This window comes from Erithacus rubecula (genome assembly GCF_903797595.1).
Source record: "Erithacus rubecula genome assembly, chromosome: 10".
NCBI lineage: Eukaryota > Metazoa > Chordata > Aves > Passeriformes > Muscicapidae > Erithacus > Erithacus rubecula.
The window spans coordinates 6531914-6676092 of record NC_136662.1 but is presented as its reverse complement, the minus strand read 5'-3'; the positions used below and the strand labels follow the sequence as shown (position 1 = coordinate 6676092).

Here is a 144179-nt window from a genome sequence, read left to right as displayed (position 1 = left end):
GAAGTCAGTTCTTGTTTCACCCAGCCTCTTTGAATTAGAAAACATTCAGTGCAGTTTCCTTTCAAATATTAGATAAGCTGCACGAATAGCTGCCCAAGAATCAGAACCATGACTAATTCTTGTTCATTAGATGGGCAACATAAATAACTACTTGTTTCACTACTGATTAATTACAGTGAGATGCCTCCAGCTCTGTCACATGTGTCCAGATTTGCTTCCACACTGCCTCCTTCGAGTAAATCCATGTCATCATCCTGCAGACTTTTGCCACTGAGAGGAAACGGGAAAGGCTGGCTGCCAAGGGCATCTGGCTCTGCAGCTCTGGCTCCTGGGGATTTAAGAAGAGAAGGTTTAAGAAGAGCTCTAGGGGGTGAAATACAGCCACTAGTTGTTACTGGCATAATACCCCTTCTCCAAGGTACAATTCCCACATGGCTTTCCTAGGCCATCATGCTGCAAATATTTCTGGGGAGCTCTGTAATTCGCCTCAGCAGTATACACAAACATTCCTTAATGCATGACTTTCATGCTGTCTGCCTGCTTCCAGGATTTTCACTGGGTCACTGCATTGGTGCTGATGCATTCCCTGAGGCTGCACACACGTTGCCACGCAGCCAAAGGCAGGGGAAGCTTTGCTATTTCAGGTCGAGTTGATTACAGGTTTTTGACTGAAACATGCTTTTTCTTTTTTTTTTTTTAAGAAAACACTGAGTCACAGAAACTTAAGCTTCCCTTTTAAATGGATTGATTTTGAGGGGCAAGTTTCCCAGATGAGATGATCTTTCTGTTTATAGCAAAAAAGGAATTCTTCCATGACTGGGGCATTTGCATGTGGGTGCCCTTGTAGCCAGCAAAGTGCAGTGAGTTGTGAAATAACAGTGACTGATCCTAAGAGGGAATCAAGCAGGACAGGAGTTTGAACCTACTTTGCAGAGTAGTTTCTAAGTATTTGGGTTGTGGTCTGAGTATGCTCTGCCAATCCATTTTGTAGAGCTAATTATAACTTCATTGGGTCAGGGAGAAAACATCCTAGGCCAGCATTTCGAGCAGCTGGGTGTGATATGACCAGACACACTTCCAAGCCAGTGACAGGAATGACCTGTGCACAGGTATGCAGTGAGCCAAGGGGGGATGCTACTCTCAGCACAATGTAGAGGCAAACTCAAAGGCCTCAACTCTTTTTTTTTTGATGCAGCCTTCCTTGTTTCTTCCCACCCCAATATCTATTTATAATCTCATTTTCCTCCACCTCCATCTCGCCCGCTTTTAAACGTTCCTGCGCATTCCACAATTGCCTTGAAAGGACTAATTTTGTTTAATTTCAAAACTGAAGATGGTAAGAACCAAGGATACCCTGAAAGTATTTGTATTAACAGAAAGTGGTGCTGTGAGGTCAGGGGAAAGTGCAGGACCTGAGTGCTCAAAATACCATCAGCTATGTCATGAAAACAGATGTGCTCTGCAGCTCCTTTCCCTGTGTGGGGAATAGGCTCCAGATCAGGGTGTGCTCTGAACAGCTCAGCAAAGGTTTTTGTCCTATTCTTCCACTTTCTACCTTTCCTATTAGAAGGGAACCTATTTGGGTTTTGTTTTGTTTTTTGTGTTTTTTGTTTTTTTTTTTGTTTTTTTTTTTGGTTTTTTTTGGGTTTTTTTTTTGGTTTTTTTTGGTTGTTTTTTGGGTTTTTTTTTTTGTTTTTTCCCTCTCCCCACTTGGTTTTCTGGTCACTGTGGAAAACTCTCTGAAGTTAGTGTACAAAAAAATCTGACTGGTTTAAAAAAAACCCTGAACACCAAAAAGCCCACACTGTCCTCATTTCCTCTATTTAAACCACATGTTGAATTATAACCATTTAAGTAGGAGGAAAACAAAAACATATTTCACTGGGTTCTAGGAAAGCTCTGAATGGATTGCATTTTTATTAAGGTTTTATGTGCCCTATCCAAACACCCAAAAAATTGTGCTGTACATCAGATTTAAAGTGAGCTGTTTTATGATGTGTCCAGAGGTGACTACATGGCAGTGTGCATGCTTGTAGTCCCTGCCTCAGGATTCAAGGTTGATGCTCTGAGGTGAGTTTTTGGGTGGTGGAAAACAGTTGGTGAGGTTTCAAGATTCAGAATTATTATGGGCTATTTCTAGTGTGTTTTAAAGCTGCACAGGATGAGCTTCTGTGATTCAGGTAGCAGCAATATAAAATGCTCCTATGTTTTCTCATACACTCAAAATTAATGAGTTTGCACCCTGGTCTTCCTCTTGGGTTTGGGGCTGTCATTGCCCCCAAAAGGACTTCTTGCAGATGTACCTGTCTTTGTTAATTAGGTCAGGGTTCAAGTTTGCATTTGTATTTGAATTTAATTCAAATCTAACCTCACATACTGCAATTTTGACTTTTCATAATAAAAAATTACAGATAATGTTACCCAGAACCAGAAAGAAAAGGTCTAGTTTGCAGAAAAAAATAAGTTTCCTGATGCCAGAGAAGCGAGGCAGCCTAACTTGTGGTGTTCATTCTTGCTCAGCTACAGTGAAGATAAATTAAGGCTAAATTACTCAGTGAACAAATGTCTTGTTTTCTCTGTGACTCCACCTCTTTCGGGCATCCTGCCCTGTCCCCACCCCTTACACTTGTCTGCATTTCTTAATGGCAGTATTCATGCAGCTGGTAATTTATGTGTTTGAGAGAAGATTTACACAGAGCCTTCCCTTCAGTTATTCAGAGAATCTGAGATTCAAGTATGCATGTGATTTGTCAGGTCCCAAACTTCAGCTTAAAAATCATAAACATCTTAAGGGATGGACTTGAATGATAGAAATTTTAAAAGGAAAAATTTCAACTAGAAGTTAGTTCTTAGGTCCTCACTTTACACCTAGTTACAGAAGTTTGTCTTCAAAATAAATACAGTGCCTATTGTAACATAAGCACAGAGTCATTTGGGGCAGTTTGGTGTTCTGCTCTGGAAGACAGACAGAGCTGATCCTGTTACTGAAATCTCCTTGATTCTCTTGGTGTCTGGTATCATAAACATGAATTGTTAATTTCATATTGCTCATAACAGGCACACTGTGAATGTTTGCAGAGTTTATAGGGGATCAGTTACAAATGTGATTATACCAGCCATTCCTCAGGACTGACACCAGTTTCAAATTAGAAGCTGACAGGCCTCACCTGCTCCTGAGTTCACTGACAGGTCACCTTCTTGTCATTTTGGCTATCTCCCCATCAAAATGACACCTGTGTTCATAAAGAGACAGCGAGGGACTTGAAGTTGTTAGAATTGTTGCAGAATAAGAATAAAATGTCATCTACTCCAATAATGTAGTGCTCAACTTTGGCCTTTCAGACAGCTTGATGCTTGCAGCCCCTGACAATGTTTCCAGCTACAAGAATAGCTGGATCCAAGGGTCAGCAGTTGTTCCCTCTTCTCCTTGTGGATGTGAGGCATTCAGCTCAGCCCAGGCCACAGGGCACAGACAGCCCCAGAGAGAAGTAAAGAGCTTTTAAAGTGTCTTTGCTTTTCTTCATGTAGGATAATACATGTAGATAAACAAACCCTCCTTACAGAGGCTGGTGTAACTCATCCATATTTTTAAACAAAGAATGTGTGAAAAACAAAAGGTAAATATTGTTAAACAAGTGGATAAAAATTGAATTTTTTTTTCAATTTGTTGAAACCCTTTTTGTCATAATAGGATATTTTTCACATTCACTCAATTTAATGGAATGGAGCTAGCTAGGTCAGTCCAATTCTTGTACCTTTAAATTTCTCAAAACTAGGAAAATAGACTGCATCTTCAAATACAGACTTTGGAATTACTTCTTATTTCTGTCATTAAAGAAATAGAAATATCAGATCCCAACAGTGTCAGACTTTGCTGGTTAAAGACTGTTATTCTCCTGGATTTCAAGTGTAGTAAACAATTATATAATGTATATGTGCCAGCTATGGAATAGTTGTACAGCTGTCTTCTTAAGGTTTGGCTTTTCCAGGGAGTGAAAGAAATGTAAGTGTATATAAAATCCCACTGAAGTTGCCTGAGAAGAAGGTTTCTGAGTTGTGGGATGTTACAAGCTCTCGTCAGGCTGCTGGGAAAAGAGCACAAACATACTCATTAAGAGAGAAGGTAGGCAGGGATAAACAAGATGTTGAATTACACTCTGCCAAATGAAGGGCTCAGGGCAGCCAAGGCAATTCTTTTTGTTTTTCTCTCCCTAAACTAGATATTTATTTTTGGCCTTTTATTTGTGGCTAGCAGAGCTGTAAGGACATTCAGTTATCAGTGGCCATCATTCTCTGAAATCTGAAGTCCTTGGCTTTTTTTGCTGGTCCAAGAAATATAATAATATTGGCATTTTATCTATATTAATCTATAACATAAGACCAGATTCCTCATGGTGTAAACAAGCATGACTTTAGGAGAGCAGTGCTGGTTAAGGCTACCTGAGTGTCTGAATATAACAGGGACCATGCTACAAGAAAGTGAACAGAAGCAAAGATTTGTTATAGAAACTCATGTCACCAACATAGACTCCCCCCAGCATCCAGCAGGGAAAAAATTATAGCTAAGGTAGATTTACAGAAGCCACCACTTTTCTTTTAATGATTTGGATATTGATCATTTTTAATCTTCTTCTCAGAACAACCAGGAGATCTATTACAGCTTGAGGCAGCCATGAAAAGCGGGTCCGTTCTTTAACCTGCCCCAATTCACTTGGACATATTTTATATCTCCAGGGATTCAGCCACGAAGTCCATTAGAGCATCAGATGCAGTGAGGTCAAATCAATTGTCCATACTGCAGACAAGGTAACCATCATTTACTGTAATTCTCCCCCGTCATGGTAGAGGAGAGGAAAGGTTAAAAGCTGTATTACCATGAGGCTGTCTCATCTATCTTTCAGTATATTGGTAATACCTAAACATTGCTTAAAGAACGGAATGTACAATCTTAAATCTGGGCAAAACTGGATTTAATGGTTAGATTGCCAAATCAACAAATTTACTAATGATTTTTTTTCAGGTAGGAGCAGACAAAAAGAGCACCTTTAAAACAAAATGCGAAACCCTTTAAATATATTGTCACGTCTGACGCCACACATCCAACGCTGTAATGGAGTGTTCATCTCAAGATGCCCTGAATGACTGATATTTATCCTTCCCCATATGTAGATAGATTTACCTATGAAGTAATTTGTTGTCATCCCCTTAAGCTGGAGGTGCTGCGGCAGACCAAAAACAAAAGAGGAAGTAAATTCGGGATGTATATTTCGCACTGTAAATCAAGTCCTCGTGTGTTTGCACTCCAGGACGGGCAGTAATAATTGACTGAAGCAATCACTGCTGTGGGAAAACAACCGTGCTGGCGGTGCGGCTGTGAAGGTCAGGCCTGCTGACACAGTAAGCGGCTGAACTCTGACGGCCTGCGGGCGCGCCGCGCTCTGCTGCAGCGCGACGGACGGGCCGGGCCGGGCCGCGGCTCCTCCAGCCCTGAGGGTGCCCTGCCGCCTCCGCTCCTGCCCCTGCGGGAACTGCACCAGCGCCCGGAGAAAAACGCGCTGCTGTGCCACACTAAGGGATCCTCCTCCTCGGGGACATTTACCGTGGCCCCGACTGATGTCACAGGGGCTGCGGACCCTGCCCACCCTGTCCCACCCCTGAGAGATCCAGCACCGTGGCCAGGCCCTTGCTGGAATCCTCTGTTGGAGTGGGAAGGGACAATGAAGCTCAGATTAAGTCACTTACCTGTTTGTCTTTTCTAGGTTAATCTTTTCTCTTTTCCTTCTTTCACCTTCTGTCTTTCTTTAATCTTGAGATTTTATTTTATTTTTTTTTTAGTAAGTGACTGAATTAAAGAACTATTGAAATTTGCCATATTTCAGAAATCTTTTCATGGCTGCAGAAATGAGTAAATTTTTTTCTGTGTTTCAGAAGCTGACTTGCTGAGCAAACATACCCATGTATGTGGAATAGAGCCGAAGTAGTAGGAAGGTAATCAAGCACTGTTATTCTGGGATAAGTACATCAAATGTATTTCTGTGGCCAACACACATTCATGATATTCTTCAAGAGAGAAAATGTGATGAATTGCAGTAGGAATGTAAGAGTTGGTGTAGGTTGCAAATTATTAAACATTTTTATTATGAAGCCTATTTTTAAGATCTTAGAAAGGTTTTAAGGCCCTGCACAGTAAATTCTAACTTTAGATAATGTGGGTATTCAGTAAATGTAAAAAGAAACGAACAAAACTTTTGTGTGTGCTGAAGATAAATGTGCTTTAGATTAGGTGTTACATACCATTCACTTAACTACTTTTCCTCCTCTGCTCCTTCTTTTTATGGCTTACCTTAACAGAGTCTGTGCAGGTCCTTTTTCTCAGTCTGTGTTACACTATCCCCTCTGAATTCATCCCTCTGAATGTCTCTTCCCAGATCCTCTGCTAATGCTCACAAAAGTGCAGATTGGAATCATCATTCAATAGAAGTAATGGAACTCTTTAAAAAATTAAGCACTAAATCAGGTAATGTTTTGTTCATTTTAATACAGAAACTCAGAAATAAATCACAGGGATTTAAATCTAAGAAGAAAAAAAATTGATCCAAGTCTGGAAAGAAATGAAAGATTGGAAAGTTGCTTTACTTTGTAATGGCTCAAAATGAGGGCGGCATGCAGCTTGCATGGTCTGTTGGGTTCCTTGTTCTGGAGCAAGATATTCTCAGATAACTCTCAGCTGAGTAGTTCTCTCTCTGCTGGCACATTTCTGCAATGCTAATTCAGAGAAAGGTCCACTGGGTTATTTAACTGAAACCAGAGTCTCAAAAAGATCAGACAAGCTTTGCTGTTCTTTGGCTTCAGTGGATATCACAGCACTGAACTTAACAGAAAGGCTTTGGATCTGGAAAAATGCTTACTGAAATCAATGAGAGAAAGAGCTTTAACTCCAGCAGTTAACACTTCATCCTTCTCAGAGATACAAACACTGGCTCTGCAATGCCCAGTCATATTTCTCAGATCAATATGACAAACGAAGGGATGTGTATTTCCTACCTGTTCTGTTATCATCACGTCAGATACGACTTTTAAAAAATAACTTTTTGATTTTACAAGATAAAAATTTTCCCTGTGCAGCAAACAAGTGTATTTTAAAGGAAATCTGTTTAACTAGGAAAATCACTAAGGAATTCCTCAAGAGTTATATATAGCTCTTAGTTGACAGACTTCCTTAAAGAACTCCTTTTTCTATGTCTACAGTAATTAAATTAAAAGCTGTCTTTTGAGTATTTGATGTTGGCATGTTGCATTTAGTTTAATTTTCTCCAAATGCTAAAGAGGCTATGACAGTTGTAGGGAAGTAGTTAGGTCTTGTGAACATGAGAGAGGGTCAGAGTCTCTGAATTTTCCATAAGGGAATATGGTCAAGAGAGCTTTGTGGTACTCCTGGTCACTCTGTGGGGGTGTAGGAATTGCCTGCTTGTCACATCAGCAGTCGCTGCCCTGAAGTGGAGCTGGTGGCATGACTGCTGCAGAGGTACAGAGAACATCAGTGTGGGGCTTTGGGGATGAAATTCTCCTTTAAGTAACCAAAAAAGACGGCTCTGATTAGAGAAACAATGTTTTCTTATGGGAAGTAACTCCTTCTGTTAAAATGGAAATAGTTATTCATGAATAGCATCTTACATCTGTATAAAAATGTTTCCTACAGTGCTACAGGCTGCCAGAGAAAACTGTACAGCCCTTTTTCCTTTCCTTTCCTTTTTTTTTAATAGGGTGAAAATTAGTAAGTGTAGATTGCCTGGTCTGGCGTTTCCTGGCATGTACAGATAAAGCAAAACTAAGTTGAAAAGCTTTGGATTTTCTCTTCACATTAGCATGCATTTTTCTGCCATGTGCTGAATGCTCTCCTGCTCTTTCCAGTTTACAATATATGATTCTCCAATATGGCACTGTGAAGTATCATTTATAACAGCTTTTTATATCTGAAATCAGCATTTTCTACCTGAATCTCTCAACTTAGGTGCTCTCTGATGTCCAAACTGATGAATCACAGAAGAAAGCTGGGGTTCTCATGCTTTCATGAGGCTATTTAAACCTTCTGGGGCTGAAATTACAGAAGAAAAATTATGAAAAACTCAAATTGGATATACAGTTTTAATTTCTGCAAATTTCCTGATGTTCACAACTTGTAAAAGGCCCTGACGTTTGTGTTCAGATGGAAAACAAACACCTTTAAACAGAACACACACACAAAGCAAACCAAAGTGATTGGTTGAGCCTTTTGGTATTTGCTTTGGAATTGGATTTTGGGCTGAAATTTGTTGTAAAAGCTTTTCAAAAAGCTGAGGGAAAGGTACAGCAACCAGTGAGGGAAGTTCTTGCTTTACACAGATCCATCTGCCTACAGATCTGTTATTAACTGCCTTAAATTATGATTATTTGTCCAAACCAGCAAAACAATGTAAAAATGTATTGAAATGAAACATTGCCCTGAAAGAGTTCCTGTTTTTCTACAAGTTCATTTTTAACCATTTTGCCAGATCAATTCAAGGACAAAATTTGCCAGGATTTTGAGAAACAAAAAAGCACTAGAAACATTTCCATTAATTAGAAGAAAAAAACTATAGGATATTGTCCTCAATGTCCTGATTTCCAGCCCTGAGTTTAGTGTTACTGCTAGCTGAGTGGAAATCTAAATGAGAAGTTGGCTTTTAGAAAAGTGAATTTAACTAATTTATTTTCATTACTGAAGCTGAGGAAAATGCAAGCTGTGTGACAAGGAAAAAGTTATCTTATTGGAACAGGAAACATTTATGTAAAAAAAAAAAAAGTTAAAACATAGAAAAACCCAAGAAAATTAGATGTTTTTTAAATATATTTTTTTAACCATGCGATATCCCTTTCAGCACAGCATGGGATATAGCATTAATCTTATTTGTCTGCAATTTAAAAAACTACTCCCTCACAGACAGGACTTTGCTACATTACCTCATTTTACCCACAGAAGCCAAACTGCTGATTTTTTGGAGACAGTAAGCCATAAATTCTTTTCTATGACAATTAGTTTATTACTAATCTAGACCATGTCTCCAATGAACTAACAAAGAACTTTAATATTGAAAAGCACCTCATAAATAATTTACAATAAGCCAGAAGAAATATTGAGCATTTGTAAATATGACTTCTTTTTGCAGGATTTGTCTCTCTTTTAGTTTTTCTTCCTGAATGCTTGCTACAATTTTATCTTTAAATCTCCATGAAAGAAACCAAAGAAATGGGAAATCAGGTTTGCAGTAATATTAGTTATCCTACTAATGGATATCCTATAGCTTGTTCTTTTTTCCACTTCCTCTTACCTCGTCCTTTCATAACTCAGCCAGATACACTCTTAAATACCCTTTGATTGGAGCCAATGGGTCTTACAAATGTAATTTATGCAGGAGTTGATGATTTAAATGGAAAAAACCAAAAGTCTTGTGCTTTTAAAAAATGTAAACCTGTCTGGGTCTCATTAAAGAAGGTTCTTGACTACAGGAGAAACTTTTTGGGTTTTTTTTATACATTTATTTCTAAGATTCAGATATTCTTTAAAAAACAAACAAAAAACCAAACAAATAACAAACCAACAAAAAAAAAAAAAAAAACAAAAGGCAAGAAAACCTCAAACTTTGGAATCATGGTTTTATCTGTTGGTTTTTGTCCAGCAGCCAAAATCTGGCCAGAGGTGACATGCAGGATGCTGTCAGCAGGGAGATGCCATGATGACCTCTCTGTCAAGACAGAGCAACAGTACAAACATTGCACAACACAGGAATTCCAGGGACCAGCACGTTTATCTTAACTCTGACTCTGAGAAACTTCTACAAATCTTAAAAAATACCCCCCCAAGCTCCAGTGGTTAAAAAGGAGAGCTATGTATAAATCCTTATTACCTTTCTGGTACTGTATGGAAATGAAAACATGACAACTTTGTTCAGCCATAATATCTAAGAAATCCTAGGAGAATGAAGGGTGAAAGCAGCCTGCCTCCATTTGGGAGCAGCTGAGGCTGGCTGATGGCAAACAGCTCGTGTTAATTTGTGGGTAAAGCCCTCCCGATGCAGGTTGACAAGTTGTTTATTAGTGGGTTATATCTTGAGGAGAGATAAAGTTTCTGTGAACTACTTCCAGCATAAATATCTGCCGTTATTCTATGAAGGCCCTAAATGCAAACTTGTATTGGTGGCTAAGTTTCATTTTTCCAAAAGGGAGTGCCAGTGTCTCTGTGAAAGATTCTATACAAGGGACAGGCTTATTTAAATTTTTTATAATTTTGTGAACTCCACATCATTGTCTATCCATTTTCTTTCAAATTTGGGATAAGGATATCCAATAATCTGGTTTTCTTTTTGCTTTATCCTGCTCTGTCTTGCAAAGATAATACTGGTGTGCTTGAGGTGCTTCTATTGATATTTCAGATCTCTCAAGGCAGAGACTGCACCAGATAGTGGTGAACATACCTGACACCTCCTCTGGAAGGAGACAGATTTTCTTTTAAGGAATTTTACTGTTTTAATGGAGACAAATACTGGGAAACTTCTTGAACCTGAAGTTTCTAAAAAGATTCAAACTAGATTCTACTTGCTCCCCCTTCTTGCTCTGTTGAATGTGTTTCAGCTGTATGAGAAATGTTCAAAAAGAATGCCTAGTTCACTTATAACAACTTAAAACTTAGCTCACCAGTTCTGATTCACATACATGCTAGCTTGGAAATGAAAAATGAGCAATGTCTTATTTTTAAGCCAAGTATGGAAATTAGATATGGTTTCTGCTTCTAGTCTTCTTGAGTGGGCGTGGGAGAGAATGAGAACAAGACAAAGACATCTACAAAGAGAAGTGGAATATCTCCTTGAGACCAAAACAGAATTCATTTACTTCTAGTGTGTATTTTTAAGTGGCTTAGATGATGCCATATTTACTGCACACATATCTGGAGGCACCAGAGTGGTTAACTGTGATCAGATGTTTATGAACAAAGCAGGACTTTATCTGCCCTCCAGAGGTTCCCTGCTGCTATTCCTGCTGTGCCCAGCCCTTGGCCATGCAGCACTGTGCTTGGATCCTGCTGGAATCTTTCTTCAGGGGTAACTGAGAGGTGGTGAGAGACTGGGGAACTTGAAATTAAGCTGTGGCTCCTCTCTTTTCCTTTTTTACTGACTTGATAAGCTTCTGGTTTTAAAATTATGACATATTTTAGGGCAGAATTAAAAAAACCCTGAAGTAAATTTTCTATATATTTCTATTTAGTACTATGTTTAAAGTTTATTTATTTAGCACTGTTTATCATGAACATCATACTGACAGAAGACTTTCTCATCTCCATCTCTTATTTGGTCTTATTTTCATCTTAAGCACCTGAATTGTTGGAAGACAATACATTAATCAGACATCTCACAAGCCAGAATTCCATGCAGCTTGATCACTTTTGGGGTAAAATTTATCTAGACTGCCTAAAAATGCTTATTGGTCTCTATGGATTTGTGCTGAATCTATTTAATACAAAGTGTAATATAAAAAGCCCTTTCTGCAGTTAATTAGCCTCCAGGTTATTGCAGGCCCCAAGGCATTGCATTTGAGTTGTCATTGCTACTTGCAAAGATCAGCAGTATTTAATTCTTGTGTTACACAAAGTAGATTCCCTATGCTTGTCTGGCTAGTGTTAATTCATTGTTTCCAGACTCTATTTTTCATTTTCTTCTTGGCTATTAAAGATGAAGAACTTTGCTGAAAGCAGATGTGTTACACTGAGACAGTACCAGTTTAAATTATGGCAGAACTAAACTTGAAGATTCCTCCAGAACTACTCTATTGTAACTGGGGGCAAGATTAGTTCCTGTTACATGATAAAAATAAAAAAAAAATAGGGTCCATTCAGACTACTTTGGGATATAGTGGATCTAATCTTATTAATTATTCCTGTTTCCTAAGGAGAAAACATCAGGTTTCCTCCACTTGATAATTCTGTTTTCTCAGAAAACATTTACACATGTTCCAATACCCAGCTAGCCCTGGCAGGAACTCTTTAGTTAGAGAAGTGGCAGAAGGTTAAATCATCTGACTTTGATGTGATGTTGATTGTTTACCCTTAGTGTACAGTAATATCTTAAAGAAACAAAGCCAAGTGGGTGTATTCATTACTGGCCAAACAGGCTGACAAGTTAAGGAATAAGTGACTCCCCTCAGCTGAGAGCAAAGTGCTTCATTTTAATGGGGATTACGGGAAGGACCAAATGAAGTTGTCTGAGGGAAATGATGTCTCCTGAGCCTTTCTTCTGCTTTGGCCACAAGTTAATAAGGCAACCAGCACTTAACAACAAAATGCAGGACTGTATTATCTTTTAGCAAATGCCAGTCATAGGCAATCCAAACAGGTCAATTACTAGCAAATCTCCAAAGCTCTCCTGAAACCTCAGAAGAGTTAGAGATGCCAAGAAAATGTCTAGATGCACAGAGACACAGGAACAGAAATAGGGCACAAACCAATTTGCAGAAATGGAACTTAACCCTTAGAGGGAAGAACCCAGCCTGCTACATATTCATTTCCACTTCATTAAATATTTATGATGAGACATGCATGTAATGTGATTCTGCATTTTGGAAAAAGCATTTTGGAAAAAACTGAATCTGTGCTGTTTCAGTCATTTAACCTATTTTTTTTCAATCTTTCTGTATCTTGCAGGTACCCTGCAAATGTGGGTATTCTGCCCCTGAAATCTTAAACATTTGGAAGTGAATGTCTTCTCTTGAATAATCCTAAATCAGCACACACAAAACAGCATGTAGAGACTGGTGACAGCCTATTCTTCAGCTCAATAGCATGTCTACAACTTATTAATATTAATGAAACCTGTACACAAGCATGTGGGGATAATTGACCCCATTAAATTCCATTTACTCATGAGCTACTTTGTAAGGTTTACCCCTTAGTTATTGTAGTTTTTATCATGGATAAAAGTTGGAACAACGTGTATACCAACAAAAGACTATTTCAAAAGTAGCTTTGAGGAAAAAAAAAAAAAAAAAAAAAAAAAAAAACCAAGAAAAATGAAGTACCACAATGTTTTCATCCAAACTTTCAACAGCTAATGAAAACAACCTTATCTTTGCTTTAAACTTTTGTTGGGACAGAACATCAAAATCCTTTAGGAGATGAAGGCACTGTCTGTGTCTATTTTTTTTGGGATCTCCATTTTTTTCATTTGCAGGACTTAGCATTGAGCTGGGCAAACATGAGAAGGGTGAGCAATATTTCAAACACATACCTGGAGATCTGGATCCATTCAAGGCCAGGATGGACAGGACTCTGAGAAGCCTGATACAATTGAAGATGTCCCTTTAAGGTACTTTACAACCCAGACCATTCTGTGATTTTGTGGTTTTATTTTTTTCTTTCAAATTCTGGGAATTTTGCTGAGTTTTCTTTCATACTTTTTCTATTATTTTTCTGAGAAAGGGAGTAAAACAAGATAGTCAATCTGGCCAAGACTATCTGAAAACTTTCAGCTAATCTTTTCTTTAGAAGAATTAGCCCATGATATGAAATGGTTTTGCAAAGTTATGTACAACTGTAATCTAACACTCCCAGACACACCAAGGAAAAAAATATTCATGTCAGAAGTTGCATTAGTTTTGCCATAGCTACTGTTTTGTAGTAGATATTATTCAAAATAATAACCCTGGCAGTAATTTTATAGTTTCCTGGTAATTATCTCAAACAAACCTCTTTGAACAAATCTCATGAGATAAAATCTTGCACAACACGAGCACTCAGACAACATGTGCTGTTGTATACCTTGTACTTTGTATTCACAAATTAGCATTTTTTACAGTCCCAGCACACCTTCAAAATCCCCTTGTTTGGGGCTGAGAGCACTTGAGAAAAGGTCCAGAATTACATTTGGTGTCCCCAGACCTGAAGTGGGTGCACACAAGACCCTGTGTCTCCACCAGCCCCAGGCTGACACGCTGCTCGTTGCACCAGAGCAGAATGAATAATCTCCAGACATGAGTTACTGGCACAATTAAGGCAAGAGCACAGCTGACTGACACAGTGAACAAAAGACCTTTGGCAAAGCTTCCAGTGCAAAAGCAAAGAGAGGAAATTCACTCTTGGCTCTGAGCACTCGCAAGTACAAGCAGGATGAACTGCTGATTAACAAGCTCAGACTCTCAGACCAAATTCCAGAGGATGAACAATGGCAATAACATTCTGTTATGTCTCTCTACAGCATGCAAGCAATTTTTCATGAAGTTAAAATCCATAGGCAACTCCAGCAGTACATTTTCACAATCTAATTGATACATATGAGGTTTGGCTTGCAGCTTTCAAAAGAAATCAGAAGTACAGAGAATTCTGCAGCATCCAAGAAGAAAAGCAAAGCTCTGTAATATTAGTTATAGATGTAGCAGATTTTTATGGCTCTACATAGCTGGGTCACCCAATAAAGCAGGCAGGACACAGTTGTGCCTTGGAGGGTGCACCTGAACTGGGCTGCTGGGGTTGCCTCCTAAAAATGGAATATGCTGATCCCTCCATGGGGCTCTGGCAGGTTTGGGGGCATGACTTCTGCAACAGTCAGGTCAACCCCTATCTGGGGGACATATTTTTCCCCTCATTAATTTGATTCTTTTTATAGCTCCTACCTATTTGTTTGCTGCAGAACTTCTGGTTTACTGATCCCTACCTAGGTCACAGGGTCACCTCTGAGCCTTTCTCACATATTTTCATCTTCATTTTCCTTGCCTGTAGTATTGAGGTCAGTGCAAATAATTGATTACACTGAACTATTACCGGGCATTTCACATTTGAGGGAATCCCCTCTGTTCCAAGTGTAATATTTTTTAACACTTTGATCTGACACAGTCCTGGAGACTTTTGGTCTCCTATAGGAACCTCACTGTCTTTCTTTACTGATTATTGATGCAAATAACATATTCAGGTTTCTTGCAATGTATTTCTCTTCCAGAACTTCTCCTTTTGCACCTCTATCATGTGTTGGCACCATCAGTTCACCAATTACCTTCTAGGCTGAGGTAAGTGAATGCAGTTATTAGGTTTGTGGGTTTAGCAAGTAACTCTTCAAAATGTTATGGGCCCATTTGCAGTGGTTTCTTCTCTGATCTCTTATCTACTTTTTTTCCATAGAACAGGACTTACTCTTTGAAAGATGGGTTTTTTCTCCTGGTAACCGTGTTCTCTGCCCTTTATATTTTATATTTTTATATTTATTTTTATGCCTTTTAATATTTTAATATATTTAATGGTATACATTTAAACTGGATCTTTATTGTGCCTTTAGAAAGACTCAACATGGATTGTGCTAGCTGCGCTTTTTTTTTTACTAAACTTTGCTATTTTAAGGTAAATTGTTGCCAAAGTTGGTTTCTAATTTTTCTTTTTTTTTTTTTTTTTTTTTTTTTTTTTTTTTTTTTTTTTTTACTTTATCCAACTGTGAGGATTTGAATTTGAAAATGACAGTGTCAGGACATAATTCTTTTCCTTACACTTACAAAGTTGGCAGCTTAGCTCTGCTGAATGTATGTGACCAGTAAGAGGTATTGGTATTCAGGTATGTCAGTCAGTGTCTTACCTCAGCTCTCACTCCTCAGGGGAGCCCTTAGACCATCTCTGCAGAGCTAAATGCTTGGTACACACTGCAGTAAATGGCACACAATGATATCCTCTCCTCTGGCAGCTGTGAGAGGCTGTCCAAAAGACAGCCCATGAACCACACTGTGCCAGGAGAGGTTTTCTGAACTCCATGCTTTTATATCATACTTGACCTGCTAGTTGAGTAACACAGTGTGGCATTATCTGATTTCTCCAGTGCTTACAGCAAAATGACTTTGTAATAAAAGTATGCACATTCTCCTGTACAACTTCAGATTTTGCTAGAGTGTTATGTTTCTAATCATGAAAAACATGGCTTATTTCAGATGATAAAGTAGCAATAAATAAAGAGCCCACAGGAGCAGGCTGACAAATAAACTTTTTATATGTTGGGTATGTATGGGGATGTAGTTTGTGGTGACAGCACATTGCTCAGAAAAGCAGGTCATATGCTGCTTCCTATTACACCAGTGTCAACCCAGAGAATTTCCATTGTCTATATTTCAACCAGTTCAACTAAGATAAAGATCTCTGCACAGGATTTCATAGCCTTCTTGCCACTGTATAATATTATTAAAAAAAGAAAGTACTGTAGGGGCCAAATTACTTCCAATATTGTTTTTGATAACAAATGCACTACAAATGGTTTTGTTTCATCCATTAATCACAATAAAAGCATAAAAAAGCTGAAATAGATTTCAGTAAGGTATCAAGCCCCTCTCTTGCAATATTTTGAAATTTAGGCATGTGGTAGAAGGCAATGCCTGTCACTGGAAACCAGACACTTCAGGGTAGGCATTGACATTTTAGGTTGCATAATGATAAGATGATGATCAAGTCCTCTGTCTTAGGCTACTTATAGCAAAAAGAAACAAAGATGAAATAACTGAAAGGATAATAGAGAGGATGGTTCAGAGGGACAAGTGAAGAAGTAGTCAAAAGCATCATGCCCCATGCATTTTTCCAAGAACATTATTATCTCTCTATGAATCCGTGTCTCTCAATGAATCCCTCTCTATGAATCCCCTTTTCCATTTTCAGCTACTGTAGATGTTGAATTTGAATTTTGGTATTGTTGATACCATTTTAAGGTGATCTCAGCCTCATATGGATAAGCTGATATGGTTATTCATTACTGTTGGCCTTGCACTATCCCAAATCCCAAAACAACCCCAGCACACAGCTCCACCTTTCTCTGTAATTCAGCTGTTTCTCTCATAACTCCTCCTTAACCACCTGGGAATTCCTCACAGCACCATGTGTACATTTGTCAGCTTCTTACCCTGTGATCTGTCACATCCAGCAATTTCTGATGCCATATTCAGGAGTTTCTCAGGCTGGAGGTGTGTCCCATCCCCTGGCACTCAGAGGCACAGCCACAGCCTGGGAGAGAATGTGTGCATTCTGCTAGGCCTAAACCAGAGCCACCATGGTGTGCAAAATGTGAAAATAGCAGTTTCTGGATTGATGATACCCCTTTTCCATGCTGCTTAGTTCCTGGTTGCCTACAGAATGACTTACTGGAAGAAGAGGATGCACCATCTGCTCCCAGACAAAGGCAGACCTTCAGTTAAATAAGAGCTTGAAAGTGAAATAAAGGTGCTTGTGACATCCTGAGGAACTGGATGCCACTGCAAGATGCTGCTCCAGTGAATGATGGGTTCAGAGCTGCCAAAATAAAACTTTAGAGTTTAGAAATGAATAGTTTAGGAAGAATGCCTTTAAATGAGGAGGAATAGAAAACTAAATAAAACCATGATGATCATCAGAAATGTACAAAAGATAACTTATATTAGATTTGGATAGGTCCTCAGAGGAAAATAAAAACATCTTGGTGTAAAAAAGATCAGCCACAATTGCAAAGTGGATAGTCTTGGAAGTGCATGGGCCTTTTTATGAGCAATTTTGGAAAACCAAGCTATCCATATATGATTTGTTCCATTTTTGTTATAGACGGTTCTATTCCATTTTTACGATTTTAGGATTAATAAACATTATCCAAGTCAAGCATAAAATGAGCAGCACCTCATTCAGCACATTCACTGGAATTTCCAGTGTATTTATCATTTTCTTCTGAAAGCACGGATACAGCAATGATTAGAAAACAATATGGCAGGAAACTCTTGATGTTAAACATTTGAGTTATGTATTATAGATTGTCTCAAATTCTCAGACTTTTCAAATTTAAATCTTTTAAAAGTTTTTCTGAAGCTTTTGGCACATTTTCTTCTAAGTATGTAGAAGAAAGACAGAAGATTCATGGAGGACTCTGGCCTTCTGTTTTTGTTTAAACACTGATGCTTAAGGTTTAAATTTACAGAGAACAAATCATTCTACATCAAAACTAAGGTGTTGTATGTTTATTTACAGACCAAGCTCCAGTAGTAATGTATATTTGTCATGGAAACTGATTTGAGTTTAATTCTAGTCTCTCTTTTGCACCAGGAAAACGTGAGTTTCATTTTACTTGTCTCTGTTTTCAATTATAATTTGACAAAAGAAATAACCACATTACCTATTTGATTTGCCAGAACTTTATCCCAGCACCACCTGTTGAGCCCTCGGCACTTGAATTCTGACATATAGCAGAGAACAAAATTATGCAGTTGGCATTCTAACCAGCAAGGATGCCAACAAAAGCATAATATAGCCTTTGTACTCAAAGCACAACAAAATATATATTAAGCTACCAACTGCAAAGGTTTAAGCAAGCCACATTTAATTATACATGAACATAGCTTTCCAACAAATAGCTCAGTAGAAAAAATGCTATGGAAGTTAGAAAGAACCCTTTTGGTTTGCTTGGGTAAATATTGCAAGCTTAAAACAAATGAAGTTTCACAATACCATATAGATTTACATCAAAGATGGCAAGAGGACAGCCAGCTGGTTTATTCAAATAATGGATTCAACACTATCAGTTTCCCAGCTGAAACAAAATGCCCCATGTTCACTTCTGGCAGAAGATCTGACCTGGTGCAGCCCTGGTACCCCAAGAGGGTGGAAGAAGAGGCTCCCAGCACTTGTCTGGATCTCTTCTACAAGTAACTGGGACCAAAATAACAGGAATCTACTCTGTCTTTGATGCATGTTTCTGAAAGCAGCACTTTGCCACAAAAATACCCACAAGTGCTTCCTTGGCTATCCTGGCCTGAGCTCTGCACAGAACAGGGATGGAAGCTGAAGGAGGTAGGACAGACCAGGAGGGATGAGGCAAAAGCTCTGCTCCCCAGTTCTGCAGAGGTTCACTGGGGCTGTGAACTCTCTGGGGATTTGTTACCAGTGTGCCCTTCTGTGTGGTTCTAGCAGAGATCTTAGAGCATCCAGAATTTGTTAAAAGATATGAGTCAAATCAGTGCACAATTTTTAAGGGACCATTTTAAAATACTGGTGATTGTGACAATTGTCAGATTTTTATCACCTCCCCAAGAAGACTACAAGACATTTAACTGGTAAAAAACCCCAACTAATTTTGTAAACAAGGGAATGAAACAGCTGCAAATCACAAAATAATGAGAAGATTTTACTTACTGTGTTAACTTTTGAATCCTGAGGTACTTATGTAATCCCCTCCAGTTTCTTTCAGCCTAAATTATCTATGATTTGAAAATTGACCTAAAGAAATCAGAAAGTTTTCCCTTACTGTTATTAAAGTTTAAAGAAATGCAATTTCTGTCTTATTTTTTAAAAGATTGAAATTACATATTTACTATTTATAATAGCTTCTAAAACATATGTTTTGTGATTGGCTATGCAAATGTACTTTGATTATTTAATTATTTTTAGTTCAAGGGTTGATTAAATAGACACAGATATGCAAATGGTCATGTAAGTATACTGGGTGCCTATGGTGTCATTCCAATCAGTTAATGAAAGTGTTTGCCTAAAACTCTAAAATGGTGGCTTGAAACTTACCCCAATATCCTTAGTTTTTCTGTGCTGAAAATGTAACATGACAATTGTTAATGAGAAAACCTTTCTTTCAAATTTGTAATAGAAACTGTAAAACACTTTCTAAGAGACAAGCCATATTTAGGAAAGCCAAATCTAGTTGATCTCTCCTTCTCAATTGCAAATATCCTTTGTGGTAACCACATTTCATTCAGGAGAGTAAGGCTACAGGAAGTACACGTATGACAGATAGTTTGGCATCATCCACTTCTGGATTTCTCAGATGTCTAACAGCCAAGAAAATGTTCCATCCTTTTAATTTCTTTCAAATAGCTTATCCTTTGTAATATTTACTGTAAAAGAAAGCTTCAGATGGAGTATCTGGATAGTGTTTGAAAAGGGCATCAAAGAACTCTGCTGTAACAGAATCCAGCATCTCCTAATTTGTCCTGTGTTCAGAATAGCTACAAATGCTTAAATTGCAATGTGGATGGAGCTTCAAGTTTTAAAATTATAAACTACTTAGAAAACTTACTCCAGAAATGCCCTGTGTGGTTTACTGCCTTCCACAATCTCTCTAACCATCCTGGCAGTTTGCTGCCTCACAAGAGCCATCAAAGCCACTGGAAACACTGGAACACTTCCTTGCCCAGCAGACACACAGGAGAGCTGCAGGTGGATTGATGAGCTTGACAAGTGGAATTTTCACCCTTGACTGCTGTTATGAATTTAATGAACCCACCCTGAATATTTGAGGCAAGCACTTCAGCTTGACATGGAAGTTCTTGCATGTAAAATAGACATGAAAATTATGAAGCTCTATAGGTAGATTATAATGAGCTGTACAAAAGCACCTTTTCAGGCAATTGTTAAAGTCTGCTATGAGTAACCCAAATGCCTCAGATACTGCTTAGCTCCTTTTTCACTCAGGTAATTTCTATTAGTGCCTTTTATAATATAAAGGGGGATTCCCTATTGAATGTGATTCCACTCAATTCTGGACCATTTGGGAAGCATTAACAGTTCTGGATTGAAATGCCAATGGCTCTTTCATTAGTTTAGTATTTCGTGTCTGTAGCAAGGGAATGCCCTCACTTTGCATCATGTTTCTCTTATTTGAGTATTCTGATAGTGCACACACACACACACATACATCCTTCAGAAACTCCTTGCCCTAGGGTTCCTTCCACTTTGAGCTTACCTGTCACTGAAGGTGACTGAAGTCAGCTGGCTTCAAATGACTGATCTATAACCCACACTTCCTGAAGAGATAATTTAAATCTAGAGAGAATCTCATAAATTCCCAGGGAGATCTTATTATCCTAAAAATAGGCTTGACACCACTCCAAAGTTTAGCCTCTGCCTTGATAAAGAGGAACCTAAGTCAGTTGTGGTGCAGATCCTTCACAGGAGATACTTCTCAAAGTTCTCCTCAGCAATCTCTTATCTTTTGGTAGCTTGTCACTGATCCCTCTGCCAGCTTTCACTGATACTTAGATACTGCAGCTGATGAAGGTGGGAGAGATAAAGAACTTCTCTGTATCTCCTCCTTGACATCACTATTTGTGCAGATACTTCTGTAGACTTCATTCCTGCTTGTCTTAAGAGGTATAAACACATTTTACCACAGTGATATTGCCAACGCACGAGGGACTTCTTCCATTATATGGCAGTAAAAAAAAAAAAACCCCACTATGGCTCTTGCCAAACTTGTTCAAAGTTTACATGGATTTGGTTTGATGACTGTGGTGGAAACTTATATCCAATATTTTGGGTACTGGCCCATACACCTCCTTACATCTCAGCAGTGCTTCTCCCAACTTTTAAAACAGATTTCTAAATTCTGGTTTTTTTATTTTTTTATTTTTTTGGATTATAATGTTTAAAAAATAGACCACATGAAATAGAACATAATTTTAGCTCTGTAAAACGTAACTCTTCCTGATGCTTTTTTTAAAATTTAAATTGGAAACAATAGTTAGTGATTTGTGCTCTGCTTTTCTTGGATGCTGCTGTTCTAGGGTTATCTGTTGTCTCCAAGGGCAATTGCTTCTCACATGCTATTGAAATAAATCATCTTGTGATGGAGCTGGAGATGACACAATGCTATAGTGAAGGTAACTGGTACAGTGGCAAAAACCATGAGGTTTGTCCTGTCTCACTACCAATATCATTAAATTTCTGTGGGCTGGGTAGTTGAGTGAAATCAATAGAGTATTCTGGTGGACTTTCAATGGACTATGAATGTTATTGACAACAAATTATTTAGTAATGGAGAGGCTGCCCCTCAAGTTTCAGCATTATACAGGAGGAGAAGGTAACATAATCTGTTTTAAAACTCTAAACCATTATCTTGGAATGGTGTATTATTTTGAATGGCTGTAAACTAATAAAACTTCAGCTTTCTTATATGTCATTGGAAACAATCGAACCAGTAATATTTTGTGAGAAGGAAAGTTTGCAGACAGCAAGCTAAAATATTTGCTTGGTTGTCTTTGGCACCCGTAGTATTTAAATATGGGGTGTTTCAGGACTGTCGATATGTACAGGACTCTTAACACGAGTTATAAGCAGAGATCAATAGTTTTTCCTACAGCAGGTCATCGGGCACATAACTTACTGAAATGGAAGGCTCAGTGCTTTTGACCTCCCTCCTACCTCAACCAATAAATCTGGGCTAGGGCAAGCCTATCACTGGTCTCAGGCTTGGGGTCTTCTGGAAATCCCTCCATTAAGCAGAGCCCCTTGAGGAAAATTAAATTTGTTTAACCGGGTTGGGCACTGCGTTTGCATACGAAACATGAAGATGCCTCTGATGATAGATGCTTGCATTCACACAGGATTTGGGCTCTGCTCGGCTCCCTGGGGTAGATGTCTGCTACCCTCGTGGGAAAAATCAGACTGGGAAAGCTAAGTAGGGGTCTTAATAAGTGGTCTAAAATTCAAGAGAATTAACCTCCGATGCGGAAATTTTCCCTTCTGAAGCGCCCCTTCCTTGTGATGATCTTTTGGAGGGCCAGCAGACCCCAGTGCTCAGCAGCACAACGGCAAAGCAACCATAGGTGCTGCAGCTTTACACCGGGAGTTCAGCTTTATACCGGGAGTTCAGCTTTACACCGGGAGTTGAGCTGAGCTTTACCCCGGGAGTTCAGCTTTACACCGGGAGTTGAGCTGAGCTTTACCCCGGGAGTTCAGCCGTCTCCCGCCACGGCTTAGGCCAAAGCCGCGCCGCCCCAGCTCTGCACAGGCACCTTGTCCAGAGGCAGCGTCCTGTGCTCGCTCCGCACACGAGCCCGTTCAGCCCCGTCCCGGCCCGTTCAGCCGGGCCCGCCGCAGCACCGGCCCGTTCAGCCCCGTCCCGGCCCGTTCAGCCGGGCTCGCCGCAGCACCGGCCCGTTCAGCCCCGTCCCGGCCCGTTCAGCCCCGTCCCGGCCCGTTCAGCCCCGTCCCGGCCCGTTCAGCCCGGTCCCGTCCCGGCCCGTCCCGCCGGGGTGGCCGCGGCGCGGCCGGCAGGGGGCGCTGCCGCCCCGCTGGCCCCTCAGGAAGCGGCGGGAACGGGCGGGAGCGCGGAATGGCCGCGTCCGCTTCCCTCATGCAGCGCGGGCCGAAGGAGAGACACAGCACCCGGACCTTGATTCCCGGTGAACAAAACGATGTTGAGGCAATAAAGTTTGGAAGGATCCTGAGCTACAATCTCTATAAGGTGTTCCAAAAGATCTGCCCTGGGAAGATTCTCATTGATTTTTGCGCAAAATGAACTGCCATGCTTGGCTTTTCTACATCTCATGATTGGCCATGGGTTGTCCAAAACAGACACTAAAATAAAAAATATTTTTTCCGCTCAGAATTTATTTTCTCCTTCAGGAAAAAAAGTTCCTCCAGAACTTTCATTTTTGTTCACTTTCAGGGACATGCTGAACTTCCCATTCTCCCCTTTTCTATTTCCCCAAATGACTTCTTTGTTTCCTATTGTTTTTGTCGGGTTTGGGGGAAAGGGGGGTTGAAGAGGGAGGGATGTTTTTTTTTTGCGGAGCTGGGCGCAGCTTTTTTTCTCGTTCGGTTTTAATGTTGTGAAAAGCCCCTTCAGCCCCAGCATCTCCAGTCCCCTGACTCAGCTGTCTGCCCGCCCCGTTTTTGTGTACAAAACTTGAAACCTAGCACAGGTATTCCCCAAACCTCGTCCTTTAATATCTCAGATTAAGAGAGGAAAATAAATTTAGCTCTGACCTGGCTCTTTTTCATCTATAGATGTGTTTTTTCACTGTGCTTTCCCTGTGTTGCTCTGAACTTTTGTTTCATAAATATCTACATCAAAAAACCCCACAGATACTTCTGGGTACATTTATAATACTCCTCTATTCTTTGATTCCTCAGTATGAAATAAACTGAATCAACCATTTAGGTTTACCTTTCTGTGCTTAAAAATAATGAAATACGACAGCTTATGGCTTTTCTCCTCTGGATGGCAGTAACTCCTGCTTAAACATTCGTGACCCGTGACTGCCATATCCTGCAGCAAGGGATTTTCTTTTGTTTGCCAGTGTGCTGTCCAAAAGAAACATTTAATTTTGTTCCTTCTATGTTTTTTTCGAATTTAAATTTGAAAGCTAAGTAAGCTTTCAAGGAAGGAATCTGTTTAATGTAAAAACCTAATTACACAGGTCCTATGTATAAAACCAGAACAGGAATCAGAAGAAAGGAATTGGTGCTGCACATTAGTATTTACTTTTATCCAACAAACTGTTTCGTAAAAATTACCCGATGATGCTAAGAAAATCAAGTTCCTTGACATTAAACAATGAAACAGTACCAAAGAGACAGAAATGTCCTGACCTGAGAGCATACTAGTACATCTGTCCCTTTAAAATGCCATCATTGTACCAGCACATCTGGATTTCTTGTCTTTTCATTACAACATGAAATTTTAAGACAGAAAATGTATCTAGTAAAGGTGATTTACAAAGACCCACTGTGCATTTATGCAAGTTAAACAAGAGGTATGAGTGGGAGTTAAGCCCTTCTCCCTTCACATCTGAGCACGTAACACTTTTTCAGTGACAAGGCTGGACTTATATGTAGGACTTGTGTCTCCTCAGCAGCCAGGACTAATTCTATTGCATTATTTTACTGCTGGTGCAAATGAAGCAGTTCAGAGCAGCAGTTTTCAAACATCAGTGCCTGTATTTATGCAACTGAGCCAGCTGAGGTCTGTCCTTCAGAGCCAGAGTGACCAGCCCAGTTTCTGGGGTGCTGTAAGGGCAGTGCTCCCCAGCTCCTGGCTCAGCAGCAGCAGCACATGGAACTTCTGTTTCCTTATATATATACATTTATAATTCTATCATACACATATATATAATTCTATCAAACTGCACATCAGTGATTTTAGTTGTGCATTTGGTTTCTGGTCTGTGGACTGAGATGGCCAATGGGCCTGTTGGTGTTTTTCTACCAAGAGATTAGTGCTACCAATTCCTTTGAAAACTTTATCTGTTTTCATATGGAGAAAAATCCCTTGGCTCCTACAATTAAGAAAAATGTTTCTGCCCTCATAGTTTTCAGTAGAAAAAACAAATTTGGCAAGTTTATGTTGTTATTTCCAGAATCAAGACATTGGTTATATTTTCCCTCCAAATTGCTAATACCCAGGAAAATTAACTTACTTAGACAGCCCTATTTCTACAGCTATTGTCCTGACTTCAACAGCCCAGTAAGGTTCTGCCCATTTGCTTGTCCTGCCTGCATCTGAATGAGGGAAGCTAAACAGTTCTGTGGTACATGAGCTGACCCAAGGACTGGGGGCCCTGTGTCATGACAGAAACATCAGTACAGCACTGGAATGAAGTGCTTCAGGAAGACATCATGTCTTCTGAGGTACTTCAGCAGACAGGGAGCAACCTTGGTTACTGTCCCTCTGGAAAAAGAGTGGCACCTACCTGGTGACATGAATCCAGCTCCACAGTGCAGAGGGAAATGGAATCACAGAATACTGTGTTTGGACAGCTTTGTTCAGGTAATTTTCTTGAGAGGTGTAGGAGAGATGCCCAAGAAGCATTCAAGGTGAAGCTTGAAGGTGTAAGTGGGAGATAAACTTCAAATTACTCCAAGCTAGTGTCCTGGACTCTTTTTTTGGAATGTAAGGAAAGCTGAAAAATTATAAAGTGGGTGCAGCTAGAAAGGCGATTTTACAGTTTGCTGCAAAGTTGAGTTTTCAGTCTTTCAAAAGAAAAATAAAGTAGATAAATTGTGTTACTCTGGTTTTACTGCAGGTCCACACCTTTGAGATCCCCAGGTTTGCTGAAAAATTTTCTCTGAAGAGTTCATTAAGTTCTGGCCCTGACACCAATTTGTCAGCAAAAGATAAAGCATGTTGAGAAGCTGACCCAAGAGGTTCCTCCTCAGCACATTTGTGTAGGCCTGTTGCTGCTCATATTGACTTCTGAGATCAGGGGTAAAAGAAATAGAAAAATAGGGACAGCCCGAACCCGTGAAACAAGTAAAGGGAAAATACATGCCTTAGGGCATGTTTTCTGTTCTATTAAACACTGCAAACTCTGCAGTGCCCGAGTTTGCCTCTGTTCACCATCACAGTAGGTAAAGGAAGGACAGGCATTGTTAAAAAAAAAAAGGAAAAAAAAAGAAATGGATTAAATGGTCAGCTGCAAATCCATTTTCACTGTATAATTTTCTAAGTATAAGTTTTGCCCAGGATGTGGGAGGAATGCTTCTGCCATGCAACAGTGGCCTACCAAATACTTCTCTCAGCCCTATGCAGCACTGCATGTTTAATAAACCATATTCTTCATCTCCCTAATACATCAAAATGAAGTCTGGTGGAAAACCAAGATACTTTCCTGTGTGATGCTGGGGGCCACTGTGACAGCTGAGGTCAGGAGAGGAGAAGACATGCAAGAACACTTCTGGCTGAGTTCCAGAATACAGAGACTTCAAGTTTCTTGTGAGGACAGAAGAGCACTGTGCACTTGTATTTCTAGCTGTTGGCACTCCAAATATACCCAGCTAGTCAGAAGGATCGGTTGTAGCTAGAGCTCAGCTTGAAAGGAGATTTCAAACAGATTAAAAATTCCTATTCATTACAAACTTCTAAATTAAGTGAAATGCACTGAAAGATTGGTTTCTTTCTGAATCCTGAATAATTCTTTACATTGTGATCAGGAAATGAGGTTGTTTTGGACTCTTAATTTGGAAACACATGTATGGGATTTATGCTAGCACTATTAGTGTCCAGAATTACAGAACTGTCAACAGTTTGTCAGGAAGAAAAACTCACTTTGGACTTTAAACGAAAAACAACTTAAAAATCTGTTTGGGATAGCAACCCTGTCTCTCAGACTTGAGACATCTTGCAACCATAGGAGCACAAATGTAAATGCAAGATGACCTGCACTGTGTGCAAGGAATGTGAAGTTTTTCTGAAATTCCTCCTCCTATTTCCCAAAACTAATTAGCACGTGCAGCCTTTCAAGAAGGCTTTCTTGCTTTCTCATGCAAATGCAGTAGCAGGAGTGCATGGTACAGCACAGCCCTGGAATTGAGGGCAGGGTTGCCTTTTCGGGTCCCTTCTGGATTTGCTTTCTGTACGTGCTGCATGAAACCCCTGCAGTGTTATATGAACAGACAGCACAAATAAACTCCAGCATAGTTACCACTACTTTCAGGTTTGATTTACCTGAGCAAGGTCTCCTTGGCTTGTCTTTCCATGTAGCATCAACTGCTGCTTCGACCTGCAGGAAACCAAAGGGAGAAAGTTTTCTGTGTGGGATATACACTTGTTTTCAAAAGAACTGTTGTATAAAACCCCCTATGCTTTCTGTGTTGCTGGAGTTGCCTGAGGCAGCTCTGTCATTGTTGATAATACATTAAGCACAATACATCAGCATGCCAGAGAAAAAGATTTCCCAGGATCAGCTATGCCCTTTGTAGAGCAGTAAGCAAGAATGACTAAGGTACAAAAGGGCATACTGTGGTGAAGCTTTTATGTGAGTGGGGACTGTAGGGGCAGAGAAGACATTAATGCCTTCTGCAAACCATGAAGAAATTAGCAAAAAGTATAAATGGGAAATCAAAGACAAGTAGAACAGTCACACACCCAAAAAATCACCTGGACAACAGAGCTGTCTGAGTGATCCAGAAGCAAGGATCCTGTTTTCATGTGATGGCCCAACTGGCTACAGAGATGGGGTTAGTTTGGCATCCATGAGCTCCCTCCTGCTGACACTGCTCAATCAGAAGAGTTTATTACAGAACAATCTGAGCAATATCTTGAATCTTCAACCCCAGTTTTTGCATAATTAAAGCCCAGTGGTTCAATGGTCAGGACTGTAAAAAAAAAGAAAGGACAGAGTCAGTTTGCAGAAAGCAGATGTCCAGTGACAGATGACCAAGTTATCTTTAAGCTGATACATAAACTGGTTTCTTTGCAAATCAGCAGAATGCAATGCCCAGCTGCTATAGCCTCCCTGAGTGTACTGTGTGCATCTGCACTTTCTACTTGATTTCCTCTGCCCTGTCCTCTGCTGTACCCTGTGAACCTTCCTAAGGTTACAAAGGATCTTCCAAGTTACAAAATTATCCCTGATAAAACTGATACATAACGGTACTTTTTTATGAAGCTATTAGTAAACCCAAATATTCCATAGTTCTTGCTTGTTCCAGCCAACTTTTTACAACTGAGACAGATATATTTGATAAAAAAAACCAAACAACCCTCCTCTCCCTTCCCTGCCCCCCCGCTAAAAAAAAAAAACCAAAATAAAAACAAAACAAAAAAAAAACCCCAAAAACAAATCAGGTCTATAATTATTCTATTAGCAGGAGACTGGTGATTCAGTAAACCAAAGACATGAGGATACAGAATTTTGCATGGGCAAATATGCCCAGTGTCTATGAAGTTAAAAATTTTGCACTGGCAGTTGTTAAAATCTATTCAGCAGTTGATTTTGGAAGGCTGGCCAGAATGCCTTTGTAGAACCTCTTGCATACAGGAAAGCTTCACTTTTTTGAAGGTAACCAGCACATGATCTCCTTTTCACATTGTTTACATCCTTACAAAATTACTTATCCCAGTATCATTCTAGTCAAATTTTAAAAGGCTGTAATTGCTCCTCTCTCCAGTACAGCAATATTCCCTCAATGATCCCTCCACCTCAGAGGGATGCAGTAACAGGGTGTTTTGGCCCAGTGGCCAAGGCTTTGAAAAACCATTTGAAAGGCCAGACAGTGCCAAGGTATATGGAGTGTGCCAAGGTGTTGGCTAAGGGGAGTGCCACCCCTTTGCTTCAGTAATCACTCCATTTGAGGGTGTAGGGGCTGCTAGGGCAACCCAGGCCATCCATCAAATCCTTCCTGAGAGCTAATCTGCATTTTACACAGCAGCTGCAAAAAGGAGCAGTGATGCTAAATCACAGATCAGCAAGCCACTAATGTATCTGGCAAACACTTTTCTTAGATTTTTCTCCAAGATTAAAGGCTTTCCTTTGGTCATCTTTCTTCGCAATACAGAGAAAATAATGTCATTTTTGTTAAAGAATGTAATTTTTTGTTAAAGAGATACTCACTTTTGACTGATGGAAGCTGTTTGCTGCATAAGGAATTGAAGGAAATGACATAATTTGCTTAATAACAATTAACATGGGAGTTTTTATAAAAAAGAAGGGATTGCATTTGATTTCATATTCTTAAATAGCATTAATCAAAAGTATCTGGTGGCTAAATAAAATCATCCTGCTCCTCCAGGAATGTGGTCCCCTACTGAAAGCTTGGGAAGAGAAAATTGCAGTTGGACATTATGCTAGAGGTTTGTCCCCAGTTCAGTTCTTCTCTCCTCTGTTTTTGCCTGAGTGGATGGTTCACTGCAGGGAGCAGCTGAGAGGCCTCAGAGCAGTGCAGGGCAGGAGAAGAGCAGCTCAGAGTGCTCTGCCTTGCTCATGTCACCACAACAGCTACAGAGGGAAACACTCCTGACACAGCAGCATTTCCTTTGCTGCAGCCTTGGTGTGATGAGCAGGAATAGCAGGAGGTGACACTGATGATTTCAGCTTTAATACCCAGCTCTGTGGGGCAGCTTCCAACAGGTGAGTGAAATGAAGAAAGGATGGGGCCTTTTTCATGTTGATAAATCCAGCTGAATTGTGAGCATTCCTGAAAGTGTGCAAGGCTCTGATAAGAGCTTTATCAAGCATCAACTGGGTGCCACGCTGCCCCTGATCAGATGCTTTTCCTAGCAACAGCACCCAGACAATAAGCACACATCTGTTGAGGGAGCACTTCACTGTCAGGGGAAGTGCTGTTACAGTAATTCCTGCTTGAGACCAGGTGTAAGCAAGGACAACCAGAGCCCAGAGTTACATACACAAAGATGCTGGGACAGCTGAGGATCTTCTAAAGATCCTCTTCAGCTCAAACTCCAGTTCTGCCCATCTGAGAGTCCCTCCACCTTCATCATCAGCTCATAGGGGAGTCAACAGAAATAACTGTTAATAATTAAACACTAACTCGTGAGAAATATCATTTCCAGATGTGTTTTAAATACAACACATAATTAAGTTTTAACAAGGTTTATTCAGCTCTATAAGGACTTCACAGAAAAGCCTTAGAGGGAATGTAGAGGACAGAACTTGATCTAGAACAGAAAAAAAAAGGCCCATGAATGTAATTTCTTTTGTTACAATGAGACTGAGTTTGTAATTTCTTGAATTAAACTGAGACAGACTTGGAGAGTCTGGCTCTCAAAGATTTAAGAATTCTGAGAGACTTCAAGCATTCAGATTTTCATCACTGGCAATATTAGAATCCTGGCTGAGAATATTCTTTGTCTTCATATGAATAAGGACTAATACCACTTAGGAAATACAATATCTTGATTTAAAGGGAATTAATTTTGACCATCAAAAGTGGTAGGAAAATATGTCTCACATTGAAAATAAAAGCCAGTCTGCCCGTGGAACAGTAACAAACACTGTTGTCCATATCTGTGCATGTCCTCTGAAAGAGGTATGATGGTTTTTCTGAAGCTGTCCTGGGATAATTGTATGTTTCCCCTTTACAAATTCACATATATTTTTATAAGAAAAGCCAGGATTCCAGTGGTGCCATTAGAAATAATCCTTTAAGAGATTTATAAAGATATGTCTTGTTTAATTTCAAGAGAGAGTTAACTAAACACTCTACAGAAATGTTATTTTTCCTCAAAACCAACAATAGATCCCTGTAAGTGTAAAGTCAGTCATACACAATCAAATGTGCTGGCATAAAAGTAGTCATCTCTCACTCCTATAAAAAGTAAATAAATGGTGCCAATAAAGACATGCCAACATGTGAGAATAAACCTTTTGTTTTAAAGCACATGTAACCAAAGAACATAGTATAAGCTTTAAAATTCATTTAGACTCAGGTCTTGGCTGTTTGGGATTCTTTCTCAGTGACTGGTTCACCAGAAGACCATTTGGGATGAATTTTCATGCATAGATTCCACAAAATAGCAAAAAAGCTTAGTTTATTTGAAAGTGCATTCTTACTGAGTTGTCACAGAAAGAGAATTAAATTTGTCCTAGTCTGTCATTTCCTTGCAACACTACCCACTGCAGCTAGCACTAGGGAAGATTTGTTTTTCCAAGTCCAAATGCATAGTATCAGGATCTAACTCAATTACACTTGCCAGGAATGGACTTATACTTCCTACATGATAAAAAATACTTGTATCAAAGTATCAGAAAAAGGCTGTACACCATGTAATAATTGGATGGATTTGCCAAAGCATCTGAAGGAGGATTATTAATAGAAAAAAGGTGAATGTACTGCTTTTAGTAGAGACTTCATTAACTCACAAACTAATCAACAGTTGTTTCAGAAAATCAACCAAACCTCATGGCTGATTCCTCCAATTTTTTGCCATATGCATTACTTTAAAATAGTCACATAAAAATGACATATTTGAAAAGTTGTGGTATTTTTTTAACAGAAAAATTTAATTCTCATTCAGTGTTCTGTGAACAAAAACTTCAACACTTCTAAGAAATTAAAAAAGAAAGTGGTGGTTCTTGCTTACATCTGTTAGGAAGCAGAAAAAATTACAGAACCCCAAATGTGGGGAGTGGAACTAGAAAATTGGATAAAAAGCTGTATCCCAAGGACAGGTATATGATGACTATGAGCCACAAGAACTTACTCCCAAAAAACCTCAGAGTGCCTTATAATGACATAATAAGCAAAGGATGGGCTTTACCTTCCTAGTACAGTATTTCAGAAAGCTCCACTGAACTTATTCCTCCTGAAATACTTTTTTTTCAGGTTCCCTAGGCAAAGAGAATGATCTAAGCTAATATATTTCACTGCTACTAAGGCAGGGTGTAAGGCATGTTATTCAGCCTGCAGTGCATTAAGAGTATCTGGTATCCCACTGATATAAAGCAACTCTTATTTCTCAGAGGACAGAACCCCATGGCTCAGTTGAGGGAGTCCAGATTAAAAGATTTACAGTACATAAAATCATTATAATACTGTCTTACCTGGAGTGTGTGTCATCCTCTGTGACTTCAGTGATAGGATTTCTGTCTCTGGTATTAATTTCTACCAGTTGGAACTGTGAGCATTCTTGTTGTGCTGTTTGGCAAAGACAGATCTTAGATTAGAAAATAGTAATATATGGCTCCTTCATAAAGGATATACTGATTTATTAATCTAAGTTTTGAAGGATGTCTGTGTCTAATAGTCTCTTATTTTAACACGTGGTGCTATGAAAATATTTACTGGGGCTCTGGAGCCTTTGTTTTCTACCTGTGTATTCTTTGCAGTGCTCAGATCTGATCATGTATTATGTGTTTATCCATCTTGTGAACTTCTCTGGAATAATCTAACCCAGTTGGCTTTGACCTTTTTCAATTTGCAAACCTCTAAAAGTTTTCTAGTAAGATAATGAACCCTCTCTGCACTCTGAATTTGAGATAATGGCTAATAGCATTGCTTTCCTTTGTTTCTTTGGGTCCCTTTGCAGGGCTTACAGGCCAGAGGTTCAAAACTTTGTGTAATTCTATGGCCAAAGTCACAACTAGAGTAACTTGGCATAATTCTGCTGATTTCAAAGGAAAAATCTTTTTATAGCAGCATTTAGAATAATGGCTAGTTTATTGTACATTAGCTGAGAAACTTCCCCTGCCTTTAGCCCTCCTCTTAGATTTCATTGTGACTAAGATTGAGCTCCACTTCAATGTAATTGTATCTCCTTTGTACTCCTTATTTACTAGTTAGACTAGAACACATCAAAGACCCCATGAGGAATCTTAACAAAAATTTGCATAGGATATCTCATCAGAAAATTCTTACAATTTTATTTGATGCTTAGTCCCAGATGCATCCTTGATATGTAGTTTTTTAAGATGGCTCTTCAGTCAGGTATTACCTTTCATCTCAGTGGCACAATCTAACACATGCACAACTCTGACTGATAGAAATTATACAGTTAGTAACGCACATTTTTCTTGACTTCTCTGATCAAGTAGTTTTACTGTTAAAGTCTTGCATGAGGTATTTTTGAATAGTGTTATGCTGATTTACACCAGTTGATCATATGCTCAATTTCCCCAATATACTTGAAGTTCTTCAGGAGTGAGTGCAATGGAAATAATGTTCCTGTTTCTTACAAAAAAGAAAAGCACAAATAGTTCAGTAGATATTAAGAAAAGTAACAATTAGGTCTGAAATGTTAATAACTAGATATCTTTTCTGAAGATAGTTAGAAGTATTCTCATTTAAAAGACAAGAAAATCTCTGAAAAATTAGAGAAAAATGGAAAATTGTCTTTTATGCTGTTGCTGTGTAGCCCACTTTGCAGCTCCATCACATGACAATGAATAAGTAAAGAAAACTATTATTATGCAAACTGCTCCAGGACAAAAGGGTATTACATATCTGGTACAAAAGGGGATTTCTTTAAAAAGCACAGCACATTCAGTGTTTAGGGTTTGCAGTTGAAATTCATGGCCTCGCTTGCCAGTATTATCATGCAGCTGGGTATTATGCTATTGCTTTACTCTGAGGGGAGAAAAAAAAATCACAATAAACATTTTCAAATGGGTTCTTATCAAATAGTTGTATTCTCTTATGTGGCAATATCAGTTTTAATGATTTTTAGCATTTCTTTTCTAGTGCAAAGGTCACCATAAAGACTAACACAGAGAATTGGACTGCAAACAGAAAATGCCAAAAAGTTGCTTCTTTTGTCTTAAAAAAAAATCAATGAAAAAGAGTATTAGGCATTATTTTAGTGTTGAGAAATGATGGAATTAATAATAATTTTTCTCTTACTTAACAGCTATAAGACAGAAGTCCATCTTCTGTCCTAGAGAAGGCTGCTAACAGAATCTCTTGTATTTGTTCTGTAAAATAAGATTTTATTTTTAAAATTTTAATTCAAATTTTTTATCTTTCCAGAAAGTCTCTCCTGTTTAAGTAAAAACAAATCAGCTGACCCAAAACATTCTGATGAATAAAAGATGAAATATAGTCTCAGAGATCTTCATCTCTTCATGACATAACTAGTCAAGCAGTAATTTGGATGAGCAAATCACATCTGCCTTTACAGGGTTGGGTGTTTCCTGCACTTTCTGTATGCAACTTTAGTCATATGATTATTGTGAACCAGCTTATTATGCATCAATATATTTTTTTAAAACTCTTTGCAGAAAATAATAGCAAGTGACAAAGTACAAGTCAAACTGTTGCAGAGGAACACCTTAAACTGTTTTTCATTTGCATTTGTCACCTTTCTTCTCTGGGTATGTCCAGCTGTGTTTCCAAGTCCTTATTTCTCACTTTGTTTTCTTTTTTTCCCTGAGTTGCCTGAGCATTGTCATCACAGACTCCAGAAAGATATGTACTCTCAGTGATGTTATGTACTAAATATGAAGGAATGGCACAACATGAAGAGTTTTGTGGCATAGGAAAAAAACAAAAAAAATTGAAGTTGTTGCTTGGCAGGAATTAAGAAGAATTAAGAAGCCAGTCTGAAATACTGAGCACACTATGGCATCCAAACTAAATTCATACTAGTCCTGGGTGTACAACAGAGTTAACAGAACAAAAGAGGTCTTTGAAAAGCTCTATAGCAGTTAACATACCTTTTGAACATACCTTCATTTCCTTTACATTAATCAAAAGTACAACAGATTCCACACAATACTGCCCCAGTCTCGCATGCTTATAAATAACTGTTCTTTGTGGTGCTTACAGTCTTTCAAATGTTTAATTATTTTATCTTTGGTATCAGTTATGCTAGGAAAAGTAGTGGTGACAGAAATCTAACCCCGAATTAGCACCAAATGGTGTACTTAGATGAGATAGATGTTATTTGCACACCATTTTAGTCCTAATCTGTGTATAAAGAATCAGTTATTGAAATTTACTACACATGATTAAGCATTTTGATATTCTCTCTTCTACTGTATCTCTACTAGTAGTTACTAAAAACACCATTCCAAATTTACATGTCAAACATACATCAAGGATAGACAAGGGCATGTTGTGGTTATCAATGTGCATGATACTTTCTCTACATCATTGCAACCTGGTTAACTGAGCTTCCAGCTTTCAGAAACTTAAAGAGGACCAGCCATGCAGATCTGTACTTCTCAGAATACTCTGTGCAACACCAGGGCCCAATGCCATAGCTCTTTTAAAAGAGTCAGACAGATAGCCCTGTTTTATGGAAGGGAAGGTTTGGTCACAGATGCTTGAAGAAGGTCAAGGTGCAAGGCAGATCTCTGCAGTGCCATGGCTGCTGCACTGCCCTGGGGAAAGTCTGCACTGCTCCAATGATTTTGATGACTGAAATTTTTTCTTTGCTTGTAAGACTGCTAGAAGATGAGCCATCCTGACAGTTTTGTTTATTGGCTTTAGTGGAATGTAAAAACTAGATATCTGTCCATAATGGCTCAGACTCCTCCTGGGGAAATAACAGTTTGCCATGCTTTGTGTTATTCTACTTCCACTGTGCCATTCACAGGATTAGGAGAGGAGGAATTTTGTCCAAGAAGGGAACTGGTTTGGAAGCTATATTTTCATTCAGAGGGGAGTTCTGCTGACATGATGACATCTCTTTCCTTTCACTGAAGAAAAAGTCAGTCTGAAACTTCCAAATTTAAAATAACAAAATTGTATCCTAAACATTTGAGTTAAAGTAACTAAAAAGAGTAATTTGATTGTTTAAATGATATAATTATTTTGTGAACAGTGAAGCTGCATAATATGTGGACACTGATAAAATTTGTAGCTGTAACAGTCTAACTAAATTAACTTTCCTTTTGGATTTACATAAACATTTCTTTACTTGAATGCTGTTTTTGTTTTTTTTTTTTTTTAAATAGTAACATGGCAAAGTCAGGCTTGACTTTGTACTGGTGGCACTCAGACAAGTGGTACCACTCACACTGTAAACAAGTGGCACTTTTAGCAGCTCAGATAAAATGTCTATAGGACCAGAATCACCTATCTTCTTTTCATGGGTTACTGAGACATCTCCAAAATATTTACCAATATTTACTTTCAGGATTATTATTTTGGAGGTGATACAATGTCTTCCTCCTCATGCTCAGTAGTCACAGCTCACTTTACTCAGTTGTTGTCCCATCCACATTTCATGAAGGAGAGAAGGAGCAGATCTGCTGTGTTTCCTCTGCCCTGTGCACCACTTCATGTGGGACAAGCTTTGGAACATGGAACATGGGGAATGCTGTGTAGAACATCCCATAAGACTGGCTGGATAGTGTTCCTGTACAACTTTGCATAAATACTAGTTCATTCATGCTTCCATTTCAGTAGGATTTGGTTTTTTCCACATAGAAACATTTTGGTTGTTGGTTTTTTTTTTTTTTTTAATTCTTGGTTTTTCAGAATAACAATACAAGATTAAGAAAATGCATTAAATGAGACATACTAATTGCTGGCTGTGATTAATTAGTGATTGTAAACCCACCCACACACAGCTTCAATTGCTAGTAATTTACTTGCATGAATTCAATAGAAGCAGACAAATTTCAAAATACCTCAATCACTATTATTTTAATTGACAGATAAATTTATCCATTGTAACTGCTCCAAAAAACTCAACATTTCTTAAATTGGTAAGAGATAAAAGTAGGATCCAGTTACCTAGGTTTATAAGGAACCTGAAAAAACCAAAAACCTTTAGTCAACACACTAAACAGCCTTCCTTGCTGCATTTTGCTTTCAGCCTCCCAAAAGAGTTTCTCTCATTCACTTGTGTGTAGCAAAGGAGAGGATTTATTGCTTTGTTTTCAAGCATTCTTCAGTTCCAATGACAGGAAGCCATTCAAGCCCTATGTCAGATTCTTGACCACTTGGGGAACTATAATGTGATGACTGCCTAGGGAATTAAGTCACATGAGCTTAATGGCATTTGGGCTTCTGGCAATCTCTGGTAGTAACTCAGGAGTGAGTGAGCTTCTCACGCTGCACTGGAAGACTTCTGCCTAATCCAGCCTCATGCTCTTGCTGCTCCCCTCAAAATAGATCTGTCATTTTTTTTGCTTCAAGATACAATTTAAAAATTTCTTAAAATCTTCTAGGCCATGCTATTAAAAATTTTTGTGTATTGTCTGTTAATTGTCCTCATTCTGCTGAAAGGTGAGGGTCAATTCTTACAAAACAGTGTTTGCAATTATAGTATCACAACTTTACACTGACCACAAGTATTAAACCAGGGCACATGAGTGAACATAGTTTATCCTTTGCTTAAACCATCAGCATGGCTTTAGAACATGGTTTTAAAATAGCATTATCTAAAAAAGCCCAATGTTATTAATCACTTCTTACAAGACCTTTAGAGGTTCTCCCATTTCCTGTTCATAAATCCCTAATCTTTGCGTTACATTTTTTCTCAGACAGGAAACAGTAACAATTGATTTACATGGACAAAATCAGCTTTTCTCAGTTTTCAGTCCAGCTTCCTCTGAGATCTCATTGACCTCTAAAGTTCAACTTCTTCCAAGAAAGTTTTCTTTGGGATTAATAGCCTTCAACATCAAATCATCAAGTGCCATAGACATTAGCAGTGCTACAAGTAAAGCTTCAGCCTTTCCACATATTTTCAGAGGTTTATAGTTTGACTACAAAAAATAAAGTTTTGTGCTAAAAATTATTTTAAAAAACTCAGTCTGAAAGTGATTTCAGTTTTTGAGAAATCTGCACAACTCTGTGGTTCTTTCCAGGCTGAAGTTCTGACCAAGACTATGACTTGCTATCTACATCCCATTGGTGCCTGACTTTCTGAAAGTGCAGATCCACTCCTGAAAAATTATGGAAAGGCAGCCTAAGAGGGTATTTTAAAAATGGTTATCCCATATGTTAAGGATTTTCAAATTGGATCTAGTCCCTGCTTCTCTGGAAGAGAATCTAATCACTTGAACACCACAGTATTTTTCAGAGGATTTCAGCCAGGCTGAGATGTGAGCCCAAATGTTCTGCACTGATGGGGGGCTCTCAAGGTTTCTGAGTGTCTGCATGCAGAGTAATGGAGGAGCCTGCTGGCCCTGCAGTTGTTGGAAATGCTGATGGATTGAGGGACAAAAGCCTTGTAGAAAGGATGCTCAAGAAAACCTGAACTGGCAACTTTGGGGAAACTGTTGCCTCCTGCTTCTTCAGGAGCAATGAGAGTGCTCTGGCGGCTGGGGCAGAGTGCCAGGAGGGATAGGTGAGGGAGAGGAGGAGGCAGGCACCTTTCCAGCATCCTGAAACAAAATCTCCACCCTAATTAGAGATGCTCAGATCAAAACCAACAGAACTTACTTCTAGTTTGCACAATTGCCTTCAGAAAGGATTTGGGGGCACCATCTGGAGGGATGACAGAGATGTTGTGGAGTTTCCAGTTTCCTGTGTAGGTAATTCCTGTAAAGGGCTGACTTGGTCCTGAGTCACTGCTGCTGAAGATGGGCATACAAACACATCATGCAAATGTATTTAAGGCTACTGGCTGCAAATGTAATTGTTTCCTTCTCAGCTGAGATGGTGACCCAGTGCAATATGTTGCTTCCTGTGACCACTCATTCTTTCCACAACAGAAATTTGAACAAGCCAGAGGCAATATTCTGCCCCCAACTTCCCCCAAACTGGTCACCAAAACTAAAAGTGTCCCATCAGCCTTTCCACATAAGTACAGCACAAGTTCTTATGCCTGTGTCCAGCAGCAGGAAGACCATTTCATTTAATCAATATAAATAGTAAATTAAACACTTGCCATGTGAAGGAAAAGGCCAAGGCACGCTCTTGGTTATCCCCTTGTTTCAGACATGTCACTCCTACAATCCAGACAGATTACTCTTGTATTCATCCTATATTTTTAAATGGAAATATATTTCTGCCCAACAACAGCAAGGCAACATCCTCTGAAGAATGAGGCACCAGTAACCATGCAGAATTGACAGTGCAGCATCTGAATGGGAAATACCAACCTTCAGATCTTTGGGAGTGCTCCATTTGAAGCTGATCCAGAAATCTTTTTTTTTTTTTTTTTTTTTTTTTTTTTTTTTTTTTTTTTTTTGGCAACGGCTCATTATAACTAGGAAAATTCAGTCCAAACTCTGAAACTTCTTTTGAAGGCATGATGGCAGGGGAAACCTCACAGACAGGATTAGAAGGAAGATAAGGAGGTAACTTTACAGATGTTTGAAGGAGCCCTTTCCAAATGTAAGGAATGGCATGAGATAAATCTTCAAACTGAACGACTGAAAATTTAAGAAGTCAATGAAGGAGGTTGGCACCATGGGCGAATCAGTGAAAGAAGTGATTTCTCGATCCTGCATGAGAGATGATAGGTAGGATGAGGTGCAGGCTTTGAAGGTGAAGACAAGCTGCTTATATCTGATAGAAAAAGAGTGTTACATTTGACAGCCAGAGCAATGGGCTAGGCAAATGATCTCTGCAGCTGAAAGCTGGGCAGGGTTAGTGCTTTCACAGAATCACCAGAGTGTTCCCCATGGTCCCAGAGCCTGAGCTCATCCCTCGGGCATCTCTGCTGATGTCAGCCCGAGTCCTGCATGGGCCACCTGCAGTGTGGCAGGAGGGAGCCCGTGCCAGCCTCTCCCATCGCCAGGCAGGGGCAGCAGGCAGCAGTGCTAGTGCTGCTTCCAGCCTGCTCCTGCCTCTTCTTTTGTGCCAGCATTTTCATTGTAGCATCCCTTAAAAATTTCTATTTTATAAGAGAAAAATTACATACTAACAAATCCATTTTGCATGCAACTCTGTTTGGTTTTGACTAAATCTTTTCATTTAAACGCAGCACCTGAAGTCATTCAGTGCTCAAATCCATGGCAATTACACAATGTCTTAGCTGGTGGTCTCAGTTTATTCCTCTCTGGGCTCTGGTAGCTGAGCACAGGTTGTCTAGTACAACTTGGAGATGACTCTGGAAACTCTGTGCTGGATAACACAGACATCAAGTTGCTAAATGCACCACACCTCCAAGACAAAGATTTAACATCACTTCTCCATTTTGTTTGGCAGTATTACATTAGAGTGGTTCTTTCTGTAATACATATTAAATTAATTTTTTTCCCTGTTGTAGCATATCCTTCATTCCCCTGATGCAGAGATGGTGCATATACATTTTTCCAGGGCAAGGCTTTTCCTATTAATAGACAACTTGGCTCCACACACTGAGATGAACGAACAAGGTTTGGACTGCCTAATTTAGGGGACCATATGTCATAAGCTAGAGTATCCTGTTAGATGGGAATGAAATAGAGAGTGAGAGGAAAAAAGCTTCCTACCACTAGCTGACCTCAGACTGAAATTTTCAAAGATGTTTATTTAAGTGGGCTCAGAACTATTTACTTATTCTGTGCATCATGTGAAGTTATGCATATTTCTAATGTGTTCTTGATGGGGGTAGTGCCTCAGAAAAAGAACTTCTGAGTGTTACCACAAGACAAAAATAACACAGTGATCCTGATTTTTTTTTTTCCTGGAACTGCCTTCAAAGTGTGGCCAACTTTACATTTTTCTGCTTTGACTTTCCAGCTTGTAAAAACTGGAATACAGTTGTTTACTGTTTATTTAGTGTCCTGTGATTGTAAGATATTGCAAATTTTCCTTTGCTAATGTAAAATACACTGGTGCATGAATGTCCTTTTTTTTAGCAAATTATATTAATTACTATTATTGTTTAACCAGCCCATCTCAGCTGCACAGTTCAAAGAAATGTGCTCTTTCAGACTCTTAGGGAGGTTATATAATCAGCATTCCTCACAAATATTTGAATGATTAGAGCTAGCAATCATATTTTCCTGGCAAGTTGTCCACTTTTGGGTACAAACAGAGTCAGAACTAGAAAATGTAAAAATCAGCATTTCCATTTACTTCCTCCTGCTCATCCCATACATTTCTACTGGGCTTTTTTTCCTTCTCTGCTTTGCCTTTCTGTAAATATCTCTTGAAAAGTAAGATTGCCAGATCATTTCATTCAGGTAAGGGAATGTGTAAGACAACGGCCAGCTGACAGGCATACCTGTTACACTTCTGTTTTTAGGATGTGCCATTCCTCACTTCCAGCAGAGTTCCAACTTCCATTCCCCTTATGATCCAATTGGCAGTCACAGGTTTGTGTTGGTATGAAAAACAGAAAAGGAAGGCATTTCTTAGATAACATAACTCACAATTCAATTGTTTTCTTCTTACACTCCTTGTGACTAAAAGCAGCAAAATAGAAGGTTTACTGTATCAAATGAAAAGGAAGAATGTTTGGAGAGAAAAAAAATTGGACTGAGGAGGAATTTTGTGCACATATTTTAACCAGTGGTTATTTGGCTACCTTATGAATTTGTAATACTGAATATTGCCTGAATTCAGGTACTCAAAAAGCAGAAATTAATAAAATGTAACAAATAAAATCCATGTAGGCTGAAAAATATCATTACAACAACTTATTCACGTTTGCAAATACACTCTTCACCTTTCTTTTTGTCTTAATTTATTTGACAATACAGTCAAAAGTGATGTCCAGAGTTAAGAGCCCAACAGCTTTGGGAATAGGGAATAAGGCTGATTTTAATCAACAGCAAAAGTTATGCAATACAAAGGGCTGTGATGTAGCACACAGCCCTAGAGAAAACATTCCACTGCTCCAATCCTAAAAATGCTTTGGTGCTCTGTGCCTGTGGGAGGCATCCATGAGGACCAAACCCATGACTGTGGGAACCCATCTCTAAGGGGAAGAAGAAAATTGGAAACATGATCTTTGATGGCAGTTTAGACATCTCAGTCCTGCTGTATTTCAGTGGAATACATCACCTGATTACCTGGGAATTGCATTTGGCTGCTTGGCCGCCCACCAGAAGGTGGATCCACTCTATTCCAGTGCAGAGCTCAGGGCCAGAAGTCTGAGTTCCCAGGTATGTATGAGCAGGTTCACCTGCACCTCTGCCATGGTTCCTGTGCCTCTGGGTCACACAGTCCTTGGGTTTTGCAAAAGGGAAGGTAAATATTTTGGTATTTATGTTTTAAAATGTCAGGAAAAAGACTTTTTGTTTAATGTTTTCTCTTTTACTTAGACTAGTGGAGATGTAATTTAAGGAATCATATTGACATTTGTCATTGGAGTCTAGCAAACAAGGCTCTGGAGTTGCACTGCTGAATATGCTCAATGCAAAAGAAAAACTGAAAAGTCAGGCTTTGGCTAACTCTGTGTTCCCTTTGAAGAAAGAATTGTGATTGTTGGCAGAGAAAGTAAGGAACTAGGACAAAACAAGGAAAGTCAGCTCCTTAATTTTTGCTGCCAATATTGTAAGTCTAATTTACAAGTTAAACATAAATCTATTTGTATATTATTTCAAATTAAATTAGAGAAAAATACATTTCTTGTGTGTTGATCAATCTGAGTATTAAGTGAAAAGGAGACAAATAAACATATGAAGCAAAGGTAATTTTACTGTCAACAGAAAATAGCCCTAGTCAGAAAGACAATAAGTTTCCATTCACATTTAATATATTTTTAACTCAGTACATATTTCATTCCTTTGTAATGTAATTTCTTATTACAGAGATATAGGCCTACAACTTAGGTGTTTCAATCTCTAAATAATTAAACATACCAAAAAATATATCCTTGAAAATGAAGAGTGAAGAAGACCTTCCTGTAGTCCTTCTTCAACAATAGATTTGGATATAACTTGGATCATAAGATGTCAAAATAAAAGTATTATCCTGAGAAAAGTGTTAATTGCCTCAATTATTTAATATAACATCTCTTAAGACTCTTCACTATAGTAAAATGATCAATGTTATGAGCCAAGTTGTTTAGGATCTTTTCTGCAATAACTCTTACTGTCCCAATCATTATAAGCAAATTTTGAATATATCAAAATAATTTTCCAATGTTCAGCTAAAATATATGCATACTTTTTTAATAATAAAAGAAAAAATGCACAGGAATACTCCATTACAAAATGTAACCAACAAATTATAACTTGTTTCAAAAATTACTTAGGCAAATTTCTCATAGGAAATAAAGGAAAAAAATGTTTGCAAACATTAAAAAAAATTTCATTACTTTTATGTTGTCACATTATAGGTATAGTTCTCACCTCAAAGAAAAGCAAGAATTCAGACTTGTATAAACAATCTCTAAAGCAATGGAGTCCTCTATGAGATTTCCAAGAATCACTTTTAAACTGAAAATGGAAAGATCCAACTCTGCAAAATCTGGCTTTCCTGCAGTAAAACTGCTAAAATTGAACCTTTACAAAAGGGACACAGTGCAGGAACACAGCTTAGAAACCTGTGACAAATTTAGGTGGAAGGAGAAGATAACAGTAAGGAGTCTATTTGACCCCATTTCCACTGATGTAATGTCATTCATTATTGGAAAAATATGCATTCTATGCATTACATAAAAATCCAACCTTCCTTCTTTTTACTACATGTGTATGGTACTGATTCTAAAACAAATCTTTTCTCTGCCACTAAGGAACACAGGTGGAATAGTGGGCCCATGCCTAGAAATAGAATATGAAAAATCTGTGAAAATAAAGAGAGTGAACCTCAGAAATTTAATTTCAAAGAAAATAAAAATTAGGCAGCCAGACTATGTCTTTAAAATTTTGGAGTTTTGTTAGATTATATCCCAAGAAAATCACATGATCAACAAGATTTTGGTGCAAGCTGTAGTTTTAATATTTTGGCTAAAAAATATATGTGACTATAAATGTAGTTCAAAACCTCACTTAAGATAGTATCACCATAAATATTAAGGTGTCCCATTCTCATAACCAAAGTGCAAGTAGGAAAGAAATCATGTCAGTCACTGGAATCTTCATTTCAGTTGCAAAATACTCTCAGCTACAACTTCTTTGAAGGGGCACTGAAGACACTGAGCCCTGCACAGAAACTAGTCCTTAATCAGGAAATAAAAAACAGTGCTGCAAACATCCAAACAGACTTTACTGCAGTTTGACCCAATTTCCTAATGATAGTCAGCTTTATTCTAAAACCCTGGAAATGACTGTGATCATCAATAAATAAGACACTGGGATTTTACGTGGTGCGAGTTTCTGCAGGATAAAAAGCCTTGCAGGATCTTCCAATGGAAGATTAAAGTCTTTTTTGCAATGCTTTTCTTCAATACAATAACTGCATTTACTTGTTTGGAGAAGCTGTGATGCTGCTTTGGTAAGTGGTGCTAAGCATGATCTAGAAGCAAGAACAATTCCATGGTGTTTCTTTGTTGATCCAAACAGAGGACAGTAATCTCACAAAGGAGAAAGGCATAAGTCAGTATTTGATTTATAACCTCTCTGGAAAAAGGTCATACTGTGGGATCTGAGATTGAACCATGGAGTATTTAATTTTTCGTGGGAAAGAAACAACCTTCCACTTCCCCAGTACATAAAGAACCTAGCTGAACAATCCAGTTCTTTGAAATATTCAAGGGTGTCAAATCTGTAATGAAAATATTAAGTGTTTCCACTGATCCTTTTTGGGCAAGTATCTTCTGTGAAGACAGTGTCTGGCATGCCTTAAAAACTGTATGGCTCAAGAGCCAAAGAAAATAGGAAAGGCATCAACATCCAAGAAACTTCCTACTCCTTTTCACTTGGTGGGACTTATAATCCCACAGGATCAGGTAGTCTCGAGGAAAGCACTGTGTTGTGGAGAAAACAGGTTTGTGTTTTTGACATTTTCTTCGGAAAAAAAAGTTACAGTTTTTTATTATTACTTGGGCCCATTAAATTTGAAATAATTCATTTTTAGACAACAGTGTTTCCCAGCTGATGTGTACCCATCAGGAAAATGTCCTACCTCTGAATGTTTCCCTCAATTGGTGCTGTCAGATGGAAAACTTTTGCCCTGATGCAGTCTGAGGATGAGTATCTGATGGAGAAAGATTTTGGAGCCAATGCTCAAGCCTGAATGGTTCTACCAGAGTTGATATTTGAATAAATACATAAAACCTAAGTCCCAGCTTGGAAGAAAAAGGCTTTATCAGGAATCAGAAGTTGTAATGCTTGTTGTATGTCTTTTTCTTTCCATCCCAAATCCAGATTTGCATTTTACCATAAACCTGACCAGCATCTGGAAGTGTCTAAATGCTCTCCTCTGTTGTTCCTGAAAACCTATTTGTTGAAGGATGATTTGAACTATTCTTTTTTAGTTACATGAAGTTTCATGAGAAACAGAATATACACAGACATGTTAGGGACAGTGAAAATAGAGCAAATGGTCATGATATGTAAGCCATTGACAGCACATTTCCTTTTTTAACTTTTTAATAGGAGGGAGACCTAAGACATGAGTCAGAGGACATCACAGTTTTTCAAAGTATTTGTCATTTAATGAATATATACTTAGGTCCAGTAAAGGACAGAGTCCTGGTGAAATTTCAGTAGAACTCTCTTGACAGCAGCTGAGAACAAAGCCATGGGGGGGCTGGTAAATCCCTGTCTGGGGCACTGACTGTGACCAAGAAAAAGGGAATTACAAGGAGCATATGGAATCTCAGCAGTGTATCTAACAGGGCCTGTGCTTCCACACACTGCTCTTACTCCAGAAACAGTACAGTAGCAGCATATTATGGACATTTCCTGAAATGAATATCCACACCTCCATCAATAGGGTCTTGAAATACTTTGGAAAATACCTGTTAGTCTATTTCTGCTTTACTTCTGTAAGCTATGGACAAGCTCACTGTTGTGATGTTGCCTCTTATTCTCTTATTGCTGACAATAACCAAGGCACTAAACCCCACTGCTGTGTTCTGCAGGGGGCAGTCTGAGCAAAGCTTTTATTTTGTTTTCTAGTACTAAAAGCTGGGAAAAACTGTTTTGCCAAACCAACATGTAGAACATTAATGATCAATGTCCAAAATGTTTTCAGTGCTGGTTAGCTAGAATTATTTTAGAATTTGTCTAGCAGAGTATTCAGAATGAGTCATGTAGAAATGACTATTTATGTTTCTCTGACCTCAAACATTCATGGCCTTGTACAAGGTCACATAAGGAGACTGTGGAAAGCTTCCACATAAGTTACTTCTGGGTAATTTCTCTCCTTAGTTCAGCAAGCTGCATATGTGATATACAACACATGGTTTTTTGGTGCATTCAGAAGCACTTTAAGTTCTCGTAAAATTCAGTTTATAGCTATTTAATTGTGAATGATGATAACTGAAAATATAGAAGGAATGTTGGTACAGGGAGACAAATTGCAAGGAACAGCATTTTGCTGTTGCTGCTGGGGTTATTTTTAAATCTGGCAATGATTCTGTCACCATTACACTCACTGTTTTACCCAAAAAGATATTCTGAAAACAGCATAAAATTCCCAATCCAAAGACTAAGAATTTCAGAAAAATAAAATGAAAAGACAGCTGTCTAGGTTCTTGAAAATTTTCTTGGATCTCCTAAAATTATTTTTCCAGAGCTACTGTCTTCTGTGTTTTCCAGACATATTTAGAGTCGTAAAAATATTTCTGAGTGTGGTTTAACCCCAGAAGGCAGCTAAGCACCACACAGCCACTCATCCTCTAGCAGGAAAATTAACTCTATCCCAGCCAAACCCATCACACAGATACAAAAACACATATTAAAGAGCATGATTCAGATCAGGACTGATGAGTCAACCACATATGCAGCAACAATGAAGCAAATGAAAAACAGAAATGGCTGTACAAGGATTTCCTGAAGCCTGAATAGGAGAAACTCGGATTATACGGAATATTGTGTTTCATACAGGGAGTTATTTTGCCACTTGAAAATGTGGACTAGCAGGCAGAACCTAGGATGACAAAATTCCAGTACCTAAGAACTACAGACATTTCTGGAATTGTATGCCCTTCTTAGCAGCAAAATGAAAAAGTTCAGAACTCACAACTTTCTAGCACTACATTTTCAAATGTCAGACTGCAAAAAACTCCTTTTTCATCCTGCTACAGAACAAATCTTCAAATACATGACTGTCTAGAGTGAGAATAACACAAATATCACTGGAAAGAACATTCTTAGATAAATGAAACATTATGAAAAATATAATAAAAAATTATATTGGTTGGAAAAAATTGGAGGGGGGGATTGAAAAGGATGGAAAGCATTAATTCACCTGTGTTAGCTTGGAGGACAAACATGACATTCTTTGTTTATTAGGTTCCATTATGAATTTTCAGTTGCTCTGTTAACCTGAGGCCACGGCAATAAACAAGTATTTTCCTTTCAACTTTTGAATCAATTTTTAAAGGCCAGTTGGATTGAGTTAGGTAGGAGCTACTCCAAACAGGGCTGCACCCATTTATACCAGTACAGAATTTGGCCTACTGCTGGAATAACCAATTAAGTGATGACTTTATTAGCCAGAAAAAAGATGAAAATGCTGTTGAAACAACCTCAAGATACATTTTTTATTTACTTAGGGGTGGGAGGTTTTTTTTGGGGGGGGGCTTCTGTTTGTTTTTTGTTTGGTTAATTTTTTATTGTTGTTTGTTTGTTTGCTTGTTTGATTTAAAAGATAAAAAAAATAGGGATTTGATTCCAGCAGTGTGTTTGGGTGGTCTTCTCTCAGCAGCCACGAGAGAACTCCACTCAGGAGCCATTGGGACTGAGGGCAATTTCCTGACTGCTCTCCTGAGAGTGACAGCCACAGATCTGGTGTAATTGTGTCACTGTTCATGTCTGCCCCTCCTAACTGATGCAGACACAGCATCAGTAGCAGCTCAGGGCTCTGCAGGGCCATGGATGGGCATGAAGCCTTCCCTCCTCCTTCCTAAGACACAGCCTGGGATCTTTTACTCCCTGAATAACTCCTCCTTTCTTCCTCCAAGAATAAATGCAAATTCAGTGGCACCACCTTACATACAAGATTTGGGCCACCAGCCAGCCCTGCCAGAGTTTGTCATATTGAATAGAAACCTAATTTATTGATAAAGGTCCCATTACAAATGTGGAAAGGATCCCAGAGTGGGAGCGAAGGGATAAAGGAGGAGCTGAATCCTCATGGTACACAAGACTGAAACTGAGCCTCCACTTGGTTAGCTACAAAAGAGGGAATTCCAAACTGCTTGTTTCAGGCAAAGCATTTTTGTGCCTGAAACTACAAACGTTTAAAACTATGTAAGATACCTCATCACTATTAAAAAGGACTTCTATTTTCTTTCACATTCATAAGGCCTATGGCTATCCACTATTCAGTTGTATTGCAACTCTCATTTATATTCTTGTTATAACCAGTATCCTTGTTATCCTGGCCTAACTATTAATCTGTATCAGCATAAGAACTGCAAAGTATTGTGTAATTAATTGGTTCAAGTGAGACAGTTCTCCCAGCTCACAAAAACCATTACTTATAATGGCCATATTAATTACTTACAAGAGTAAGACCAACTTGAGGCTTTGTTAGACATTCAATTTATTAAGAAGAATGTTGTCAAGTATTGAACTCTCTTTTTTTCACTGTGATTTCCTGCTGCCTTTCAGCATCAACCAATCTTACACGCCTTCACAGACCCAGAACACAAAATGACAGTGCTCCTATAGGATGCCCCTCTGTACCACAGTTCCCTGAGACTGCCAGGTAGGTATTACACTTTGCCTTTTTAGAACTCCTTTCAGAGAACTCCTACAGATTTGTAGATGTGAGATTTTTATAAAGGCTTACTGAATTTAGGAAAATACACTAATCTTCTAAAATTGGGTCATTTCACTGAAATATGCTTGTTATAGAGTTATCAAATCCATCTTCCAGGAAAATTGTCAGATCTCAATAAGAGCACTTAGTCACTCTTTCACAGCATGACTCTCACCCTTAATCATCATCAGTAAAGCTGGGGCTTGCCTGTTTGATCCTGCTAGAGTAGTTATTAAACCCTGTTACTTCAGCTGAGCAATATCTTAATGGGGAAATACCACAAAATGGAAAACTGAACTAAATGTTTTCCAAACTAAAGGTTTTAATGTGATGAAATAAAGCTTGTAAATCAAAAAGAATGGCCCAAAATTCAAACTAGAAAGTACAGTCATTCTTATTTATTCCAGTGTATCATCAGCATGGAAGAAATAATAGATGGCATAAAAGACTGGAGACCTGGAAACAGAAAGTAAACATCGATATTGTCAGATGTCAGGAATGTGTCTTCACCAATTAATGCTCTTACCATCCACAGCCTAACTGGGCACTTGCATGAGTGTTACTGGCTGGGAATGGGGAGCAGGGAAAGGCAAGTGAGGCTGTGTCCCCCTGGATCTCTGGGTGCCAGGCTGTGCCAGGCCAGGCACAGGCAGCTGTGTCTGCAGGGGCTGGAGCGCGCAGCGCCCGGGGCCAGATCCTGCACAGATCCTGAACACGGATGGGCGGCTCAGGCTCTCCCTGAGCCTGGGTCATGGTGTTAGTTTTAATGAGGCAGTGCCCCTGAGTGTCTGCACACAGCCTGCCCTTTCTGCCCTACTGCAGGCTCTCAACCCTGCAACACTCTCCAGCTAATGTTTCCTCCACTATCCCTCACCCTGAGCAGATCCAGGACTCCAGCACGGTTCTCACAGAAGCAGATGGGCTGCCAAAGGGCTGGTGTGAAATGCTAATGGTCTTGTTTCTTGAACAAACACGAAAGAAAGGAAGTTGAAATAAAAGGCCAACCCCAAAACCCAAAGACAAATGACCCTGGCTGAACACTAACATTGAACAGAAGCAGCAGATGATCCAAGTATATGTAGAGTAGGAAAGAAAGGTAAAACTGGCTGAAGCAAGTGCAAAGCAGTTCCTAAAGGCACTGTGAAACATTTAAATAGTTTGCATTCTGAATACTGTCACATGAATATCATTGTGATGCAGCAAACAATGAAATATAACTACTGCATCAAAACAAAATAAGAACCAAATAATTGTACTTTGTAGTTAATCCCTAGTTTTAATCTAGTGGTATTTGTGGTAGATATTCTCTGAGAGAGAGACCAGTATACAACATTTTTCTCCCCTTTTTCCTCTATGTAGGTGAGTGTTTTGAACAGTAAACCCTAGAGTCATGTTGCTTTTTGCTTCCTCCTATCTTAGTTTCCTTACTGTAAACCCCATTCAGCACTTAGAGAAATAAAAAAGTCATAAGCACCAACACTGATAACAGGACTTCACAGCTTGAAAAGAGGAAAAGTCCTTTCTTACCTCTTTAGCTGAAACCATAATTGTAAATTTATCATCCAAAATGTTCAAGGGAAAATGTGGTGGATTTTTTTTCTTGCACAGGTTTTCCTACATCTGAAGACATTTTTTCCTCTCACTACATGTTCAAAAGTAGAAAGACAAGGGAAAAAAAGCCCAACTAGTATTTTTTATTAGCACTTGCATTCCATTGACAATATTTGCATTGGGCATGTTTAGACATGTCCTTTTTTTTAAAGTTTCCCCAGTTTTTAGAGCAACCACATTCAGATGTTGCATCAGTTCAAGACCAGATGAAAAAGATAACTAAAATCTGAAATGACCTTTTTCCTCACTTGATTAGATACTTCTAATTGAGGTAACTGATCTAATTGATACAGAAGTATTTAACTCTTTTCCACCTAGTTTCCTACATGCTGCTGAAAAAAGTTGAAGGGGCAGTAGGTAAAAATGATTCAGTTTTGAATGCATGAGTGTAACTTTAATAATACAGTAACATTAATTTTTAAGAATAGCTGTTGCAAATTTAAAGCTTAATACTTTATAGTTTTAATATGTTTAATAAAAATAGTTCAAATAATTACAAAGAATCTAATGGATTAATATTTGCTGCCATATATACTTCTGGAATTGAATATTACAACAGAATTAATATTAAATTGGATTTTATATATTATTCAAGACAAGTCTTTATCCCTTCTGACTAGATAGCAAGAAAGCTGTGGCTGGATGCTGTTTCCTCTTACAGGGTTACAGCATAAGCAAAGATCTGGTCACGGTGATTAAAGGGATTGTAAAAGTTACAAGAAACTTTGCAATCAGGCATGAAATTAATTGGTAGATACACTGACTCTATAGGAGAACAGAAGCAAAACAAAAATCCACTGGCTCTGGGAACTAAATCCTGGTGATTCTAATATCAGTTGTTTTTGGAGCAAAAGTAATTGCTGTCAAGAGGAGCCAAAGAAGACCAGGACCCACAGGCTCAGCCTCCTGTTTGTATCAGAATGCTGAGATGGGGATAGTGTGCCCTGGGCAGGGACAGGGACAGAAACATTCCTGCCATTCACTGAATGCACAGCCAGTGCCCACTTCTGCACCTCGTGAGTGCAGCAGGGCAGCTGCTTTTAGTAGCCAAACTAAATGCAGACTGGCACTGAGCCACAGACATCTCCTAAATGACTTTCTTAGGCAGGGACAGAAAAGAAATCCAGTCAGATGGTCTCCAAAGCCACTGCCTAAACCACAGCTCCCTTTCCATAGCCCAACTCTGCCACCTCCAGCTGCCTCTCTCCCTCCTTGCCTGTGCTGTCACAGCCAATGCATGCAAGAGCAAGGCAAAATGTACTTTGTTAAAAGAAAAAGACCATGCTGTGCAGCTCCCTGTTTTCCTTACTTTTGGATTATTGGAGTGTTCAAAATTCTGCTTTTATCAGATTCAATCATCCTCTGTTAAACTCAGCAGAATTCCTCTAAACTTCAGGATGACATTTCCTATCAGTTTCTTCATGTTTCACTAAAATAATATAGATATTGTATATAACCTGCTATTGGAGATTATTCAGGAACATCCTCAGAAGCCAATTAGAAGAAATACCACACTTGGCAATCTCTTTTGGATATAAAGAGGGACTGGTTCTGCCATCTTGCTTTAGTGGGGTTAAATGTACATCAATATACATACAGGAGATACTCATGGCTATAACAGTAACAATTCTGAGTGATAATTGCTGCAATTCAACAATATAGCACCACTGTCATTTGCTGAACCATGGATGAAAAATATCAAAGGGCATATTTGCACTCTATTATGAAGTAATGAACACACAGAATTCATTTCACATCTCACAACTAGAACAGTGCCTGTCAGAAGATGCACTTTGATTTTTAAGTGCAAAATCCACATTTTTCCTTGTGTGCCTTTTAGGCATACCAAGCCATAGCACAGAGTCCACTGGGAGCTATGTTGTTCTAAGAGAATCATGAAAAAAAGAAAATATTTGTGTCTTGGAGGGTGTGGGGGTAGAATTGGGGTTTGGATTTCCTTCTCACCATTCCAGGTCTGATCACTTCAAATAAAATATATGAGAGCTATATCCTTGTGTTTTCCTTGCCCTCTCTTGTACTTGCTTGGAATAGGGATGGAAATACAAATGTTTCTGCTTTTTCTGCTCCTTACATAGACCCTGAAGTGGCTAACAGCTGGAATTTGAGGTTCTTTTTGATCTGACTAAATGACAGTAAAGAGAATCAATAGCCAGACTGGGGCCAGACCAGACACTTGCTCTGACTCTGCCCTGTTCAGAAGATCCCTGTAGGCTGGCTAGGTTTATAGTCACTGCAGAGTAAAGGGTACCAGCCTATTCCATGAGCTTTAACTCCTCTTGGCACACTTCTACAGCATCCTCTTGAAGACTTCTGGCAACCGGAGAATGTGAGTAGCTGATCTGGACAGGGATACTGAAACAGCTCTCCTTACACCTTCCCTCCCCTTCAGTACTTGAAGCACAGGAAGTCCCTTGTTTTCAGATTAAGCTTTATATTAATTAAAAATTAAACAGCTAGACAAATGCAATATTTCAATTCTACATTTAAAAAGAAAAACGTGATTGTCATGAACAGACAATCAACAACTAAATACCTCAGTTCCTAGGGGAAAATTAACTTGAATACATTGTACTCAAGCAGCATTTCTGTTTCTCTGCACTTCAATGTGTTGGTCATAAACCCTCTGTGAGAGAGGATACAGGTGCTATAGATGATTGCCTGTATAGACAGGAATAGGCAGGAGCCTGCACATTATGTTTATTGGCTTGGCTGTTTATCCTTTAGGCTAAGGTCGTATGCATTAACCTAGCCACTTCCTAGGTTTATTTTAAAAGGAAAAATAAAACACACGCCTAGAAATGCTAAAATTTAAATGATTCCAGGTGTGGTGTTCAGTGGTCAATCAGTTAGGCCCTTGTTAAATCCTTTGTAAGAGCTTTAATTTGCTCTGTTTCTGTGAGGCATTGGTGCCTGAGCTATCTAGAGGAGCAGTGCAGCTCTGAAATGGATGAGACCTGCACAACTGAGAGCTGAGAAAGTGACTTCACATGGCACTGGTACAACACATGTCCAGCCTGCCTGTCCAGCCTCTTCTGACATGCTGTTATCAGTCAGGAGTGGCTCTGGCTCTGCAGGGGACTGGAGACAACACAGGCACCAGCAGGGGACACAGGGCTCGGTCCTGATGAGGGGAGAGCACTGCAAAGCCTTGGAGGACAGGGGCACACATATGAAGGGAGCAAAAAAGGGAATGTTAGGGAAGAGCTGTAAGGAACATTAATCAAATCAGGGCAATCCTTCCCTGAGCCTTCCTGGTAGTGCCCAGCTGTGTGACCACCCTGGCTCAGCAACAGTGACCACTTGGCAGTGGGCTGGGATATAAAAGAACAAGAAACTAGAGGAGCTGGTTCATACCAGGGGAGTGGAATCAGCAGAACTCTGGTCTTGATTTGGGCTCTTGAGTTCTTTGCAGTAGAAAGGTAGGTGCTTTCCAGATGAACATATGGAAAGTAAACATAGGAATTAAGGTGGAAAAATGAGATCAACTTATTTGAAAGGAGTGGGAATTGCAGTACATATTGATAGATCTTTTAATGAATAGTTCATTAATTTGTTTCATCCAGGCTTGGACTAGAGGTATTTTAGGGGTTATTTAACACCACTAAACTATACTGTACACAGCTATATTGTGCATGTGGAGAGCAAATTGGCAAATGGTCATAGTTCCAGTATTCTGCCTGTGTTGTTTGCCCAGAGACAACTTCTAATTGGTTAAACATCAATTGTATAACCATCATCACATAAGAAAAACTGCACCCAAATGTTGGAGAGACATTGGGAAAAGATCACAGGGAAAAAGATCACAGGAAAGAGCAAGCATTCTAGAGAAGGCAAAATCACGGGGTTCACAAGAGCATGAATTATAGTGACATTTTATTTTTTTTGTATAAATGACTTTTAGACTAAGACACTTGTATCAGCTTCCCCAGAGCTGTATTAATTTTCCAGTTCTGCCATCAGCTTCCAATGTACTTTTGCAAATCACTTACTCTTTGAGAATATAGAAAATACATGTTACTGGTTTCTAGAAACAAAAATGTGATCACCTGAGTCCTCTCATCCCAAATCCAAACTCCATGACCTTCCAGGAAGTAGAGCTCTTTTTAAGATTTCAGTATTCTGAAGGTTGCTGGTGCCAAGGGCCATCCCTTTCCACATAACTCATGGCAACACAGGGGCAGTGCTTATCCAAGTTTGTACTTTTGCTGTGATGGACAGAGCCTCCTCACAGATACCCTCTAAACAAAAAGGTTGAAAACAAATTGCATTTCCTTAGGTGTGGCTAAGCCATATAGCATAAACAGACCTCATTTATCCCTAAGAAAAATACTGTCAGGTTATTTTTAGCCTTCTGAACCAGTCACAAGAAGAGTAACTGGGCAGGGCTTGTGGTTTCTTCAAGCAATCTGCTCATCATACCATTTTAGATAATTCATTAATTCTCTGTGTAGTGAATTCTTTGGGTTTGCTTCTCTTTAGAGGTCAGTAGAACTTTTCTCTGTTCCCCAAGAGAAAAAACCTTACCTAGCATGACACCCAGACTCAGCCAGGACAAAGTGTGCCTGGCAGGTATTTTGTTCCCACCTCTCAGGCTAGAGCCCCTGCACAGCCAGATCTTCAGACAAATATCAAAAGTTGGGCACAAGCTCTTTCCCTTTTTAACTTTTCTCCAGCACACCCAGACACCCACACAGGAAACAGATCCATGGTCTGTCCCCAGACAGGGCATCAGGACAGCTGCCCATGGGCAGGGAGCTGCAGGGGCAGCACAATGACACCAGGTGACCCTTCCAAGGTGAGCTGGCTCAAAGGGCACCCACAGCAGCACTTACAAGCCAAATTTATCCAGGAACCCTTAATGCCATTATTTTAAATGTAGAGTTAATGCCAAAAATAGATCTGGAATCACATCCCAATCACTGAGGTTCCTCAGGCTCTCAACTCTCTAACAGGGGATTCCTCACTGTTTATATCAGCACATTTCTCCCAGCAGATGGGCCATCATTGCCATAGTTTAAGGGATTCACCTGTAACACCAAAACAAAGCTTGTTAAGGGATTAGATTGAAGAACAGAGAAAAGAACAGCTGTTTCTCTTTATAGGTCAAGATAAGAAACATATTTTTACTTTCAGGAAAAGAGTTTAATTTCTAAATACTATAGAACAGTGTTAATCTTTTTCTGACCCAAAGCAGGCTAAATATCTTTCTGATGTAGTAGACATGCCAATTGTTACAGGTAATGTCAGTAATCAGTATAGGGCAATCTTAATTTTCTTTCTTGGAGCAAAAAGAACTTAATTATCTGTAGTTGAGATGGAGTTTCTTGAAATGGAGATCAATAACTACTAAACAAACAGGCCAAAAAAGAATGAATCTAGGGGAATGGGTTGAAATAGTGAGATACATCATGAAATGTGATTAATGACACCAAGGGAAATATAAAATAACATGTTTCCCTGGAAATGGACTGTAAGAGCACAATGTCTGCACAATATTGTACATCTGCAGTTCTCTGTCCTGCCACCTAATATCCAAATTGTCTGCCAGCATAAACACAGCTGCTAAATGTCTTCTACAACTGCAAAAATAATGAATCTCCACTTTTTTCCCAGCTATTGAAGTATGTTTTTACAGAGACAAATGCAATGTTTACCCTTGTTCAACAGGAGAAAATGCCAATGCCCAACATGTATGTCTTATTAACACACGTTGAGAGTCAAATATCACAGATCAAAGAAATGGGATGGCTGTTTTCTAGTATCCTCAGATGAGCTAAGATTTGATGGTTTTGGCTTGAACAGTCTCTCATCTGGTTTCTGCATAGACATATGCTTACCCATCAGTATAAAATCACTATTTTTGTTGGTTTTGACCATCACTACAACAGAATCTGGCAGGATTGTGAAGGAAGGATGAGAAATCTTCTTTTTGTAAACTCTGCTTTCCACATTGTGGATTGGCCTGCAGACTCTGCTGGGGAAGAACTGTGCTCAGCTTCTACCCAGCCTGGAGACATAGGTCTGCAGCAGCTGTGGGCGTGGGAGACTCCAAGTAACAATTTTCATGTTATAATACTAGCCTGGACTGTAAGAAGTAATTTAAGATAATTTACTGGGCTGCATTTACTGAAACAACTTCTTTTCAGAAAATATAACTAAGGAAAACACAAGAAAAATGGAAAATGATAGTCAAGATTTTCAAACACTGAATTTTGCTTAGACTTTGCATAGATGAAGAGAGAATAAATGGGAATAAAAGAATGAGAAATAAAACCCAGAGAAATAAGGCTCCATAAACCTAGGAAGGGTACCAATCCATTTATATGCTTCCTGGAATGCTTAGAACATTTAGTCTTACTGGCCACAAGAAACCACTTTTGTTGTGCAAAAGGTTTCACACGTGAAATTAAGCCAAAAGTTTTTTCACGGCACTGTGGGAAGAAAAAAATAATACTGTACAGTCTGGTGAATTACAGACAGAAATTGGTCTGTAGGCCTGCCTGGTAAAACTTCCTGAATTTATGAAAACACTGTCAGTCCTCTCAGCCTCCTTCAAATCAAAGGCTTGAAATTTTCCTCTTCTGTTGCAGGAACAGAAAACTGGCACCTAATCATGATTAGGCAAGTAAGCAAAGTACTACTGCTGTTCTTGATTAGCTAAGAACTATGAACACACTTGTCTTTTGGCAATTTGTCTCTCCCAACCTATATTCCACTTTTATCTTGTTCATATCTTACAACCATCAGCTGGCATTTGTAGGGCAAGGAATAAGCTTTTCTCTAGGCATGTACATGAACTAGCTTCAGTCCACTTTCCCCCTGGCTGCTATAGAAATGCCAAGAACATTAACCAAACATAAAGGTTAAGGTGAAGGTTATAATTTTTTATCCTGCGAGAAAGCAACACAGATCAGAACTTTAAATAAAATTACAGAAAAAATACATAAGTAATCATTAAAATAGGAAGATTCTGTTGGTCAAACCATCATGATAAGGAGTAGGATACAACTTCAGTCTTTTGTTGGAAGTTCTACTTGTCTTTCTCTATTTATATTATTACTTCCATATATTTAATTGTAGATATTCCCAATCTATTACTCTGCCAGGCAGAACAGTATTTGGATATTACTTTGCCAATAATCCCAGTGATCTGGAGTTGTGCTTGACAGAGTTCAAAGCTGTGATGTGGATGAGACTGTTATGCAGGGGAGAGGGCAGGTCCGAGACCTCGATAAATAATCTTTACAGCAGGTAAGGATTTCTGCCCCCTTGCATCTGGATCTTGGAGTACTCTCTTTGACCATCAGAAGAAAACAAATGGAAGTGGAAATCCAGACTGTCTTGCTGCCAGACTGCAACGCACAGTTGGATCTCCAAACCCAGCTCTCCAAGCTGTTAGGTTTGAGCTTGAACTCCAAGTCTCTGTATTTCTGTTTAATAGCTTCACATTTTAAGTAAAGGCTAGAGCTGAAACAAGCAGTTGCTGCAGCTGAGAGGCTGTGCTTGCATGCTGTTCCCATCCTCTGGGCTGTCCCTGAGGAGCAGAGCTCAGCAAGCTCACAGCACTGCTCTTCCCAGGCAGCATGGCTTGGGATGCTGCCCCACGGGGTGGGATGAGCCTGCAGTGCTAGGTACAGCTGTTGGCTGTGCTGCAGTAAAAGCAGGCTAATGCCTTTAAAGTCTGTGGATTTATTCTATCCCACAGTTATTCTGGCATAAACCACAACAGGAATTTGACTACAGCAGCAATATGAGTAGAGGTGGGTACAAAATACAATGAGAACAGATGTGCTGAAGACAGTGCTGATACTGGGCCCCAAAAGGAGGCAAAGAGCACAGGGCATAAACAATGCAGAGCTGAGTCCTCCTTTGACATTCTGCCTGGAAAAGCAACAATTGAGAAGTGTCAAGTACCAATAAAGAAATATAATTGTGCTCTCATGGTTTTTACACAAGAGGCATCCATATCCACCATGAAAGAAGTGGAGGTGACTGTCAGCCTCATTTATGATATATTTCCCTTATTCACTCTGCTTTTAAAAAAACCACAAGTTTTCCATGTTTATGAATCTGCTCAAACACATGGCATTGCACAAAAACAGACAAATATGACTACAAACTCTCAAAGTAAAAAAGAATGCTTGGATAAGGATGCCAGTCACTGGGAAAGCACCACTTATCATGAAAAGCCCTTGGATGATGCAGATTAAAAGCTTGTCAAATGCAATGGAAAATATTAAGTGGCCTGATCATTACAAGAGATCAGTGTGTGCAATTCCCAGCCACTTCAACGTGAGTTGCTCATAGGTACTGTCCAGTGATGGTTGGACCTGAGGGATTCTAAAGAACCATGAACAGAAAACAAAACCTAGATCTAACTCCATTTCCCCTGTAATGTTACAGGAGAAAAAACAAAACAAAATAAAATAGGAGAAGCAGTTTTCAACAAAACTGTCCTCTTCCTGCCTTAACAACATAATTCATGTTGCCAACAAAACAAATCCAAGTGATCACCACAAACACACACCTCTCAGTCTGCCCTCACTGCTGGCTTCAAACATTTGCTGAGTTTTTACAGCGCTGAAATTATTCCTGCATCCAATCCTGGAATTACAGTGAGGCACCACCCTGTCTGTGGTCACAGGCTGCACGGACAAAGCCTTGAAGAGAATGCTGGCTGCTTCCTCTGGTGCAGCAAGGGTGGAAGGGGGCTCCAGCTGCCTGTGCCTCCCCACCCCTTGCCAGGGATTCCCCTCCAAACCCCAGGGCTGCCAGGACGTGCCAGGGATGTGTCTGCAGCTCCTCCTCTCCAGTCATCCCCACTGCAACCTGTCATCTTTTCCCTGTAGCCACACAACGTTTGAAAGAACAGAACTGCGGGTAGGATACCTTTCATAATAATAAATAGGAATAGAAGTGCTTTTGTGAATTTAGGTCAATGCATCACCCTTAGAGTGCATTATAAATTCATCAGAATCACAGCCTGAAGAAAATTTTATTCTCTGGCACCAGCTGCTTTTAGCCACGCCACAGATCTTTAGCAGAATTTAAACTCCAGATTAAGTATTGATTGAGTTTAAATAAATTATAATATGTTATAATGAGAAAGCTAGACTCTGCCTGGTATAGATGGTTTCCCTTTTTACCTCCTTTCTCACCTCAAATATTAATAAATTTATTCACTGCATTTTAACTGCACTGAACAACCAATTCAGAAATGTATAATACTGAAGTGCTAACTTAAGTAGCATCTTCACGTACTTGACACAAGAATGAATAGAAATCGTAAACTAGGTACAGAATAAACATATCAACTTAAAGGACTATGTGAATAGAAATAAATTCCTAAAGAATTAGCTTAGGGGGAAAGTAAATGCAAAACTGCAGCTTATATTAACATTTGATTACATTTCAGATGCTTTGTTCCTTTTTTAAGGTTTGAAAATACCTCTGTGGTGATGGCCACCAACAAGCTGCAACACAATGATGCACTCTTCTGTCACGTTCAGCAGCATCAGCTGCCTGTACACTCAGCACGTTATTTCTGGAGGACTAACAGATGAGCCTATCATTTTAAACTCCATTTAATAGGCAAAGAAAACTTGCATGAGCAGGTATTCAAAATGTAACTGTGATACTGTTACCATAGTCAACTGAAAAACACAACAAGCCCAAATTTTACAGAAAAGAAAACAACAACTATCTTCTGTACTGCTAAAAGAGGACAAGAGGACACATAAGGACATATAGTTTTGTGTTTGACCTATTTTGGTTGATTTAATTTTCAGATTTTGTAAGCCAAGCTCCAGTGAGTTCCTGAGGAAAAAATTCTAACTGGCATTTTACTGTGAGTCAAACCTCACACAAAAAGTGCTTTGTGAATCAAGATAACATTAGAAGCTGTCTAGCTGCACGTACCAAAATACCAGTTTGAACCAAAAAAAAAAAAAAAAAAAGCTCTGAAATGGGCTTCTAGTAGCAATAATACTTTGCACTTCTGAACTACGTTTCAATTCGAGATCTCTAAATATTTTGCAGTGTGTGACAATTAAGTCTATTACTTGGAAACTTCAGTAGAAAACAATTGTCATAATTTTACTGGTGAAGAAACTGAGGTATAGAGAGGTTGAATGACCTTCCTAAGGTCTTACAGCAAACAGGATTCCAGTGCATCATCAGAAATGCCAGGCAGCATTTTGGAACTTCAGCAAGGTCATTAACTCCCCTTTCCAAACAGCCTATCTGCTATATGTTTACTAATATTTCACCAGCTTTGTGAGCAATAGAATTCATCTCTTCATTTAAAGGTAGCTTATTTCCTGGTGCTGTTCTTACCAAGCTGATGACAGGAGCAGTAATTCTTTTAACGAAAGTGCAGACACTTTGGGGTATGACTGCAATCCAGATAAAGTCCCCTTTGAGATGGAATGAGTGCCTGAAATTGCACATAGCACCACACTGCATACAGACATAGAGTGATAAAATTGAGTCTAGTTAACACAGTCAGCAATCATCCTTTTTTAAGAGACAGCCCTAGAACTTTACCAGCAATATTGTTCTCAGAATATACACATAGCAGGGTCATGATAATAATTTCTCTCCTAAGTTCTTCACTGTGAATTGACATAGAAAGCTTTGGGTCTGACTGTTCTTTTCTAGTTACCACTGAACAGCTGTGTTATTTATTGCTTTCTTTCCATTCTCTGCTAAGAATGAAAGAATGATGCAATTGCTTTTTTTTTTTTCCTGAAAAATATAAGTAATGGAGGATGTCTCTTTTTAAAATTAGACCTTACACTGCAGTTAGAATAATCTAGCTCTTCTTTGGGGCACTAATAAAAGCAAGAGGCAGTGGAATGAGATTTTGCAGTGCTGTACATTTTCACCTGCCCACTCCTAGTTAGCTACCACTGGAACCTTCTTGGTATTTAACCCTGCACATCTAAGCTTCATTCTGGCCAAGCAGGGTTAGCAGTGGCACTGGTCTGTAAGTGCATTGCTGCAAGGGTGTATCCAGAGGCCTTCAGGGATTAGCACAGAAATGCCATGAAGATGAACATGTTGCCTAAGCCCCATCTGTGACCAGGGTTGTATATCCACTCTCTGGATGTGGCAGCCCAGTGTGAAATTGAGGAGCAGTGACAGGGAGGGGGGAGATGGAGTTCAAGGATCAGGCAGCAAGAGCACACAATGAACAGTTGTACCTGTTACACTGTAGGACAAGGGAGGGTGTTGCTGTATCAGCAGGCTTTCTTCAACATTAATCCTGAATCACTGTTGTAGCATGATTGTCTAGGAATGTGTGAGGGACTTCCCCATGGCCTGGATGTAACCAGTTATTTTGGGGAATGAAAGAGGTTCAAATTTGATAATCCCCACCAAAAAATCCCTATGCATCTTATACTGCTGTATGGTAGATGCAGAGAAGGAGGTTCAGGTATTGCACTTCCCACCTGTATGCATTTCCATATATCCATCAGTTTGTACATGGAAGCACTCAGGAAGAAACAGCAAAAAGTGTGGCTAATAGCAGTAGCAGTGCTAACCCACCTGGGTCATGGTTGGGTAGGGCAAAGATGGCTAAGACTATCACAGCTGCAGAGCATAAAAATATTTTCTTTATTTCTAAAATTCTTCTCCTTTTCTACAGAGGTAAAACACCTTTGGAAATCTTTGGACAGACAGATAATTGATCTAATGCATGAAGCCAGTGGTCACTGTATCATACAGATCTGATACATTACAGGTTATTTTTTTCCATGCATTTTTATTTTTATCTGACAGCTTTATATTTGTATGCTGTTGTTTTGTCTTTGCTTGAAAAACAATTGAATTTTAGATTCATAAAATAACAGAGACCATGCACAGACCTATGTGATGATGGCTAGCTACATCTGAAAATCCTTTAGCCTGAAAGCCTGGCAAGAATCTGAACGGAAGTGTTAAAGCAACCTGACAGAAATCCCCTGCAGTGCTTAAGAAAAAAACTCAGCTCTCCCTCCTCCCAGCTAAACCCTGAAACAAGGTCAATGCACTAAAAGGCTCTGGAAGTAATTTTTTTATAAATAAATATCCTGGGGAATTAGTGCAGCAAGTGGCACAGTCATGTCTCTAAAATAAAGATAGCTGAGTACAAAAGCATTTCCTTTTCGTGCTAGGGATGGCACACATCAGTCAAGGTGAGATTAAATGCACCTCTGATTACATGCTACAGAAGAAGCAATATTTTTTTTCTCAGGAAGAAAACTTGGATCATAACCTTGAATCAGCAAGTTAAGTCCATGCCTAGTGTTTGTGAACAATCTTTGACATGCTGGAGTCACAGACCCCCGAAAGGACACTTGGGCCCTAACAAGTAAAATGCAGGAGGAAATTCAGAAGTCTCCCAAATTTGAACTAGTCCTGAGTTTCCAAAGCTTTGGTGGCTACTCTGCTGACCAGATTCTGGCACCCTGATAGTCACCTCTGATTGACCCTGCCTGTCATGGCAAGTGCCTTTTTTATCCATCTGATCTGTTCAGATACTGCATTACGGAACAGCAGTAATTAGTTTTGCTTTAAAAGGAATCAAAAGTTCCTATGACTGCAATCAATGGCAACCATTTCCCTCATCAACAGGGCATGAATTATACAAATATTCACTGTAAATCTAAGTAAGGCAACTGAAGAAGGTGAAAAAATTACATTCTTTGGCAAGGACGTCATAATTCAGGAATTTACGCATTATTTGGTGACATCAATGGGATGCTTTGCCCTAGCTTGGATCAGTTTTTTGAAAATTATTTCAGCTCTTCCTCCTTCCACTTTAATTTTATCCAGAAAGCTTCTCTTTCATTTGCTAAAAGGAGAAGAATATGAAAGAAGGGGGATCATTTAATCACAAATCCACTTATCTTCACTGCATCTGTGGTGTTGTTCCCTAAGCAGTAGTAATCTCCTACATTCAGGAAACCTGTGCAGGTTTCTCACAGGAAAAGCACAACATCTGAGCCAGTGTGAATTCAGCAGTTGAGGACTGGAAGAAATAAAAGAAATTAAAACCCAAGTTAAATAAAAGTCCAAACCAAAACCTTTTAATTTCTTCTTCATCAGGATATTAAGTAGCAGCCATTTAAATGCAGAAGATATTTATGCCTTCCTCTTTTGGAGGAAATTTCCTAAGGTTTAAAATGCAGATAAAAGGCTTACAATTCTATATTAGCAGAGCCTGATTTTCAGTTGTGCTTATCACTGCCTGCCATGCAGCTGGCTTGCTTTCTTTCTTTGAAAGTTGGAGGTTCTTTACACAGAAATTATGTTTTCAAAATACAGTTGAGAATCCTGATGTTATAATCATTTTCAGAGCCACTATGTACATTACTAATTGTGTACATGAGTCCCTTGACTGACTCCACTGCACATGCTGAGATTACCAGCTACCAAAACATCATTATAAATTATAAGGTAAGGAGAATGAGGCCTTATATTTCTGACTTGGTGAAGGTGTTGATAGCTTGCAGTGAGTGGAAATTCTTGTAAAAAATGAGGTTGGAAAATGTTCTTTTTCCTGAACTGTTAAAATGATAAATACTAAATAAACAGCTGCAAGTGAAATGGTTCCCTGCTGTCCAACAACTACTTTTCTAAACACCTAAGGAAGTATTCATAAATACAGCCAAGTTTAGGTCTGATATCCAAAGTAAATAAGGTACACACCAAGTACTGGTCACTTCATAGTTTTTTTCCAATGTATTCTTTTAACTTGCAAGCAGGAGCACGTCTAATACTCCACAGTTCCCAATCCAGGAAAAAATTGCCAGAATATTTTAACTGGACATTGCTGAAAACTACTATAAATAGGACAAAATCAGCAAATAATTAGCCAAGAAGGAAATGTATATGCACAAGGAGATATGCTCCATTTTTTATATTTCACAGAGAGAAGAATAAACTCCCATCTTATGTTGTCCTTCCATAGTAGTCCAAACATCTTGGGAGCTGAGTTATGAACTAACACAGATTTGAAATACTGTGAGGAGTGGTTGAGGAAAAATGAAACGTGGTTGCTTTTGGCCAATTTAAAATGTACAAGCTTGGACTACAAGTCATTTAAATATATACAACCCCTCTCTTATCTTGAACGTGATCACAGCTGTCGCCAGGGAGTAGACAAGAAACTGCTTGGCACTCTGTTTCTGTTAACTCCTTCAAAGAGCAAACATAGTTCACATTACAAAACTTGTGGGATTCTTTCCTTTAGAGAATAATGTAAACAAACATCTTCTTATTTAATCTCTTTAATTAAGTGTTATTTACTACCAGTTTCTGAAGCACTTCAGATAATAAAACACAAATCCTTGATCCTAGTGGGAATTTTAAATGTAAGATTTTTGGGTTTTTTGTTTTTTTTGTTTTAAATACAGTTACTCATTAAATGTTTTAATTATGGCTTTAGGAATTTTAAGAAAGTCTCATAATTTTTAAATGTCTTGATCTCTATGTCTTAAAAGGTAAGTAATTTTTTGACCTACATTAACTGTTTCAGACTCTTTTAATGGAATATGCAATCAATACATTAATGACATCCCGTGCATTAGCACTGAATATAGCAGAAGGTTAAAAGGGGCACAGGTTTCCCATGAAGCCTTTTTAATTTTTCCTTTTCAGGATTTCCCTGAATCTGGGAGTGGGTAGATCCAGTCCTAGATCTGCTACTAGTCTGGAGAATGATGCCACAAAAGCATTTGTCATCCCTTAACTATCACATGGTATGTATTTTTCAATTCCTGTACATTGCTGTCAATTGCATATGAAAGTTCAGGCCATGTGTGACAAGGGTCTCAGTCTGCAGGAGAAAGGCTGCAGATGTGGGCACAGGGCAAGGAACCAGGAACATTCTGCAGAACTGGAAAGGGACTAAATTATGGTTTAGGCCCCCCCTTTTTTTTTTTTTTAATAATGTAGTTTTCTTTTTTTTTTTTCTTTTTTTTTTTGTGAAATAACTTTACCGATTTTAAATTCAGATGGTGGAACAGAAAGGAAAAAAAAAAGAGATTTCTTGCTCCTACTAAGATTATTTTATCAATTTCTAATTTTAGTTCTTTTCACGTTTTGTTTGTTAGGCATAACTGGGTCAACACTTTCATTCTTTCAGGTTGAAAATCCTGTCTGAAGAAAAGAAGTTACTTGTCACGAAGCAAAGCAAATGACTGTGAATAATTTATAAGAAAGTAAAAATATTCTGCTTTTGAGATTTTTAACAGGAGAACAACCCCAAGTTATAAATTATTATAATTACACTGGAATATGCTCTCCATCCTCTTATTCTTTTGCTCTGCTCACTGCCATAATACTTCTTGCTCAAATGGGTAACAGTCTCTTGAGCAGCACAACCATGGGTCCTCTCAGGTCTGGGGACAGTTCCCTTCAGACTTTATCAGTTTATCAGAATTTATCAGTTCTCACAACCCTGCTCCACTCTTCTCAAGATATTTATCAGAACTCCTGCAGGTTTCTCTCTTCAAAGAGAATAAAATACAAATATATATCAAAGTCCAGTGGGATGTGAGGTGGGGACTGTCACACAGCTGGGGGCTCCAGAAGCAAAACTGGAGATTCTGGGAACATTATTAAGCCACATCACAGATCTGCAGCCCCATGTTCAGGTGCAAAGCAACACTGAGAGAGAGGTAGGGAGTTAAATTCTTGGGGTTTGTTTAGTTCCAGCTCCTAAAGGCCACAGTGTTCAGAGGTATTAACATAACATAACATAATTGTTATACTACAATGTATTTCTCTGTATAAAGATGGCAAAACGAAGAAATACAGTATATTTAATGGAAAAATAGAGATTACAGCAACTTGGTTTGCTGAGAAACCATTTCCACTAATGCTCTTATTTACATGTCTGAAATGAATGTGTCAATTCTCTGTGCCTCCAAGGGAAGAAGATGAATTACTTAATACCAAAGTCTGTCACTTTTTAAAATGTTTTTATACACTTTCTGCAATACAACATCTCTAGTGTACTAATAACTGGAGAGGAACCTGCCTAAGAGTTGTCTCTTCAGGGGAGCATTGCAAGGTTTTCATCTTCAGGGTTTTCCCTCCAGGGAAGGGCCCTGGCCTCTATCAGGCCCTGTGCCTCCACACCCAAAATCCCCCTAAATCTCTCCATGAAAAACTAAATTCTTGATTGACACACATTTTCCCCTCATTTATCACTCAGGGAGGATGTCAAAATTCTTGGATCAAAAGTTGGTGGGGGAGTTGAGTTTCATTTTGAAGTGGAAGACCTACCTAAGGAATAGGGTAAAGCTCAGGCTTGTTGTAAACAGCCCGGCTTTATATTTGCATTTCTGGGGCACTAATAATTTTAAATTTAAGTCCACAAATGTTAGACTTCGGAAAAGTCAAAAATATCTGTGACTCAGTTATCTCAGAACAGATTCTGAGCATCTCAACTGATTGGTCACAGACACATTGAGTTCCAAGTGTGCATGATATCTTTTATTTTTTTTACACACTATTTATATCTGACCTTATCTGACCTTCTATTCCAGGACACTAATTAGATTTCTCTGAGCTTTGCAGTCATTAACAATCTCAGTGGAATTGCACCTTTCCATGTGGGAATTACACTTCCCACTTATTCTCTTTGCTACCTACAAGCTTGAACCAAAATATCCACACTTCTCCTATTTCATTCTTATCCAATCACTTGTTATGCATTCATAAAAAACATTAGTGCAATTGAGCAACTCAAATCTGTGCATTCTGCCTGTGTATAAATGAAGATGTGCTTTGATTGCACTAGAAATTAAAGTTTATTAGTGACAGTTGTACTAATAATTAAAAATAAATGATCCCAAGCAGGTCACTACTGAACAGTATCCAATATATGACTGGTCTGCAGGATTTTCAGGAGAGTAATTTGCTGACTACCCTCTAGTAAACTTTTCCCTGAGTTCAAAGCAGCCTTGGGTAGTGCTGATCACCCTTCTTGTGATTTTCAAAACTCTCTCTGTGATTTTAATACCCAGTTCTATTAACTTCAGCACTAGGCCTGTTAATCCTGTAGGTAGGTTAGAAAATCTTTTACTGTATGCCAGTGCTTCAGAGATTATACTGCTAATCACTCACATTTAGCTGCCACTATCAATATGAGAAGGGAAACAAAGCAGAAGAGACAGACAAGCTTGAATTAACAGACATATCTACCCCATATGTTTTTTGCCTTTTTCTGAGCAAGAATAATTCAGTGCTCTCTCTGTCATTCTTATCCTAAAGTTTTGGATCCCAAAGCACCACATAGCTTTGAGCAAAGGGTGGTCTGGAGATCAATAAACATTTTTGGGGAAGGGGATTCTTTTGTTCCCTTCAGGGGGATATTTGCTTATTGTAATATGAAAAAAAAATACTAGTTTTGATCTAGAGATATTCCTATAAACAGAATGTACTTGTGCATGAAATGAGTGAAATTTAGTGTGACATCATCTCTGGATGTGATTCTGTGATCCTCAACTAGAAAAATGTTCACCTGAACACTGAGAATTGTTGAACTCTCCTCACCTATAATGTAATGGCCTTTAGAAAAATGGTAAATGAGCACTTGTATTTTCAACAGATTTTACTCCAAGGAGATCAGCTGTTGTGCTCAGTCAACCTGTATTTGTATTCTCCTCCTTAGGGGAGAGAAATGGGAGATATTCTGTGATTGTAACTGTATTTTCACCTTTTTTTGGTCTTGGTTTATGGAATTTTCAGTGTTTTTCTTTAAGCAATTATATCCATATTTTTTGTGTTTGGAAATGTTGTCACATGGGAAGGTGGCTGTTACAATCAACAGCTGAATTGCAGAGACCACTGAGAGCTGCCAAATTATAACCAGGGCTCACTGAGAGACTAAGGGAAATCAGGACATATTACATGTCAGACTGAGAATATCCTTATATAGTCAATAGAGAGTCATGAAAAGTTTGATTTTTGTAGGCTTTGGAGTGAAAAGAAATGAAAAAGGCAAAATTCCTGGATTTCATGAAGACTTTTCATTGCTGCTTATTTTAAAGACATATTTAGAAGAATATAAGACTTATTATACATGTTAGTGCTCTTCCATGGGAAGGAGAAAGTTAAGTGAAAATTAAGTCCAGAAAGCTTATGTTTGATGCAAGATTTATTGGTACTGTAGCCAAAGATTTCTCACAACCTCTTGTCTTTGTCAGAAAAGGTTCAAGAAATAGCTTGATGCTGTCTTTCTTCCTCCACACTGCTCTTCCAGGGTTGAGTTGCTACTTGCTTTTATACTGCTCAGTTTAGGATGTTACTGCACTGGAATGACATCTACTTTTTTTAGAATATTATTTTATTTACTTAATTGAAATAATGCATTGACTCATAGTGCTTGGATTCTATTTTGTGTGAGCCTAAAATTAAACTCTGTGTCTGACTCTCTCTAGCCTTGAAGTTGATATCATATAGACTGATGAGAAAAGTAGGTGGGCCATTGTGAGTTTGTAGACATCTCCAGTTAAAGTTCCTTTGTAAAAGTACAAAGGACTGAACATGGTGTAAGGCAGCCAAGCACTGAAATATTTACCATGATAAATTACTTGCTTTATTATAGCTGTGTACTGGGGCAACTACTGAAATAGCAATAATACAAAGTAATTTATGCCTGTGGGTCTTAGGTTAATAGAATTGCTAATAATTTTCTTTTACTTCATCCTAAAAAACTTATTATGGCACTTTTCTGCTACAGGCAAAAGAAACAGAAAAACTCTCTGTATATTATGGATTGAAAATAAAGGAGAATTGAGGGAAGTTAAGTTTCCTTTTTTATGCTGTGTGTGGAAAACCACATGAGAAAATATACTCACATACACTTGCAGAAAGGCACTTTTGCCTCCTGTAATGCCAATTAGAGAGCACAGACTTACTTGTTTTTCTAAGACAGTGTGTGTCTTCATAGGCAGAGTAGGAGAGAAGACGGATGCTGGAGATAGTCCTGAGCAGAAATCTAAATTTATTCCCATCAATGTTGAAAAAGTGATTTGAACCCTGTTTTCCCAGAGAAGAAAAAAGAACCTGATCAGAAATGTCTCCAGACCTCCTGGGATGAAAAGCGATTACTGAGAAAACCTTCAGGAGAAGGGAGAACAACTAAGAACAGAAAAAACAAGTACTGTAAGAATTATAAAAACAAATAACCCTCCAACAAACATTAATCAGCAGGAAAAGATACTTCTTAAAGGCTGGAAAATATAGGAGTAAACAGAGAATTGACAAAGGTGAAGTTTAGCTCATATAGCAAAAGAAATTATGGAGATTGCCAAAGGATTTTCAACTGTACACACAAACAGAACAAGGAAAATAAATGTGGTACCACAATCATCTGAGAAAAAGAAAGAGACATGGATTAGACTCATGTAAATGCACAGAAGTATGAAAACAGACAGAATAAGAAGTGGGATAAAAAGCTGTATTGCTTTTGTACAGAACTATCATGGCATATCAGGCCATCAAACTACCTGGCAGAACTGATTTGCTGACAAAGGAATTATAAAAGATTAGATGCTTGTGATTAAGGCATTTGAGGGTGGTGCCCCATAAGAAATTAGTTCATTTGAGGAGGAGAGTACAAATGGTGATGGGACACCACTGTGTTATGCAGAAAGCAGAACTTCTGGACTGGACACTTCTAGAAGCTTCTTTTCTCCAAGAACCACCTTAGGAGCAGATGCTGTTTCATATTTTCAGTAATGATTGCCATAGAAAAGAAAGAAGTACGATAATGAAATTTAGTGATGGCACTGAAAAGAGGGAATTGTATGTATAGCTGATATTCCAAATACCATGGAGGAAATTCTAGTTGACAATGGAAAAAAGTGACAGTAACACAATAGTAGAAAATTCAAAGGGAATGATAATTTTAACAAAGAACATTTCAACCCAGGGTGTTGGAATGGAAAAGGGTATGGGAAGATCACAGGATAGTTATACATCCCTTGGAATTCATTTCTGAAAGAGGGAAATGCAGTCCTAATCTCTTAGGTGCAGTATTTCACTGATGAGTAAATACATTGTTGACAAGTTGTGTAGCATGTACAATGATAGTTCACTCAGAAAATCTATGTTAAAATATGTGACAGATGAGAATTGCTGAAGCTATGCTTATTTTGTTAAGGAAAAGAGCAAATGTACTATTTTCAGGTAGAACTTCAATAACAAGCCAACCTGGAAAAGCACACATGACAGCTTCCATTGTTGTGCAGAGATGACCTTATTGCACACCCCAAGACACTGGCTGCCCTTTGCTCAGGTCTTGGCTGGTGTCTGGCTGCAGCCTCTCACTTTGGGTATAGCTGCATCCTTGTTGCAGAAGCCCCTGTGTGCATTCCTCAGAAATGCAGAGTAAAGGAGAGCCCAGCATGTTTCTGCCTGGTGACTCTGCTGCTCTTCCTCAAGTGAGGTCCTTGGGCAGACTCTGCTCTCCCAGCTCACCTTGCCAGGGCACCAGGCTCTGGGTTCCTCTCAGGACTCAGATCAGGGGCTGCCTTCTGGCTGGATGAACCTGCACGTCCTGGCTGCAGCAAGGCAGTGAAAAGGGAGAACTTGTTCCCCCTCTGTGACACCAAGATGTGTTAATCACTCCATCCTCTGAGTGGCCCCTCATCAGTTCAGAGCTACAGTTCCCACAACAGCCAGATCCTTAATTTGGCTACCTGTTTCCACTCAATAAACTGCTCAGTGCAGAAATAATCAGTGTGAGATTTCCTGTCCAAAATCATCACCTGCTGCCTGTGTGCCTGCTCCTGGGTACCCACTGCAGTCAGTGAGCAGCTCTGTTGGCCACAGGACAGATCTGCAGGCAGCAGCAGCAGTGGTTTGGCAGGGTGCAGAGTCAGGCTGGTGACCTCCTTATCTGAAATCTGGTGTTGCTTGGGACTACTGTGATACAGATAATCCTTTGACTTAATTTAGAGCTGCTCAACAGGCAAGAATCTGTTTTAGCTCCACGAAAGAGAGAGTTCTTTCATAAAGATGGTATAAGAATAAGAAGTGTGATATTTTTTGACTGCTATTCTGGTTATGCTCACATGCTTGTCCAGCGTGCCTATGGGTCATATAGCTCATGACTAAGTTCCTTTTCTTTCCTACATGATGAATCTGTAACCAGTGAATCTACATGCAGGCAATCCTACATGAGACAGAGCCAGCAGGAGACAAAATGAGGCAAAGAGGATTGCATCTGACAGAGCTGTTTAAATAAATTGTTAATTTTCTTAGAATACCGGGGGACCTGTCTGTAGCACCAAATCTCCATAGCTTGTAATCTTATGAGCCATCTGTCTCCATGTGTACTGGAGAAGGCTGTGGACTTGGGAGGATGATGAAATATTGGGATATAAATATTGAGGGGGTGGGAGATTATTCCAATATCTAATCTAGCATCTCACAAGCTGATGCATTCCCCAGCCTCCTACTGTGCTAAGGGAATACAGGGCACTCAAAATTTTCAAGGTCTGAGCTCTGAAATGCAGATACATTTAGCAAATTTGGTAAATTTTACTGTTAGTTGGATGAATATACCTGAATTTCATTTTGCTTTTAAATAGATAATTATCCACTAAAAAGAAAAATGTTATATTAGCATTATATGTTGTAAACAATAATCCAAAACATAGAAAAAACAGTCCATTCAATTCATATACATTTAAGACCTACTGCAAACCCATGTTTTCATTCAGCTTTGCAAAGGGCAAGGAGTAGGTTAAAACTAACTAGTACTTGTTTATCTTTTTATAGGAGAGATGTGTCTTGGAGGAAAAGAGCTCCTAAATTCTTAGTGGTTTAGGGCATATATTGCATTTACTTTCTGTAATTACTGAACTCAGTATGTAATAGTGTCCTAGTTTAGGGCAACTTTGAGAGGAAACCTCCCAGTGGGGTCCCTTTGAAAGCAAATTCAAGCGGCCCCTCCCTCCACTGGTTTCGAGGGAAGTGGAAAAATTTTGTTTAACAAGCAAAGTGCTCACAAACATGGAAAAATGAATACTATTAATCTCATTGTTCTGAAGAGGTGGCACATTCAGAGCGAGAGTCCTTTTCAGGGAGTCTAGCTCAGCTCAGTGTTTCTCCTGTTCCTCCTGTGCTGGAAATGCTGCGACCTGGGCCCGGTGGGCAGCAGGTGAGCTCCCGGTGCTTTTCTGGGCTTTCAGCCCAGAGCAGGGCTGAACAGCTCCAAGGAAAAGAAAAGCCACAGGCTGGGGAACTTCTCACCTAAAAACTAACTAAAAAGCAAAGCAGAGCTCTCTCTCTGTCCGTGCTGCAGACAGCACAGTCCATGGAAGGACGTGGAGCAGCGAGAATGGGTTGTGCAAACAAGAACCAGCAATAAAGGTGCAGAACTTCATATCCATTGGGGATACAAGCCTCATAAAGTCACCTTAGGACACAGGATCTCTTCTTTTTAGTCTAAATTAAATATTCAAAATGAGGTCAGGTCTGTGGCCATGAAATGAATTTATTTATATATCCCTCTCCTGAATAATGATGTGACTTCTTTGAAAGACTGATAAATATCAACTCACAACCCCTTCAGTGTAATAATTCATGTCCTCTGTGGTTTTAGATCTCAAGGGAGACAATATATTCTTGTGGTAGAAGATAAGAGCTTTAGGAGACCTGTGTTTAAATTCTAGTTTAAGAACTGCTAGGTCTGAAAGAGTAGGAACCAAACTGTATCTTTAGAACTATCCTTCAGTCACCTTTCTTTGGATTTCTCCACTGTAGCAGTATTTATATGCCTACGTAAAGCAATTTAAAAATCTTTGCCTGAACTGTATGCATATTTTTAATTGGAATCTATTATGTATTAATTATAATTTACAAAGAAAGTATCACACACTTCAAGTTCTTTCAGTTATTTTTAGACTCATGCTGTGAAATGCAACTCCTGCATTTTAATAAATATTAAACTGAATGTCTTCTAACTCTGAAAATTATTGACTGTAAAACTCAACACAAAATCACTCTGTTAATTCTCCTTTAGCCACCTAATTAAACAAAGCACCAAGCCTTCCCACAGAAAGTGAAAACAAGAAAGCACATCTTCTACCTTAGCCCAAATCACCATCCAAGTCCTATTTTGCTTCCTTTGCACTTAACTAACATTCCTATTTTTTGATATACAGGAGATTGATACAACTTTTATAAACCAATAATCAACAGGTCTCTAGGTGAAAGAAATGCCACACTGAATAATGTAAAAAGTCTTACAAACCAGACAAGAAATATCAATTTTCCCCTTCTGATTAACCCCAGTGAAAGCACATTGCACGGATGGAATGAGATCATTATAATCTTGATATAAATATATACATATATACACTGGCACTTACAGCATTTTCCAAACTTTTCAAGAGTTCTGTCTCCTGTATGGAAGATTTTTCTTTCTGGAATTCCTAATCATATATTTGAAAAAAAAAAAAAAAAAAAAAAAGATTCCACTGGAGGAAGATGACAGAACAGTAGGTTTCTCAGCTGAACAGCACTAATGAATATTGACAAAGATGAGTGTTTTGTTGTGATCCAAGAATATGTATAAACAAGTTTAGCCAGAAATTAGAGGTAGAATAATCTTTATAAAGGCATGATGGAGTAATGCAGAAATCTGCAATGTAATAAATCGGCCAATAGCTAAAAGAATTTTGCAGTTTTGATAATTTAGAAGTAAGTTCTCTAAGGGACATTAACAATGGATTTCAGACATTTGTTAGAGAATAAATCATGCTCTAATTGCTAAAATGCTTCCAATGAACTAGAAAGCACATGGCAGTGCAGAGCAAACAGTGTTACCAACCTTGTCAGAATCTCCAAAACTGCAGTATCTGCATGTGAAATAACAGCACCCTCATTTAACCCTTTATTTACATGCTCTTTTTGGAAATAAAAAGAACTTGCCTTAATCTGAGATGTGTGTATTTTTAGAGCCATTAAACTATCTTTTTAAAAATGAATGTGCAACTGAGAATACAGATTCCTTCCTTTTTATAAATGCTGAAACATTGTATAATCTCTTTCTCCTAAATAAAACTAACAAATTCAATCCAAATACCCAGTAGACAAAATCTATGTCCCATTATTAAAAAAATATAAATCTGAAAATTATATATTGGCTCTCAATCTTGCTACTTGAGAGCTACAAACACCTCTTGGACATAAATCTTAACTTCATCCTCACTATTTTACTGTAGAGAAAAAATTGCTCTTTGAAGAACCTCAGGGTACAGACAAAAGAAGAGGTGGGAGGAACATATTTATATTCACCTCATCAGGAGATATTCGGGCTAAATAAAATATAATGCATCATTATCCATTTGTTTTTGGCATTTTCAGTAGTTGTCTCAGTAGGAGGTTGTTGGGACTTGATACCAAAAATGGTGTATAACCCTACAAAAATTCCTCCTAGAATCAGGTTAACTCATGAGACAGAGATGCAAATTTCTTTTAATGACTTTGGATATTTTCTAATGGAAAACATAAAGTACATAATATATTATGAGTTGATATATAAAATATCATAGAAGCATTTTTCTTAACAAGGCATAAAATTGTGGATATGTGGTATACCATATATAGAAGATAATGCCTTTTTTTTTTTTTTTAATTTTTATGCAGAATAACCCAAACATCAGAAGATTTATTGGCTTACTTTTCTCTTTACTGTTCTTTGGTTTGGGCAGATCAGTTACTCAGATTATTGGCCTTATTTCTACACTGTGATCGACACAAATGTGACTTTTCAATTCTCTTTATTTTCTTGCCTTGTATTGGACATGCTGTAATGGCTACACATTAGCAAATGCTTCCAGTTCAACTTTTCAGTGAATTAACCTCTTGAGAGCTGAAAACAAGTGCACTCTCAGCCTGAGATTGTTGCTCACCAAGGCCCTGCCCAGGACTGGCAGATAAAAGCAGAACTCAGCCTGCTCAGCCTCAGTGCAGCTGGGGTCAGCCTCACACTCAGCTACCTCAATTCCCATTCTTGTGTTCTCAGGAACAACTTGCATGAGAGCTTCTGGACCAAGAGACCAAGACATCAGTGATTCAAATGGTGGCACAAGAGGGCAAGCAGAATAATCGACATTTGTCTGCCAAGTTCCAGGTGCAGAATTCTGCTGGGATAAGAGTGGAGTGAGTGAAAAATGATATGATGCTTTACCCTTATATTTGTCCATCCAACAATACAAAAGCAATAAATTGCACATATAGGTCTGGCAACTGTCATAGGGAGTGACAATTCTGAGAGCTGCAGGCACCCTATACTTCAGGATTAATACCTATATCTATTTTAAGTTTTGTAGATACTGTGGGGAAAACACATCAAGGATGTCTTAAAAAATTGTTATGACATATAAGATGCTCTTGTAATCATCAACCAAATGATAAAAGGAACAGACTCCTAATCTCTCTTACTATAGAAAGCTTACTATAAAAATCTTAATTTTTTGTTTATAGAAGACTGAAATCAGTGCAAGAAATGACACTTTCTTATGCAACCTCCTGTCTGATTTTTTAAAAAACAAATTATCTCTGCATTGCTCCAAGCTGCCATGTCTGTGTCTCTGTCAGGAGACAGTCCATCTCAAACAACAGATTGTCAATATCTTGACAGCGATATTGGTCCCACTTCAAAACCCTGTAATATCTTCATAACACCACTGAAAAGTGCTGGTTTACAGCAGTTTAAAGAATGTCTCTTGATTTTTTTGGTACAAAGAGGTTGTCTCTGAGTTGTATTTCTTATTTTTTGGTGAAGACTTATGTAAAAGAAAATAGAACCAAAACCTCCCAGGCTGCCCCTTGTTACACCACTTGCCACCACAACAATCAGCCTGACCCTCTTGTCTTTGTAGCTCCTCCTCAGGCAAGGTTTGGCTGCTCTGAGCTTGGCCTCAGCCTTTTCTTCAGCTCAGTGCTCTGGCCTTCCCTACAGACCACAGACCCAACTGCAGGCCCCACTGTAGGGTGAGTGAAGCAGAGTAACACTTGCTATTTAACATTCAATAGCTGAATCTTCCATTTTGGTGTGCTTTTAATTTATAGTCCTGAGCAACAATCAATGTAACCCTCTGCCCAGAGCCTACCTGTGACAGTGGTTTTGCTAATGGGTGATTTTAAAGGTAATGTTCCTATTTCTAGTAAGAGCATAAGAATTTCAGTTTAACTTACTATGCTGTCAATACCTAACAGTGCTCCTTGCCATAGCAATAAATGCTGTGCTGTTGTAATTCTATCCATAAAAATGCTACAGCTCTGAAATACCAGTAGTAGACAATCTGCCATCTTTCTATTGGAAGCATTATTTCTGTGATATACTATAGGATGACATGATAGCAAATGCATGGTTCTAAGAATCCATGAGTACATTAAAATAAATCTTACCTTACATCAATGTGAATACAAAGCTCTTTTAGTGTGCTGCTTTTGGATATTACAAACTAAACTGGATCAGGCTGGATTAGTACTTTCAGAGATTACCAGCAACTATGTTCTTCATGCACTAGTACAAAAGATAACAAGCTATTTGAGCACTTATTCCTTTATGACTATCCCAAAATCACCCCAAGAGAGGGTGTGATGTAACATGCTGTTTAAGAAAGTGCCATCTTTAGGAAGAACATAAAACAAATGCCCAGCTAAGATCGGACTGCAAGTACCATGATGTTGGTAGCTTTCCAGCTGGGATATTGATATTTATAACACAAGAGGTAAACAAAATAAAATGTGAAGGTACAGTATGGCTCTGTTCTGAAACAAAGTTTTTCGCAGCTTTTGTTCTCAGGGTGCAGCAGTGCAGGAGTTAATAACAAGATGCTTTCCTGTCTGTTGATGCCTGCTGAACTGGCTGTGGAAGGGCAGGGCCTTTTCTACAAGGCAACACCCCTGCAAAAACAGTCATCGATTTTTGTCCTATTTTTACTTTCACACTTTTTCTATCCCATCTGAATTCAAAGAAAATCTCTGCAGGTATAAAAAACAAATCTGAGGCACTGTTACAGATATTGAAACTAACTGATTGTAACAAACTGCTTAAAAACATCTTCTACATTTAAATCGAAGGCTTATTTTAATAGAGAGACCTTCCAAACTGTGTCCATAAGGGCTTCAAGACAAGCCTGAGTAACTGTGGGTAATTACAACTATTCTGTAAGAGCAGCTGCCTTGAGATTCCCCTCGTGCTTGGCCAAGGCTTTGGAGAGGAGGAAGAGCCCTTGGCCAGTGAGGCTGGGCAGGCAGAAGGACAGGCTGGGCTCACAGGGTGCTCCTGTGAGCAAGGACAGAATTCAAAATATTAAAAAAGCAAAGACAGCCATCAACCTGCACAATGCCAAAGCTCTGCTTTTTGTTAACGTAACAAAATCAATCACAGTGAAAAAGTTTGAGAAACTTTTATATGCAATGCTCAATAAACCAAAAAAATTTTGGCAGACTCCTGGCAAATAAAAATGTTATTGCTAGGCAGACACGCTAATGATCTAACTGCCAGATTTTTCTGCTCAGTTTTTATCACATTACAGACATATTGTTTGTATATTGTTTCTCTGGCATATCTTTACAAGAGAAAGAAGGTGCTGCCTTTACAGGAGAGGCATCTTTTCATTACTCTGTCTGTGCCCATGGGCAATCACTGCTCACCCTGGGTCATTTGCTCATGATCTTTTATGACAGTCATAGGATTTCTTTCTGGAAAAGAAGCTGTAAAAATCAGAAAGATTTAATCATATCTTAAATTCAAAAGCAGCTGATGGAAACCCCACAGTAGAAAACAGAAACGGGACAAGCCAGATCAGAGCATGGTGGTGAGTACTGTAAAATGTTTTCTTTGTAAATTGACAAAACACGTTTATTAAAAACTAAAAAAGGAAAGGCTCCATATTATTAATTTACTATACTAATTCCAACTGAGCAGTGATTTGTTTGCTCTGCGGCCTCACTGAGAAGTACTCTAGCTCACAAGCCAATACTTGGGATTGTCTTTTGAGCTTGAAATACACTATAGCAAAATACATTTTCCATATTTTTGGCTTTAGGTTGCTTCTTCCTATTGATATGACAACTCTTTAGTCTTCCTTTTGCTTCATTTGAAGGGTTTTTTGACTTCCATTACTAATTTATTTATAAGTTTCAAGATTCATGTTGTAGAGTTTTTAAGAAGTAATCACTGTGGTGATTCAAATATCATCTATGTTAATCCTGACAAACTGCATTCAGATAATATTAATGGGCTGATTTACAAGTAATAAAGCAAAGATGGGACTATTCTTAATTTATCCTGCTGTGTTCAGATATTAGCACACATATGGTAGAGAAGATTACCAGCAGTTCTGAGACCCCCATGATTCTTAAGGCATAACAAAGCAGATTAATGACAGAGTAATAAGGTCAGCTCAGGTATAACACAACCTTTTCTCCAGGATTAGTTAGTTCAAAGCTAAACTTGGCCCAACTTAACAGCAAATTTCCTGTTACTTGTTGATTTGGTTAAATATTTGAGAGCAGAATATTAGTGAATTCTGTGTCTGAAAGAGATGAAGGATCCACAACCCAGGGGATTAAATCTCTCATTTAGTCTCTCACTAGTTAAAGTTCTATACAACCAAAACTAGCACTTGTCTTCACACAACTCGTGAGAAGAAAAGGACTTGCTCTCCAGATTTAAAAGCAGCACTTGTGAAGCATAATGAAACAAATGGGAGAGACAGCACAGACCATACTCCTGGTGAATTTTGGGCCATTTGGGAAGAATTAAACCAATCACATGTGCAGCTGAAAATGATTAGTATAGCTGCTTAAACAGACAAACTGCTTATCGTCATTGTGAGAAAGAAATGAAGACAGTAAACAGTAGGTGAAAAGAATTTAATAGTCTATCTGATAACACAACTCTGTCCCAAATGAATTCACTGTTAAAGAGGACAGTTATTACCTATAAAATTAAAGGCTATAAATAAAATATAAATAGTCCTTGAGAAAAACTAATATATCACCAAGATTTCATATACAATTTCAGGTTGTTTTCTGACAGATTAATAACCTCATAATAAAACCATAAAAACATTTAATTAAATGTAAGGAAAAAGTCATGTACTCCCATATAATGGAAACATCAGCAGTGATAAATGCTGTGCAGCTGTAGTGAGTATTTTGTTATACCTGTGTTTATTGGAAGGCAAAGAAAAGCAGGTGTGGTCCATGGGGTAAGAAAGGGATTTAAGGTGAGTGATCAGGTTTCTAGGTCAGGGATAATTCCTAACATTTAATTTCTTTGTTTATGTTTGGACTGATTTATAAGCCTACATACCAAAAATAAGACTCCCTTCATGGCATTGTGTGGGACTGAATTACCCATACTTCTGAGTTAGAAAGTGCTCTGAAAATTAACATTGTTAGTTCACATGAAATCCATTGTTCTCTGGCTTGCAAACTTCTGTGGCCAGTTTTCTACAGGATCAGGTAAAAGACAACAAAAAATAAGCTCTGAAATTAAAGGGCAGCTCCTTTCTTTTCCTGTTTGCACCTACTTCAGCCTTTACTTCCTCTTTTTCTGGAGACACACACACATAGTTTTCACACCATTTTCTGAGCACAGGATGGAGACAGCTGGCTTGGGGCAGGGCACCCAAGGCCTTTCCACCGAGTGATCCACACTAAAACCCAAACAAGGATGCCCTGATAGCACATGGTCTCTAGGGGTTATTAATCTCAGGAGAAGGGCTGTTGCCTTCTGCATGCTCTGCCAAGCCCTGAGTGATCAGGGATGGCAGCAAACAGAGGCTCTGGCAGGGTGTGCACAGTTGCTCCCCTATGTGCCCATTCCATTAGTGTTTGCTCTTGCCAGGAAAGCAACTTCCCATTATCAGTGCAGGAACTCAGGCACCCTAATGCTAAAGCCAAGTACAGCTGAGATGGACAAGGGGAGAGGGAGTGGAAAGCATTTGGTTAGGAATCCTGCAAGAGCACAGAGTCTTCCTGCAGGACTCTGAGTGAAGGACAGATCCTTGTCATAAACAGAAACTTCTTAAATCAGCTGATCAACACTAAGACAGAAATCAAAATAAATAATAACAGCCACAGATTCTGGAAACTTTTCACCACTCTGTTGTCACACACATATGAAGGAGTCAGAAGGAGATTTACAAAGAACATCATATTGGAGTGACTTCTGCTCCTGCTACTCCAGCTGGGACATCTAAGAATACTTTTCTGTCACCATAACTTCTGCAGCCTCAAGAAAACATTCAAGAAACATTAATGTCTCTAACCAAAGCCTTCAAAATGCAATATTTTTAACACAAAAACCTTTTAGGGAGATTTGTTGCTTTGGTTACTTAGGATATTTGCAATAATCTTTACCACAATTTCATCTTTTGCAATTCGTTCAGATAGATGAATTACTAATTTTTAAAGGCGGAAGATTTAAACATTGCAATGCAGACAACACATCCTCTGCAGACTTCTTAGACCAATTTTCTGTACTTTCTGTCTTAAATCTCCCAGGCCACTTGAACTGTTACCACAATTTACAGTAGCCCAAGATGGTACCTTTGAAGGAGCTTTTGTATTGAGAGAGTGAATGCCTTTATTGCAAGAGAGGTGACAGCACTTCCTGAGCAGTGTCTGTGCAGGGAGCCTCAATGCTCACAGCATGTGAAAACACTCATGTGGAATTGTTCCTGATGGGATTGGTTTTGCTCAAGGCAGGCAAGAGGATGGGAGATGCCTGGAGTTCTGGGCAACATTCAGTTAATCAGACATCTCAACTCAATAGCCAAACAACTTTTATGGATCATACTTTCTTTAAGTCCAAGACAATGACTTTTCTGAGGTCTTAGAGGATTGGTTATCACTAGCTCAGTGCTTACTTATGACTCTAATGTGCCATTATATTTCTGTTTCTTCAGTATAACAGAATAAATAGCATTGATTTTAAATAGGATGAGGGAGGAGTGAAAGGGGGAAAAGAAAGATGCAAACAGAGGACAGAGTTCACAATGTCATCTGCAAAAAATGTTGTCTTAGAATTTAAAATTATTATAAATATTTGTCTTAAGACAAGGTAGAATAAAATTGAAAGATGGTTTGTCTAAAAATTCAGCAGAGGCTCCACCAGTTGATATTTCTCAGATTGTTCAATGAATCTTTCCTTACTCGACCCTTTTCATCCCTGTGCTCCAAACATACCAGTTCTTAAAGCCAAATGTCCAGACACAGCACACTGATGCTCTTTGCCAGAGCTGACTCCACACAACAAAAAGACAATTGAGTTTTCTGAGGGGTGGAACATGGGCAAACTTGAATTAGCACCATATTACAATGTTTAGCATTCTGTCCCAACTCTGCACTGAAACCCTGCCCCAGCATTAAGAAATGTCTTACTGTTAAGGTTATTTCTGTGAACATGGAGCAGCATGGAACATTTTATTGTTTCTCTTATTGGATTAAAGATTTTGCAATGTATTTAAAAGCACTGGAGGGCTTTCTTATGAAAGAAAGCTATAAAAATGTATTTGAAGTTTCTCCTCTATGACAAACAGTTGTATTAAAATAGAAAAACTACAGGGTATGAGGTAGAATTTATTAAGCTTGATTATGTTGGATAATGTTTAGATTAATAACAATTAGGTAGAATAAAAGCATGATATGAATGTGACTAAAAAGAAATACTTAAGCCACGTGTTAGTTATTAATAAGTCAACATAATTTTTGACAGCTATCCAAGTATCTTAAGAACCTTTTCAAAGTCATGGTCCCTCTAGATGCAAAATCTGTATTTATTTTAATATTGCATATCAAAAGGAAGATAAATATGCAAAATTTAAGCACCAAAGTATGTGTATATTCTAATAAAAACAAGTTACCCAATGTGAAAGGTAGTGGAAAGTTTTTTTTATGGTACTTTTGAGAGATTTTTAAAGATTCTTGTGTGCCTAAAGATACAGATGGATTTGTACAGGAATTTTTAAAATGTTCTGAAAGACCTACAGGATTTGTGTAGTTACAAAAAATAATTTCTGAGAGAAGTCCTTGTCCATGATCTATCATGCAACTACTTATTTCATACTTTCTAGTATAATTGAAATGTTAATCTCCAGTCCAGAACTCCCTGGTTTAGGTAGGGCCCAGTATTGCCTCACAAGCTGTTTACAGGCCTAGGGCCATGGCACTAACATAGAAAGGAGTAATAAAACTCACCTGTGTACATTACACGTGGAAAATTTGAAAAATGACAAGCCAAATGTCACTGGTATTTATGGGAAGGTTTGATGAAAGGCAGCAGAGCCCTCAGTATGGACCAAGCTACCAGGGGCCTCGACAGAGGAGGGTGCTTTTAAGGGACCAAATTTAGCTACTAATTTAAAATAAATAACCCAAATGTTAAGTGTGGCATCTGTCCTTTTACAGAGTGTTAAATATTACTTTTTCATTTGTTACATATCCCAGCATGACCAACTGAAATGGTGCTGGTTTTTTTCTGTGTCAAAAGTCTGTTTATTGATTACAGAACAGGAACTTGCACTTGTGCTACACCACCTTAGTGACAAAATCTTCTTTTTAGTAGATGGAAGAAAAATAAGTCGTAGGGGAAAAAAGGAAATTCAGTCTTTGAATGTATTAGTTTCAAATGCAAATTAAAACTAATTTCTCCCTCTACCTTTCTATTGATTTTGTGTAAATTGCTTCAGTACTTCTTATATGAATTTACAAAATTCCTGTTCAAAACAATTGCAAGAAATTTCATTTTAAGAGTACATGTAAACACACACTTTATGCATAAGTTTAAATTCCATGAAGTTCCAAGTATTCATATATACCCAGAATAATGGGCATTCTCTTGCTGCCTTTTCTGATGCAGTAAATTTGTTTCACTTTTCTGCACACACTGAGTCCCTTTTTCTCCCAAGGCTACTGATCTTACTGACAATTGCTGCAAACCATGAACATTTCATTTTATTTTAATCTGATTCAGAGTCTGAGGTACTGGTGGCCCTTCTCTCTGTCCCCCAAAATAGTGCAGTGAAAGGTTACTTCACTCAGGAAAAGGATGGAGCACTGACATGAGAAAGCAATTATGTGGGAAACATCGAATCAAGCATTCCCAGGTGGTATATTTATATTGAGAATAAACTGTAAGGCTGCCAAGTTGGAAGTCTGTGAAACTTCCACCATTGTTAAAGGGCCACTGTCCCTTAGATGGGGGCCCCCAAACTGCAAGGGGATTTTACAAAACTCAAGATGAAATCCAAAATATAAATTAAAACTCAAATCAGTGTTTATTTTCTTTTAATATAAATTTCCATCTCAAGTACTAAGAAGACTAACAGTACCGTTATTCAGGGGTACATAAAATAAAATAAAATAAAATAGAATAGAATAAAATAAAATAAAATAAAATAAAATAAAATAAAATAAAATAAAATAAAATAAAATAAAATAAAATAAAATAAAATAAAATAAAATAAAATAAAATAAAATAAAAGTGAAAATGGGAAGAAGTCAGGCTCAGCATTTTCCAGTGTCCCAGTCTGGGCTTTGTAAAATACAGAAAACAAAGAGGAGAGGGATAGAGTCAAAAGGAAGTGTTTTTAATTTGCTTCCTTTGTAGTAATCTTCATAGATAGGTTAGCATTTTTTATGTAAAGCATCAGTTTGATTGACAGCAGCCCCTTAAAGAAAACAGTTTGCTACATTAAATGTCAATGGAAAGGAATGAGTAACAGCTCAGCAGCAAGAGCAACCAAAGCACAAAACAGCTTGGGGAAGAGCTGCAGACACTCTCAGGACTATTTATTGCACAAGACTTAAGTTTTATGTAAATAAAAGCCCCATTTTAATAAGAACGGAGTTTCTACCTTCATCCTATTTAACATTCGGTACCAAGAGATGCAAAAATGAAAAATAATAAGTGTAGAAATTTTATACCCAGTCACGCTGCATATGGTTCTTCTTTCAGCAAAATTTTTGAAGGCCAGAAATGGATTACATTTGTGATATTTTGGTCTTTGTTTCAGTTATCTAAACTTTTAAGTATTTCTTCCAGGTTTTTGGTCCACTTTCACTCCTCACAGAAATGAGAAGTCTCAAATATTTTGATTTGAATAAATTTGCATGTTTATATATGCATGACAATTTTAAAATTTAGGCTAAATATGCACATTTTCTTGTGCATGTTGTCACAAATTTGAGCAAGAATCAGAGAGAAGAAACACTGTGAACATGAAAATTGGAGAGAAAAAGCTTCTCTAGACACCTTTAAACCTCCTAAATATCTAGGTGAAGCTTCAGGTTAATTCAGTTGAACTCATGCATGCATATTGAGAAAAACACACTGCAAAGCAGAATGGAATGAGTTAGAAATCAAGAATAAATGTGATGAACACAAACAGGAACAATGATAAGACAACAGGGAGCCATAGTGAATGTGTAAATAGGATTTGCATCCTAAAAACAGAAGCTGGTTAACAACAGAGAATGAAATTTGAATAGAAAGAAAATCAGAGTGACATTATCATAATCTTGGGATTTCATTTTTTTTTTTTTTCAAAAGTCCTATTGAGTTGTAGCAAACATGCAGAATTATCTGTTTCTTAGCAAAAAGCATGGCTGGGCATGACTTGACACTGCACTTGCAGGAGTTCTGCAGGCACTGCAGTCACTTCACAGCCATGGCAGCAAAGCCTGCCTGCTCCCTGACAGTGTCTGCCTTCTCCACACACCCCATGGCCAAATGAAACACAGGGAAAAGTCAGGCACCTATTCCACCTGACAGAAAAGTGTGTGAGTCACAAGATGTGAAATGGTCATTAGAGAAAAGGAAGATGATTCTGGTGAATAGCCAGAGCCCAGGACAAGTTGAGTTTTGGACACCAAGGACATTACTCATGTAAAAGCCTGGGCTTGGCTTCCCTCAGGAATGGGCAAAGTTCCCAGTTCCTTCAAACATCTGTTTGATATTACCAGACTCACTGGGGAAAGATTCAAGGAGTGCAGAGCTGGCTCAGAATATCTCAGCCATGGAGGCTCAGTCCAATTTTCTGGCAAAGGGAGTTTAGAATTTTAGGGGGCCAGAGGGGAAGAGGACTTGAAGGGGTCATCTGGATTCAAGACAAAATGAGGAACAGAGCAGTTCTAGGGCAGGAAGGATCTCCAAGGTTAGCCAAAGAGCAGGATGGAGAGAGGAGAGTGAAGTCTCAGGAGGATCTGGAGGCAAGCAGGAAGACATCAGGCTGGTTTGGGTGGAAAATGGAGCACAGTGGATGCAGCCACTGCTCCCTCTCTCCTTCTTCACTACCTGTACTTCTTTTCAGTGTCTGCTTCTAATTTATATGTGAGCAGGAGTGGCCCCTTCCTCCCTCCCATTTCCTGCTGCTCACTCTTAATCCTTCCCAAGCTCCTGAAGAAGGGAGAGGGGTCTGGTGTGGGGGTCCAGTCTAGATTGAGTGCCTGTGGTGGAAGAGAAATATGAATGGGTTGAGGAGGCAAGGGCAGGCATTGAAACAGCTTTTCAGTCATGTGCTGGGAATGGGAGTTCCCAGGGTGGAACCCCAGCCCTTTCCTGTGGGGCAGGTGCTGGGGACACTGCTCAGGGTGGAGAGGCCAATGCTCATTGCCTCTGCTGCAGAGGATGTGGGCAGACATGGCTCCTTCAGAGGCTAAAAGCTAGTGAGGACTGGAGGAATTTCAGTGTTGGGCCAGAAGGAAACCTGATAAAGAAAATGATCCAAATGAAAAAAAAGAAAATATAGGGAATTGTGACAACTAAGGGAGAAAATGCATCAAGATGCTATACTAATTCCTGGAATAGAATGAGGAAATGGACTAAAAAAATTGTGACTTTGTCCATGAATAGGAAAATGCTTTCTGAACTATACAGTGTGAATTAATAATTTCCGGATCCAAAAGATAATATCATAAGCTCATATAATATCCTGAGTTAGAAGGGACCCAAAAAGATCATCTAAGTCTAACTCCAGGTCCTTCACAGGGCCACCTCGAGGTGAGGGTGTCCCAGCTCAGAGCAGAGGGACAGTCCCTCCCCTGCCAGCAGTGATGCTGTGCCTGGTGCCCCGGGACAGGGCTGTCCCTCCGGGCTGCCGGGGCGCTGCTGGCTCGAGTCCAGCTTGTCACTGACCAGGACCCCCAGGGCCCTTCCCCCAGTGCTGCTCTCCAGTGTCATTCCTCTGTCTGCAGCTCCATGCAGGGCCCCTTGGTCCCACATGCAGAGTGATTCTATGAACGGCCATTTCTTCAGAGGTTCCAAACCTTGGTGATGCCCAGACAAAGCACTGTACTAGGGAATGAACTGCAGGGGCCTGGCAGTGTACCTGAAATTACTTTTACTTACATAAATAGCTATTTTGGAAAAGTTTCCTAGATATTTTTCAGTTCAGCATCCCATCCTTTGAGACACAAAATATTACAGTAGTTAGCTGATTTGGATACCCTTGCAGACCACAGTATATAAAAATTAATAACTGGCTGATTTGTCTAAGCTGGCAACAACAACAAAACTTGTGGTCCAGGGACAGCATCCAAAACATTAACACAAATTGATTGCCCACAGCCAGGCCTGTTTGGGTTTCATCAGCATTCAAATTCACTGCCACAGCCCAAAAAGACAAACCAACCACTAACACCTGAACGAGGGAAGAACTGAAATAAGCTCCACACTGCTTTCTTTCTCCTTCTGCAGGGTGAGCTCACAAGTTACCTTAAATGACACGCCCAGCATGTGGTGTGTGGCACTCAGAGGCTGCCCAGGCTGGCCCTTTGGAGCTTCCCAAGTGTGTGCTGGCCAGGCAGGTGCTGCCCACAGCCTGGGCAGCAGGGCACAGCTGCTGCAGCAGCTGGCAGCAGGCAGAGCAGCAGCAGCACCATCCCACAGCTCACCAGGACTGCACTGCACTCGATGGTGCTTGTACAGGGAAGGGCTGGGTGGCCTTTGCAGTGCAGCCCAATGATAATATTGCAGGGACTGAAGAGGAGGAGAATTGTGGTAGCACAGAGCAAATAAAATATGCAAAATATCTGCATCTGGTTGAAAGAAAATGCAGCAGCAGAGGCTGTTATCAGTATAATTTTCCCAAACAAACCATAGAGCCACACTCAGATTTCAGACCTGAGATCTGGGTCTTCTCTAACTGAAACAAATGGGTGTTTGCCAACTACTTCAAAGGAAGTATTTAAAAATGAGACTGTTAAACAGCTAAGGGAGCTGATGCAATCATATTTTAACCCAATTATCCTTTCCAATATGTATTTGTCAGCATTTAATCCCATCTGCCATTGTGCTGCCCAAGTGCCTAAATTGTATTGGTCCCTCAAGGGTTCTCTAGTCTTGGCTAACCTAACGATTTCTGTGCCATATGCAAATTCTAATTTGCAAATGTTCTCCCTCATTTCCAGACACTATTAAACAACTGGTCTTATTATGGGTGTTCCTCAGTTAATTCTTTGCCATTTTGGAATTTTACCAATTTTCTGGTTTATTTTCTACCACCCATCTCTAATCGATGCCAATGATTTACCTCTAAGCTCTTGAATACATAGATACTCTACTACCCCTTCTGAGAGACTTTGAAAAAAACACTTGAAAAGTAAAAATTACCTAAACCAAACAGTTCCTTTAGTCATTTTTCTGCTGACAATACAAAAAGATGCTAGTAAATTTAAGAGTGTTTTTTTCTTTTCAATAAAATATTTTTTTATATTGCTTTATATGCTGTTTTGATTTCTGGAGATAATTCATTATTGTGTCTTGCTACTATTTTCATACATTTATCTGGAACTTCAATGAAGTCCCCTAGTTCCAAATTCTAAGCATATTTTTCATTCTTTTTCAGTAAATAAGTCCAATATCTGCTATCCAAGCTAGTAAATATTCAGGTAATGGTATATCTTCTGATAGGAAATAATCCGTGCCTTAACCAAAGTTATTTAATTAAAATGTAAATAAAACCATAGTATGGCAGAAAGTCAGCTAAAGTAGTTACAACAGCGTAAAAACTTATAAGATTTAATACTAAACAATATTTCTGTTTTTATGATTGAAGACTAAAGGTCCATGATCTATTTTTTTCTGTAATTCTGATTCAGCAAGGCATTTTAAAGTGGCTTATTCTAATTTTCACTACATACTTTTTAATAACACTTGCAGGAGAAAAGAATCTTAGTGAACACAAAAATAGTTCCAATTGGATTATGCATATGCTTGAGTCCTATGTTGAGTTGAAGCTTGGGAGGAAAAATTGTATAAATTTCACTTGCATGAAAAGTCTATTGATATAATCCAGAGTAGGAAACAGTTTTCATTTGCATCAAGCAAGTTTCTTGCAGAACAGTAACTGAAGTGGTTGTTTCAGCTGATGGATATAGGTAGCCAAATTTGTTTGAACATTTAGGACCTGTGTTTCAGTGACAGGCTCATGCTAAGGGCAGAAATTAACATTTGGAGCCACAGGAATGGCTCATTACTAAAATGTCTGCAGCACTGACCAAGAGAGATAATGTTCTAGTCAGGATAATAATTATCCTTTAACTGACTTGCAAATGTAAAAACCAGGACTTGCAAAATCCAGACATCAACAAATTGAAAGAAACAGGCATACTTTTTCAACCACTTAAATTCCTGCCCCTAGAGGACTACAGCAATGCTCAAGGGGGATGACTGCACATTGCAGTGCAGTCAACCCCAGCACATCTACTGAATGGACACTGTACCTGGGCCTGCTGCATCTTTAGTGCTGAGAGCCAGCCAAGTTTACTGTATCCACACACGAAAAAAAAGTTCCAGATTCCATCAAGAAGCTCAAATGTGAGTTAAAAGCAACGAAGTGACTGTGGTGTAATCCTTACTGCTTATATATGCCAGAATAATATCAACAATCTTTTTCCAGTACAACCGCCAGCGAGCAAGGAATAGTACTAGACTAAACACAGAATGTAAAAGAGCAAAGAGAATTGGGGTCTGTGCTTACAGAAATGTGAAACCCCAATGAATGGAGCAGAATGAATTGCAGACCATTCAGGGCAGCATTATAGGTTTCCCACGTGGGCACTAACAGCTGAGTTCCACGAGGTTTTGGCAACAGTACAATTTGCAACAACAACAAAAAGAGTTTGCTGAATTATTTAAGCATGAAATCAACATACCTCAGACAAAAATAGCCTATGTATGTTAAGCAAAATAACTGAAAAATAAAGCATTGAATCTGAGGGGGAATGCAGTGACTTAAATGCAGCCCACTTGGTACATTCTTGTTTCTCTGGAAATGCAGCCTGACTGTAGGGCAGGCTACCCAAGGCAGAGTACTGCTGAAGAGCTTTCCCTGCAGTGTGCTCGCTGGGGTGGGCTGGCAGAGAGAGGAGCTGTGCACCTCCTTCTCCTCCCTTCCCTTTGCTCTGTTTAGCTTTCATAAATTCATTGTGGTGTGATCCCTACCATTCCTGGTTTTATTTGCTTGTTCCATGTTGTTGTTGTTCACAGAACACGGGTTCCTGTAGTTTTTTGGGTAAAAGATAGCTTTGCAGGAAACATTTCTTTTCCCTTTCTCCCTCCACTAATTTTCTTCAAAGGTGAAGAGAACAATCACCTTTTACTGGGAACTCAGATTTCTTTTTGTTTTAGGCTCCCCCACTTTTTCTGCTCAGTGATCTCATGGCATAACACATTTTTTTACATCTTCTGTTTCATATGGCATGGCCCTGCATACAGCTCACACAGGGAAGTCCTGGGAGAAATGGGGGCTGAGAACAGAGGCTCTCATGTATTCACAGATCTTTCAGGATGCTTGCATTGCAAGCATCACACACTTTCAACGACACACAAACACTGCCCAGACCTTCAAACAACAGACAGGCAGAATAACTGAAATACCAAACATACACAGCCATAGTGCAGGAAAACATGCAGCAGGTTTAGATATTTTTTAAAAGTAAAACCAATTCAATTTTAGAGGAATTATCTTAGATGAACATTCCCGGGAGGAGCAGAATCAGCCAGGAACCTTTCAGACCTCTCTCATTTTGGTAGGAAGAAAGGCTCCTGGCTAATTCTGATTCCTTTTGGCAGGAAGTTTTTCAGCCAGGGAGCATTTACCACATCTCAAAGGCAAGGTAAGCTGGAAGCAGGAGTGTGGCTTTGCCTCTGCCCCAGCTGGGGCAGTGCTGTCCCTCTGATACTGCAGCTGGGAGGGGAGGAATCCCGAGGCTGCCCGGGGCTCCCTTCCTACTCCTCCCTCCTCAGAAAAGAAGATGAACACCAATTGTTGGTGTGATCCATGAGACCCTTGAGAGGAGGGGACAGTGAAGAAATTCTGCTAATGCCAGTTCTCAAATACACCCATCTTTTGGAGGTGGAAGGAACCTTCTCCAGAGATGGATGGTGTTTGCTGCCAAGCCCTGCTGGAGAGGAATTCTGCTGTGGTGGACAGTGAATTGGTTGTCAGACATTGTGAAAGCTCACAGCTCATGCTTCATTAGAAGCTGGCATTAATTGCTTTCTGTAGAGCACACAAAAATTAAGCTCTCTTATCAACATAGTGACTAAGAAATAATAACAGCAAAGTGTGAATCAGAGAACAAGATGCAGTAAAACTATCCACTAAAGGCTTCTAAAGGCAGGGGATTATCATAAAAGATCAAACCATCATTTAATTACTTTAGTAATGAAATGAATGAATTTAGAAATGAATGAATAAAGCAATTTCTTACCCAGAAGGGTTGCTGCTATAGAAACAAATATTGCATTGAAATATGAAAATAAATTTCTTAATTTCTCATTCCAAAAGTATTTGGAAATACTTTTGAAAAGAATCTGCGTGTTAGAATGAGGAATCAAATAAAATCCCAAACCCAACCATGTTAAAAAATAGCCAATTACAGGACTGAGTTCTCAGTTAATTAAGGAGGACTATGACTTCTGAAGATCACATTCCAATGACATAACAGAAGAAAAAAAAAATAGTTTTGGACATTGAGAAAGTCAGCTATTTCTACTGGAGTAGATCAAACATCTCAGCTTTAAAGAATGACACAGAAAATGAAACAAAAAGAACAGCCAAAAAGCAATTTGATTCTATGAAAATAAGCAGCAACAAAACTGCAATGATACTTCCATTTCAGACTGGCAAGATCCACCCCTTCTCAGTTTTCCAATTCACCAGAAATACTAGTCAAAAATTTTCTTTATTAGCACTGCTTATACTAATATACACACACAACACACATGTGCACTTAGAGTTTCAGAAATTCTTGGATATTAAACCCTCCACTCCCACAAACTTCACTCTCTAATTCTCCAGGGAACTATATATTGAAGGAGTATTTATTTTTCTACAGTGGTGCGAAACGAAGTTAGTGGAAACAAGAGCTGGGCCCTGATGTTTCTCTGAAATTTGCCATCCTACTTTGCAGCTGTGCAAGGCAGTAGGAGTGGGAAAGTGCAGAGCAAGAGGTCAGCAGTGCCACTAGTGCTCCTCAGAGCGTTTGGGGGGGTTGAATTCAGACCACTGCAGTATGAGCTGTTGTTTCCACTGCTGCTCCCCTCGTGGTCCAGGGAGGCTGTTTAATGTGTGGGAGGAGGGGTGTACTGAAATGAGAAGGGGAAGCTAAGGGCATGAGAAAGATTATTTAAGTGCTTTGGTGAGGGTTTTCAGTGTGGCTGTTTGTAGTTGCAAACCAATAAAACCTTGTACCTGGATTTTACATACTACACAGCCCCTGGGACTTTCTATTTATTGTGCCTATGCTACCTTAAAACCAGTTTATACCCCACCCCAGTGCTCTATTTGAGTGCACTACACGTGCACTCACAGGAGCTATAGTGGCACCAGTGCTGTGCTGGGTAAAGCCCCAACATTGCTGGAACTTCACTGCAAGGTAAGGATGTGCACTTCAAGAATCTGTATTTTCTCCTGAAATGCCTGCAGTGGTGTGGATTCTAGCTGGACTAATGCTGTTGTAGCCCTCGTGCATATCCAACTGCTGGAAAATTTATAATCTGAATCACATATTTTTTTTCAGTGATTGTATGATTTGTATAAAATTTCCTTGTGGTTGATGATTTATACTAAATTTCATTGCAAGGAAAGGTAAATAACACGGAATTTTACTAGTGTCAAGAAGAGATTTTAGTTTAACTTAAAAGCTGTTCTTCCAAAATCACATTGTCACAGTTAGTTGAGAATCTGTTTGGTTTTTTTTTCCTGCTATGCAAGAGTAATTTTCTGTCTGATTTCAAAAAGGTATAATGTAAGTTAACTGTTTTTAGTAGTTTTCACCATCATTTTTCTGGGCCATTTTTGCATTAAGGATTGATCCATTTGGAACCTTTTATCTCTTTATTTTTTTCTCCTGACATGCATAAAATCCAGACCACAACAGCATCAACTCACTTCCTTATATAACCAAGAATTTCTCCCAGTTTGTCCTTTGTGGTTATTCATCACCAGTGATCCAGGTCAGAGGCCCTTTTGGAAGTACCATCTAGTGCAATTCTATAATACTTTGTAAAACGTTTTGATCTTTTTTTAGAATTATTTTTTCTTTCTAGGCTCAGTGCAACTTTCCAGTGGATTTAAAAACTAACATTGAAACATAAGTCTGGTTTAGCAGAATAGTCTACCCTAAACCAGCTGTTTAATAATTTCCTCCTAGGAATATGAGCAGGCATTTTGAACACTACTTATCAATATAAGCATCAGTATTACATCAACATTAGTATAGCAAAGAAAAGGTGACACAAACAGTTGCCACAATTTTGGAACCAGCAGAATTCCAGCTGCACGCCAAATCATACACCTTGCACTCACTGAGGGGAGGAAAACACTGAGATACAGATCCACACATGCAAAAGTTCAAATCTTACTGCCAGAGGAGCCTGCCTAAGTGCCATCCCACATGTAAAGCAGCAGGCAGGATCAAGAGCTCTAAGTCACCTCAGTACTGCACACCAGAGGTATGACTACACAAAGGTGGAGCTATATAGCAAACTATATGTGCCATATATGTGCTAGGCTACTTCTGGTATACAGCCAAGCCTGAAAATACAGCTCTTCAATTACTTTATGATTGTTACTTAAATAAGTGGAGCCAAAAGAACACATTTAATGTTTTCAGACTCTTGAATACAAAAGACCAAATGGTCTATGCACATAAAATCAGACATAATTTAGGTGAAAAATGCTGACACTTGATTGCCTTTATGTTTGCATATTAAACAATGAAATAAAGATTCTAAGGACTTACATGTCAAAAAAAAAAAAAAAGAGTTGTTACTTTTCTCTGAATTTATTTGATATAAGCTTGATAGATTTAGTGCTACATTTAAGGAAAAGGATGAGATGCTCTACTCTGTCACTTACTACTGGGGATACTCAATGCAGAGAGAACCAGAGCTGTGCTGCACACAGAAAACATAAAGAGAAACCTCTCCAGAGTAAAGGTTCAAAACAGATTATTCTTGTTCCTAGCCATATTCTTAGCCATACGTCATATTTTAATTTCTTTGTATTGTCTTATCTGTTTAGATTTGGATTTTCATTGCTCAAAATTATTTCCTCCCAGCTAACAGGTACTCAAATTACAGACCCCTGATTTTCACAGATTTTTTTTTTTCTGTTTGAAAAGCTCACCTTTCCCATTTCCCATTTGTTATGAGATCTCTTGTTTTTTGTCAGGCCTTTTTTAGTTTGCAAGGCCTCTGCAAAACACACCCTCCTTGGTGTGAGGTGGGGAGGTGCTTTAGGAAGGTGGCAGCACAACTTTCAGTTCACCTCACTAATGCAGAATGTAGAACAGCAAGAGAAAGGCAATAGGCTGAAGGATCTGAAGGTGGTTTTGTTTTGGTCTAGTCCAAAGCTGAACCATGAGTGTGCTTAAAGGTCAGCCTAGTTTTTTAAATTTATTTTTAGGAGAGATGTTTGTCGAGATCTACAGTGTGATTCTAAAGTATTTTTCTATTTCACTGAACCAGTCTGAAATTCCTGTGCAGTATATGCAGAAGTAGATTAGAGAAGGTCTCACTTTGAAGGAGAAATAATATCATGGGCTTCCCTCTGTACCTGTATGGAAATGGAGTGCAGGGCAGCATGTTTGACTGCCATGAAATAACTGAGAACACATGGGGCAGAGTCTCAGAGTTTGCTGTGCCTTTTGCGTTAGAGCACAGAGAGTATTCACTGCTGAAGTCCTGATCACACCATCCAGAAATGAGAAAGACTCCATTATCTAGCTCACAGGGATGCTGGGAGATTACGTAATGTTTGCACAGCTATTTTAAAATATGAAGCACTGTGAATTATGCAGTATAATTGCTGAGAGCAAAGACTTACACTCTCTAAAGAAAATGAGAATGACAAATTCTAAAGAAAATTATTTTGGAGAGCATCTTTAACTACATTAATCTACACTATTTATCTATTTGCTAATTAAAATTATTTTAGTCTGTTAGAACAGATTGGAACAATTTACATTAAAAAAGACACCTGACTGTAGTTGTCACTGAAGTGTACTCAATCCGTTGAGAAAATCATTAAAAAGTTATCACTGTACTTTCAAAAGTTCCCCCTTATTCCACGCCACATCTTCATAAGCTACTTAATAATTTAATTCTTTCTCTCTCTGTGTTTCAAGTTGGTTAAATCTGGGCTGCTAAGTGGTGCTTTCCTTTCAAGGGATTCATTTACTGAGGAATCCTCTTCACTCTGATTTAGTCTTTCATCTTGCATGGATGCTGCTTTACTCATCACTAATTCACACCACACATCACAGGCTACATCAACATCTGCATCTTCTGGATGGAAAGTTTTCATTTCTTCCCCTTTAAGAATATCTGTCATTCTGCAGTCCCAGTCATCAGCTCCTAACAACCTTCCCAGCTGTACAAAAATGCATTCTGAATAAACATTGGAAGGAAGGAAGCATAAATATTTGACAGCATTCACAGTCGAGGCAGGTTATTAAGCACTCTGCGTTGCAGAAGAATACTCAAGACTGTCTTGCAATGAAGTATTACAAGTGATACTCCAAGTATTTTTTAATCTAAGTAAGCTTTTACTTGAGAAGAGGCTATTAGTGCCTGGATATGAGAAGATTGTGGGCACACAGAGCATTTTACAGTTTCATTTTCATTTTGTCTGGTTTTGTGATTATCATATCCTGCATACCTAGATCTTTGTTACTTGGAATTTTGAGCATGCCCAGAACAGACATGGTAACAGAAGTTAAAATCAGAAATTAATTACTTCCTCCCTGTGGAGTTAGTTAATGCTTATCCCATAGGCCAAACTTTAAATGATTTGGTCAGCTTGGTTCTCTCATTTTCCATCTGGGAGGTGTTTAATGCTGTGGGGTTGTAATATAAAAGCTACAGAGGAGAGCATTTAGAGGGAGAGTGAGTTGCTTTTATTCTCTCTCAACACCTTCACTAGAACTCTGACAATTTTTCCAGTAATGTCTCTGTGACTGCCCATTAGAGTATCAATGAGGTAGAACTGAAGCATAATATGAGCACACTTATTGGAAAGCCAATCTAAGGTGAGTTTTTTTCCCAAAATATTATTTTTAGCTATAAGACGCAACAGCATCTTGACAGAATTAATAGTTTCATTCAATCTGAATTCTAAAGTTTCTAGTTTTTCATAGCAGTCTGACTTCAGAGAAACTTCAACCACCTAATCTAAATTAGGTCCAAGTGCATTATTTTATTGAAGGATTAGCACAAATACATGTAATTCTTCCTATATTTATATCAACACCATTTATCTGTTACAAACTTCCTTGTCCACACCTGTACTATAAAGTAATAATTACAATCACTGTTTTAATCTCTTCACCTAATCCGTGGCCTAATCAATTTCTGGAAATCTTATGTTTCTGGGCTGCTGGAAGCCAGGAAATCCTTGCTCCAGCCCCATTACACCTGTGCAGAGCTCTACTGCATCTGTACAATTAGTCCAGCTGGGGCTTCTGGCACAAGTGGCTGCACTGGCAGAGCCAGTTCTTCAGATTATAAAACACACAGATTAGCAAGATTTTTCCAGTGATGTCACTAGAACACTTTTGGTGTTGAAGCTTGGCTGGGTAACATTCCACATTAAAACATGGATTTTTGACTAGACAGTGGCCTAAATTTAATCTTTTTTCCAAGCAGTCCCAAACACTGCAAAATACTGAAAAGTCACTTACACGCTGGATTTTTTTTTACAGCAATCAAACATGACCAAACACATTTTCCTATCTAAATTCCTATTGCATGCTTCCTTTGTTTTTAGTTTAATGAGAGGTTTGCCATACAGTAGGGGACACAACTCCAGCAAATGTAGAACCTGCAGATGGTATCTACAGAGCATCCCCTATACAGGAAATTTTCTATTTACAGGAAAATATTGGATATATAACCAGCAAATCCATCCTGCACAGGTTTTTTTTTTTTCAAATGAGGCTTCATTTTAGCATATTCTTTTGAATATCTGTGAAGCACACAAACCTAAAGTACATACTGATACTCCACTGACATTAAATACAGTATAAGATAGGACAGTCAACCTGACTGTACTATTATGAACCTTCGTAGAATAAGAATTATCTTGCACATGCAAAATTGCCACATGCTAGCCAAAAAGCAGACACATTCAGCACTGAGCACTCAGTATTTAAGTATTTAATTCCTGTCATCAAATAGAGCAGCTCTAACTACAGGGCACTGCTGGAGCAGGCATCAGAATAACTGAGCATGTCAGTTCAGACCACAATGATAAGCTCCTGAGAGAAAAGGACAAAATTCAGATAACTCATACTTCTGAATTTCCTTGAGATATAACAACTGCTCAGGCTGCAATGCAAAATGCATAGTACAGTTTCAGCTTTAAGGTTTTTTATAATTCAAATCCATATCATATCTTAAACTCAATTATTAGTGAGAGCAGTTTAGAATATATGACATCTTTGGGCATTAGCATTTATGTGCAAATGCTTGAGGTTATTTTACACATCACATAACTGACCTCTGAGGAGACAAAAACCAGCAGGAAAAATCATGCTTGCTGCCTTTAAGAAAAACATTTAGAACAACAGGAGCACAAGTCATAAATGACTTGCAGTACATCAGTATTAAACTGATGAATCTGGCTTATAGCAAGCCAAATTTGGACTGCACAATCCTACAAAATCCTGCAGCCTGTAATAGCTTTATGAGCAGTACTAGACAGCACAAAATTTGCCCAGGAACATAAATATTAAACAGAATATAGTCAAATATGGAACCTGTTTCAAACTTTACAGAAAAAAATTTAATTGTGAAATTTATTTAGATAAATGGGGCTTATTTGATAGCTATACTCATATGCCCTGAATGTACATACATTTAAAAATCTTGTTTAACCTGATTTGTTAATTATCTTGTTACATTTCAACATAATCTTGTAAACGTGTTACAGCAACAAAAACTGATATGTCACATATATTCAGCATCTTCAATTTGATAAGCTAACTAGTACGGGGGCATAAATTGCATTTTTCTGCTTTGAAACTAAGTACATTATTTTTGTCTAATACTCTATTTTACAGCAAATCCTTCTTGAGGAGTTTTAAAAATTCAGAGCAAAGAACAACATAATTTTACAATTTCAAAGGGGGACATGAAAGTGGACTACATCATTACCTGCAACTAGCTGAGAAAGGCACACAACCTGCAGACATACCTAGAGTGGGTAATTAGAGAGCCTTGATTTGTCTCCAGCCTTAGTGGCATGTGCTACAGGCCAGGAAAAATAGCTAATAAGTTTTGGACACATCTTGTGTCCAAAAATTAAAATCATGCAAGAGATGAAACCCAGGTCCAGTTAAATGCAAGGGACATTTTCTGGCTGACTTCAGTGGGTTAAGCTTGCATGTGCCCTGCAGTGTTAGGACATGCTGAAAGGCAATGCCTTTCTTACTGTGCCCTCACAGGCACATGGTTGGAGGGTACAAAGTGGAGCACAAGCTGTACTGCAGCCTCAGAGATGCTCTCAGGGCTGCCTGCAGAGTCTAGCACCATAACCCCAAGTGTTACTGTGAGATTGAGGCTTCAACCACACAAGTTCAACTTCCAGTGTGTCAGAAATGAGGCATTTGGAGCTCCAGTGTAGCTGTGTTTGCCTGTTCTGGTTGCTAAGCCAGACACACCAAGCTCCAGACATTATTTTCATATTTGTTCCTCCAGAGAAAAAAAATAGAGCTCACTCTAGGGTGAAAAAACCCCTTGCACCAAATTACAGTTCTTAAACTGAACTAGAGTGAGGCAAGGAAAACCTGAACAGGAAGGAACAGCTAGGTGGCCTCTAGAGATTGGCTGTGATGCCCATAAACATTTCTGTGAATGCAGGGTTTGTTACAAGTGCATTTTATATAAGACATGTCAAAATGCTATCATTATGCATGGATGGATATAAAGTATAAATTAAATATTTCAAAAAAGGATCAGAGAGTTCAGTTCAGAAACTGAACTCAGCTGGAAAATGAGTCCTGCTGTCCTTGGAATTCCTGAACTATTAGGTGAGACAAGCATTTTGAGGTGAATAGATCCTAAGAAAGCAGCCTGTTTATATTTGAAAAACTCCATCTTGACAAGATAAAAATGATGTCAGTTATCTATAAGAGAATCATGGTTCTTTCTCCAAGTAAAAGTCAATGCCTCAAGAGTGGTTTGTGCTCCTCAAATACAAATAGGAAAACTCTTACTTCAGTCAGAATGCTTTTTTTTTTTTTTTTTTTTTTTTTAAGATTTAAGACTACAGTATCTTTGTGTAATGAGACATCATGTCTTTTGCTGTGTATTTCTCCAGCTTGAATTAATTTCTACACTTTTCATAGCCAACAAACTCCTAACAGAAACTGCAGCATATGAAGCATAGAACTATACTATTGTATCTATGTTTTCATAACTAAGGAAACTGTAACAATACTATAAACTAAACCCAATCTAAAATAGCACTTCCCAGATGGTGCAGAAGGGACAGAAATATTCTGTGAAGCTTTCCAAAGCTTACTATGCATGAAGCCATTTTTATTTGGTGGGGTTTTCTATAGCATAGTGTATTCAAGTTCAAATTTTCTCTCAAAGAGCTTTTAGATGTCATAGCTAATACAGAAAGATGTTATAGAATCTGTGGTCTTTGAAACTCCACTCCATCATTTAGGGGCAAGAAGGCAAGAAAGCAGTTAAACTCATATATTTTTATCTCTATGATATAAACATTTTGTGAAATGTTTCAGCCTTTTATAAATCAGCCCAAGAAAATGTAAGAAGTACCTTCCACGGGGTGCATGATCATCCTCACCATGCCTGCCATGGAAAATTAGGGTTTTATTTGTTTTACACAAAATCTCTTAGAAATTATCCAATTTAAGTAGGATTTAAAAGCTGTTCCACCTTGATTGCTGAAATGAAAAATCAGGTGTCAGCTCCTGACCAGCATAAACATATTTTTCTTATTTTTTAAAATATTGCAGCAGGGCATGCAAAGTTTTTCTAAGGACTGCCAAGTAAAAGTGAAGTAATTGCCTGATGGTGGTGATATTTGCAAGACCTTTACAGAGGTCAGAATTAGCTTCTTTCCAGGTGAAGGCTGTGAGAGGCGAGAAGGATGACTGAGGTACGTGCTGGCTGTTGGGGGGTGTACTGGTTGATGTACTTGGAAAATCCTCTAAATGCTCATGGAAATCTCACTCCAGAGGGATGTAAAGAGACTCATGATTGATGAGAATCCTAATTAAGTTCCATCTGATACTGAATAACTTGTCTTGTCGAGCCTTTCAGATTTAGCAATATCCTAACCTTTCAGATTCAGAATGTATTGATGTATTTTTAACCTTGCTACCTCACATGGGTTAGGGCAAAATAGGAATGTTCAGTGGCTCATGCTGGAGAAAAACACTGGGACAAGCCCCTGGTTAGACTTCTGTTTTGTCACCTGTTTGAACTCATTCAATATGGCAACTTGATTTCTCAAACTTTTGCACCATTCTAAGTTGAAAGCTTATAAAAGTTCATAAAGCACTATTAGCACTATTTCTAATACAGTCCTGCAAATAAACTGATCTGACAAAAACTCATTTCTCTCATCCTCTGTTGAGCAATACTATTTACAGTAAGTACCATTGTTTCAACCTGTATTAGAATTTTAAAGGACATTCCATTATTTTTCCCCACACCTGAAGTCAAGGGAACAACACTTAAAATTACTTGTCTTGTCCCAGTTAACACTTTAAACAATAGGATGTGAGATTTTTTTTCACCCAGGCTTCTGAAGCTTTCTCTGTTTTCCAAGATTTGTTGTAAATAAATACTAGCAGTCAACAATACTAAATAATAAATGTTCCTTTAATTTTAATATATTACCATTGTCTAATGATTGTAGACTTTTTCTAGTTTTTTCCCTTCCTTCTAAACCTTCTATTAGCCTTACTTTTTTTTCCAGTTTCATTTGAATTATTCTTCTGGATTTAAATACTTTCCTCGTACCCCATATGTTTCTTCTTAAATCGGTATAAGGTTTTCTTTCCTAGATTTGAGGTTTTGGGTTTAGGGATAGAAAAGTGAAATCTTGCCAACTACTGCCCAAGTATAATCAATATTTACATTTTCCCCTTATGACTGAACTCATAATCAATTACAGATTTATGAGTATTAGAAGGGATTTTATTATACTCATATATATCTCAACTAATCATTTCATACTCAGGACTACCACCAATATTTAGTTCCAAGATCATTTCCTACATAAGCATTAAGATGAGGATTACTATGGATTTCCCATGGAAGATGTAATGCTTATCAAGTCAGGAAATTGATATTTATAATTTACAAGTTTTGAAAGAAATTCCAATTCTCTGGCACAGAGGTTTGTGTCTGAAGGTCCATGATCATCCAGTCATAAACATTTGACACTGTGCTCACAGGCAGGTTTTTCTGGGCATGCTCTTTGTTTGTTTTGGTGTTTGCCACAGGTCCCCAAACCTTCTGCATGCTGCCAGCAAGAGCACTTGGACAACTAATCTGTGCTCAGGAATGTATTTTCCAGCTAGTGAGGAATTTGGACCCCTCTGCCAAGTAGCAAGCTCTGATTGTACAGATTTAAGTACTAGCAAACATATGCTCACAAATGACAGATTCCAAATTGTATTATTACACAAACCCATAACAAATAATCACTTCTCACATCACAATACCCTAAACAGTTTTGTTTCCAATATGTTGAACATAAATAAAATAAAATAAATAAAACCTCTCACCCCCTAGACAGACTCCCTCCAAAAAGTCTTCTGTTTTATGTAACTGACTTCCTTTTCTCAATCCTACAGAAAAAGTAAATTACTGAAATTTTGTTAGGAAAACTATTAGAATGAGAATTAAAATTATTTCACCAGCAGTTACAGCTACTCAAAACATTGATAAATTTGGTCATTAGCTTTGCTGGATTTTGGTTAACCATGTAAAAAACTTTTCCTGTCTTTGTAAAATTTGTTATTTTTTGTGAATTCAAAGTGATGGGTAAGCATAAGTGATGATTACAGAAATTTCCTTTCAGCTTGGTTGCAGACTTCAGATTAAGTGGATCATTCTTTTCCATCCAGACCAGAATACTTTTTAAAGACAACTGCTGTTGGTTTTAGAAAAAGGAAATTTTTATATGGGCTCTCTTTTACAAAGACTTGTCCAAATCAAAGATCTCAACATTTTGAAACTTTCTCACTTGTAACTAAAACCTGAATAAAGGGGGATGATTTCTAATGATGAGTCTATGTTGAGTTACTCTTGCTGCTGAATTAAATTACATTCCTTTTTTGCCATAATCTGTGTACTTTCTAGTGACCTGTATGACATCTAGGTCTGCTGCAAGACACAGAGCAATTTCAGATCTTATCAAATATGTAACTCTTCATTTTAACTCTGGAAACTGAGGTTCACATTTGAATGCTTCACAGAAACATGCACTTTCAGCCATGGCTGCAGGCTAGTGTTCCCTTGTGTAAGTCATCCATTTTTAGAACTAACTGTACAATTAGGTGGTTCAAGTCATGCAGAAGATTCATGGAATTTGTGCATATTGCTCATATGAGTGGTTTTTAATGTTTTTTGTTGTTGTTAAAGCATTTATTTGTTCAAAAATAGGTCTGAAATGCAGATAAATAGCTGTGTTGAAATCATCAAGGATTGCAAAGGAGGCCATGTCAAAGGACATTTTCCTTGGGTGACTGAAAGTCATAAAGCTAAATTACAAAAGGTTTGTATTAATCAGTAAATTGCAGTATTTTTTCTGTTACCACAGCATTTGGCAAACATTTCTCACATTAGGCAATTAAAAAGGCAATAGCACTGTTGTCTGGCAACATTGGAAACCACTTAAGTTCAAAATTACAAATTAAAACAAAGACTAGAAATAAAATAATTATCTTTTGCTGCTTTTGACTTCTGGTCTCACAATCAGAAATCAGGGATGTGGTGCATCAAAGCTGCCTGGGGGTCACTAAGCAAAGTGATTTCAATTAACAATTGAATATGAGCAGCTTCTACACCCAAATGAAAAGGACACCAGAGCATTTGTTTATGAAATTGGAGGATTTAAACTGTTTAATAAATATTACAGTCTCAACAAGTCCTCTTTAATGATATTTGAAGAAACAAAGCTATGTTGTAGCCCTGTGTAGAACCCTGACAATATTCAAACCAAATCAAATTTCCAAATGCAATATGGACTATTCTGAATATCAGTAAGAGGAGTAATCCTGTGTTAATCCTATGTTAACCTTTGTTAATTATTGATGCCAAGTATATTCTAAATATAAACAGAGAAATGAGTGCAGGAAAATAATTCTTTTTTTTCTATACAGCCTCTAACCTGAGCTGCCTTTGAAGTTCTGGCATGTCCTGCTTCCCTAAGAGGACCTTTGAAAGTCCTTGGCTTTGATGACCTTGTTTACAGAGCCCTCATCCAGTAGAGATTAATTCCATTTGGATGATACCTGAGAGTTTCTGAAATGTGTTTGAATTCCTGTAAATTATGGCAGTGTAGTTTCAGATAACTTGGAAAATTGTTTAGGATAATTGCCCTCAAGAAACCAGACATTTAACTGAGTCTCCAGAACAGACTTTCTTTGTTGATTTTATATGGCAACCTAATGCTAGGCTCAAATTTGATTATTCAGATAGTTTAATTTTAAAAACTACTGATCACTGTGAGAGTACCTCATGCTTATTTGTTCTGAAAGGAAGGAAAGTTACTAGAATGCAAAAATTTAGCTGCCTGCATTTTAACATCTTGCACTTAAGCCTGGAATTTATGTCATATCTCTCTCAAAAATGAGCTGTCTTGCATTTGTACTAATGCCTTATCTTTCCTTCTGGCCTAAAATAAAACAAGAACAGTAACCACTCTTTGTGACTAGTACTTTTATCCCATTTATTGGAAATGGAAAAATAAAAAACCTAAAAAAGAAAAAGCATTAAGAATGTTGTTTCCATCCTTCCTCTTACCTTGCTCCTACTAGCAAAACCATTCTAGATCAAAGCTTGGGTCAAGAGCCCAGGATGAAACAAGGTTGAAACCTGTATCTTTTTTACAAGACAGCTCATCAAGGTGACATTCTTTGTGGTCCAGGCCATGAGAACTTCTCAAAACACATCATAATTTATGAAACAGTTGAAGAGACTCTGATGGGGGAGTCAACCATGTTCCTGAGTCCTGTCTGCCCAACAGTTGAGGCTGTCACATCAAAAATCTCTCCCTTCCTGGAGCACTTGCCTGGTTCAGGGAACACAGGAGGATGGAAAGGTTTGGCAGCAAATGGGCACAGCTTAAGGAATGCACATGACTTATTCCACTTTTCTTCACAGCCCCTCTAGCTCTTTCTGCAGCAGCAGCTCTTTAGAGGCTCTTGAAGGATTTCAGTTTTCACTATCATATTTTCCCTGTCCTGCAATCCTGCAATACTTTATTTGCTTCCTATTCACACTCAAATTCTCTTACTCCAAATTTTTAACCTTTTTCCAGCAGGAGACTCCTGTAGATGTCTTTTCCCTGCCTAGGTGCCTCCTTCTCTTTTATTGGTTAGCTGAAAGTCTGAACCTCAAGGTGAGCTTTTTTTCCCTTCCATTTGCTTTTAGCCTGTGTAATCCCAACACAAGTCTAATAGGGAAATGTAAAACCGGATCTGAGCTGTTTTTAATACAGTGTTGAGAGGTGGAATTGGCTGGAGTTCAATTTTGTGCTGAACAGCTCACTGTAGCTCAATAAAGACTTGTGTCTGTGTTTCTGTTTATGTGGCTGGAGCAGAGCACAGAGTATGCTTTTTCATTTATAATCATATGGACACAAGACAAACACCTCTTAGCTAGTAGAAAGACAAGTCATAAAATGAACTCCCAGGAGTCTGGAAACCTACATTATCAGTCTTTTTTCTACTGGAAGCAACCCAATCCAATGCAAGTGTTGTTCATGGAAGTTTGATGCCTTAGCAGAGTCTAAGTGACCTGGGGCATACTCAGCATCATGTTTACTCAATACAACTATTTTACACAGGAATCAGCCACAAAACATGAAAAGAAAACAAAAAAGATAAGCCACAAATCAGGAGCTGTACCTTACTCCACAGCAGTGTTTTCTACACATATGAAAAGGGAAGAAGGATGATTGAGACTTACAAATTCAGGACAGCATCTATTTGAAAACCAGATTGTCATGCTTAATGCATAAGGCCCTGCATATTGCTGTATTCAACAAACACGAAAAAACTTTGAAAGCACATTCCATGCCTGGTTTCAACATACAACACAGAGAAGTAAGAGTCACAGGTAATTGTATTATAGCCTCGTTTGCTATTGCCTCGTGCTACCCTGCCCCATAAAAATACCTGCCCTATTCCCACTCTGACTTGCCACCAGAGTCACTGAGAGCCACCCCAGCTGCCACAGCCAGACTGAGCCCCTTGGCAGATGTCACACCTGGAACTGCAGTGGCTGGAACAGCAGAGACAAACACACATTTGAGTGTGTGGATGCATACACACACACATGTATTTCATATACAACTCATTAACATATATTTAAAGCACTGTAAAATATGGATTAAATCCTTTTTCTTATTAACAGGCATTTGCTTCAAATCCTGCTTAAATGTTGGGCAGAAACACTGAGAAATGGCGGAGCACAGGAAAATGGTTTTGCTGATTATAGTTTAGGACAGCCTCACAAAGACATGCTGGGCTGGCATGAAAAACTGTGCCACACCTACAGAGGATTACCCAGGTCATGCCAGAGAACAAACCCACTCAACACTTCTCAATTTGTCTTTGGAGCAGGTTGTGAAGTGCAGCTCTCTCTCTGCTCTCATCCATGTTAAACACAGACTCTGCTAAGAATTCCTGACACATGCATATCTGTCCTGAAACTACCCACAATAGGGATTAAAGAGATGTACAATTTAACCTCAATTCATAATCCTGCTTAAATCGGGAGCAAAATAAATCACTAGGAGCAATGACAGCACTGTTCTTAGTGCTCTGTGTGTGACCCAGACAGATCCCTGTGGAAACACAGGAAAGGCCTCTGCATCCACTAGAGGAGCATGCTGAGTGTCCACAGAGCCCTGTGTGTTTTCCATGGATACAGGATGCAAACCATGCTATGGACAGCATCACAGATGCATTGAGTTGACTTTCTCAAAGAAATAAAAAACTCACTAGACCAAGCTGACTGTATCTCAGATATATTCCATATGCTGGATAGAGCAGGTCTCCCTGGAGATACCCTCAGTAGCATCAGCAACTGTTGCTTACTCACAGAGCCTCCCCTCTTTCTGCTTTTTCATTATCAGCATTAGCAGTTGTTTATTAACAACTGATCCCCTGACTCTGGGTGCCAGCTGTGTCAGGATGCTCTACAATCAGGATGCTCCATTTACCGGGAAAATTTACAAATAGAGTGTGGAAGTCATTTTACAGCTGAGATCACTGAAAAACTGAACTACAGGAATTCCATCCTTCTGGGAACATCTTAACACTTGCAATTTACTGGGCACTTGTGGTCGGTTCATGTCCTTACTCAGGTCAGAGCTGACAAAACATAGAATTAATTTTTTTTTTTTTTTTTTTTTGAACAGTGAATTCCTTCTCTTTTAGTGAGGAGATGGGATTTCTGTAGCATTCATGCAGGCCAATACTAAGACACAAAGTTATTCCAGTAAGAGTGTTTATGTCTGAACAAAATGAGGACCATCCTGTTGTGCAAGGCACAACTGTAAACCACTTCCCACCCAGCTGAAATGAGTTCACACTCAGACTCAGGCCTTATAGGTGCCCCCTCTTTGCTTTTGTATTAAAGTGCATCGTCTCATTGGGAGAGATAACTGGAATACTATTTCCTGCCAGAAATACATGGCTCTGGAAAAAAAAAAAAAAAAAGATTTTAAGGAAAAGCCTAATCCCATTACAAGGTCTGATGCAGCTGCAGGAGAGATAAACTGGACAGCCATTTTAAAAATTTAGGTTGGTTATAATAGCCCAAGCTAATCTATTTCTTACTTACTGTGTTTTCTAATTCCTTTCCTAACACATTGCCTACAGAATTTCATGGCAAATTATTATTTTTCAAGCAACACTGTATGTTAGCAATAACCAGGATGCTCAGATCTGCACTTTCAGAACATTTGAAGGCACATTCAGAGATGAAGTTTTGCACCAGGTGTGTCAGATAGGGGATGGATACAAAGTTTATATTTATGAGATTTATTAATAAAAATAATTTCTCAGAAATTTGATAGGTAACCTGATTTCTATATTTTTTAGGAATTCTTATTAAAAAAACCAAATGCAAACTCACAAAATCTCTCTCATTCCCTCTCATCCACACTCAGCTGGTCTAGCCAGTAGAGTGATGTCTATTTTTACACTGGGGGACAGTAAATGGAAAGGAGCATTTGCATCACTTTGTGCTGGCTGGGATCACACAGCTGCCACTGCTTTGGCTTTCAGGGGACCAGAGCAAGACTCCTCCTCTGCCACAGGGAGTGAAAATCAGAAAAGAGAGGTCTCAGGCAGCTCTGAGGGGGGCTGGGCATCACCCCTGGGGCTCAGCTTTCTGCCACTGGAGGCTCTATTCTACCTCTGCTGCATGTGGATCAGGGAAAAAGACATAGAATAACAAGTTACTTTTTCAATGTCTTTTGTAAAAGCAGGGAAAGAATTATTTTCCTTCTTTAATTCCACAATATCTCATTTTGGATTTATAAAACGTGTAGGAAAAGTTAGCCAAAAATTGCAGCTTCTTCTCCTGCCCAATAATGGAAGCATTTTAAATTTTTTTTCTCAGGAATTTTTTGGTTGATTTTGATCTAGCCTTTTAATATTCCATTTCCAAACAGAAGCAGAGAAAAAGTCACAATTAAAAGAAAATTCCCATCTAAAAAAAAATTAATTACTGCTTTTACCAGACAAAACTTCTGGTTTTGATTTAAACTCCAACTTTTTTTGGCACAAGTTTTTCAGGCAAGACATTCCAGACAGCTTGAAATTTGAAGATAATTTGAGAATTATAAACATGACCACCTACCACATCTGTAAAAGCTACTTATTTAAAACTTTCAAAATTTGAATACCCATCTATGCAAGTAAATGCCCATGGAGCAGATTTATTTTTATCAGACATAACCTTGAAAACAGCTTCTTAACCAAAAAATCTTGGACTCTCAATGTCCCCACAGAGGATGGAGAGGGAGCACTTTGTGCGGGGAAGCTGGAGTCAGCCCTACCATGCAAAGGTTTCAGAAGCTCCACAGAGCAGCATGGACATACCTCAAACAGCCTGGAATAGCAGAGACTCACTGCCCCTTGGCTCTTTCCTCATTTCCATGCTCAGCTTTTCCTTTTAAGCAGTCTACATATCAAGGGTTAGCAGATCAATTTTCTGTAAATACCAATCCTACCATGTAACTTTCAGTGTTATATTTTAAATCAAAATACATATTTTCATCCAGATATAGAACACAATTTAATGAAAATCTAGTCTTCCATTTTAGTAGACGCATTTTAGTCTCCAAAAATCATAGAAAATAATTGCCAATGTCCACCTCAGTGCAGATGTATTTGATTGTAATCCATCCCAATGCATTTAATTTCTTTCCTTTCTTTGTTCTGCCCTAGTGCCATTTAACTGTCTCCCTCTTTACACATATCCATGCTGCTTTTATATATCCTTCATCTTATAAAGTGTGCTTCACCAACAGGCTAAGTAAACATTTACAGTGATATATAACACTTACTGACAACGTCAAGCCAAATAGACTGTGATCCAAGAACAGGCTTGATTTCCCTCAGTCTCCTCTCCTCAGGCAAAAGCTTGAGTGAATAGATGAACCCTGTTCTGCACCTTGAAGGTCAAAAGAATAGCTCTGACAAACCAACAGGGAAACAAATTCTGGGGCTGACAGATTTCCTCCAAGAACCGTCCGCCTCCAGCATCCCAATAACCGAACTTAAGGATTGCTAAGAAAATAATCCATTTATTAGGTGCTATCACAGCACAGAATAAGAAAAAATCACTGACTCCCAGATAGTTGCATGCAAACTGCAGCCCCATGGCTTCTAACCAGCATTTCAAATTAGGCTACTTGCAGGCTTGGCATTTGAGAGCAGCTTTTTGTTGGTGTAACTGGGTTTTCATGCAATTGTACAGGCTTGGCTGCTCTGTCCATTATGATGTTTTAACCCCTTCAGCAATTCTAAGATATTTAAATATCAACTTGAATTAGCAAGTTGCAATAAACAACCCTCGTGTACTATCAAGCTGCTTCCCATTTTACTTTGCCTTAAAAATCTCTTTAAACTCTTAGATTCTTTCTTCTTTCAAAAAAGCACCACATTAATTCTCAACAGCTCTCAGCTGACTGTTTTTGATTCATTTTACAGAACTAAGGATATTTCTGCAGTGGACTCCACAGGCTGCACTGGGAGGCTCCCCAGGGGAAGGTGCCAGCATCCCCCCATGGGCGGGGGGACAGATCCCATGGGACAGCTCTGGTCTGCTCCTGGACCGGGGGCACAGGGACACACCCTGGAATGGTCACACATCAGCTGGCAGCAGGGGCAGCTGGGTCACACAGGCAGCCCTGGTGCCACTGCTGTGGCCACCCTCCTCCCAGACACTGCAAGTTCAGGCTCCTTCTGCCAGCAGAGATACTGAAGTGACAGTGTGAGGAAGAAAAGCTGATGTAATGCCTTCCAGGAAAGTGATGAAAGAAAGAGGAATAAATGTTTGGCTTTTTGTCCTCTTTTTGTCTCAGAGGCACTCATTTATATTATTAATATCTTTATTTTAAACTATTTAAGAGACAGTGCATCTGCACTCACTTCATGGGTTTCAGAAGTAAGGCTAAGGGGTTTTTTTTGGAAAAATTAACTAACAAACATTTAAAAATCTTTCAGAAAGATAATCCCCTATTTCCAGTCCCCATCTCTCTCATTTGCATGCCACAATCTTAGTGTCTTATGTCAGAGTGACTTGCCTTTTTGGGGTTTATATTTGTTTGTAGTTTTGTTAATGAGGTAAAATAATATAGTCCTGTACAGAGAATTCATTATTTCAAGTGTTGTCATATTTTCACTTACTGGTTAAAACAATGAAACCTAAATCTAGGTCTTTTCTGCAGTATAAATAAACCTGCATGTATCTTATGCAACTCATACCTACAGTTTTATTTATGTAATTTATTTCATTTCTAAGCCCTCCACTTTCACGATTTTCCCTAAGGTAGTAGTAGATGAGCAATAATTTTATTACAAAAGATGCTACCTATACTTCTATAAATTATTTCCACTTTGCCAGCAAGCCAGAATGGAATGAGAGTAGAGATGTCTGCTGTAAATTTAATGTAGCTGATTATTTTCAAGCAGATGGACAGAACAACAAATGGTATAGCAAACATCCATCTAACCTGTCTGTTCTGAGTATTGCATTTCTGCAACTCAATTTTATTTAAATGTTAGGAAATTCTTCTGTTCTCAGTATGTGCCAGAAAGCAAAGCACTGATCATTCCAGAACAACCATTAATCCAAACTGTGGTCAAGGAAAGAACATTGACTTTCAGCTAATAATCATTCTGGCATTACAGATAACATGTTTATAAAATGAGAGGGAACCATGTCCTTGTATCTTGGTCAATGAATCCTGCAGTTTTATATTTATTATGCCCTTAAAAATCTATATTCAGACTCTTTTGTGAATCATCCTTCTAATTTCTCTTCTTTCTTCGCAATTAAAAAAAAAAAAAAGAAAAAAGCTTTATCTCCTTCAGTGACTTCTGCATTTCTTTTCCAGAAAGTCTATGAGAGAAAAATACCTCTTCAATGCACTTGGGACATCACATAAGTCATGCTATCCAAATAACTGACCCACTTCCTAATGGCTTTGCTTTTAATGATGTCAACTTTTTTTTTTTTCTTTAAAAAAGAAAGCAAAACAAAACAAAAAGCCCACTAAAAAAAAAAAAAAAAAACCCTCCCCAAAAAAGTTCAACCCAGCATTAGTTATAAAACTTTCAAAGAGTTTTCCATATAGTGTCTGAAACTTTCTGAAACTTTCTGGGTTAATTTGAAAGTTCAACTGTAAATTGGTTTTCAGATTTTGGATTTTTGATTTTCATAACAGACAGGCATGCTTTGCACAGTCCCCACATATTGAAGGGTTAAGAGCAACTCAATTTGCACCATGCAAACAACTCTGGGTTGATTGCGTGGAGGCTTGAACACCATTTCCTTCAACTTCACTTCTGTAAAGGTGGATTTCCTCCCTTCCAAACCCTGCTGGCAAGAGCAATACAAATTTGCCAGAACAGACTGGTATGGCATATGCAAGAAAACTACAGTGACACTTTGGTCAAGCCTGCACCCTAAAATTCTTAGTAAAGACACGTAGAATTGACTTTTTCACAGTATTTACTGCATTCTTTAGAATATTAATTAAAAAAAAAAATGTTTTCAGGTCTGTCCATGGCAAAGACAAATGAAAACAAGATCTAAGTTCAACAAAACTTGGGTTTTCTTTCAAGTTAATTTTAAAATGCCATGCCTAGAATATAGCCAGTGTTCTGTCCTCATTTTTATTTAGAAGTAGTATACAATGCAATTTGCTGGTATTGTAAAGCTGACAGTCAAAAACTACCTCCAGTGGTCTGAAAAAGAAAAACTGGGGGAGGGAGGGAGGGAGAATTTTGTCTGCCTGCTGGCCGGGCTCACACAGAGCCGGAGCAGCACGGCTGTCCCGCAAAGTGCTGCATGGAACTGTCGGAATATCGCTGTTCAAACCTAACTGGAGGGGGAACAGAGCCCTCAGTGTCTCTTTCCTCCTCCAGGGCTGTTTTCAGACAGCTTCTCACCTCACCCGAGCTGGGGGAGGGCAGCCCGTCCCGGCGGGCAGGGTCCGTGTCCCGCGGCTCGGAGCCTGTGCCGCTGCGGCAACACCCCCTGTCCCTGTCCCTGTCCCTGTCCCTGTCCCTGTCCCTGTCCCTGTCCCTGTCCCTGTCCCTGTCCCTGTCCCTGAAACAGCTTCCTCCAGGGACAGCATCCTCCTTGCTCTCGGCCTCACCTGCCTTCCCCATGGACAGATTCCTCCCTGCTGTTTGTGCACACCTGACAAATCCAGGGATGAGCTGGAGCACACTTTGGGTATTGCTGAGAGTTTCCTGGTACTGCTGCTTGAAGGCTACTGTGACATCCATGTGACCCTCTGCTTCTGCAGATTTGTGGTGGAAAAGAGATCCAGCATCTTCTGGCTTGGCTAAAAATATCCTATGAATATGTACTAAGTTGTTCGTGGTGTCAAGCGTTAGGACTTGGAAAAACCAAAATCATAGACACTGAGATAAAAAAATGTCAGAAGTATATCATAGCACTGATAATTTTTTGGTCTTCAAAGCTGTGTCTCCTCCACTTTATGGAAATACCCTCTAGTTAATTTAATTATCTTAGTACTGTCCACATACCACCTATGTTTCATTTCTAACCCATTCAATTACTGATAAAACACAATAGAGGGACTGAACACTTTTCAGCCAGCTTTTTGGTTGAATGCTTTAAGTATTTAAAAATTAAGTGCATAAAGAAAAGACTAGTTTTACATTATCATAACCCTGTCACAGGTTAGTAGGCTTTGCAGAGCAGTTTCCCAATCTAAGATAAGACATATTCAGCTTATTTTCATGCATTCTTTTCTTTTTCTTTTATTTTAGGCCATACAAAAAAGGAGAACCCCATAGTGTATCAAGTAAAAATTGAGCTCTGGTTCACATTCAAAACAATCATCACTCAAAATTTCAGTTTTGGGGATAATTCTACTCATAAGCATGTCTGAAAAAAAGATAACATTATTTTAAAAATCAAAACAAGAAGTCAAAATTTGAACCATGTGGTATAAACACAAAGCATTTGTGCTGAGGATTTGAAAGAGGTACAACTGTGATTTATTTTTATGAAATCTGCAGTGCAATAATGCCATTGACATAGAACATGGAAACTTCTTTTGTTAGTTCCTATATTTAGACAAGCTGTAGCCTACCAGGGGGTTGCCACAAGTACATTCTAAAATATCATCATAGTTTGCCCTATTATAATTTTTTAAATTATAGAACTTCTGTCACTTAAAACTGCTATGAGTAACTGAACACATATTAAAATTTTACTCAGTTTACTACAAAGAAAATAAAGATAGATGGGGGCCACAGTTTCCTAATGTTATATATAATTTTAAATTGTTAGGAAAGTAAGAATCTGCAAGATCTTCTAACCATCTCCTTAAGTCATTTGTCCTTTTACATTTCTTCTCCTGTTGCATAAAAAATGCATAAAGTTTCTTTCTACTAAGAGTAGCAGTAATTTCAGTGGTCCTTAGGGATCCCTGAGGCCAGTGGAAGGTGTAAAGTCCTTTTCCCTTTCCCACAGACTGTGGGGCACACCCTGTAGGGGTTCACATGCAGGTGAAGGCTGTATTGGCAATACCACACTTGATTTTGCACCTCAGGCTCAGGCTGGGGTGCAGCCCCTGGTGCTTGGGGCCAAGAGGAGGAACAGGGTCTCTCCTGTTCCTGTTCCCCATCCTGGAGTGGGGGAATTGTACCCCCCACCCAGCCCTGCTGCTCACATCCCAGGGAAACAGGGAAACAGCTGCCCTCCACTGCAGCTCCTTTTCCTTCTAAAGATCATGCAAGAGCCAGAGAAATTCTACTCTAGATATATGGCAAATATGAGTCCAAACAAAAGTATGGTTCAGGAAAAAGAGAATAGTTAGTTTAAATGGCCACTGAATTAAAGAAGAGGCTAAGAAGAATATGTCAAAGTAATAGTAGTTTACAGCTCCTGAGTGTTTAAAATAAATCAGAGACGACATTTTGACAGAAGAAACCAGAACTACTGTAACATGGGTAAAATTTCTCCATCCATGAGACTATTAACTTGTATTCACTCATTTGGTTGACTATTACTCATTTCACACAAGCTCACAATTTAAACTTATGTCATACCATTGAAAAAACCAACAAAACCCACAATCAAATTAAAAACAAACAAACAACCCCCCTCAAACAAACAAACAAACAAACTCCACAAATCAGAAGAGGAGCTTCATTTTTTTTTGACCTGGTAAAGTAGAAATAGTGAGAATTATCTGAACTTGGAAAGCAAGAGAACTGACTTTATTTCTAATCTGTAGCTTTTCCAGGGCCGAGAAAGGCAGAGTCAAAATACTCAGGGCTACAGATGACAAGTGACTGTGAAAAGGAATCTCTGGCATCTGAAATGATGGAAATAGCTGAGGAAAAAAGAAAGCTGATGTTGGGGAAGAACTTTGAGTGAGATAGTGCATTTCCTTCAACACTAAAGTAAATGTTCTTCTGGAAAATAAGAAACAATAAGAAACATTTGTCCTCTCAATGGCAGAAAATGTAATTTTCTGTAATTCATTGATCTCTGATGGATCTATATCTGAATTCCATGAGGAGGGCTCTGAATGCTTCAGAGAAGATGATCTATTAACCTCCAGAATATTTTATTGAAATAGGGCAGATAGAGAAGACAGAAATTACTGACAGATGTGACACAAATCATCCCTGGTAAAACACAAACTGAAGCCCACAGCCTAGATTATGTTACTGAGCACTGCAAAGCCACCCTCTCAAAGCCAATTATGCCACCAATTAAATACACCATAATGAGAAATAGATCAGCAGCTGTGGAGGTTACCTGCCTCTCTCTTTGTTTTTTTAATGCACCAAACATCTTATCATGCAGGACAGTTTGGGGAGGGGCTGTGACTGGCAGGAAAAGGTACTTGCTCTGATGAACAGCTGAGGTTACAGTGCACATCTTCATTCCCAAGGATGTCCAGCTTTGGTAACACAATCTCAGGAATAAAACACCAAGTGGAAATAAATTCTTTCCAGCAGGCATAAGCAGACTGTATTCTTTTTCATGAAATTGGGAGTTAAGGTGGTTGCCTAAAATACTTTACAACACAATCTGATCAACAGTTTGAGCCCAACAAACTGAATGGTCTCTCTTATCTCTCTGTAAGGCTCAAGGGCAGTCAGGAAGCTAATTGAAGAACACTTTTGTCAAACCAGTCCTTAAAAATTAAAGAGAAAATTTTTTAAACATGAATCCTACCTTCCTAACCTCTTAACTTAAAAAAAGTCCAGGCAGAAGGAATGCACTAAATCTGTCTGAAAATACAGTTTTTAAAAAATCCAACAAAAAACAAAGAAAATCACTGTCATGAAGGAAGTGTACAATCTAGTTAACATATAAATATACAAAGCAAGTAAAAAAACTTGAACAGACAACTGTGCATACTGCCAACAGAAAATCTCAGCATACCATACATACATCTTCAGTATCTTCAGGACTCATATGACAAAGTCACTGTAGCCAAATGAAAAAGAACAAATGTATAATTCATGAGGAATAGCTTTTTAACACACCAGAGCTTTTGGCTGTCTAAAAATAGAGTTGTGAAACATAAAAAGCAGTATTATTGTCCCTAAGAATACAGTCATATTTTGTTTTTGCTAATATTGTCCTTGGTAAAACCTATGGTTTGGAGCTCATTCCTATCTTCTGTAGACCCCTTTTTTCCTGCTGATTTATGTATCTTTACTGGAAGGCTTTAGAAAGGAGTATGTTTACTAGTAACATTCCTTTGAGCTACAAATTTAATTTTTTTATTATGGCACATACTTGACACACAAATCGTGTGTCACAAAATGATCACAAATGCAGGAAAACATATCCCCCACAGTCAAATATTTCTCCTATGATACACTCTGTATGTAAGATAAAGCAATGGTTGAAAATTAATATGACATAAGGACTGTCCAGCCTGACCTTCAGCTGTCCTTTGGATACATTTTCAGATTTCCATCACCTTTTATTTTTTTCTCCACTCAATGCAAATATCGGGTATATAAGTGAATTGCAATGTTACTACAAGAAATAATCAATTTTTAAAGTTTGTGAAAGAATTAGAGGACACAAGTACTAAATGACTGGACAAATCTGAACACCAGGAGCAAATACCAGAAAGGAAATACATATGCACACTCTGGTAAAATAAAAATGCATACTTGCAAGATAAATTATAGATGATCTCACTTCTTTTTACCATAGTTGGCAGGTAGCTTTGAAAATGAGAATAGATGTCATCTAGCTGACAAGAAAGTACCTCTTATAGAAGATTAGACACAAGGACCCCGTTAAAGTTAAATACTAGAGACTTACATCTTCATGTTAATACACATCCTCCAAACCTGCTGCAGCCCAATGGACACACAGTAGCTCAACCCCAGAACTGTCAGGCTATATTATTTTCAGTACAGTAATTATTTCAGTGACCTACTTTTTCTGTGACCAGTTTCCTACTCTAGGCAAGAATCAAAGCATAAAGCAGGCAAGTTTTATTAATATTATCAAAGATTTCCTCTCTTGTTTAGACTCCAGATTGAGTAAACAGGAAAGAAACTTGATGTGGAAATTCTTGGTGAAATTCTATTTCACACCAAAACACAGAGGTTACAGAGTGGTTTCCCCAGCAAGAAATGTGCTTTTATGTTGATTCTTCCTCTATTTTTTCCCCATATCTGGAGCACTGCACATACTTTTGCCAGCTGAGGACCCACAACATAAGAGAAATCGTGTGACTTAATCCAGCTCATTACTTTCATTTTAAGATGTACGTTCAGTTGGAGAAGAAGGGCAAATAAAAGTGGTCTCAGCACTTTAATGCCCTTCATTTATTAACACAAGTTTACATTTCACTGTTACCCTAGTTTCTTCCTCACTTAAGGGAAAAAAAATCCATTATTGGTGCCATATAAGAGGCAGTATGTCTCCCAGTTGCACAGAACCTCTTGAACTAAAAAAATATTTGGGCAAAAGAAGGGATATGGTTGGGAAAGGCTCTGTCCTTTTGTATCATAGAAGGGGTGAGATTCCATCGTAGCAGATCAGTTTCCTCCCAGCAGCTGTTGAGCACCATAGGAGCAGCTGGAACATCCAACCCTTCATCACTTTTCAGGCTGTGAAAACTAAGGACCAAACTTGTCCCTAAATAAATCTTTTGCATGTATCACCAATAGAAGTCTTAGTTCATTATTTATCTTCCTCTGTGGAAAGAAGCTGCTTTCCCAGCTGCCCAGAACCATTTCACCGTCAAAACTGTCACTACTTTTAAACTTGCCAAGGGCTACTTCTCTGAGCTCTATTGTCACTGACTCATCAAATCTGAAATGATGTCTCTGACCTTTGAATCTGTTGTCTTATTTCTCTTTTGACACCAATGACAACTAGAGGAAAAATGTAGATGAAACAGTCTGAAAATAACAGTGAAAGCAAGCTGACAATGCCAAATCCATCTAGGAAAGCATCAGTTCTTAAAGATGCTGAATGCTCTGTGTGAAATAAAGATGCTCTCAGCAGTTGCTGCTTCTTTGGAATTCAGTTGTTAAGCTCTAAATATTTTGACTAAAAAATTAAAAAGCAGAGGGATACCTGCAGCCTTCTCCAGTGACTTTCAGTGCACACAGAAGTGCCAAAGACCTTGCATAAGAGTCAGTTTTACATAAGGCTCAAATCTCTCATACACAGTGAGGCCAAGGAAGGAAATCTCATGGGACACTGGGGAACAGTCAGTCCTTTTCATCTGTCTCCCACCACTGCTGTATTCACTGCACCTAGGTAATTGTAACTCTCAAAAATCAAACTGTGAGGATGCCTCTCCAGGCAATATAATTTAAACTGTCCATGTCCAGTATATTTCCCCTCAGTTAAAATGCAACAAAAAATATCAAAGTTGTATAACATATATATATGCATAATTAACTTTGCACAAAGCCCAAGGTTGCAAACTTGAATACTGATAAATGCTAAGCTGGTAAATCCCTATTTGGGGTCATCCATCCTGAAATGCTGTGCTGAACTTTAAACAGTCAAAATTCACCCAAGCTATTGATCTGTATGATGGATCTCCTTTAGGAATTATGATCCCCTTTATGAATGCCTTTGAGCTCCCCCAGGCAAATGGAGGACTTGACTTTCACACATTTAATGGCTAATATTAACCAGGAAGGAAGGCAGCTCTTACATTTGCTCACAAATCACTTCTGAATAACTCTTTCTCCAGTGTCTGTCTTTCTGATTTTTGGTTTCCTTGCAGTGTTTCTAAGATGAGGACATCAACCCTCCTTTTTTTTCTTTCTGTTTTCACTGGCAGAGATTATCAGAACACAGTAGCAAATAGTTCAATAGACAATAAAATACAAAACTCAAGGGACAGTGCTACCCCGAACTGTCAATTACAATAAAACACGAGTAACAAAACCATTCTAACATACTGGTAAAAAGAGAATGCTGGAAAAAAAAGCACTTTGGTAATATGAAATGCATAAAAGGAAAGAGGGAGAGATGCCAAAGGAGGAAAGAATTTCTCCTACTTCTGTGACTTCTTGAATAAATGACCTATTTCTAATTTGAAGCTGAATTTTCCCAAAGAACTATGATTGTTACAGATTTTGTATAAGAAAGTTCAAACTGCAGATTAATCTGATATTACTGGCTATAGTAGAGAGAAAATATGCAGACACAGATATTGAAACATTGATGATTACTAAATGTCAAAAATTAATGCCAAGTAGTAAAACAATATATTAAAAACACTGTAACTACATGATGGTGCCTCAGAATATGAAATTCATGTACAGAAACAGAGTTTAGTACTGAATGAAAGATTTGTGCTCCCAGCTAAATTGGGTACCAGTGCATTCATACAATGTGGGATAAAATCCTAAAAGATAATTACTTGCTCCAAACAGAAATTTTTCTCAATCCTTTTTCTAACCACTCTCAAATGTGTCCTTTGAAGTTTTCTGTCTGTGCTTGATTTAGGAATTATTTCAATTTCTGTTCTTTGAGTAAGAGTCATTTAAGATTCTCACTCACCTGCTTATAGGCATTAAATTATATTTTACTTGATTTCTTGTGCTGCCCTTTTAGTGAAGTATATCTGTCTAGTTGTTTCTAACAGGAGCTTTAGGATAACAATCTAATTATGACTCACATTTTCAATGCAATAAACAATAACAATATATAAATAACAATAAAATAACAATATTTCCACCTCATAGAGAATGAGAGTGAGCATAATTTCCCAGTCTAAAACAGTCTATAGCTAAAAAAAAAAAAAAAAAGAAAATCACAAACCAAATTCAAATATTTATTTGACTTGATTGAATTTTCTCCATTTCAAAGGTCTTGATATTCAAAACAATCATCCTGCATATGTATTTTCTCTAAAGCTAATACTAGTGACTTTGGGAAATGTCCATCAAGCTAACAACCACCATGGAACTGTAACATCTCAAGTTACTGAGCAAAACAAAAAACAACCAGCACGTTCCATACTCTTAGGGGATGGTTCAGATATTTGTGACGCATTTCTGAATAGAGTTTACTCTTGCATGACTTTGGATTTTAAAATATATTTTTTCAAAATGCTATAGCATATAATATGTGGTTTCTGTAAGCAGCTTGAATTCTTCCTTTGCCCCACCTCTGCCTTATTTGACTGTTAGGCTTTGAGCACTGAGAGATCTCAGTTTGGCTGTCTAGTCACAAGAAACCCCTGCCCAAAGAAACAACCACAGATAAGCATCTCAACAAAAAGAAAAGCTAAATGGTTGGAGATTACATTATATTCAATAATGTGTTTCATCCGAGGTGAAACTGTTATTTTCTAGGCAAGCTGAGATTTTCAAATCTGTTTTAAGGATGTGTACACCACAATAAGGCATTCATTAGTTGCCAGAGTAGTTACCATTGCATTAGAATTCTTAAGGCCAGTGGCATTCTGCTTCCCAGGTGTGAAAAGAAAAATTCCTATAGGAACACTTTAAACATCCAGATAATTCCAATTTTAAAAATTCTGTTTAAAGTTACTGAATTATGCAAAAGAAATAGCATCTACTTACCATGTCAGTTTGTTGGGATAGCAATCACACATTTCAGATTCAAATGTTTTTTGTAAAAGAGGTTTCCAAATATGTAAATGCATTCAGAGATTCTGTGGAGACAATAGAGAGGCAACATCAGTGTTTGTGTAGGGCCTGTTGTTTAGGAGGGCTATAGAATACAGTAACAGTATTCCAGTGTTATTATATATTAGCCCTATGACAATTTTGAAAACCTCTTTATATAAAAAAATTCAGAATTTTGGTATACGTATTTTTTATTTCATAGAGACTCAGTCTGTCTCTTTTAGGAACACCATGTCCTAAAAAAAAAAAAAAGCCTTTTTTTTTTTTTTTTTTTTAAACAACAGAATAAGAATTTTCTATTCAGCTACAATAATCACTTTCCAGCTAGTACATTCATCAAAGAATGAGCAATTCACTAGGGTAACATATGCAGGAGCTTTCTTGTATATATTCATATTGTCTTCTGCCTGAAAAGAGTTAAATAGAGCATATAAATGATGAATACAGAGCGTCTTGGGATACAAAACAACTAAAATGGGTTAATTAGAGAAAAACATGCATCAGACTGTAAGGCTCAACTGTAAACGTTACGGTTTTTTAAACCTATTATATCTGCTGATAGTATTTGGGATTATGGATAATATATATAAAAAGATGTTAATTTCCAAAAGGAGTTGACTGGAACATATCAAAGAGTAAAAAAATATTCATTGTCTGAATAACAGTTCAGATGCATTCATATTAAACATACATTAGCGAATACATTTCTTTGACATGCTCATATACAAGCACAATACGTAAGTGACCTAGAAAATACAGACATTGTATAATCAATGACAAAAATATAGAGACAGATAAGCGCCGAGATCTTTGATCAAGTCTATTCTTTGGCAAAGCAAGAGAAGGTGTTATCGTGCCACACAGGGTTGTGGGGAGCAGCGCGGCTCCGAGCTGCGGTGCCCGGGGCAGGGCAGGGCTCGGGCTGCTGCTGCTGCTGCTGCTGCTCCGAGCGAGCTCCGCCGCTCCCTCCGTGCTCGGTCACGTTACAGAGAGCTGACCCGGCTGCTGGCATTCTCACCAACAAGAAACACGCTCTCAGCTTGGTAAAAGGATGAGCTTCATACAGAGAGGAGATGATGCGATCTCTATTCAAGTGCCAGCAAGGTGCTTTAGGATTTTAAGGACTTGTTCTCGCTACCTAAGAGTCCTGCACAGTGCTTTCATTGCAAATTTTGCTTTTATCTTCTTTCTGGCAAATCAGTGAGATTTGCAAGCTGGCTGAAGTGAATACTAACACGCCATTGGTATTTAACTGAAAATGCTCTGAGTTTTCTCCTGTTTCCCTGCTTGATTTGCTGTTTGTGTCTGTGGGCTTCTGAAGAAACAGACGCCAGAATAGAAGGGATAAATCTCCTCCAAGGTCTGTAGTTGAAGAGACTCCTGAGAGCCTGAAACACACTAATTTAATATAATAATAGTCCTTTGGTTAAAACAATCTTCTGGAACTGAGAATATTTGCAGTCATAATACTGTTTCATAAAGTCTTTGAAAACCATCATGACATAGATGTGTGGCTCCCCGTGATAACCCTGTTAAATTTATCTGTACAATGTGCTCATACAAAACCCTAAACAGGAGAGTGCAATGCTGATAGAAAAACCATGAACTTGCGACAGAGCAGTAAAGTGTGCTCCAATTAAAATAAAGAATTAGTGAAGCGTTTAAAAAAATACTTGTGGTTCTTAATATCAGCATTAAAGTGAAACTGTGAAGTCTTCTTTTTTAGTAAAGACTTTGAAAAATTATGCATTTTCTAAGTAAAAATGATAATTCTAAACATGTAGATGAAGTCTTGTCATACATGGATGTTCTTAATTTGGGTTAGGCAATTGGCATTTTAAATATGAGTTGGAAGAGGATATACCTAAGAGTATTCAGATAGAAATGTTAAAATACATATTTTATTTTGACAAGTAAAAGCTCTGTCAGAAGGTCTTTGATTCACAAAGCTGGAATACATTCATAGTTTTGAAATATGATCCTTTATCATATTCACTTCTTAGACAAGTTAATGTCTTAAATACAAACAAATGCGCATCAGACAGAATCTGAGCCTGATTTGCTTGAGGGGCTGTAAGAATAATAATAAAACCCTATTATTTAGTAGATTTAGCATGAAAGGGAAAGATTCTTTTCAATTTTTTCTTATTTGTCTGAAAAAACAAATTCTACCATTATAGTGTGTAATACATGAGATATCTATTAATAACCACATTCAAAGTAACGAGTTTTTCATTCTAAGGTGTTGTCTAAATATTTCCTATTGTCCAAATATAACTGGGCAGTGGCATTCCAAACAAATAAATTTCAGTAAAATAGAAATAAATTTGTCTGACAAAATAATTATGGTTTATACTAAAATATTTCCATTGAAGAAACCAGATTGCAGCAGATGCTCAATAAGAGGCTTTATAAAGAAAACCACTAAGCCTCTGCATTTTGTGGAAATGCCACCTTTTCAGCACTAATAGTATTTCAAGCCCTTTATGAATGCTTCAGAAGCAGACTAATTAATTTTTTTTTTACTCCTTATTTTCAGTCATCTTTGATATCATCCTGATAGATTCAATATAGCACTTAGGAAAAAAACTCTTCATGGAAAGGATGACTGGGCATTGGAAAAGGCTACCAGGGAGGTGGTGGAGTCACTGTCCCTGGAGGTGCTAAAGGAAAGACTTAGGATGTGGCACTGAGTGTCCTGGTGTGGCTGACAGGTGGTGTGGGGTCACATTTTGGGCTCCATGATCTCAAAGGTCTTTCCCAACCTCGCTGATTCTGTGCTCTATGAGTATGTATAAAATCCATAGAAATTAGGAGTGTAGAAGGAGTCTGACTTTTTTTTTCCTTCTCTGTAAGTAAACACCTTTAATTTCAAATGACTGAGTATCTGCCACTCCCAGCAGTTCCTTATTACACCCCAGGACACTTCCTTATGCTGAGTACCAATGGTGTGAGCTTTGTACCATCAGAACTAGCTAGGAGCTCTTCAGGGCCTTCACGTTTAAGTTATATTAATTCTTGGTGCCTTTGGATGCAGTTTACTGTACTCACTAAGGGGTAACAAAATCACATAAAAGGTCCTTAAAAGTTCCTTGTAAAATTGGGCTGATTATTCACAACAGAGTATCAAAGCCACAAATTTGATGAGCACACTGAAACCAGAGGTGAAACTGCAAAGTTCCTGTGACTCTGTGTCTGAACAAGGTGCAGCAGTATGGTATTTTGTGATGACAGTGTGTAATATAAATGGATACAACAGAGCAGAAACCTGTCCATAGAATTTGCATTCCCCAGGCACAAAGTCACCAAATACCACAGCTGTGATACTGTCAACATCATCTTGCTAAATACCAACATTCTCACTTTCCCATGACAGACAATCCTTGAACAAAACACAGATAAACAATAGCCAGAGAATCCACCCATGAAAATTTCCAATACAATTTTCTGTATGAAACTTCGAAAAATGGAATTGTCTGCCAACAATCTGTATTGTTCCCAATCTTACACATGACCTGTCTTGAGGCAGGATGTGTTTTATTACAGTATGAGCAAACCCAAACTGCCAACAGATAAACTGGTGAAGGCTATCCTTAATTCTGTGCTGTGCACTTGTGTAGTCAGTTGTGGACTGAAATAAAGTACCAAGACCTCCCAAAAACAGAGCAATGAAAAGGCTTTCTCACCTGTCATTTTGTAGGAGAAGGAAAGTTTGATCTGCCTTTAATAAAAATTAAAGCCTTTTAAGAGAAAATACATTTTAAAGTCACAAATGGAATAGAAAGATTATGCATAGCCCCAATAGCCATATCGCCTTCATCTCTGGTTTCTACTGCAATATTGTATAGAAACTGGAGATTCCATGAAGCTTATATAAAGACTCCATTAGTCTGATAAAAATATCAGCAGGTGTAGGAATGAAATCAGACAAAACATGAGGTGGTGTGCGAGAGGTTCCTGAGGGTTTATCTCCAGTGGCAGAGAGACAGAAGGCATGTGGGCTCAGTTTGGCTCAAGCCCTTGCTGCTGTGCCAGAGTGGCTGGGGCCAGTTGCCAGAGGGGGTGTTTTAGGGAGGGCTGATATCCTCAGGGTGGTTGCTTGACTGGAAACATCAATTATCACCTTGATATCACTGCCTTATAGAAGTCAAAATAGGCAGGCAGAGCAGGAGGAGGATTCTGAAGTGTGAACATACAGAAGCTTCCCTGCTGGTAGATTGGATATGACAGTAGGTTATTTCTGTAGCCACTGGAGGAAGGAAAATTCCTGTGTGCTTTCAGGAGAATTTTTGGATGTAGTGCCCTATCAAGACCCTGTGCCTACACATATACAGTGATTCTTTGGTGTTATTTGTCAGGCAATTCCCATACCAAATACAGCGTAAATTGAAAACTTTCCAGAGTTATCTATGGTCAATGAGGAGCAGTTGGGTTTGCTGTGCAGTTGCACAGGAGCCAAGATGTGCCCTGGCTGTACATTAGAGCTCCTCCCTGCACTGCAGCACATCCAAACACAGACAGGAAATACTGGGGATGCATCTCTCATAGATGGTCAAGTAAACTCTCAGAAGGAGCTGCTGTGATTTTGAATCAGTGTTTTGGCTGTCTTGCTGTCTAATACTCCACATAGTCATCATCTCTGTCTCTTAGGGTATGATTCATCACTTTCTTGGTCCAGTAAACCAGTTTAAGTTATTAAGCTGATCCTCATCTAACAGCTCTCCAGTTCAAACTGAAACAGCTCCCTGTCTTCCTCCTTTGGTGACTAAGCCTATGAAGTGGCCACTGAGAAAGCCAAAGAACAGGACAGCCCTGTGCCACAGCTCTTGGTCTTCATATAGGCAAGACAAGAAATTTTCCTATTTGCTTGTGTCTCAAAGAGGCCCCAGATTTCACCAGAAACAAACCCATTCATATAGACAACTGCTTCTTAAGGAGATAACTGTGTCTTTCTGGAACAGATTAAAACTTTACTGCAGAATAAATGACCTAAATGACAATAGCTTTATCTTACTCTTGGCTAGAGACTTCCTTCAAGTATCTGTTCTTACATTTAACATTCTAAATGGAGGAACAAAACATAGCAGCCTACATAAATTGTCTACTAGAAACCCTGCAATTAAAAATATGATCAAGATGAACCCTATATTAGAAAAATAACTGTGAAGTTTGCCTTATTGAAATCAAACATCTTAGCCACAACCACAAAGAAGTCTGCATTTCCAAAATAAAATTTCCATTCAATAAGAAAATAGCTTCCATTTTACTTGCTGCAAACAAGTGCCACTAAGTTTCTTACTAAAAAAAAATGCAAGAATCAATTAAATGCTAAAAAAATTTAAAGAAACAAACAGCACCTACAAACTAGAGTTTAGACTGTTCTTGTAGACAATATGGTCACATTATTTAACTGAAACATCATGCATCCTGCCACATGTCATTCCTTAACCAGTATGAATGTATAAATTAGGCTTACAGGATGGAAAAACAACTGAGAATCATGGATTTTGTAGTGACATGAAAATGACAAATGCCTTTTTAAGTGAGTAATAAAGTATGGGATTGAGGAATTTGCAATGGTCACTTAAGCTAAAAGGATGGCCATATGATGTGTTTACATTGCACAAGAGTATTATTAAACATATTTAGATAAATTCTCGTGTTCTTACTTTTTATGCTTTGTCAGATTGCATATAAACTATAATTCAAATAAAAGATGTAAAACCTTGCAACAACTATGTCAAACAGCCTTGTAAGTAGCTGAATAATTCCATCATCTCTCAAATGTAACTTTTCTATTAGTGGTCATGCAACCTGATAAATTAGAGGGGCAAGGTAGACAAAACAGTTCAGCTTAGTCTAAATAGAGGGTTAATCAGGGTTAAAAAATATAATCAAATTCCAGGATTAATTCCAGTAATTATCATGTCTGAAGAAAAAAATCCTGTTGTTTCTTTCATTATTTCATAACACCTTCTACTAATTGCAATAGGTTTTCATCATTTATATATCAGCAATATGGACCCTTGTCTAGGTACAGAGCTACCTCAAGAGAAACAGGTACCAACATATATCCAGTATCACAGAATCACAGAACAGGGCTGGTTGGATGGGAGCACAGTGGATTGTCCAGTCTCACTCCTGCTCAAGCAGGGTCATCCCAGAGCACATGGCACAGGATTGCAGCCAGACAGGTCTGGAATACCCCCAGGGAGGGAGACTCCACACTCTCTGAGCAATCTGTTCCTTTACACAGTCACCTGCACAGTAAAGAAGTTCTTCCTGGTGTTCAGCTGGAACTTCACATGCATCAGGGCAGTTGCCCCTTGCCTCCTGTCCCACTGCCCAGCACCCCTGAGCAGAGCCTGGCCCATCCTCTGACACCTCCCTACAGACACTGACAGACCCTGATGAGGTCCCCTCTCAGTCATCTTTTCTTAAGATCCCCTCATCACATTTGTCACCCTCTGCTGGATCCCCTTCAAGAGCTTTTTGTCTCATGCTGTGGTGGGATCTGTGCATACACTTCCAAGTGGGACAATGTGTATCTGCCTTTGATATTCCAGTCAATACAGCCTGTTTACTAAATGCTGTTGGTTAATGATAAAGCATCTTTCAGAAGCTCTTTATGATCACCCTATTTAGACAGTTTTGAATAAATGCAATGATCACATTTTAATTTGACAAGAGAAAAACTTGGTGTTTGCTACTAAATTTACTACAGAAAACCAGTAGTCCGTTTTCTACCTCTCTTTAGAAATTTTTTTGATGGCCCAGACATGTTAAGAATTTCTCTGTCCATTTTCTCTAAATACAACCTTCTGTAACTTTCTGTGAACAAACTATTCCCACAAGAAATAACCTTTGAAAATATGTTTAACATTTTATTGGTACCTGACCAGCCAGGAAACTCTGTATTGACCTGAAATAGTTCAGTAAAGAAAACACGAGTGTCAGAGAGAGGACACAAAGATAAACAGAATTCAGCAGAAAGGAGCATGCTTTGAGTTTATCTAAAAGCAACAAGCCAGAGAATGAAATCTTGTTGAGCTGCAGTTTTATGATGCCTGGAGAGTGCCACTTGTCAAGAGAGGGGAGGCTCTAGATTTGCTCATAACAAACACTATTCTAATAGGAATCAGGGACAGTTAAACACACTTGGCAAATTTTAAAGGATTTTAGTATGTCCTGAGGGTTTCCAATTTGGCCTAGTAATTTTATAATAAGCTGTAGAGAACCTTTTATCTGGCTTTTGGGTTCAGTGAAGTCACTTCAAAAGAAAGAATGGATCATTTACATCCACTTGGAAGTTACCATATGCCTGAAACAAAGGTAGTGCAGCACTGCTTTGACAGTCTCCTCAAGCCCTATCATTGAGATGAAACTTGTACATGTATAAAATCAAGCTCCAAAAAATTCACAGGCTTCCCATGCTCTCCTTTTCTCATCTCTGTTCAAAGTCTGCAGCCTCTAGAAGCCCTCACACCATCTCCATGGTTTTTACTCCCAAGCATGTGCCCAGCCACAGCACTGGGCTATGGCAGGTCTTGACATGAAAGCAGTGAAATGCAACTGTGAGACTAATACCTTTGATAAAATACTAATAACCTTTGTAGTGTATCTGGACTCACCAAGAGGTCACTAATCTTACAAGGACCTTCTTGAGTCTGCATACAACTCCATAGGAGAGAATAATGAAAGTTTTGGCAGAAATCTCTCTCAGGAAGAAGTTTAAATTAAGCTAGTTCACAGAAAAGCTTTTGGTAAATCAAAACTGAAACTTCAGATAAAGACCTGAGGCTTCTAATTCCCTTAATTGTGAAGGTTACATTCAAAGTTTCAAAGACAGTGTTTTAAGGGACAGATTGTGGAAGTGATAACTCTGAGCCATTAATTTTGTCCATTCACCAGAGGGAAGAATTAGCTTCAAATCCACTTGATCAACTGAAACAGTGATACTAAAACTAAATAAGCTTGGAGATTATACTGCTCACAAGATCTTAATGAATTTTTGTTGCTATTTTTTTTTCTGATGTACTGAAAAAGTGTGGAGACTTACAGCAATTTTCATTTTTCAAGTCAATTCTGGAATAAAATAGAAGAAATATAATGCTCAGCATTTGAGGACTAATATCAAATAGATCACTCTGGGGACAAGAAGCACAGTAACAGAACAAAGATGATGTTTGAAATGATTAAACATTTGATGGTGCAAAGGTGACTACAACACACTCTCTTTCAGAGACATGCACAGGATGCAGGCATTGAGAGGCACAATGGTCTTCTAGGGATAAGTGGGAAGGGAAACCAAACACTCCTGGTGCATCTTTCAGCATCAGCCTACAGCAGACACTGAATCACTGACACCAGTACAAAGCAGGATTCCTCTCTATACCTACAGGAATTATCTAGGAGTCCATCTTTCTATTCAGGTTCCTTGGTGGTTTTCATCTACAAATTATTAATAAGGCTTGGTCTTTGTCAGCCTATGTCTGATAGGTTAGATTTAATTACAGTTTCACAGTCTATTTCATATCTCTTCAAGTTATATATCTTTACACCCCATAATATGATTTTTATAGGCAAAAGTCTTTCATGAACTACAGCAAGATCTTTCAGAAGGACTGGAGACTTCCAGGGACAGAGAATATTTCATACATTTGCAAATAAAAATCATCCAAGGCTTCATAATAAAAGTGAGGCAGGGTCGATTTCTGATGTAGGAACATGCTTCAGTATGAAAATAGAAATCTAAAGAATCAAAAGCTACAATTTCTATTGAGATATAAAATAATCATCTGTGTAACTTTAAAGAAGTAAACAGGTATTATGCTAAAGCTGATTAAAATAAAATAACCAAAATAAATCTTGCTAACTATTACTATAATCAACTGTGACTTCCATGAGATTCTCTCTTTGAATACAAAAATATAAATTAAAGGTTTTGAGAATTAAGAATAAGCTATGGCCAGAGATGTTTTTTAAATATTCCAGGACATTTCAGAAAATGGTATGACATTTCCCCTAAATGCCAAATAAAACCAAGTAAGACTATGTATATCCATAAAATAAGGCATGCAGTCTTAAAATCCAACAACTATAATTAAAAAATGAGCTCCTCTAAAATAGCAACAATTTGAACTGTGAGCTTATTTGTCACTAAGCACATGAGAAAAAATAAATCTCCAGCCATGCCAGTACTGTTAAATTTTCACAATTTGGAAATGCAGTCATCAGCTTTGCTGAAAAACAGCCACCAAATCAGGCTGTACAGAACGGCTCCTTTGTTGCACTTGGTATGCACTGACAAAAGATTAATTCTTTGCATTTTTAGAAGGACTGACTGCTTCAGAACAAACCACCACTATTCAAACTTGTCAGAACAAGCTTGAAGAAAACTAGATAAGAGCACTTGAGGGATCTGTACACAGAGACAGTTGAACTGGAAGTGAAGTTACATACACGAATTAACTATTGTGTGGTGCAGTTTTAATTACCTCAATCAATTCCTCAGTTTGTTGTAGCAGTGATATTCCATTTTCCAAAGTTCTTGTTTCATGTATGTTTCAAGGCACACAGGTTGCATGCTTTTAGTCTTCAACAAAAACTATGCTGCTGTCATGTGGTGACAGGTACTTCAGATGGAAATACTAATTTCCAAGCTTGTTCAGATTCAGTTTCATTTTAAGTCAGTAATTTATGATTTTAAATACCTGTGCCATGCAATAATCCTGTACAACACATGACATTCAGCAAAGGCTACAGATGGAGCTTTCCATATAAAAAAAATGATGATTATGAACTGCACCTGCTTCTACCAGCCAGACTATCTTGCACTGTAACTCTTGTGTTGTGCTAATAATTATCAGATTAGTATTGAAGTGTTCTTACCCAACAGTTGGCACAAACTGGGGCACACATGTCCCTTGAGATGTGAGCCTGCAGCAGCCCAGGCACATGTGTCACCACAGGCATACTCCAGCCCCACTGGGCAGCCCAGCTCTGCACATGAGAGAGGAAGGGAAGTTCATATGATCAGGAGCCACCTTTGCACCCCTGAAGCTCTGGATAAAGAGGCTTTCAGGAAAAGTTTCATCTCAAAGAATGGGCTAAAGGTGGAGATGGCTATTCAAGTGACACAGAAAGAATAAAAACAGGAGAGTTGCATTAATGTTAATGCTCTGAATCTAGATTAGAAAATAAGATTTAGAAATAAAGCATAATGACATTCACACAGCCAAAATTACTATGCCAGAGAAGCCCAAGTGAAAATGAACTTAGAAGATGAGATGAACAGAAATGGTCTTTTAGGGGACAATTTGCAATAAGATAACAAAAAAAATCCAAAATCATACAGGTACTACTACTAAATAAATAGGCTTCTTGTGATATTTTCTGAAGTTTATTTACTTACATAAAAATAACAGCTATATAATCCTGTACAACATTTTTTAAAGTGTCAAATCATTACAAGTTTTTACTCTTCACCAAGTACTAGCTTAATCAATTATGTATCATACATATATATTTAACTCTGATTCATATTTATCTGAGTAATACATACATTTTTGTACTATCTGGGTATTAACACATACAATTGGATCAAATAATAGCTTTCAAAATAATTCAGTGCATCAGCACTTCCACAAAATTGGCACTTCATGCTTATTTTCACACTTGGAAAAAGACTAGAAATGTCAGTTAACCATCTGAAATGTTACATCAGTAAACTTCTGTAAATAAATGAATAATACTGTCTTATGGCCAAATGGAAGAGTCCTGCCCACAGAAGGGTGACATTATTAAATCTGCTACAAAGTACATTCTCTGTTGGATTCTTTTATCCCAGCCTTAGGAGACAACATCAGACATTTCCAGAAGTTGTTTGGTTTCTTAAGTTCTTGAGGAGCCCTGATCTTAGCTATGAAAGGGTGACTTCCTCACATGGTACATTTTAATATTTGTCTTACATGCAGATTGCTGACAAATACAGGAACAACAACATGATTAGGTGACTGCATTGCTTTTTACCATTCTAGTTATTTTAACAGCACTGTAAATGAATTATTATATTTTAAGGGTAAATTATACTATTCAAGTGTTCAAAATTCTAGATTCATAGGTGAGATGTGCTTCACAAAGATCTAACTGCAATAATACAAGTTGAGGCAGAGGCAGGCACACCAATTTTTTAAGGCGAATCTGTGTCCGAATTTAATACTAATAGGATTTATTTTTTTGTTCCACTCTTATGTTTCATACCAATTTCCTCTTGTGATTGTAATTTGTTTTTATTTTTGGATTATAGTAACTGACAGCTTATTCATGAATTAGGTCCTACATACTGTTTGCGACAGCTGTAGACTTGAATCATCCCCTGTGTGAGCAAAACACAAATTTCATAGACGTGCATCAAACTGTGTTCAACCAAAATTTGAGATGACTGTTAAAACCACAGCCCCCAAGCCTTCAGCAAATGTAAAGCCTGTCATGTGAAATTCAATGTGGATCTTAATATGTGGTGTTCTATTGAGCTACTGTACTTGATTCAGAACTATAAGTGTTAGAGAATGAAATTATAATCACAAGGCTTTAAGGGGGGAAGAAAGAAAACAAGAATAAAAGAATTTATGAACACAGTGGTACTGATGAACCTTTCCATATAATGTCTCTTTTTTGTTGTTGTAGAGGCCTATGACCAAATTTATTTCTTGTATTATTTAACTGATCTCGTTTTTGCTACTCCTTCAGTCTTAGCTGACACTGCTAACATCTAAAGCCTTTGGAAAAAATGGCATCTTGGTTCAAACATTAAATGAATTGGCTTAGACAGGAAAGGAAAAAAAATAACTTGATTTTAGTCATGGTGGACAAAAAATTTCAGCAATCAAAAAGTTTACTGTAAAGCAGATTGGAAAAGTGCTCATGCAAAAGAAACCCAAGTTAATTTTCTGAAAAAGCTTGAGGGCTTCCAGATTATCACTTGAACCTGAGATACAGTATACAAACTCAGGATATGGTATAAACTTCCATTGCTTTATGGCTACATTGAAGCTCACAAAAACTTTGTAGAAGTTTACTGGGACTGAAAAAGTATCAACACTTTTATATCAAAGCTTCCTCCTTCCTTCCAAATAAAGGAGGAGAAGCTAAGTGCTTTAATACCACCCCCAGCAAGCAGATAGACATTTTTGCTAAATCAGCCATTGCTGTTAGGTGCTCCAGAGAACTATTTGCTGCTTAGTTTTCCAATAGTCTCAGCTTTCACAACTCTGATTCATTTACTCAGAGCTTCTACAATTTAAGATCTGGATTTCCCCTCAAAGACTGTGGGGGAAAAGGCAATTGAAAACCTGACAAAAATTTTATTGTATTTCAGTTTGTTTGGTATTTGCATTATGTTTTTAGAGATGAAGACCTAGAGTATCATTTGCATTACACTCACAGTTACCAAATATACTAATAGCTGCAGAATTCTTTTCAGCCCAGCAAGGTGAAGAGATGTGGGGATACCTGGCAGCACAGCAAAGGGACCAGGGACTAAGAGCAGGGAAAGTGAAAGAAAACAAAAGATAAGGGCAGAAGGAATTTAATGAAGGAGGATGGAAATCCATTGGATTTACAGGGTCTATAAAGTTGCACTCTGGTGTTCATAGAAAAGCTTGTTTGGGTAAGCCACATACTGGATGGCACAGCTTCTGATAAGGCAATCCATTAAAAAATGCTCTGAGCCACGCTGGGTTGGTGCTAGTAATAGCTGTGCTCCAGAGTTATTTCCATCAAAGCTCAATAATCACTAACTTTAGAACTGGAAAGCAATCACAGACTAGTATACATCACTCAACTCCAGTTGTACAAGCCCAGTCCTTCTCAAATCTTAGCATTTGGCCTTTATTTCTAGAGGGGTGGAGCTGAAATCCAAGGAGAGAGCTTCTCACACTGGGAAAAGTCTGGATTCAGAGCTGACCTTCTGGAGTCCTGGGCTTACATAATTTGAGAGCCAGTATGGAGAGGACATAGCATTACTGAAGACAAGGATCACAGTACTACTGTTCTTTTTCAGCACCACAGAAAGGGCAATTCTTTAAGATAGTGATAAAACCATTCCTGAATGTAAACCCACTGAGCTACACAGCAATTCATACAGGAAGTGAGAGGATTAAGGCCTGGGAGCTGCCACACTGAAAGGCAGGTCTGAATGGACTGGAGTAACAGAGCAGCTGCTTTATCCAGCAGCTCCATCACCCTCTGCCAGCAGCACACAAGGAACTTCCTCTGCACCCATGCACAGGATGCTGTACCCATCAGGCCCAAGGAACAATACTGCTAAGTCTGATTCAAAGTTTTCAGGCTGCCAAATGAAATTCACTGTCTGAGTGTACACACAGAAACTCCCTTCTCTGTCTCTGCTTAGAAAAACACCAGTGTGGGGTTTATATAAGGTTGGGATTAAGAGAGATGGATAAAACAGCAACACATCCATCAGAAACTGAAATTAAGCCTCTTTGAACATCTTAAGCAGAAAGGAAGTGGGTCACTCAATTATCTATGCTTAAAATTAGGCATTTAACTTATTTCAGCTTATATCAAATTCTTTAAATCATTCATGGAAATTGACCAATCATTCAAGCTAAATATCTAAAGTAATGAGAATCAGGCATCTAGAGACAGTCATGTATCAAACACACTGCTTAATAAACAGGTTTTGCTTTAACAACCAAAGAGGCATAAAACTCTTTAAAGGTAAATTCAAATTACTAGTATTTTGGTGAGAAAGGCAATAAAATCTAGTAGGCTGCTGTTTTCTCAGGCCTATGCAGGCAGCCTTGGCTGTCTTGCTCTGTCACTGTCTCGTTACCACAGGATAAGATAATAACAGAGAAATAGGAATGCAAAGTGTCAGGTACAAAAAGGTGCTCAACTTCAGTATAATGCTATGAAGGTATTGTTAATAAAGGCCTAGTATATGACCTTGTAGTCTGTTTTCTTAAAGATCAGAAAGACCAAAGCCAGGCTAATGTGTACTAATTTCAGTGAAGTGAAGTATCAATTAAAACAAGGCAATATTAACATATTCATGATAAAAATTGATTTGGTCAAGCATTATTTATTCCAAAACAGGCCTCTCTCAAAAATATTCACACTTATTACTTAAATATCTCAAATTTGCAGTTAACATTCATTTTCAGCTTTTTACTACATGAGTATTTTGGGAAGTGTTTAATGAGGAGACTGTCCTAATGATACAAGTGTTCTTGAATTCTGTTTTTTCTTTCATTCAACTGTAACAGAAGCCAGCTGCTGATGTTAGATGTGGATTGGCTTTGATGTTCAGCAAAACATAAAAAATCCCCTTCCTACATCTCTTTCTAGTCCCATACTTTATGGCCACAGCAACCAATCCAGAGGGCCTCACATGTCTGGCCTAACTGCTTGGTGGGGAGGGGTATGGAGCAAGAGGCACCTCTGCAGACAGAGAGCATTTTTCTAAAACCACACAGTTTGTTTGTATATCCCGTGAGGGTGGTGACAAAATGGTTCAATAGGACCTTTGTATTAAGCTTGTATTCCCCCTTGCTTCAGCACTCTCCCTGATTGCTGCAGGACCAAGCAGCTTTTCTTTTCATCACCTATTCTCCCCCAGCACTTTCCCCAAGGTGACACATTAGCTAACTCCTGGGGTATTTTTCTGAAGAAATGTAGCTGTAGCTAGAAATAGGAACAGAACCCTCTGGCTGATATAAAAATCCCTGAAGTTTGTGTGATGCTTGGCTCAAGCCTTACAGATTGCCAGATTGCAGCCAGGAAGGCATTTCCCCACGGGGCTGCCTGGCAGGAGTGGCTCTGTGGGACTCTCCTCGCATCTGAGGCTCACCTGGAAATTTCAGCAAGTCCCTGCTACTGCCATGTCCTGTGACAGCAACAAAGCTGCTGAGTCTCCTGCCTTCTTCCTGTGGCACACTGTAATTGTGACCACAGATCTTTTATCGTGGCTTTAAGCTTGTTACAAGGTATTAGAAGTGCTGTGCAGTCTCTGAGAGGAGGAGCAGATGATGTCCCCTGGGCCCGCCTGGATTAACTGCTTGTTACACAATTGTCAGTCTGACAGCCAACTTGGTCCTTCTCTTGCTCGAGTTTCTAACTTGTAAATTGTGAACCCACCCTCTTTACAAGAAAAATTAATGTTCTCAATTTTTTGATTATTTCATTCTTTTTTTTTTTCTCTCTCTGCAGTACCTTTTATAGATCCACTTTTTTCTCTGGCACAGCAATTCTCTTCAGAGATAAGGCAGAAGTAAATCAAGCTTAAAAAACCCCAACCCTCAAACAACTCATTCTATTTAAACAGATGGCTTAAAAACAATTGTTAAAATGCCTATTATCCAATGTGAAACAACCTCTATAAAAGGAAGAGCTACATTTCCTAACATCACACATATAATTTGCAGAAGCACAGAATTTGAACATGGAATCCCATCACATAAATTATTCATTTGTTGCCAAGGCAATGTAAGTTTTGAATACTTGAAAAGTTAAAAAGGTTTTTAAAGTTTGAAAAGTTTAGAAGGGTTTTAAATACTTGTAAATGGATGTAAGGAATCAAGCTTCTCAGCAAGATAAACCATATGGATATTAAAGCATGTTTATGTTTCTGTCTGGAACGGTTTTATTTTGCTAAAATACCATCTTAACTCAGAATAACTAAGACTAATTTTTGTTGCTTTTCTCATAACAATATGAACAAAATATTTATATGGGATAGATTTATGCTGACTTCTAAAATGTAAGAGTAGTTTGGACATAGAACCTGAGTACAGGTGATGGAAAAAATACTGACTGTAATGCAGACTTTCCTACTTGTGATAAGAAAACACAGCATCAAAGGACCTGACACAGTTTCCTGTTTGTTTGGTTCACTTCAGAGAACAAAGAGACTGACAAACATATTTGTATCCATAATAACACAAGCTTAGCCATCCCTAATAAAATGTTTTCAAGTCACATGACAATACAATAGCAGAAAAATCAAGCTTGTACATTTTAATAGTCAGTCAGAAGAAATTATACTTATCTTTCCTTGCTACCCACTTCCTTTGTACACAAATCCATAAATTTTGGTCCATCTTTAGACTATGCATTTCTGCAGTGGAAAACCTGCTTGCTAAATAAAATTGAAACATTTGTCCAGTGAATAATAAAACAATTTGTTCATACATTATGCAATACAGTGGTCAAAGAAATTCAATTTGGGTAGCATTACTACAAAACATTAATTGTGAATTTCTTTGTATGAAGAATGTTTCTCTAAGGTTTCTTAATGTAGATTTAGAGACTGTGCTGCAAAGAACCCATTCCTCTGGTTAAGTGGTAACAGTCTAAGACCAAAACATAAATCACTTTTATTTGGCAAATGCCACATAGGGGTATCATCTCAACCAAATTAATCACTGTCTACTACTGGTAAACAATGTACACCTTATGTACTATTCTTTCAGCAGAGGCCATGCTGAACTGCAGTACAGGCTGCATAAGAATTTCCATTTTAGATGCAGAAAAGCTTCAGAAAATAATCTTCTTGAGGCCAATCTAGGCTAGACTTTTCTAGCTTGATCTACAAAAGTAAGATTCAACCCCCTGAAATGATACCCAGAGAATTAACTTGGAGATTTAAGAAAGAGCTGGGACTGCTGCACATTCCTCCCATTATACATTTCACCTTCTGGTGAAGGTGTGGCTGCATGGTCACCCCTCTGCCTCACTGTGCATTTGGTCAGTGCTCAGCAACAAATCTCAGCTGCTCAGGCAGCACAGCAGGTGAGCACCTAAGTGTCTGCCTATAACCAGGTATTGAAACTTCTCCTCCACTCAATTTGTGCAGGCTGATACCAGGGGCTTATTCATTTTCTTTTCCAACTCTTTCCATTTAGAGTACCAGCACAGAGACTCTATGTTCAGTATTAATTATACAGCAGAATTTAATAGTCTTCCCGGAGTTGTTATGTGCCTGTTATAATAAAAGAGAATTTTATGTTTGCAGTCTTGTGAAGAACTAAAGAAAGCTGTAGGTTAGATCAAATAGGAGGTTTCGTTTAGATAACCTCTGCCATTGCTTCCTAACACCAGTGAGCATGCTCAAATGCATCCAATAAATCCCCTAGAATCCTCACGAGGGTAAAGAGGAGTTTCCATGCAAAGGTAACAGTTTAAATACATGAAAGATGTTTGATTCCTTTAGGAAAAAAAAACAAAAAAAACCAAAAAAAACAGCAAGTCTCTTTTCTGGATTTTCCTTTACAGACTATTTATAGTTCAAAAGTAGTTTCCATATTCGCTTATTTAAAAGTAGAGGTTCTAGCAAAAGGAAACAACACATTGGGGAGAGGCACTGTGCTATATAATGAGTTTTCAGCTGAGACTTCATTTACCATAGTGAACTAGTTTCACACAGTAAGACAACCTTATGACCAAAGAAGACAAAAGAAAATCCCTTGTGGGTATGTAGCACTGATCAAGGGAGCTTCCTTTGCCAGGAAAGACAGTTTCAGCGTGGCAGATAGGGGGTTTCTGACTAGAAAGAAAATTGTGTTGGACAAACAATTCTGCTAGAAGTGCATAAACCACATTGTGATGACAGGGAAGTAATATATTTTGTTCCATACTCTAGTGAAGCCCTACATAACAAAAGAATATATTATGGGATAGACTTATATTTTAGTACCGAAAGGAAATGACATCTTTACACGAAATGCTTTTCAAGTTATATTTTTTTATTCCACTTTGATAAACTACCGCTATAAATCATCCTTTTATTTAAAAAAAAAATCGTTCAGTCCTTTGTCTTAAAATGCTAGATTTAAGTAGATCCAGACACAAAGACCCACAAAAAACTAAGTGATCCCAAGCTTTGTGACAGAATCCTCCTTTACAGCATTCCCATGGAAGAAGACAGACACATGTTCAGGATTTATCATTTCAGGCTGCTTCAATCTTTGCTGCAAATTCTAGTAAATGTTCAGTTAAGTTACTAAAGGTTTTTTTGGGGGATGGGACATACATACACACACTTAGCATGGCCAACAGGGGAAACCTTTCTAATCTTAATAGAAGCTCCATCTAAACCACAAAATAAACCTGTAAAAGAGAACATATGCTTTTCCTTGTAAGTCCCATATTGTTTCTGTAGCTATATCACAACAATTCTCTCTGTATTTCTCTCATCACAGCATATTATCATGCTGATCCTAGCTCTTGGAAAAAGGGAAATGCAGAACACATATGTGAAATAAAAGAAAACACATTATGTTTTAGATTAAGCCAATCTCAAGATGTTAAATCCCAGGCCTGCTCCACAGAAGAGTGAAATGGGTATTCACACCATATGAGAACTTTCAGTTCAGGACTAGACTTTAAATTGTAACGTGTTTTTCCTAATAATGTCTCCTCATTTGGTTCCATATCACTTTTGAGACACTGTCTCACCAACATTTGTTCAGAGCTGCAGTCACTGCACCAGTAAGAACTGCAGTTATTTTTCTGGCAGCTGCTGCTCCCTCATTTTATCCAATGCCCAGAGAGACCATGGCTCTTGTTTGTTGGGAGCCAAGCAGTGAGCTACTTAGTCTCTTGACCACAAAAATTTATTGGGCTACAGAAGAAGTTGTTTCTGTCGACACCTTTGGTTTGAGAATTCAATTACAATGTGGACACTTTAAACATTTGGCTCTTCCCTAGAAAAGAATTTGTTATAAATTTACTTTGCAGTATCTATCTGCCCCTTCTCTATTTTACTACAGCTGAAGAACAAAGCATATGAGATTTTCACACCTATTCACGCCTGGTTTAAATATAGATACCAATGGCATTTTTACAGACTTTTCCCATCCTGTGTTTGATAGTTGTGCTCACCTCCTCACCACTGGAATGATCAGAAATCACAGTTACAGAACAGGTCAGGTTGAAAGGGACCACTGGGGTTCCTCTAGTCCAAACTCTCTGCTCAAGCAGGAGTACCCTAGTGACTAAGAGTAAATAATTTCAAGCCAGCACCTGTGCAATTGTGCTTTTTATATCAAATACAGGATTCCCTTTATTCCCTAAAACATGGCAGCTAATAGGGAACTGTCCATAGGTCTTAGACACACAAAAGCATACCCATTAGCTAACACTTTACTAAGATTATGTCTAGGTTATGTGGTTTCCACAAAAATCAAACTCTTTTTGTGCCAATCACAAAAGTCAATAAAACTGTAAAGACATAATTTTTTCCAGTAACACTTTATCACAAGTTTTCTCTCCAAATTTATTAGAATTATTAGTGTAAGCCAGCACTTTTCAGTCATTCAACAACTCTCCAACTGCTTCACTGGGGGATGAGGAACAGCTTGTACTGTGTTCAGAGGGGTCTGTGTAAAGAGGAAATATTGGTGAAATTGGTTTCAGCCCTGTGTTCTTGTCTTCTAGGTTAGAGCTGGCCCAATGCTTTATTACAACTATACAACTTCATTATTCCACAATATTTGTATAGCATTAAAAAAAATACATTAAATTCTTCCAAATTTCACCCTTTATGCTAGAAAAATTCAGAATTTTAGCTATGCATTTTCAAATAGCTCAAAGTGTCAACAGGGGACAACAACAAAACAAATTTAACTGCACAGAGTTTATGTGCAGTTTGCAAACAACACAAGAAAACTCTATCCTACCTGGTCAGTGAAATTAAAGAATAATTAATACATGTGCAAAAACAAGAGTACTTTCCAAAGAAGGCCCATTGAAGCTTATATGTTTAGTACTGGGGGGTTTTCCTGTTTTGTTTTGGTTTTGTTTAACAAGTAATTAACCAGTCTTTTATAGTATCTATGACATTTTAACTAATGTGTGTCAGCAGTTCAAAATGAAGAGTCTGTCTCACAGCCCAGCTACTCAGGCTTTGAGATTTAAATATGACCTACGTAGAATTTAAAAAAAAAATAAAAATACAAAAGCTTCAACTACTAAAGTGTTGTCATTGTTGTTTTAAATGACAATTTGGTGGGATGGAATTCAAGACACTTAATTATCACATTAGTTAGCCAGATGGTTTATTTGAAATCCCAGCAGTCAAGTATCTGCATTTTACTTTAAGTTAGGCTCAACGAGTTAGCAAAGGCAAAGGACAGCAAGAGTATGCAATTCTCTTTTGCTTGCTTTAACAACTAAAATTTTGTCTGCTTACCCCTGTCTACATTGAGCAATGTTTCAAAGGGAATTTATAGAAAAAGTGGCAGCCAAAGGAATATGAGTGTTCCCCAACCCTTCAGATACCTGTGGTCACTTAATCTTATTATTGCCCTGACACAAAATTTTCACCAGTTTTTCAAAGAAAGGGATTTGAAAGCAAACTTCCATTAAAAAGACAGACTTGTCTCTAAAGCAGAAAAAAAGTGGTTTAAATAGTATGCATAATCTTTTTTCTCTCCCCTAAATGTTTTGGCAACCAATAAGATTCCTTGTTGGATGACTTTATGGGTGGTGGGGAAGAGAGGAGTCATGCATCAACAACCCCAGAGTAAGAGCTGGTGGTAGGACTTGGCTGGGCTGTGCTGTTTCAGCTCTCGAGCAGCTCCTTCAAATGGTCTCAGCATTTTCACAGCAGTTTCCATTAGTGTCTGCTCCAGACGTGAGAAGAATCCATCAATTTCATTTTCAAAATGTCATAGCATGTAATAACTGCCTTTGCTCAAACAGCTTCTCTTAATACAGAATGTTGAATTCTGTCTGGTAACTGCATCCTGAATAAGTTTGTCTTGGGGAACAAGTCATTATTCTTGGAAGATTTTCAGAAGTTTTTGGCTTTCACAGGCTGCCTGAGCTATGGACAGATACCATCTGCTCATATAAGAATATACATCTCTAGTGTGTCATCATACTTGTGTATGAAGTATACAGACACAGAGGAGCATCACTTCCCATCCCACCCCCAATGTGGAAGGGACAAAGGTCTTGGTACTCATTTTCTTTTGGAGGTTGAACTAGAAGCGTTAAAATGATAATGACACAGAATTTCATTGCCTTTAAAATATTTCTCAGAAGACTCTCTGAAAACAGAATTAGCACCTGATGTACCCACCAAAGTGCAGACTTTGGCAGGACTCTTCTCCAAAGTTACAATACTGGTTCAGAATGCAGGAACAGATTGTTTGGAAAACAAGGCAACCAAAGATATTTCACATACAAGCACAAATACAGTGGCCTCTGAAAGGTTGTATTTCCAAGCAGACAACTACCACAATTTTCCTTTCCTTACTGGAAATGTGAAGAAATATTAAATGGCTTGTTCAAAATGACATTGGTATCTCAGGCAGAGAAGAGAGTCATGTCTTGCTTCCCATATTTCAGACCACATACCTTTTGGATATCTGCCCAAAGAAGTTAAATCCCTTGTTTTATGCATTGCTCTGATGTAGCAATTGGTGAAACTTGAAACAAAACATAACAAACAACCTCAAAAATTCAAATCCCAATGATTTTCATTGAGACTAAAATTTTTTAGCAATGAAACACAAGTACTTTGAGGTGTTGCCCAAGAGGATCAGCACATGGAAATATTAACACAAGCAAAACATTAACTAGGATTTCCAGTAAAGACAGCATAGTCAATTTGGTTTTTGGTATCAAATAGCAACATCTGCACTATGGTAGGTATATACTAGCTACATTACTTTTTTTCTTCACATAAAATACAGATTGTCAGTATGAGAGAGAGTGTTTCTGGGTCACAACATTAAAGTCAAGCTAATGCATACCAAATGCATCATCATCTATGTATTTTTATAGTTCTGGGGTTGTCTGCATGGTAGAAAAGTTACTTTTTCTAAGATTATTTTTGCAGAGGCTAAATATCATAAAGACCTGCAGACTATTCAGTGTTCTACCTTATCCTGTATCCTTTTCTTCAGCTGATATACATGTGCTTAGACTCCTCTAGTCATGACAAAGCTTTTTGGATCACTGCTGCCATTCAGGAGCCTTTTTCTAAACAATTGTACCATGGTCTCCCCCTTCCAAAGAATGATGCCAAAACAATATCATCCAAAACCCACATGTGTCTCATTCCCTATGACTGCAGGTAAGAATGACCAAAGTAATCTACAGAAGAAGTACAAATTATTTTACAAACAAAATTACCTGTATGTTCCTGTCTATTACTGCCTTGAAATCCTAAATACCAAAGATGTTCAAAATAATCCTGTCTGGCATCATTAGGTTTCCCTTTCTCAGTTAGGTCTACCAGCTTCTCACTGTAGCATAGTTTGCTAGTTTGTACCTCTCAATATGTGTGAACTATCACATCTCTACCTTTTTCTTCATCCTTTAGCATATGAAATTATGCAGATTGCTCCTAGATAAAATGTATACCTCTTAAATTAGAACTGCTTATCAATACAGGATGTCACAAGCAGTTCAAACCTAACTATTATAAATTAAGTTATGGAAATACATAGTGAAACATGAGGTTTGAACTACAGAGGGAGCATGAAAAAAATGCTTGAATATTTGAGTCTACTATAGGCTTAGAGGGTAGTTAGTTTTTGGAGAACATTTTGGGACATGTTTTTGCTTCAGAATGTGTCTAAAAACATGCCACTCGAAGTGCAGCTTGGTTTTTCTGTCACTGAGGAGGAGAAGCTCCTGTGTGCTTGAGAGACCCTGGTTTGGGTGCTCTGGGAACAACAGGACATGGCTTCTTCTTGGGGTTTGGGTGGGGTAAGGCTGCTTTCTGACAAATGTCACTAAGGTGTTGCAAAAACCCCCCTAAATTCTGCAAAATTATGACAAAAGATAATGACTGTAAGACTTGACATCACACATGAACACACATTCACTACACAAGACAGAATTCACTAAATTCTGCTTCAAAATATACAGATTTTAAAAAAAACATAGTGACCACCCTTGCCTTGGAAAGGACAAAAGCAGAAATGAAATATCCTGCCTATGGTGATGTAACAGGTCAGTAATAGAAGTGGGACTATAAAATGTGCCATCAGTTAAATGAATCATGTACTACTCCTATAAACTATAATATTGCTTCCCTTAAATCTCACTTGAAAGAAAAATATTGGCTTAAAGCACATGCTGGTCTGCTTTGTCTCCAAATACATACTTCAAAGAAAAGATGCAAATATTTATTCCAAGGGTGCTAGCGGGCAATCCTTTAGAAGCAGAATAGCTACCAACAAGATGTCATGGGAAATAAGTGATGAAGTTACTTGATGGCAGAACACTGGACATTTTTATGGGAAAAACAGTCTGTCTAGTTTTTGAGACAGTCAAAGGAAAGTGGGGGAAGAAAGAGGAACACCAAGCTGTCAGCTCACAGCTCCTGCAGATAACTGAATGGCTCCAAGTCACAGGGAAATTTTGCCCAGCCCTTAACATAAAATAGCTGAAAAAAATAAATTGTATGATGGGGGTGGGGGAGGGGCAGTTAATTACACTCAGAAATGGTTTTAAATGTAATTTATTGGCAAGCAGGTTGGTAATAAATTATGGAGCCATACACTCTTTCAAAAATCAAAGATACACTATTTTCTTTCATAGTTTGTGTTTTTCATTGCAGAGTTTGAAGGCCATCCTATATAAATTTGATTACACATTTGCAATTTATTGTTTCCCTACTGTTAAACCCATCTTTTCTGTGAAACTGCTGAGCCTTTGAGAGGGAGCTGTTAAAAGACTGCAGCTAATCAGTCCTTTTTCTGGAAGAACCCTCTCAGCTAGAAAAGAGGTATAAGATCTGTGGCTTTCAAGTTCTACTGTCTAAATTGTTCTTCCGCAACAGCTGGAGAAAACGCTTTCAAGAGTTTTGTGCTCCTTCCTGTGTGGTGATGCAGCTTTCCTCCAACGACTATTTCCCATCAATACCCACAGACACCTACCTTCTTAACCACTGCTTTAACGGTCTCTCACCACTTCCACCTTTCCGGAAAAAAAAAGAAAGAAAAAGAAAAAAAAAAAAAAAACTCATCTGGGAGGTTTACAAATATCTGCACACCAAGCTGCTAAAGGAGATTATATCTCAAAGAACTTAAAATTAGGTGTACAATTCTTGTCTAGAGAAAAAAAAACAAAACCAAAAAACAAAACGGTCCTGAGTGTGTGGAGGCAGCAGATGTGACCAAAAGTTGAATGCAGACATGTTCCCATGCTAAGCTTGCAGAGGTCTTTACTGAAATTTCACAGCAAGGAAAAA

At 38.4% G+C, this 144179-nt stretch overlaps 2 long non-coding RNA genes across 4 annotated transcripts in view; one reads left to right on the top strand and one right to left on the bottom strand.

Moving 5' to 3' along the window:
* Positions 1-15355, top strand: part of LOC306805720 — a 118502-nt gene extending 103147 nt beyond the window's left edge. The window contains exons 5-9 of one of the 2 annotated variants that reach the window (XR_013775279.1): positions 4735-4806; positions 5307-5397; positions 5929-5988; positions 6429-6517; positions 14997-15355. This is a non-coding gene — a long non-coding RNA (uncharacterized lncRNA). The remainder of the gene's footprint in view (positions 1-4734; positions 4807-5306; positions 5398-5928; positions 5989-6428; positions 6518-14996) is intronic. The other variant, XR_013775278.1, reaches the window with a different exon arrangement.
* Positions 15356-74902: 59547 nt separating this feature from the next.
* LOC306806051 lies at positions 74903-143907 on the bottom strand. 2 transcript variants are annotated; one of them, XR_013775376.1, is made up of 3 exons: positions 143866-143907; positions 119879-119970; positions 74903-75453 (listed from the first exon to the last, which is right to left on the bottom strand). It is a non-coding gene; the product is annotated as an uncharacterized lncRNA (long non-coding RNA). The 2 variants fall into 2 exon arrangements; XR_013775377.1 differs by lacking the exon at positions 143866-143907 and adding an exon at positions 129836-130026.
* Between the last annotated feature and the right edge of the window lie 272 nt (positions 143908-144179).